Consider the following 144,179-nt stretch of genomic DNA (forward strand, 5'->3'; position numbering starts at 1 on the left):
GCCTTATCTTGTCCTGTGGCGTTCCTGTGTCTGCCTGCTTATTGATGTCTGTGCTTGAGCAGGGGGAGGGGTGAGGACACAAAACAGAAAGTAAAGCAAAAGAAGGGTAGATTACTACCAAAGGAAGGAAATAGGTTGGGGAGGGGAATGAGAATGATCTAGCACCGGTTGTAGAAGTAATATGATTCAGCAGATCTGATTTGTCGTCAGCAGTGGACTGATTAATGTGCTTTCGCAGGCATGACACATCATAACCTCGATACAGTCTTGTTGTTCTGTGCTGCTACTTGTAGTCTTTTCTGGACCTGGTGAAAGAGTGAAAGAGGAAGAAGGCCAGCAAGGATTTCAGTATGACATCTGAATGCATTTTGTACACATTAAGTACAATATACACAATATACAAGAGCATAGAGCAGTGCTGTCTAAGCCCCAGAATTTCCCCCTACGTCCTTGGACAAGCATTAATGTGAAGAAACATTTTCTCTTAACTCTCCCTAGTGGATGGAGAAATGGAAATTGAAGGGGTTCGAGGGGAGGCACTGGAAAGAGGAAAGAGAGTTGGGAGAAAATAAGTGAAAATCTGTTCCTAAAAAGAACGTGTGAGTCAAACAGGCAGAGCTGTGAGGAATTTCTAACATGTGCAGGAGGAATCTCAAGAATTCCAGGCAACTCTCTGTTCGTGGAAGGAAAGGAGAGACTCATTGCGGGACATTGAGAGCGTTGTTTGCCTGTAGTTGGGGTTTTTTTCGGTGTATTAAATCCAGCTGTTCACTTCTTTGAAACCATCTTGGGTGCCTGTAAGCTGATGAGCGCAGTTAGAATGAAAGTGCTTAATGGAACCGAGAAGCCATATTGAGTGTCTGGAAACACTGGATGCTTACATTTCAGCTTTCTCCTTCAATGGTATTTAAGAAGGCCTGATAACATTTTCCCACCCTGGTTCCACATAAGGGTTATACTAGGGCTGCACACAAAATCACTTTCATAAAGCAATCTCGAGTTGTTTCTCAATGCAAGTCGATTCAACGACAGAGTCAATTCTGGAGCATTTGCCTTTGGGTAAACATCAAAACCAAAGTGATACTGCTTCTCGTGTTTGTTCTGACCAGTGACCATAAGCATGGCAAGTCTACCAGGGGAAAAAAGGGGGGAGAAGCAACATCTAAAATCTGTGGGTGAATAATTTTAAAAATGACCAAAATGCCCCCTGTGGTGATTTGTGAAGTGTTTAGTATCATGTACTGAATATTAAATTCCCAATTGCTAAAGAAATGACACCTAAATGTATGAAATGAGCAAATGGGGCAAGTGAGTCATGACTGCAAGTGCTATCTCGCTTCAAACTTGCCAGTGGCGGATTACGCATAGAGCATGTTCATCAAGTCCAAATTTCACCCACAAGTGGCTTTTGAGCTGCTATCAGGAAGAAAAACTGAAACAGCAACTAATTATTTAAGCAGATGTTAATATTACTGGTTTCCATTTAGCTTTATGAGGACACACTCCCACCCTAATATGATTGGCACCTTAATATTAATTTCCACTTGATATAGTGGTTATTTGTGCAAAGGATTTCAGCTGTTGCAGTACAAATGTGCCAATAAATCAGTGATTCAAAAACATTCGCTAGGAAAATGTAGCTATAGTAATGTAAGAATTTAGAAAATAGGCTTTAGAATTTTATAGAATTTTTTTCCCTTTTTTTTTTTCTTTCTAATTCCCACCCACCAGCCACTTTTCCTCTATCATACGACAGCAACCAAGCGGGGAGGATGAAGGCAAACATGTACTTCCTCCTGAGACACGTGAAGCCAGCCAACCACATCTTCCCTAACTGCTGCTCATGCTATGTCGCAATGCAGCATAAACCACTCAAAGGAAAGCTCTATCTGCCCTCTTCTGCATATGCAAGCTCACAGACAACTGTGATTGGCTAGTGTCCCATTGACTGACAGGGGAGAGAGAGAGAGAGAGAGAGAGAGAATGCCCCTCCCACCCAGAGAGCACAGCCAGTTTTGCTCTTTTGGATGGCTGTGGCATCGCCAGGATTTGTACATGCTACTTCCTGACGACAGGACAAACACTTTTCTGTTTCCCTACCGAAGGATTCTTAATATTCTCATTAGAAAATCATTGTCTCACTGATCATGGTTTTATGTCTTGATATATCTGCCCTATACAGACAAATTGGCAGCGCATAGTTATCTCCGATAACTCAATCTGCCTACACTAATCCGGTTCTCAGGTTCATTTAGAGAACCACATTAGCCTTTTTGGAGTCATCTTGATTAAATCTGGTATGCATCATCTTATTTTGGATTTGTAATGTGGAGAACACAACAGGCCCCAGCGTAGAGATGTCGTGCCCTAGACAATCCCAGTACACGCTTTGTTGTAAGATGAAAAGCTGAGGAACACTGTGCATAATGTTGACAAAACTTGTGTTCTACCAAAGCATTTGCTTCTTGTTAAACATCAAAGTTTCGCTCGAATCAAACAATAGTGAACACACCTTTCCCACGCTTGGGTGTTGGAATGTCAAGAGAAAACACTTGACGAAATATTCTCTCACAAAATGTCACCAAGACACAAATAATATGCGATAATGTCATAGAATTACGTGTATGAACATTAATATTGATAGATACAAATCCGCTTTCTAGCATATATCGTATGAGTCAGTAATATATTTGTATTATGGATATAATTAAATCCATTGATCTAGAAACAGTGATACTTTCCTAATCCTAATAGTATATTAAATTAATGTAATCAGTGGTATCATAACTGGAATCTTGGATGCAATAAGGGTTCCTTGTAAGATGTTGGTATTCAACTCCTCACTCCTATACCAGTAAGGCTACTCCCAGCAAGCCCAGGGAATTCCAAAGATGGTCATGTTTCCTCTGAGTCTCATTAACAGTCGTTCATATTGTGCATGGAATGCCTGTGCCCATATGTGGATGATAATAGGCATAGACATTCCTTGGACAATAGCTGGTTTGTTTAACTTTATGCTCGAGCAGCTGTATGGAGCTGATAAGAGGGTGGAAGATACCACACACTGATCAATAGCCTTGTGTAAACGCCAAAGTATTGTTTCTTATATTTAACCCAGGACTCTCTTCTCTCTGTCCTCTTGCAGGCAGGCGAGCATTCAGGACTGAGGAAGATGGATCAAGTGTGTAACTCTTGGCTAACCTACATCAGTTCTTCTCTGGCAAACTTTATGTTCCTATTCACATGCTAAAGCTGCCAGCTGAAGAGCTGTTGTGGTCAGCTCTGTCCTGCTCCTGCTTTCCAGACTTTTCAGGCTAGAGAGGCTGGAGACATGCTTCCAAACCTTTTTTTGGATGTGTAGTGTCTGTTTTAAAAAATGTACTAATTCACAAAACATAGCAGCAGAAACTAATTCAAACACTCTCTAGGAAAATATAAAAAACTATTAAATATTTTTAAAAAAAACATGTATATCTGGGCAGGTAATTATTGACACTGAACACGCAAGTTCTTTTCCTGATTTTCATGTTTGTGACGTATGCGAATATACAAAGGTGCTGTAGAACTCATTTGAATACAGTGCCTTGCATAATTATTCACCCCCACCCTCTTGAACCTTGCCACATTTTGCCGTGTGAAAACCTGCGATTTGATTTAAACAAAAAGCCTAACATTTGAAAGTAAATAATTTTTCATTTTGACACAAAGTTTCATTAAACAAACAAACAAATACTTGGTCGCACCACCTCTGCCTGTAACTGCAGATGCAAGTCATCTGGGATATGTTTCACTTTTGCACATCTGGATCCTGATATTTTTGTCTAGTCTCTGTGGCAGAAAGCTTTGCCACGTTGGCTGGAGACCATTTTTCAAGTCTTGCCACATATTCTCAATTGGATCGCAGGCTGAGCTTTAACTGAGTCATACTAACATTTTGTTAGAAGTTGTTTGTTTTAAACCATTCCACTCTCCACAACGTGATGCCGCCACCACCATGCTTCACTGTGGGGATGGTGTTCTAGGGTGACGAGCAGTGTCAAGTTTCCATCAAATGTAGCGCTTTGTGCGTTCAGTTTTGGACTCATCAGACTAGAGAAACATATTACACTACAATCCCTAAAAGATTATGCACTCACTCTTGCATAGCTCAGCTTTATGGCGTGTCTGGGGTATGTTTGTCCTGTAAACAGCTTCTCCCATCTGATATGTGGATCTCTCCAGTACCTTCAGAGTTACCCTTGACCTCTTGGTTGCTTCTCTGAATAATGCTCTCCTTATCTGATCACTGACTTTGGGTGGACGGCCACCTATGGTTGATCCATATTCTCTAATAAGAGTAAGCTATCATTGCTATTGCTAAGCTTCGTAGTGACACCATGTGATTAAATGACATGACATTAATGTAACTTTACAGAAGACCCAGGGCAAACCACAGAGCGCAAAGTAAGTTAAATTCCGTAAAGTTTTGCTAACTTTGTCAGGGCTGTAATATTTGAAAAATAAAATATTCTTCTTGGTCATATGTGTATCATGAAATTGTATGTATGGCATAAAGTTGTATTAAATAAGTGAATTTTTTTTAAAAAGACAGTTATTTTCATCAGCCCAATTATGAACTATCTTTCAGGTCTTCTGAGATAGTGTATATGCCATTTATATGGAGAAAATAAGCATTTTATGGCCCTTGTGTTTTTCTAGAAGTAAAGAAATTGTTCTTGTACATAATTCATTTGACCTTATTGACTCCTGTTGTATTATGTTTAATTTTTTTTATGTAAATAAATACATTTTACCAAAGCAACATTGAATTCATGATTCTGATTATAAAGAGTATATCCACCCTTGTTCCTGCTAATTCCCTGCTAATTAGGGGCTGAGTCATAGAGTAATGCTCAAGAGAGAGACAGGACGGATCGTTCGTAATGTCGATATGACAAACATAACATATTTCATTCATATATAACCTGATTATATTATTAATATTTTACTGAGTGGTAATCATGACTGGGGGGATTTGTTGTCTGTACAAATCAAACGAATTGTTTTACTGTCAAATTGTTTATGACGTCAAAACACGACTGGCATGCAAACTAAATGCTAATGCGGCTCTTTAAATGGCTGGATATCCAGACTAAAGCTAAAACCAAAGGCTGAATCTCAAATCCAGTATTGTTTCTGTTGTTGGTGTTGATCACGCCATCTAGAAGATAGAAGTGATAGAAGAAGGATGGAAGTGCAGTCTGGCTGGCAATGTTTTTTGTTAACAGAAAAATAACGTAGCTGTCAGTATAATGGCCAATTTAATCATTTAATCAGCCTGCAGGATCTAATACATCCATGATGCTGTGATTGTGAGAATTGTGAATTGAAACACTAGTTTAATTGAAGTGCTTCAATACATGAACTGCTTAGTGCTAATACAGACGACTCAAAATACTTCGGAAATGCTTTCGGCTTCGGAAACGTGATCATTCCTGTCCCCAAGCAAGGTTATTCATTATTTCTATTCAACTCTCCTTTGTTTTTGGCTCGGAGACTGCCCTTCCCTTCACTCTCCATTTCCTGTAAATTCTGGGTTTATGTATGCTACACTGCCACCTAGTGTATATGCACCTACAAGTATTGCTCTTTCACAAACCCTGACACACTTGCAGTCTTGTAGTTTTCGTTTGTACGTCCCACAAGGTCCACAAGGCCATAGGGTGTCCACATCTCATTTAGGGCTTCAAAAGGATGCTCACAAGTGCACTCAGAGTGCCCTTAGTACACCATTTTGAGAAACCCACACTGAAGCAGACTCAGCAGTAGTCTCTTATCCAAAACCCACAGCAAATGGTTTTTCATGAGAGCAAATCAAAGTGCATGCAGCAATGTTAAAATCAATGGTGATTAAAAAGATATTCAAATAAAGAGAGTCCTGAATTCCAGTTTAATGTAACTTGTTATCAAGAAGCATTAAAGTCTTATGTGAAATAAATCCTGTAAAAGATTGATCAAACCAAGTCAGTTAGTTGATTTATGTTTATAGCCTACACATTGTTTTACAGGTCTGATTTTGCAATAGTACATCATTTAAATGTTATGCAGTTTGTTCTTTGGTGTGATTGGTGAAATGATTATGAACTCCATTGGTTTCCGACTGGAAAACAGAGCTTAATATTTTACTGGTTATTAAATCACAACCATTATCTCTATTTCTCATATATAATCAGCACAGATCTGAGTGAGTAATGATTGCAATTACTGGAATCTCTGCCATTATCACTGAATGGCAAGCACTACACTGAAACACAGCCAGAATATAATGAAGTCTTGAGGGCTGTCTGAAATGCTCACTTTTACACCCTGAAGCACACTTGCACATCGCAGATGTGTGGACTGCGTGGCTTAGGGCACCATTTGGGACGAGGCCTATGCGTCAGAGCCAAGCATTACAGCTTTATATTTACATGATCCAAGTGAGACAACCCAACAGTCCTAACAAGACCCAACAGCGGTGACTTGGTAGAGCTTCACAATTTTGCTGTCCAATCATTAGCCCAATGCCTTAACTACTGAGGCACAACTGCCCCGGCTTCATCCACATTTGGGGCTGTCAACAGGTAAAAGGTGGTCACCTAGTGATACGTAACAGAGGGGCAAAAACCCACCGATTTCATCAAGATTTGGAGCAGAGCATCAGATTCATCCATACTTTCAACCTGCAGAAGGAGCATGTGGCATGATTTTACCATTAAATACACGTTTATTGACACATTTTCATTGAAGAAACCACTTGTAATAGCAATAATCCTTTATAAGGATGTGTGTACAGTTTAAAATATGTCATTTTAGATTATATATTTGTTAATTTTCTATAACAGCACAGCACTGATGGCAAATCACAGGTTTATATTAATGTGCTCTGCAATATTTTACCATTTCTATACTAACAACTAACTCAGAGGACTTGCATGGTGGATAATTAAGTCTTAAGTTATATCATTTAACTCTAACAGAATTTAACTGAGGAAAAAATGTCATTACAAAGTAAACCATAGAACTTGCTGTTTATTTAACATTCCTAGAAGGTTTCTGGACATTCCACAGCAATGACATGTAACTACAAATGGATTAAAAAGTATGATCTTTAGCAAATTGATATGGTATTGGAGGAACAAAGCATGACTGTGCATGATGTTATAGGAAAGAAAAGTAAGATCAAGCTAAATAGCAATGCGTGAACACTACTGAGCGTGAATAAATAGAAATGTATCTGCCAGAAGAAGAAGGCTCCAATCGTATGTCCTGGCTCGGTTCATAACATTTCTTGTTATTTATTGGGTTTATTGTTTGTCATACAGAGGGGAAAAACCTATGAATACACAAAATGTGTACTCAAAATTCACCTATGTTTGTATTCCATTGCTAACAGTAAAGCAAGAGGTGTTTGTTAGCTTCTTGCCCTGTTCAATTAATGAGATATTTCCCAACCCTGGAAAAGCTTTTACCAGTCCTCTACCCGACTTCACTCCAACTCTCTCTTCCTTAAAACGCATGATCCAGAGCCCATGTGATCCAGAGCCCACGTGTACAAGACCAGCTGTATGTCCAGAACCACCATCCTGTTCACTGGAGCAGTGTATCACCATTTTATTGTCTTGTATAGAACTGTAATAGGTTAATAACCAGATGATGTACAGTAGCAGATAAAGAATAGGGTGAATTCATATATATTGGGACAGTGTTTGAATTTCCATCTTGTCTAAGCTTTTTTTGCCACTCTGAAAAGAAAATCCCCAAGGAAAAGAAGAAAGAAAAAGTGTATATTGTATATGCTGGTTTGCCCTTTTGTCAAGGCTGACTGAAAACCATTTTTGATGACATTTGTTAATTTGGGATATTTTACATTTTCATTGGCTTTTGTCGTAAATATCATATTTAAAACGCTATTTACAGCCAGGTATTTGAAATGTTACACTGAACATAATCGATGTTTCAAAATGTTTACAAAAATTGTTCTAAATTGTTTCCAAAATGAAAACATTATTTTACAAATGCTTTCAAAGTGATTTCAAGAAACTATAGCCTAAATCTCATTTCATTTTCCAAGTAAACCTAAATTTCTGTCCAGAATTTGTCACTTCCTGCCCGGCTACAGAAAGATCTGACATTAGATTGGTGCTATTGCTGGGTTTTCAAAGATGGCAGGAAAATCTGGAAAACAGCGACACTGATCAGGATAAAGCAGCTAGTCAAGTCAAGTGTCAAGTCAAGTGGAGTTTATTGTCATTTCAGCCATATACAAGTACACAGTGAAACGAAACAACGTTTCTCCTACTACTGAAAATGAGGGAGTTTCTAGTTAAATGAAATGTTTGGTTTTATTTATACCTTAGGCTTCCTATAAGCAGAGCATTATTAACATTATTAACCATTCTTTTATTTGTTCCAACAAAGGAAGGGGTGTGGAATGCTGAAAACATAAAAATTTGTAGCATACTTATCAATTTATAATAAGAGGACCTGAAAAATCCACTATATTCACTAGATTCTAATGTAGTGATGATGAATTTAGAAACTTTTTCAGCATTACTATATTCTAATATTGTATGAACAAAGCAGACTGAGTATCATTGACTATATATTAAGATGTTCACCTGAGTAACATTCTACCAACCCCGCATATTTTAATGTTTTCCCTGCTCTAACACACTCACTTGCACTCAGGAAGGGCTGTAATTAGCTGATTAGTGGAATTAGGTGTGCTGGGAGCAGAGCAAACACTAAAATATGCAGGACATGAGATTTTCCAGGACCAGAACCCGTGTCTTACAGCAATAACAACAGGATCAGGGTTTAGACAATCTTCAGTATTTTCCAAATTATATTATATTATAACCAGTCTCTAAGTAAAACTCACAGTAAATAATAATCAAAAGGTAACATTTTAAAATTTATTTCTTGCAATACACTCCAAAATAAATGCTAGGTTATTTTTACAACCCAGCTTGTAAGGACAGGAAGTTGGGACAGGTTGTCTTCACACAAATTGGGATGGTAAGAAGACGCAGACATTTAGGTTTAGTTGAACCTTTCACAGTGATATTTCTATATTAACTGGACGTTATGTAGGCAGCAATGATTTTAACGATTTAATGATTTTAACAATGACTTATCTTAATTTTTATTTTTCATAAGAAAATATTAAAAGTAGATTTTTACATAATATTACTTACAGTTAACAGTAAGTTGCCAAATTTTGGCCTGCTGCAACCCTTTATGGCCAAAAGTATGTACACACCTGACCATCACACCCATATGTGGTTCTTCTTCAAACTGTTGCCACAAACATGGAAGCACAAAATTGTATAGAATGTCTTTGTTATGTTGTAGCATTACAATTTTCCTTCACTAGAACTAAGAAGCTCAAACCTGTTCCAGCATGACAATGCCCCTGTGCACAAAGCGAGCTCCATGAAGACATGGTGTGTGAAGGTTGGAGTGGAAGAACTCGAGTGTCCTGCACAGAGCCCTGACCTCAACCCCACTGAACACCTTTGGGATGAACTGGAACACCGAATGCATCCCAGACCTCCTCGACATCCCAACATCAGCGCCTGACCTCACTAATGCTCTTGTAGCTGAATGAACACAAATCCCCACAGCCACGCTCCAAACTCTAGTGGAAAGCCTTCGCAGAAGAGTGGAGTTTGCTGAGTGAGATGGTCAGGTGTGCACAAACTGTAGCAGCATAACACATGGTTTGATAAATATAAACATCGACATAAATCTATGAAATTCTATGAACACATGACATGTTACATGTAATGTAATGTACATATTCACTCCACGTCAACTGGATGCTGGAGGTTGTAGTGAGAAGGGAGTGAAGTAATCATCTCCATTCCACCAATCAGAATGCGAGCTTGGTCCTGAGCTCTATAAAGCTGTCAGAGCTTTCCCACAGAGTTGTCTTGCTCTTAAAACTTCTGTCTTAATGCAGACAGTCTACTTTTCTGAGCTTCTCTTAATGCAAGCTGAGCTTTGTTTAAATTTTAATGAGGGATGTGCAGTCAGTCTTTCCTGTAAGAAAAGGCTGCGCTTCAGGGGATTATAATTAAAACCAAGCATCATATGGTTCATTTAGAGGAGCTGCGTGTTTTTATTCCGAGCTCTGAATTTTCCCACTGATGGCCATCAATACAGATGCCGAGTTTGAGAGGAGTGCCCTGGGCGAGAGCGGCGGCGGGGGAGGCGGCGGCGGCGGCGGCGCGGCGGAATTCCGAGACACGCAGAAACTTCTTGGCGTCGTCGTGAGCGACGGGAAAGACGGACTCGGGAGCTGTTCCGACTCACGCCGACCGAGCGTCAAGTCGCTCAAGTCGCTGAAATCCCTGAGCGCAGAGCAGAACAGCCACAAGTCCACGGGGACCGGAAGCGTGCAGTCGTTGCCGCGCTCTCCCGCACCGGAGCGCACCGAGCCCGAGCCACGCAACTACATGTGGCTCGCGCTCTTCTCCTGTTTCTGTCCCGCACTGCCGCTCAACGTAATCGCGCTGTACTTCTCACATGCGGTGAGTCTGCCTTCACACCTAAGCTTAATGACACTAAAGGCCAAGCACCACACCCTAGGTGTGTGTCCTTTACTCTACATACATAAATATATATATAAATATAAATATTTATATCCTCCTTAAAGATAAGATAAGATAATCCTTTATTTGTCCCCCAGCCAGGGATATGAGACATAATACTTATAATAGTAATTATACACAATCTGATTATAAAAAGATAGAGAAGCTGTCAAGATATATATATATATATGTGCACAGAAACACACATAACAGTATTGAAGTGACCACAGTAATAAAGTGACCAAAATTAAATTTAAAATGAGTGAGTCAATATTTAAATATATTAAATATTCAGTCATTTGCATAACACATATACTCTATATTGATTTTTCTCACAATATTCTTTTTGTCATCAATTAGCCTATTTTTTTTTTTTTTAGCATACACACAGTTCAACAAATTCTATGCATATAAACATATACACACAAGCATATAAACACACACAGGGTGTCCCACAAGTCTAGTCTCACAGGAGAAAAGTACCAGACAATAGCTTTAACGTACAGAACTCTCTCAATATGTCCTCTATTCTTCTCAATACCCAGATTCAGACATCAATAAACACATAGTTAATGATGTCAGAAGTAAAGGTGTTACATGCCTGTATTCGTTCTTCTTTGCACAGATCTATCATAGTCTGTAAAAATATAAAAATATGCATTAATCCTACGATACTGGACTTAGATACGCATACGCACAAACTTAGTCTGTATACACAAATGTGTACACATGTTTGGACCTACAAGCGCATATGCATACACGCATGTACATGTGTAGATGGAGACATATAAAGACAATAGTGATACTAAAATTGTACAAACCCACGAGTTGAAACTACTGCCTGAGTCTTCTCATGTCATTGAATAATAAAAAAATAAATAAAAGCGACAAGGATCAAGGATATATTTTGGATTTGCTTTTCCTACAGTATGTCAGGTCTTAAATTCAGATTTATAATCGAGTGAAATTGTATGGAGGTAGCATGGAATTATAACTTTGTGCACAGGAAGCAGGGCATTTTGAGAAAGCAGGTGATGAACTGAATTCCAGAAAACACTGGCTCTTTCAGGATCAATCCTTAAGTTTCAAGAAATAAGGTTTCCAGTGATGTATTATTCGATATGGATTAAAATTTCTGTTGAATGTCTAGCTGAAAAAATGTGAAAAATCTGACTAAATGTATGCGGCATTGTTAATGGAGTTGGGATAAAAGTATAAATGAATAAACTAGGCCTATTTACATGAATAACTGTCATTTTCTTTCATATTATGGAAGAATGAATGTTGCAGATATAAAACAAATATTGAAAATGGATAGGCTAAATGAAAAGCTGTTTATGTGGCATGCGTAAAGATTGTTTTGGGTTTCTCTTAAAACTTTAATCTGACGCTCTCGGGATGTCGAAACCCAAGTAGATGCCCATTAGGAAGTCAAGAACCCTTATGTCATGCTGAAGGAACTACAGGGTGTAGTTAAATTTTTTTTTTAATGAAGTAGTGTTACTTTTTACACGGCGTCGTATCTTCTGGAGAATCTGAGCATCTCACGCCAGTGCTTATGAAGTTGTGTGTGTGTGTGTTTGTGGGACAGTCCCGCTCCATGACCCAGGCTAATGACTATGATGGAGCTAGGAGACTGGGCCGGCGTTCGCTGCTCTTCAGTATCATGGCCATTGCTGTGGGTCTGAGTATAATCCTTTATCTAGCAATCACAGGTAAATACACAAACACCCGATCACACAAATCCACACAAATAACATATACCACGTCCATCTAGCACGTATCTCTGTTGCTCTTTTTCTTTCTGTGTTCCCTAGAGAGCTGATGTGGTGTAATATAGAACGTCTTTATATCACGGATGATCAGTCGGGTGTGGCATGTCCTTCTGAGGATGTGAACAGCATCACTGAGATCTTAAAGGACTAGAATATCTTGCACTACAATTACAAAGTACATGTCACGCCTTATCATATCTCAGGCAATATGCGAAATGGTTTGGATTTCTCGTGCATGCTCTGTCTCCATCCTCTGAGATCGTGGACAACATCTGCGTGGGGCGTGTCTTATATGAAGGGTGCAGCCAAATAAACTGTCATGAGCTGAAATCTGCCAATAAAGCTTGAAAAGCAGAGCAAAAAAAAAGATACACAATAATTCTATGGACTAGAATTATTTCTATGAATTCTATGGATTTTCTTAACTGTTTAAATTTAAATGCAGGCATGTTATTTGTATTTTAATCATCAAAAATGTTACATTTGGGGAAAAAAAGGTCATGTTCTAAAACTGTTGTCTAAAAATGTTATACACAGCTGAACAGGTTGGGAAATACAGGTCAAAAAAAAAAGGGTGAAACCTAATGTAATATTGAAAAGTATGCATAATTACAATCATTTATTTAATAATCTATAGCCATATATAAATCACAGTCTGCTGCTATGGTTTAAATTGGTATTTGCTTCCTCTGTTTAACACAATTGCTGGATTAAGACATCATTTCCTTTTTTTTTTTTTTTTTACTCTGACAAGCACAGTGTTTATGACTAATCACCAACTGAGCCACAGCTGAGGATTTTTTTAATGTATTTAATATGATTTTATGGGAAAATAATTGATAGGAAAGTGGCTGGTCCGCATCCTGTGCCATTTACGCAATGCTTCTGTATAAAAAAAACTGGTCTTGAGTCCTTTGTAGATTTGTTTCATTATAATATATGCAAATGAGGTGTCAATATTGTATGAAGCATCACATTATATGAAACACCGGAAAGACATTTTTGATTTTCATGCATTTTCAAGCACATTTCTTGCACGTCATAAAATAAACATGCCTGGTTAATCAATGTGTGTTTATTTGAATTGTGCTTTAAATATATATTTTTGTTCATAAATTTGACCTAAATCCCATAACCCCGAGTACTAATCTAAGATAGGCTCCTACTGACATACATATTCATTAAAATACAAACGTTGTGAAAAATGTTAAAATGTTCCTAAATCGTCACCCTTATTGTAAGCTTGACAGATTATCCTATCAGATGTGTATGTAAGCTTGGGTGAGAGAAAATCAGGCTAAAAGACTTGGTATCAATTAGCCATCCAGGGCTGAGAAACCCAGAGATCAGAGGAGACAGAGGCGAGTCCGGTAATCGATACGCTGTCTCTGTAAGTGCACTACTTCCATATGTCTGTGCATTTAGTCATTACAAGCTTCAATGTGCATTTAGTCATTACCAGCTACAAAGCGAGCAAGGCATGGATGGCTTAGGCAGGCTCTCCCATCAGAAACTAGAGCTGTCTTGTCCTGGTGCTGCATGATTATCAAATAAAATATCTTTCGACTGAGTGGTTAAACCAATGAGAGAGCATGCAGAGGAAACAGGAGCTCACAATACAACCAGTAAAGAATATATGATTAATTATTACACATAATATATTGTTAGAATGCGATTATAATTGTGGAAGGCTTGCGGCTAGGTTTTCAGGATCAGTATCAATCACCAATAATCAACAAGAAAGGGTTTTTGGATGATAGGAGGTCTGGGTGTATTCATTTAGAAATTATCTCCAGAACTTTTATCTTGTTCGTTTGTGAACTTTTTTCATGATTGAGCAAAATTTTCAGCAGGTTCCTGTAGCCCCCCCAAACCACAGAACCACTAAAGATTTTACTAAAATCCATAAAGTATCTCAATTTTCTTTAATGCTTATATGGCTGATCATAAGTGGAGATAATGATAAGAGCACATGCCTTGGTGTAAAAGGCTTTGCTGATGGAGTGCCATAGACTGGTATTAATGTGTGGATGTACAATATGTTTCTAATCCAGTGTCAGATCTATGTACTTCAGTTATTCAAAATAAATACATTAAAAATTACGTACTAATAATTGTTCATGTAGGGAGACCCTTTGTGGCCTTTAACACATTCTCAGGAGTATTGTTAAATCTGCTGTTGATGACTAAAAGTTTTTTTCATTTATTGGGTACTGTGGTCTGACATGGTGTTTCCCAGCTATACTCTTCTATGCACTTCTGAACAATGTACAAAACTGATTCTGACACACCTAATATATGATCTTTTAAAGAGCACTTGAAGAGCTCAGAGACACTGTACAGAGAAACTGTACCCAATTATGGATGTACTGTTATATCTATTATCTATTATATGAGGTGTTTACACAACTGCGGCTTGTGAGTGTAGATTTTGTTGTGGCACGACAGCGTTAATAATGACATAGCCTCAAACAAAATTAAGTTGAGAGGCTATCATGCTTATCTTGACTACTATGTAGTGAATTTTTAGGGTTACCCCGTAATCATACAATCATCCAGCGTACAGTCTAGCAGATTGCTGTGAGTGGTTTTAGACGTACCTTTGTTCAACTGTGGCATTGGAAAGGGAAGATAACGTTTTTCATCCTTTATGCAGCCTTTGTGTGAGAAACGAGATAACTGTGGTGCACACGCATTTTTGATATACACACATTATCCACCCGAGAAACCGTCTTTCGCTCTCCCAATCTTTGTAATATATCTTGCAATAGAAATGGTTCTGTTCATCATAGACGTACTGTCTGCACTATGTCTGCACACATTTCTTAGATTTAATTCCGATTATTTGCTATAAAACAAGATCTTAGAGGTCATGGAGTATTTTTACGAGCCCAAACTGGAGTAAAAACCATGACCCTGGCAACCGTGTCATTAACCGTCCTGTTTTCTTCTCCTCCTCCACTGAAAATCAAGAGGTTCTTGCCACTTTGGGTCTTTATAAGCGCTTGTTACAGTTCCAACTTTGACCACTAGGCGCAATAACAATTCTATGGGGTTAAAAGGGTTTGCAAGCATATTTTATTTAAAAAAAAAAACCTCAAGTAAAAGTACTATGACTTAATTATACTCAAAAAAGTACCATTACCATGAACCATGTAGTCTAGTACTGTAACGAGAGTACATGTAGTTTGTTACTTTCCACCCCTGCCTACCTGTATGATGAGTTAAGTGCTGTATATCTTCACTATGTTTAAACCACACGTCACTATATCTTACTATAATGAAACAGCTGTTCCCAACACCAGTGTGTGTGGATCTTTGCTGGGAAATATGAAGTAGCACACCATTTAAAAGCAGGCGAGATCCTGCTCTGCATAAATGAAGTTTTGGAAATCAATAGTACTCTTCTTGTCTGACTCATTCAGACTCTTCCCTAGAACAAAGCGTCATCCGGCCCATGGGAGGCGAAGTGTGTGGCTGAAACTCACTTCACTGAGAATTCGAAAGTGTCGGCTATTTAATTACAGCATGGTCAGTTTCATGATTTTATCACAGAACCTTTATTTCACTAATCAGGAAATACAAGCGTGATATCATTGCAACGTAACACCAGTGTGGATCAGTAGTGTTGTTTAAGCGCATTGATGCCATGCTGGTAATAAGAGGAAGCTGTTAGCTTTTATACACACCCTGATTTCTGCAACGCTTCTTCAAGGCCGTTGTAAATGCAATGCAAGAGCAGCATAAACTGCGTAAAGAATCAGATAAGTGGTGTTATTGGGGTGTAACGAATGGTATTGAGATTCCAGTAAACTTCTAATGCACTCTCTCACTCATGTCCACCCACAGTCTTTCTCTCTCTCTCTCTGTCTCTCTCTCTCCGTCTCTGGATGGCAGCATGGCTTCAAGCCAACATGGACAACACATAATATAGCTGTGAGAAGATTTAGGACTGTGTGGTTGATTTTAAATTTTATATGTACACCCATTACAGTATATGTGCACACTGCAAAATCCTGGAAGCACAGCATTAACCGACTGATAAAGCAATATTAATTAACCCTGTGCATGCATTCTTGTAACACACACATCTCTGCACCCTCCCAACTCTTTCCTCCACCTTCGCACTTACTGGAAATGAGCACTGCTGGGACTTCCTGCACTACTGAGCTTTCTCTCCCACCAGCCCAGCCCCACTTTTTCCTGCACATCCACATCCACAAGAACACAAGGATGCATTGCTCTGCATTCAAAATTGCTCTGCATTTATTTTTGTTTCTTTTTTTTTAGCATGCAATGAATTGTATGGTGTCGTTTCAAATTCAACATGCTGGAGTAAAACGGCAAAACTGATCCCTGTATATTTACCCAAATGAAAATGTGCAAATCTCAAAATAAATACCAATAAATCCCTGGTGTATATCCATGGGGTCCCTATTGCTTTTATTAAATCATATGATGGTGGTGGTGATTACAATCAACAAGTATCAAGATTGTTACGCTTAAATACGTAGTTACTAAAGTTGAAATGAAATCTAAAACTCAATAACTAAAAAACAATTAATGTTAACTTTAATCTAACACAGAGCAGTGTAACACACAAAAGAAAGTGCTATCTACCCTATTCCACATACAAGAGCTCACAGACGCACATGATTGGCTAGTGTCTCCCTGATTGATGGGAGCAAGAGTATGCCATAAGGCAACATAACGCACTCGGAAGAAATCGCTATCTGCCCTCTTCCGCATATATGAACTTACAGACGACCACGAGTGGTTAGTGTCACTGTGATTGACAGGTGAGAGTAATGCTGTTCCTCACATCCAGAAAGCATGGCCAATATTGCTGTCATGGCTCCCAGCAGTGGATGGCTGTGGCATTGTCAGGATTTGAACTTGTGGTCTCCAGATGATAGAGCAAATGATTTTCTGCTTTGCCTCTCAGAAGCACTGAACTGAAATTTCAAAAATAAAAAATACACAGTGGCTCAAATCTCATCTGGATGAGTGAAAAATTCAGGAAGAAAAAGCTCTAAAGGCTCAAATAAGTTAACATGATAGCACATATTTTCCTTATTGTTCATAAAATTAAATATTTGCTGTGATCGTAAGTGGGTCCTTTTGTGGTCTGCAATTTCTAAAATGTGTGCTTTCAACCACAATTTATAGCCCTAGTTACTGCCTTTGCCATAGCTAAGAGCAAATGTCACTTTAGTCACTGTTCCTATTGAAACATGAGCCAGTTGAGCAGTGTTTGTGAAGCTGCTTTGGAAAAAAGCATCAGCCAAATGAGTTAAATGAAACTTTCCCAATAACAAACCCAATTTCAAATTCATTTAGATCGTTTCCATTTCCGTTTTACAAAACGGACAAAAGAGCAGGCTAGGATGTTAATTGCTTAATTGCACAATGCAGTAAACATGTCTGCAAGCATCTGCTGTCGCTACATTTCTTCATTTAGTTATTCAGGTTTTTGAGCTTTAATTTGTCACCTGTGGATCAAAAATACAGATAGGTGACCAAAACGGAAAGAAAACTCTGGCTGCTGAAGCTGCTCTGGTGGATTGGGGTGGCCTAACACCTCATAAAGACACTTATTACCCATTTTATACATATATATATATATATATATATATATATATATATATATATATATATATATATATATAACCAGTGACACATGGCATCATGCAAATTGTGTGTGAGAAAAAGAAAAAGCAACTATGCTGAGGTTGCTAAGACTTTTATTCAGTGCTGCTCGAGGTAAAAAGCATCATCCTCACTCTCACTGTCCTCCAAAAACATGCTCTGCAGAGGCAGCTTCTCAGACGCTATGGCCTCTGTTTGAAGATCTTCTTGCAGACGACAGAGCCATCTAACCGATTCTCTGATTCGGCTGAACTTGGCTGAGCGGAAGTGCCACATCAGGAGCAAGCAGAGCAGGATAACGGTTATGGAGACTGCCAAAATGAGAAAAAAAGATGAAGTTAATAATGAATATAAAAGAGACATTTATTCATAAATGTTCACAAAAAAATACCTTCCTAAAATTCCCAAAAGTTGTGCAATTGTAGCATGTAAATATACTAAAAGTTTGCTTACTTGCAGCAGCCAGCACTAATCCCTGGCCTCTGTGTCTACTGTTTTCACTCATCTTGATCATAATAGGAACTGCCTTTTGATGTGATGACACATTTACCTGACAAGAAGGGGGGAAAAAAAGCACAACAGCAGCATCAGAACAGTAGAATACAAGTAAAAGTAGAGCGTATAGCTCACACTACCATCTACTGGACACTAGAGGTAGTTCTTTTGTAACCTTTGTACCAACTAGAACCCATTCCAGATTCACCCCCATGGGCTCTTTCCACCAACCTGCATGAGCTGCTCCTGAAAACCTGAAGCTTGAACCTGCAGTTGCTGAGTTCCTGGAGCCAGTAGCGTGTGGAAGAAGCCTTGCACATCTGTATGCACCAACACAGAGCCATTCACCTTGATCACCGCATCAGACACCGGCCGGCCCTCTTTGTCTTTCACCACGCCACTCAGCCCCTTATGAATCTAGCAATTAAAAACAGACACTTAAAAAAACATCATACAGCATTCCTGTATTTTGTGCACTACAGACCATATCTAATAAATAAATAAATAAATAAATAAAATGGATCAGATATCAAAAAGCCTACACTGACATGCTGTATAACAGCTAGATTCAATATTAAAATAAAACAATGAGTTTATTCATTCAATTCATTGTTATACAATTATATTTCACACTGGATGACTTTCTAATAATGCTACTTAAATGGATGGTGTATACGAAACATCAGTGTGTCTATGAAATTAATTCATATTCATTTATATATTCACATTTCTGTAGCTTCTTTTTTGCATTCGTTTCTAATTTAATACGATATCTTTTGTTACAAATTACAGTACCAGCAGTAACTTGAGTAAAAAAAAAAAGTAGAATTTTAGAAATATTTACACGAATCGCATAAATGAATTTGGTAAGTAGTCATAGCAAGGCACTACATACACTCCACAAGCTTGTGTAAAACCTGGCGATCAGTGTTTCAATGAAAGAGGAAAGACCCAAGGAAAATTGGAGATTTGTACAAAGGAGTTAAAATGGTCAGTATCACAAACTGTTGACCTAGAAATAGTACAGAATCTTGAATATTTATTAAATATATTGAACATTTCCTTTTCTGTTCAAAATTAGAAAACGTACTGGTTATTTCCAGTTGAAATGAAAAAAAAAAAACCCTGATTTTCAGTGTGGTCGCAGAGATCACACGCTACATGCCAGTTTGGCCAATTTGGGGATTTTTGCTGTGTTCTTGTTAATAAGCATGACATTACAGAAGCGCTAGCTGTGACTTCATGTACTTCATGTATAAGCTATATTTAAGGTCTGCATTTATGTTTTATGAAGGTTTTAGCATTAGTCTAATGACTACGCTGAACAAATCACAGCACCTGTCTGAGTGTAAATATTACTGGAATACATGGTAATGATATTGGCACTGTGGTTTTTGACGTGTTAAGTGTGTAAAGTTATCTTGGACAGCTCTCTAAGAGCAGTGAAAGCAGCGCTGACCTCCAGCAGCATGGCAAACAGAGCCGTCTTGTGCTCTGCCCAGAGCGGAAGCAGCTGCTGAGCAGGTGGGTACAGACAGCAACCGGTGTACACAGTGATCTCAGGACACAAACCCACATCCATACTAAAATCCTGCAACACACACAGACTTAATGGCTGTAATTTGTATCTTATTTGTGTGTGTATACGGGGGGAATGTAACTAACAGATGATTAAAAAAATACAAACTTTACAAAAACTGGTTCAGATTTCTAAAAATCATCTTCAATCATGCACACGTTTTTCTCCTCACATACTCTCAGCTCAAAATGACCCTTAAGACTCTTAACATTTAACTCTTAACATTTAACTCTTAACATTTAACTCTTAACATTTAACTCTTAACATTTAACTCTTAACATTTCGTAACCGCTTTATCCTGAGAACACTGGGCGCAAGGTGGGAATACACCCTGGATGGGATGCCAGTCAATCAAAGGGCATCATTCACACTCATTCGCACACTCATTCGCACACTCATTCGCACACTCATTCGCACACTCATTCGCACACTCATTCGCACACTCATTCACACACTCATTCACACACTCATTCACACACTCATTCACACACTCATTCACACACTCATTCACACACTCATTCACACACTCATTCACACACTCATTCACACACTCATTCACACACTCATTCACACCTAGGGGCAATTTATCTTGGGGCATTTTTAAACTTCAACCCTCAATTACATACTCAGGGCTGATTTTGGGCTCGGTGCTCATAATTACAGGTTTACATTCACACTGAAAAATTTCTTCCAAACTCGATTGTGGATTGCAATTCTATACATCACTTTTTTGGCACACAGTTTCACAAACACATACACCTGTGTTAGACACTAGGTGGATCTGTTTCCTGTAATTTTTAATTATCTTACTGTGAAGGAAAATGCTTTTCGGATGCACAGCGCATCATTGTGCAGGAATACCTGCATACGATCAGCCGATCTCGTATGAGAAGATTTTTAGCCATGCAGGTCAGCACAAGATGTGCATTTTTCAAATGGAAACAGGAAGTAACAAGACAAATTGAACCATCACATGACTCGGCATGCGGCCCTGAGTTCAGAAGGCGTCCACACCACTCATGAGTCCGGGAAAAAAAAACGCAAGCGTGAAAGCGATCTTAGCCAATCAACCTAATGACATGTTTTTGGGAGGTGGGATGAAACCAGAGAAACCTGAAGAAACCCGTACAGACATGTGGAGAACACGTGAAACTCAACACGGACAGTAACCAGAGCTCAGCATCAAATCAGTGACCCTGGAGCTGTGAGGTGACAACACTACCCACTGTAAATAAGAAGCAACATGTTTGTTTAACTGAAACAAGCAAATAAGCATTTAAAAAGTCCAACATAATGTAAAATGGTGGTGGTGTTTTTTTTTTTATTTATATCCATGGCACCACAAAGCATAAGGTGTTAACACAACCTTCATACTGCCCATGTGACCTCTGAACTCTGCACCTTTCAGAACTCCTCCTTCGACTGACTCTGTGGGATTACAGCATTCACGTCATCACACACACGAGACACAAAGCACAGTTAAGAGATTGTCATATATAAATAAAATACCTTGCATAAGTATTTACCCCTGTTAATTTTTTCCACAATTTGTAGTGTTTCAACCTGGAAGTGAAATGGACTTAACTGGGATTATATATCACATGAATCTACACAAATCTAGGTATTTTGCTAAATTATTTACAAATTTAAAACTGTTAAGTTGTCAATGCGTAAGTATTCACCCCCGTTGCACTGAAATCCCTAAATTAGTTGATGTCAGACGTCACATTATTAGTTGAATGGAGTTGACCTGTGTGTAATTAATGGGTAAAGTGATCTCAAGGTTAATGAATAAACCTGTTCCTGAAAGAACCCAGAGTTTTTTCAGAAAACACACTTAAACTAACAGCATCATGACGACCAAGGGGCTATCAAAACAAGCGACACAAAGTTCTGGAAAAGTACCATTCAAATATCCTGTGAAACACCATTAAGTCTATTATTTAAAAAAATTACTCTTTGTTTATTTTTGCAAACTATAAATCACTTTAATATTACAGGTTATTTTGTGTAGATTCATCACATATAATCCCAGGATTCAGTTCCAGGCTGTAATACTCAGAATGTCGAAACATCTAAGGGGTGAATATTAATGCAAGGCACTATAGGCGGTTGTCGTTCTTTTCCATCTGGAAAGATCTTTTGTTCCTTTTGTTCCTACCCAGTCCATTGATGCATCCGGGGTAACCCAAGTGCATGACAGGGTGACTGCTTGCATAGATCGAGGCCAAATATCTCAAGGTTTCTTCATTGTGTGCTAGAGAGATGCAAGAAAGACAGACGTTCATCCATGTTGAACAAATATGTTCTGTCTATCAATTCAGAGTAAAACAACACTAAATAAATCACCTGGTTCAGTGGGTCTGTCATAGGGGTACGTTGTCAGCAGAGAACCTCCTTCTAGTGTAACAGAGAGAGAGAAGCCTCCTCCCTCGATCAGATTCATCATCGCACGTGTTTCGGGCTGCGCAGACATGTTGCCTAAACACATACACAGGCTTCAGGCCCTGAAATCGTTCAGCAACTGAACAAATAGCAAGAACCAAGGGCAGTGTACTAACTGACCATAGATGAAGTCTGTGTCAAGGTCTACACCGTGAGCATTGGTGAGTCCTGCCGTGGAGAAACACGAGCCTTCCTGAGCCAGCTCTCTACCATCCGGATTCACACATGGCACGATCACAATCCTGCTCCTGTCAATCAGCTTAAAGAACAGAGGAGCTCGCATGAATCTGTTCCTATACAGCCAATGCTTGTACGAGCTAAAGTAAAATTAAAATAATAAAGAGCAGAATTGACCGTGATAAAGTTTAGTGCATTTTTTTAACTTCCTAATTTGGTCTTGGCCAATTCCCACCCCCCAGGCAGCTCTGCCCTATCGCATGTCAGCTACCATTCGGGAAGTGTGAAGGCTAGCACGTACTTCCTCAGAGACACTCAAAGCCAGCCACCAGATCTTTTCAAACTGCTGCTTATGTTGTTTCACAGGGCAGCCAAACACACTTGGAGGAAAGTGCTATCTGCCCTCTTCCACATACATGACCTCACACATGCCTGCATTTGGCTAAGAGAGAGAGTATGCTGTGCCTCCCACCCAGAGAACATGGCCCACTTTGCTCTCTTGGACCCCCGGTCACAAATGGCTGTGGCGTCATCAGGATCCGAATTCGTGATCTCTAGACGATAGGGTGAACGCTTTCCTGTTGCACCACAAAAAGTTTTAAAAGGTTGTTGACTTGTGACACCCACCTTTGTGATGGTAGGGTCCCCACCATAGTTTATACACAGAACAGATGCAAACTCCAGCAGCAGCTCTGGCCCTGCTGCAGCGTTTCCATGGACACCTGCGACGTACCGGATTTTTGGCACCGTGGGCCGTGTTGACTCAGGACTCGCAGAGATCTCCAGAGCCCAAATAGGCCGGAACTCCCAGCTGTTACCCAGACTGACCCAAACAAAAATAGTTTGTTCACACAAAATGCTCAATTTTCCAAATTACTTCAGCTATTTCTGCTAAATTGTAGACAACAGATATGTCCGTTAATTATCCTTACTGATGTTTATTTTTAAACGACAGTTTTTTAAATAGTGCATATTTACTTTTGTTTGAAATAGATCAAATAGTTCAGAGGAAGACTTTCAGGTAAAAGTGCTCGCTTATACAAGAATAATTCTTCATTTAATTTGTAGTTGTAGTCTTTTGCCTTTAAATACCTTCTTTGCACCACATATCTAGAAAGCATTCCACCTTCTCTGTAAAGTCCCTACATCCTTTTTTCCACTTTTGTAAAACTAGCCAGAGATCATGTTCCTGGATCATACCCAGGTTTGGCTTTGAAACTTGACAAGTTGTACTGAACTTCCAGATTTAAACTGATAGTGGCGCTACGGCGCACCGTTTTACATTTTTGTCCTGAAACAAGCCATACCGTTAAGTACTCAGTAGCATCTGCACCTCAGTAAATATGAAAAACATTTTGAGAATTGCAAACAATATGGCTACCACATGCCAGTCAATCCTTTTGAGGCGGAGCTTAATTTACTCAAAAAGCTGTAACCATGATTTCAATGATTCCTGCAGGAAACAACAATAGGTTTGGGACGTGGTCATCAATAGGGGCGGAGTCAGATTTCTTCAAATGTTTCTCTGGCACCGTGAGTCTGATCAAGTTAAAGTTTGGTATACTGCAACCTTTGTGCTAATACACAATATTAAAAATGTTTACTTCAAAAGCATGGCCACTGACAGCCAATCAGCTTTCAGCAGACATTTCATACAATAAGCAATTAGCTACCATCACAAAAATATGATAAGTTTGTTCATCTGAAGTCTCTTTATTGTTCTAAGTAACGACAAGAACTGGACACTGGAGACATATCTGCAAAGGCTGCTTGTACTCCACAGATTATTATTATGATTATGATTATTATTATTATTACTATTATGAGCAGGTTACCTGTACAGACGGGTGATATGAGGAAAGTTGAGGTGAAGTCCATGCAGGAATTCTGAGCGTTCCGTGTGCTTCCTGTAGTGCAGAGTTCTGGCTGGAAGATAGTTCTGGACGAGCTGTTCGAGGCCATGATCAGAGGACAGGTTCTCCACCAACCTCCGAAACTCTTCTTCCTCCATCTGACTTTCAGATTGCGGCTGCTGAACTCGAGTCAGTGCAAAATCCACCTCCTCCACCCAAGTTACAGTCACCGTGACCGACGCTGAGAGTGGAAAATATCTGAAGAGAAAGCAGCATTAAATAACACATTAAAGCTGCTTATATTATGGTTGCATTTTAACTTCAGTAAGCACTGTGAGAAAAGTCTATAGCGATGGGAATTTTTTTTTAGATTACAATCAGTCAACTGAGATGCAAAACCCGGGACTGCTTCTACTCCTATGGATTAACAGGCTAAAAGGTTACTGATAAAGTTTGAGAAGCTTGCACTACTAGATCTACATTATAATTATAGATTCTAAAACTTTTCAAAATAGATTTGTATTAATGCTTTATTAGTCAGTGAATATTTAATGTGTGTCACTATGTTGCTGTATTTCTGGACATCAAATCATATGCACAGTATATACACAGTAACAGTGTTTTTATTTTAAGTTTAATCCAACTGCCTTTCATTTCTCACCCTGGAGCAAAGGCATGGAGCTGGTATACCCCAGGAGTCAGAGGTCTCCAGTACTCTCCTGTGCTGCTGGTGTGAACCCGGTGCCTGGAGCCGTCCACCTCTATGGTAGCATTAGCAACAGCCTGACCAGACTGGCTATCAGTCACTCTACCCCTGACTGAAAAATGAACCTGACAAGAAAAGCAAATGAACACTGGAGAAACCAGAGGAACCCCACAAAGGCACGGGAAGAACATAGACAATAACTTCACAGAGACGGCCAACTGAGCTTGGGAACGAACCCGGGACCCTGGAGCTGCGAGTTGGCAAAGCTACCTGCTGCATCTATTTTATTTATATGGCACTTTTATCAATAGACATTGTCACAAAGCAGCTTTACAGAAATTCTACCGATAGATTTTAATCCCTAATAAGCAAGCCAGAGGCCACAGTGGCCAGGAGAAACGTCTTGAGACAACATGAGGAGCTTAGGCATTAACTGTTTTGGTAAGTGCAATCTTTAGAGTATCCATGTGGGAACCATCTAGAGCAATCTTTTTTCCCCCCAGTTTTATCCACAATTTGGTCACCTGCCAATTCCCACCCACCAGCCAGCTCTCCCTATCATAAGAACTAAAAACTGGGGTGGGTGACAGCTTCATGTGCTTCCTCTGAGACATATTAAGCCAGAAACCTGCATCTTTTCAAACTGCTGGTCAAGCTGCATCACAGGGCAGCGTAGCACTTTCTGAGGAAAGCGCTATCAACCCTCTTCCGCATACATGAGCTCACAGATGGCCACGATTGGCTAGCGTCACTCTGATTGACGGCGATATCTATATGGGACCATCCCCAGCAGCTGAGAGTCCAGAAAGCTCCAAGCAGAAGCATCAGGATGGATGAGGCAGGTCCACAGGGCAAAGGGAGTCATATATTAGACACTCAAATCATTTACACATTTTAAGTGAATACTCTCAGAAATCTTATTTTAAAATGTAAAATATCAATGGTTATTGTGCCTATATTTCAGAGAAGAAGCAACAAGATAAAATAATGTCTTAAAACAGTGATCATCCAAATATTACCATCATGGATATACATATTAAAAATGTACAACATATCCATGAGAGGTGTGCGACTGAACATACAATATTTACTACGACAGTAGGTGGTTTGTATGTAGCCATAGAGACCGAAGGACACAATGACAATATCATGAATTATTTAAAAAAAGAAGCTTCTCAATCAATACAGTCGTATACACAGAAAATACATGGGTGAAAAGAAGCAAAGAAAGGATTAAGGTATGTCAGTAAAGGAGAGCAACCTGTTGGATTAAGTGTAGCAGAGGTCTTTGATTCTGTGTCCAGTATGTTGTAATGTTTTCAACTGGAGGATGCAGATCACAGCTTATTCCAATTCTGACTCCCAGAGTGTCTGTGTTATGGTACGTCCAGGTCTCCAGATCAATTCCTACGTTCAGAAAGATCATTAAAATATGAACTTTCAAATAGTTCTGTGCATGATGATATGGGACAGATCTAAAAATAAGCCCTTGTAGTTTACAAGTAAATGAGAGCAGGGTTATTAATGTGTCAGTGCTGTCGTTGTTTCATTTCTATTTCATTCCAATCGTGAGTAGACAACTGTAAATGTTACATCCTAGACTCCAGATGATGGCTAAAAATCAAGACTAGGTCTCACCTACAGGGGCACCATGATTAATTTTATTTCTGTCCAAATGCCTCAGGTCCTCACAGGTCTGTGACATCTGGAGAGATGAAAATTCCTGAACCAAAAAAAGGAATAAATACATTAGAAGTAGGTTTGGGTGAATACAGGATTTCCATTTTGTGCTACTGTCTGTGAAAATTACCCTCCTCCCAAATTATAATAATAAAATAGAATCCCAAAGAATACCACAACAATAGTTTCAGGTATAATTCTGGCATTCTTATGAATAAAACATAGGTTTTTAACCTGGGAGTTCATTTTGCTTTTCAGTGGGTTGAAGCATTTCTACATTTTCATTTGCACCTCACCACACGTTGAGTAACGACAGCTGTGCATGGTCTGAATCTCTCACTATTCCTGTTGTCTCTGGTTGATTAGGCAAAGGCACAAATTATTGTAAACTGTTTTAAGCCTGACATGGATGGCTGCTACTGTGAGCCTGCCACTCATGAAACTCAATATGGGCCTAATCAAGCATTTCTGGGAGGTGGTGTGAAGTCAAATTTTTGCTCTCACTGCACTCAAGTTAGATTAAATATTTCATATTATTATATTTTAGAACCTTTTCTCCCCTTGTCATCTTGGCAGTGTTGATATGTTACTGTCTTTGCACTTGTGCATGTTCTAGGAAATGATGATGTTACGGTTATCATTTGCATGTTCACACACAAGAGTATTTTCATTATATCATCCAAGTCATTTAACTCAGGCTAGACATCAATAATACTTAATACTTCAATACTTACCAAATAGGCCTGTGTGATTGATTTAAATACAGCCTCATCAACGGCATCAACTGAACCCGGATACGTCACTCCAATCACTCCTAAAAACACAAAGGCTTAACACAGCGAGTCTCAATGTCCTGCTAAAATTTAAACACAAATTCTTTAACGTACCACCAAGAATACTAGCAGACAAAACAAATGAGTAAGCCTTAATCCAGTTCATCACTGCCTTGGTTTCTGGTCGAACAAAATCAGCCGCGTGGAACTGGTCAGGAAAGTTCCTGGTCAAGTCAGCATTTTGATTCTCACCGTCGTTCACACCACCACTGAATTCTCTATTTACATTAAAATATTCTGGAGCTAAAAAGAGATAAACAATGTGTGTGATTTACATTATTATCCAGAGTAGAACACTAGTGTGTCCTTTTACCTTTTCCAGACTCGTACCTTCTTCTGCCATTTCATAACCATCTGGGTTCATGGAAGGTAGAATGTGCACTCTCGTACTGTTCACCAGTTGTGTGATTAAAGGTTCGCTGCCATAATTACTGCACAGGTACTCGATCAAATTCAAGAGAATCTCTTGACCTACAGCATCATTGCCATGCAAGTTGCCGACAAATATGACTTCAGGTTTACCTGCTCAACAGAAGCCAGAAAATGGGGAGAAACATAGTTAAATGTGGGAAAGTAAATCAGCAGCTCAGCTAGGAGTGGGCAATATGGATGGCCTTCAAATAATATTACAATATTTAGGATATTTTTGCAATGACTATATTCTTATTATATACCAACATAGAAAAAACTAACCTTGTACAGCTGAACCACTTCCATACTGCTGATGTAGCTTATATTTTAGGAGCTACATCAGACCTCAGTGTTAGCATTGAGCTGATTCATGTTATAAGCAAGCGCCTCATGTTTACTTCAGAATAATATATTTTTAAATCACATTATCATAAATTATATATTGCCCAACCCTAATCTTAGGCATTAAAAACTGATTTGGCATGCAAATCATTCTAAAATGAATATCTACATAAACAGATTTCTTCTAAGGGACTACCTGGTTCATCAGTGCCAAGGTTAGAAGATATCTTCATGACGTAGAGTTCTCTGCCCTGCACCGATTGGCCAATAGAGTACAGTTGGGCAAGAGACGAATAAACAGAGCTAATCCGCTGCAAGAACACTTCCATGTCTGAGTAACTGTGATGACTAAAGCCCTGTCTCTGGACTAGGGGCTCAGGTGTGGAAGCTTGTTGGTGGTCAAGAACCTGTTCAGTCGACTGGTATGCCACTGTCAGTACAGGAGCAGTGAGCTGGGGCATTACCACCTCTTCACTCAAATCCTTTAGGGTGAAGTTTAGTAGAGTGGCTTTGCCTTCAATCACTGTTACATTGTTCACAGTGCTTGGAAGGTACCTGAGACACATAAAGGTAAGGTAAATGTAAGATCTCAACTAACACCAACTGATAGCAAATGAAGTCTGATTATTGGTGATCACCCAAGAGAGCTGGCTGTGATGTTATACGTTCCTGGCAGCAGCAAGCGGTAATAATCGCCAAATATCCATGTTGTGATGATGTGATCTATTCCGGCAACTGAGATGTTTGAGTCTGGGATACCCATTCCTGAGGTGGTCATGACGTAACCTCTGACTCCCATATGAACCTTGAAAAGAAAAATAATACAAGACGTATGCAGCTTATTTACAGATGTGACAAGAGCAAATCATTAATGTTTAATTTACAATAAATCATTTGACCCAATAGACTATTTTCCCCATTATCTTCTCAATTTCCCCCCTCCAGCCAGCTCTGCCCATCATACAACAGCTACCAACCAGAGAAGGTGAGAGCTATCATGTGCTTCCACCAAGAAACATCAAGACAGCCAGCCGAATGTTTTTGAACAGAGTGGCGTAACAAACTCAGAGGAAAGTGCTATCTACCCTCATAGACACCCAATGATTGGCTAGTGTTGCTGTGATTGACAGGGAAGAAAGACTACGTCATCCATCCCACCCAGAGTGCACGGGCAATAGTGCTCTCTTGGACTCCTGGCCCAGATGACAGTGGGATCTTCGGGATTCGAACTCTCAGTGACCTGGCAAATGCTTTTTTTTGTTGCGCCACTCAGGAAGCCCCAATAGAGCTAATTAATTGAACTAATTTCAATTACTTCACTAACTAATTTAATACTGTTGAGATAGTTAAACATTATGCAAAATATATTTTTTTTAAGATAAAAAAAATGCATTGCAACAGAAGTTTGACCAATTTTCCAAAATATCTAATACTCAAGGCTGAAAACTTATTCAAAAAAAACAAAAAAAAAAAAAAAAAAAAGAACTTGAATGAAAGTCCCAGAACAGTGGGAACATCACTTTGGTCATATTTTCTTACCTTTTCCATGTATGCTAGCAGAGCTTCCCTATTGTTGTTCCATTCAGTATAGAGATCTGAAGCCAACGGGTATTTGCAGCAGCTCAGCTGAAAGGTGACTTCAAAGCAGTTTCCTCTGAAGTAACTAAACTCTTGCATGCTTCCTGCAATTTACAAGCACATTTAAAACATCAAGATGCAGTTTGACATCAGGAATAAATTAATTCCATACACGCAATCATTTTCACCTTGCACATCAGTCCACTCTGCAGTTGTCCCATTTCTGAACTCCTCGTTCAGCTCGTCAGGACAATGGGACTCGCCCTCTCTCATGATTGAGTGGTTTTCAGTAAAAGTCTGTACCAAATAGCGGAAGAGGGCATCATCATCATCATCATCATCTGTATGTCTGTATGGACCTGGAGTAATGTGGGAACTGGAGTAATCAAAGGGGTAGCTGGGCTTTACTGAGCCTCCTTGCAAGTTTCCAGCAAGAACAAACCTTGGGGCAAAGACAGATAGCATTGTTGGTGTTTGGTTACAAATTATAATCCAAGCAAGGGCCAAAAATGGTATGAACCTACAAAATGTTATACACTACATGACTAAAAGTATGTGGACCCGTCACCATCACACCCATATTTGGTTCTCCTCCAAATTGTTGCCACAAAGATGGAAGCACACAATTGTCTAGAGTGTCTTTGTATGCTGTAGCATTACAATTTCCCTTCACTGGAACTAAGAGGCCCAAACCTGTTCCAGCACGACAATGCCTCCGTGCACAAAGCAAAGTCCATGAAGACATGGTGTGTTAAGATTGGTGTGGAAGAACTCGAGTGTCCTGCACAAAGCCCTGACCTCAACCCCACTGAACACCATTGGGATGAACTGGAACGCTGATTGTGCAGCAGACCTTCTCACTTGACATGAGCCTGACTTACTAATTATGCTCTTGTAGCTGAATGAACCCAAATTCCCACAGAAATGCACCAGAATTAAGTGGAGAAGAGTGGAGGTTATTACAACAGCAGGTTATGCCTACGGTTTTGGAACGAGGACATAACAGGAAATAGGAAAATAATTGCATTTAGTAAATAGTAAAGACCTACTTTTTGTGTAACACCCATTTAGTGATTGCTAACACCTCAGGTGCACTTGGATCAAAGCGGTCAGGGAAATTGGGGTTTAGATCACACTCTCCTTCTACAGGCTTCTCAAAGCCATCAGGATTCACACTGGGTAAGATATAAATATCTGTGCTGTCTACAAGTTGAGTCACTCTGGGATCAGTTCCGTACTGACTCAAGAGATAATCAGTGAGGTAGATCAGGAGCTGTCTGGACAGCACCTCGTCCCTGTGGATGTTCCCCACGTATCTGAATCGCGGTTTCCCAGGAACATCCATCATCAGGAGATCTGTGGGAGCTGTGATCCTCATCACCCAAAGTTCTCTGCCTTCAGCAGACCTGCAGACGCTCGCGAGGCTGCAAATGTGCGGGTATTTTTCAGCGAAATGCCAAAGACGACGACTAAACTCCACATAACTGTAATATTCCCTGTACGTTTCCTCATCATATACCTGCAATTCGACACTGGCACAATAAACAATGTGTGAAATAACGAAAAGTTGGGTTACAATTGACCGGAAATACGCCATGTTTTGCTAAGCGACATAGTGACCTTGACCTGGGTCATGAAGGCTCGCGCTGCGTTTTATGTGCTAGCGGAAATGTGGCTAAGCACGAAAAAAGCAACTTTTTTTTTTTTTGTTACAGAAACTGTTTAATATTGTTAATATTTCTATAATTAAATGTTACCTCGGATCAAATAACTGACTAATAACCAGATCACACAGTAGTTCACTGACTAAAATAAAAAATAAAAACCTGAAAAGAAGTAAAAATCGAGTTACCTAGCATTAGCAAGTGCAGGGGTGTAAAATACCTGGCTAAATGTACTTACAATATTAAGTATTATTTTTTGGCGAATTAATACATTACTTGAGTATTATACAAATTGAATACTCTTACTTCATTTCATTTCCCAAGAAAAATCTGACTTTTTACTCCTTACATTATTTATTATTAGATTAGATTCAACTTTATTATTATTATTATTATTATTAAAAAGTAAATAATAGTAACCTACAAATCTCAGATGTGTCTGACTGTGCACAATATGTCAATCTAATTCAATTTTATTGGATCAGTTTAACATCAAATCAAGGTCATTTTCTAGGAAAAAAAAATACTGTATAGTATATATACTATAGCAGATAGCTAAAGTCATCAAGTTCGTCGATGACATGGTGGGTTTCATCAGCAAGAACGACGAGTCAGCATTCAGAAAGGAGGTGCAGCGGCTAACGGACTGGTGCCGAGCCTACAACCTGTCCCTGAATGTGTACGAAATAAAAGAGATGGTTGTTGACTTCAGGAGAGCATGGAGTGAGCACTCTCCACTGAACATCGATGACTCCTCCGTGGAGATCATCAAGAGCATCAAATTAAGGCGGAGAACCTCACCTGGTCCCTCGACACCAGCTCCATAACCAAAAAAAAGCAGTGTCTCTATTTTCTGCGAAGGTTGAGAAAATCCCATCTCCCACCCCCCCCATCCTCACCGTGTTCTACAGAGGGACTATCGAGGGCATCCTGAGCAGCTGCATCATTGCCTGGTTTGCACGGTTTCAGATCACAAGACCCTGTAGCGGACAGTGAGGACAGCTGAGAAGATCATCGGGGTCTCTCTTCCCTTCATCACAGACATTTACACCACATGCTGCATCCGCAAAGCCACCAGAATTGTGAATGACCCCACGCACCCCTCACACAAACTCTTCACCCTTCTGCCGTCTGGCAAACGGTACCGAAGCATTCGGGCCCTCATGGCCAGACTGTGTAACAGTTTCTTCCTCCAAGCTATCAAACTTTTCAATACCCAGAGACTGGAGTGACACCAACCCAGACACACATACACACACACAAACACACACTCATACTCAACTGTACACCATTCCACTCCCTTTGCATTTTTGCACATTTCTTTCTTAAATTGCTGGTGAATTCAAAATACTGTATTGACCACCTGCATTTTTGCTGCTGACTAGTTTGTTATGTTTACATTTACAACATTTATTATTATATTGTAATATCTTTTTGCACTTTATTCCACACTAGAACTGTGAACATTGTTTAATTTCACTGTGTACTGTACCAGCTGTATCGGGTGTTACGACAATAAAGCCACGTGACTGACTGGGAGACTGGCTAGCTAGCAAACTAACATTAGCTACATCTGTTCATAAAATGAGGCGCCTCATTCGCCTCCCTAAAAAGCATGAACTTCATCTAATTTGAAAAAGCATGTTGAGGTAAGCTTCGCTGATTAGCTAATATTAACTGGTTATATTTAACTAAGTTCACCTGTTTTCTTTGCTAATGCAAATGTAGGTTAGACTAGCATCGATTCCAGTAGCTACCATAAATTAGTTAGGCAGCAATTCAAATTCTATCTGATGGTAAATATTGGTTATGTACTTGATATTTTACTTCTGATAAATTCATTAGCAAACTAGGTAGTTAGTCATGCATGTGACCAGCAAACTTACAGAGATTGCTGGTTTGATTTGATTGAATGATATTTTCAAGCAAACGGCATAGTTGCTTTAAAGATTTAAATCATCTCCTAACACTTTTATATGTCATAAGTCAAACATTTACTATTTACTTGAGTACATTTAAAAGGAGCAACTTTTTTACTTTCACTCGAGTACACTTGTTTAAGCCATAACTTTGTCTGAGTTACATAATACACCATCCCCTCTTCACTACGATGCTGAAAAGAGCCACACATTCCTTTTCTTTAGCTTTTTTTTTCATGTTGTCTTTATTCACCAAGTCTCACACAGAAGTTGACAGGAGTTGCAAGTTTATAGTGATAAAAGTAGAGCAATTTCCCAGGTGTCTCACCGTGCTACAGCCTAGCTGCAGCTTCAAGATCTTTATTTCTTACATTTTCACTCTGTGCTTATCTTTCCTTAAGTGATGGGTCTGAAAAATCATTGGACACGTTACATGAATGTAGCACCAGTTAGTCGGCTGGCAATCCTGGCAATGAGGTCTGTACTGTGAAGCTGAGTACGGAGGAAAGATTGAAGGGGTAGGAGAAGAACAGAAGGAGGATGGACACATTATTTTTAGTTCTGGATTCTACGGATGGACTGGATCTGGGGGGTGTGAGCGTGGGTCCCGAACTCCCTGTAGTATCTGTACTCGCCTCCGTGGCAGTCACACTCCATGATGTACTGATAACCACGATAACCAGGGTACTGGTAGCACACCCAGCTGGAAGAATGAAATAAAAATGAGCCAATCAGCCAAAAGATATTACAAAACAGGTAACATATAAACTTCTAATGAGCAATGTTGGTATTCACTATATGGCCAAAAGTATGTTGACACATGACCATCACACCCACATGTGGTTCTTCACCAAACTGTTGCCACAAAGTTTGAAGCACACAATTGTATAGAGTACCTTTATATGCTTTAGCATTACAGTTTCCCTTCACTGCAACTAAGAGGCCCAAACCTGTTCCAGCACGACAATGCCCCTGTGCACAAAGCGAGCTCCATGAAGACATGGTGTGTGAAGGTTGGAGTGGAAGAACTTGAGTGTCCTGCACAGAGCCCTGACCTCAACCCCACTGAACACCTTTGGGATGAACTGGAACATCGACTGAACCCCAGACCTCCTCGACATCCCAACATCAGCGCCTGACCTCACTAATGCTCTTGTAGCTGAATGAACACAAATCCCCACAGCCACGCTCCGAAATCTAGTGGAAAGCCTTCCCAGAAGAGTGGAGCTTATTATAACAGCAAATATGGGACTAAATCCGGAATGGGATGTTCAAAAAAACACGAGTGTTATGGTCAGGGGTCCACAAACTTTTGGCCATATAGTGTGAATGAATTTTATATAAATGAAATTGTCTAATAAAAAAATAACTCCATTTGCAGGCATGAAATAATGCTGATATTTTCTAGTACCCTATAATCAGAATTGCTATTTTTAATCAGATTTGGTAACATTAAGCCCCAATTAACGACAAGCACAAGAAAGCAAGCTCTGTTTATTCTTTGCTTTATATATATTACAGATTATGTCTTCACTGGAGGAGAGATGAGGTTATATATGCCATGACTTTGATTGTGTTATGTGCTTATACTAGAGGTGCTGGTGGAGGTACTCACGCGCCACTTTGAACCTTCATGGAGCCGATCATATTGTTGTGCCAGCCCATAGCCTGCAGGGAAGGGTAGTCATCACACAGCTCCCACTGTCTGCCCATCATGTTCTCACACTCCCACACACACATGCGGGACTCCTTGTGGCACTGTTTCAACATGAAAAAGAGTAAGACTGGAAGCATTTGCTCAAAATACCTGCCTAATAGACAATTCCAGAGGATTTTTTTTTTCTCTTTGTTATCTCACAAGATTAAAAATTCTTTAGGGGAATTGGATTGGACAAAGAGGAGACAAGATTTTTCTGATGTTAAAGGAGTCCAAACCGAGGAAAAGGCTACAGCTGCCACCAGGTGGATTCAAACCCCCAATCTCTTAATCACAAGGCAAATGCTTTCAAAAAGTTAAGAATATTTCGTTTTGGTATTCAGAAAATATTTAATGCAATCATCATACAGCCTGGATTAGTTATGTAAGGAATACAACAAGATAGGGCATGCTGTTATAGGAAAATAATCAACGATGGTGTGGTGTGATGCAGTCCGATGTGATACAAGGTTACTATTCACACCGAGAATTTTTTTTTCCAATAACCGCATGTCCTGAAATGCATTATTGCAAAGCAATTGCCACTGATTACATTTTATTATTGAATAGTTGGATAGTTGTAGTTAGTTATGGAACATCCATGAGACAATGTATTTCCAAAGTTATCACTTACGGTCTCTCTAGCCTTTATAATTTTCTCTTTCTTGAATGTAATAAAACAAAAAAAGTTTGTCATGTTACCCAGAATCTGGAAAGTACAAAGTCCTCGGTCCTGAAGACTTTTCCGTGGCGGAAAACTTACTTAGTGCTGACAGTGACACTGGAGACTCATTCCGTAAATGATATAAACATCTCCTTATAGAAAGTTTCACCATATCAACGATTATATGTTATTTTGTTTTTTTATCCATTTATTATTAGGCCTAGATTATGTTCCTGTGAATGAGCTGTTTCTACAGAAACAGTACCATATCATTTGAATTATTCCCAGAGTTGCTGTTATAGAATATTAGTCAACATTTTCTGACCAGTCAGATTTGAGAATTCGACTGTGCTGTGGTATAAGAGTATATACTGAATTTTTAAAGTATTTTGGATGAACTCACAGCCGAATAGATTGGGCGGAAAGACATCATCCTCTCGACACGGTAGCCATGGCTTCCCATGTAGGCCTCGAAGCAAGGGTAGTCTCCCTTCTCCAGGACAAACTGCTGGCCATTGTAACTGCTGTGCTCAAACCCCACCCAGCTGGGTACAAAAACAGGGCAAAAACAGACAATGCTATGAAGCAGGATATGAACATGAAAGAGAGACTGATTTTAATTACACATTTAACGTGATTGTTGACTTTGTAAAGGAGCTAAGTAAACATTTCATAGACGCTGTATACACATAAGAATTTTGAAGCGCTCAGTTGAATAAGTATGTATCTGCTTTTTATTATTAAATCAAGCGCTTATGCCTGATTACTCACGCGCCACATTCCACCTTCAGGGAGCGGATATTTTCCATGCCATACTCCATAATGTTCTTGCAGCAGGAAGTGAACTCCCACCATCTGCCCTGGTAGTACTCCTGGTCATAAACAGTGATCTGGTGGAAAGCACAGAATGCGTTTAATTACATTTGTATGTCAGGAGAAATTGACTCTCCAAAGCATCTCTTTATTGCATAATTAATAAAACATGACAAGATGTGCAGTTATAGGAAAATAAATCAACAACAGGGTGGAGGTTTGATAACAAGTAAAATAAAGCTGATTATTTTCCTATAACAGCACAACCTGATTTTTTATTTATTAAAGAACGATACAACATGCTTTTTATCCAATTATAGTTACATTTAATATTGTGGAACATCATTGAAACAAACTAGTTCCTGTCATCGCTTATGTTATAACAGTCTCTATATTTTTCAGTGTTTAATAAGCAGTTTGCCAAGCCCTGATACTGGAGACTCCTTCCATAAATATTAAGTAGAGTGTCCTTACAAAATGCACAACCATATCAATTTATATTCATTTCTTTGTTAAATAACAACACATTTTCTTTCAATCTGCTCATTATTAGGTTAAGTGCCTGTGAATGAGCTGCTACTATAGAAATGCTAAGGTATCAGAACGATAATTAAGATGAACCTGTGCTTTGCAGTGCCATGCTGTTGTAGAAAATGAATCAATACCTTCTAACCAATCACAGTCACGAACTCAATAGTGCTGTGGTCTTATGGTATTAGCCTGGTGAAAAAGTGAAATTAAATTTGGATGTGATGTAATGGCTAGGAAATCCCAGAGCCCAAAGTGCAGACTTTACCTTCCATGGTCCCATGGGCATGTTCATCTGATTGGTCTGAGCCATTATGTCGAATATCTTAGTACTGCTTGACCTGTGGGGAAGAATGAGAACCATTTCAGGACAAACATTACACCCATACACAACTTTTCACACAGGTACATATCCATATCCTCCATATCCACATTCAATATCTATAATATCTATAATATCAATATCTATAATCTATATATCTAACTTTACTTAGATATATTTCCATTATCACTCTTTTAGATTAATAATTTGTAACATAAGTCATCTGTGTTGTCTCTGTTGTTTTGGTTTTTTAGTCTTTACTATGATCTGGAGTGATTATCATACCCCGGATGAACCACAATTAAAACATTCTTTCATGAATGAAGCTTGTCATCAATTGTGTTAATCAGTGCTTGATAGACTTACCCTGAGGTATGAGCCGTGTGCGTTGGGGGGGTTTCCACAAAGTGGTCTCTTGGTCAGGCACGTGGAGGGGTATTTATACATGGATGAGGTGAATGGCCTTTCTGACTCATAGACCTCGGCTGCTGTCAGCACTTTGCTTTGGCAGTCTTTTTGTCTCTAGACTGAGCTTTGGGCCTTTCATTCTCCCACCTCGCGCCTCACAAAGAAGCTAACTCTGCCAGTGAAAAACAGAGCACGTAGCCGCAGTATGGTTAAGTGAACATCTGTGTTGGTCTATTTTTACATTTTGACATCCAGTAACATGTCAGATGTCATCCATGTTTAATCTCATTTCATTTTATCTGTGATGTTGAAATAGATTAATATTTAATCTTTATTTGGTTAAGATCAAATATGGAAAACAACAGGATGAACAAAATCTTTGGCATTTCATTGTAACTGGAGACAAAAAATTGTGTATTGTGTTATTTTCTCTTTCAGAGATTTTACTCTACACACTAATGTATTTTAAAATGTCCAGGATCAAACTTTTGCATTTGGCTTGTACATTTTTTATAGACTATCCGAAAATTGGACAATTTTTTAACATTAAAATTTAAGCTTCCTTCAGGACCTATTAAGCTTTATTTTGGGAATATATAGTCCACATGCTCTAAGAATCAGGGCCCTAGGGACCTAGAAGCAAATGTGGACAGGCAATACTTTCTGATTTCATTTGTTTATAATGATCCTTTAATGAAACCAATAAGCTGTTTGTCTGACATTCATGGAGGTTAAACTGATAAACACTTCAGTCTTTATCAAATCAATAGCTGTACATTCACAGTCCACTGCTGTCAGCACATTGTTTAGCCGACAGAATGTCCAGAGAGAAAGTTATATGTAAAGTGTCTATGTGTGAACTTAGTGTGTATCTGTATGTGTTTTCAAATGTAGTTCTGAGTGTGTGTAAAAACGTCTGCGCTTCCCTGTGTGTTCATTTCTGCTGATGAGAGCAACCACACTGATCACAAAGAAGGTAGCCATGTCAGCAAGCTCGTTAGATGAAATGACTGTGTGTGTGTGTGTGTGTGTGTGTGTGTGTGTGTGTGTGTAAGTCCCTCTTTTCATTCTCTCTCACCTCATACCCATCTCAACAAAACTCACTTATCGTACCAAAGCCCTGATAAAGCTACACATGAGTGTAATGAAGGCTATTGAGCATGATGAGATCATAGTCACGCACTGTGCTGTATATCCACTATGTTGACATTTATTACCAGTATTAAAGAATTTAAACAGATTTTTTTAAAAGGCAGTCATTATGAAAGAATTAGAAAAGAGGATAATTAGAAATTAGCCAAACTTTAACTGCCACATTGGCTTTCTAGCTAAGGAAAACCAAGAATATAGGTTTTTTTTTGTTTTGTTTTGTTTTTTTTTATCACATAAGGCATACAGTATATGTTTTTAATAAAAATTGAGTGTTCTGTATAGATCTCTGAAATGGACTATGATTTGACAGGTAACAACATTATTAAATAATTAATTCATCTACAGTGACTGCTTCATCCTGGCCAGCAGGGTCGCTGTGGATCCAGAGCTAATCCCGAGAACACCGGGTGCGAGGTGGTAATACACACGGGATGGGAAGCCGGTTCATCACACACATTCATAAACCTATGGGTAATATAGCATTCCACATTCTACATGCATGTTAGTGGAGGGTTGGAAGAAACCAGAGAACCCAGAGGAACGAACTGAGGACCCTTGAGCTGTGAGACAGCAATGCTACCACCACCACAACCACATCCACCAACCACAACGACAACGCAAGGGTTTACATTGTTTGTAATGCCTTGTTGTTGATGATGCAGGAGTTTACCTTCAGTTGTGTTCAACTGACATAAACACTTATCCTCAGTACCATAGTGGAGTTAGTCTACAAAATGATTACGGATAATATATATATATATTTTTTTTTTGATAGTTAACAGAAGGCGTGGCTAAGAGACATTAGACTTGCTCCACATTTTAGTTCTCATTCTCATTCTACCGAAACAAAATACACAGACGAAAGCAAACTGCCTCCTCCTAAAACCACGGCAAAAATATTAATGCATTTCTGCAAATTTAATTCTTGCGATTTTAATGCACAGTTTGTGTTTTGATACTTTAACAAATTTGATTTTGGATTTTCCAATGTCAATCAATCAATCAATCAATCACTCAATCAATCAATCAATTTATTAATTAATTATCCGGTTGAAAAAAAAAAATAGAAACCCTCATAGAATTTGTAATGGTTTTAATGGTTATAATGGGAATTGTATTGGTTTTAATGGAAACTCTAATGGTCCCTGTGAGTCTCTACTGGTAATTTGTTGCTTTCTATTGGTGGCATGTTATGTCTAGTGGATACCAGTAAGGACCAGTAATGATAATGGTAATGGTTTTAATGGTTAGCTGATGGTTTGTAATGGCATTTGTAGTGGAAACCATTAGAATTTCTGTGATGTTTTGTGTTGGGGTTTCTGACGAGATGTGTAGTTGACGAGCCCACACTTTACCCCCGTGTTGTGTTCCTTGTGAAGAAGTTTTTTAAGAAGTGTAATATTTGGTAGATTATACAGTTTATACAGATTATAGCGAGATGGAAACCGCAGATGGTGATGGTTGCCTGGAGACCACACCCCTCACCAGCCGGTTCACGCGCGCTTTATTCACGCGCCAGGCGAATGTGCCGTAAAGCGAGGCCGACTGCCGGACAAAACGGCGGATTTAAATAAGCGGGTTGGGGTTAAAGAAACAAATAAAGAAAGAACGAGAGAAAGAGAGAGAGAAAGAAGGAAAAAATCCTTCGGCGGAGAGACGGTGTCCGCTTCCCTGTCTCGCCTGGACCGAGGGGCTAGAGGAGGAGACGGGGGGATAAGGGGAGGAGGAGGAGGGACAGGATAATGAGCTATTCTTGTACCAGCGCAGGCAGCAGCCAGGACGCACCGAGCTGTAATAAGAAGTGCGGCGGCGGCGTTAATCCCGCCAGTCGCAGCGCCACCGGACACGTCGATCCCAGCCCCGGTCCCAGCCCCAGCCCCAGCGACGGCGACTCGAGCTCGAACCCTGAACCAGAGGAGGCCATGAAAGTCAAGAAGGGCTGCAACACCACGGACGTGGGAGTCCCCGTCACCACCGAGGAGGAACTGCTTTCCAACACCATCATCACCCCGGAGGACGTGCTGGGATTGCAGAAGATCACGGAAAGTAAGTGACGCTAATCTGCGCCTTTTTCCGGAGAGCGCGAGCGTCTGGAAGATTTCTGTCTGTCTTTCTTTCTTATTTCTTTCTTTCTTTCTTGTGTTCAGGCATCATAATGCTCACATGATCAAAACAAGAAGCATGCGTCATATACAAGATGCATTAAATCCCACTGACCATTAAGGAGAGAGAGAGAGAGAGAGAGAGAGAGTGAGAGTGTGTGTGTGTGTGTGTGTGTGTGGACACTTGGAAAGCGACATCTCCTGAAGAATTATTTACCTCTGCCATCATTTCAGTGGAGTGTGTTGTCTACTCCTTGTTGCAAAAAAAAAAAAAAAAAAAGAAAAAGCTTGTTAAAGAAGCATCTCATTATATTTCTCTTTTCCTGTTTAAACCATTAGATTCAGCACAGACCACATGTTGCAGGTGAGATGAGAAGTGCCATGTGGAAAGTGTGCTAATGACTTATATATGATCACTGAAAATGCTGTTTGTCTATAATAGTAATAATAATAATACACACTGCAAAATAAGATTACAATAAACTAAGTATCAGATTATTTCTAGATTACAATAAACTAAATATAAGATTATTTCTCGACATCTTCAAGCTTGAAATAGTCTTCTAATGGCAGAAAGTTTTGCTTATTATAAGCATTTATTTCTCAAAGGAGGAAAATCTACCGAAAGAATAAAGACATATAAAGTGTGAAAGCTTGAATGTCTAGAAATAGGTTTAATAATCCTATATCTGGTTATTGAAATCATATAACAGGAAATACTAGATTAATTTGCTTAATCTTCAAGATGTTTTCATGAGCTGTTATTATTATTATTATTATTATTATTATTATTATTATTTTTTGCAATGCCCAGGCTAGAAACACCTTAACCTTCGAAACTCTCCAATACCACGTTCAAGATCCATTTACCCCCGATCCGTGTGTAGTCATATCTTAGGCATGTGTTTAGTCACGTATATTTATAGTCCTGATGACACGCAGAAGGATGAGCTATATTTAATCTTCAGATTGTCTAACGGTGCATTCCTAAGTATTGTTAGATAACAGGCGGTAAATATGCGCTCCATCATCATCATCCGAAACCAGTGTATAAACATCTCTACACAACATGCCTCTTAAGATTTTATTACTGTGACACAGCTTTTCAGATTGGTACGGAAGACTCGTAAGAACAAATGTCTGATATTCGTACTTATTTCCATTTCTATTACTCCTAAAACCAGCCGCATAGTTATCCATATCATTTGTGCGCAAGTAGCAATGTAATATACAGCGAGGTCTGAAACTCTGAGACCACAGAATAATGAACACGTTTAAAAACAAAGAAAGGAAATGTTCAATATCTTTAATATTCAATATTCCACTCCATTTCTATTTCTAGGTCACTGTTTAGATTTAAGCAAATCTGTCATATTGACCATGTTAACTCCTTTGTACAGAAGGTCAGATTTTCTCCAAGTCTTATCCCTTCCTTTAAATCAGGTGTTCAGGTGACACAGTGATGGATTTGATCTAACGCAGATCACCAGGTTGTACACGAACTCATGGAGTCTGTCTCAGCTCAAGTGCACGCTGTCATTAAAGCAAAATACTGAATACTAAGAAATTCCTTCATGCAGTTCAGGTAATTATTTCTAAGATTCTACTTTTCACTCAAGTTATTGCTCGTAATATGATCCTTATCATTTACTTCTTATAATATCAAGTCTCTGGTCTCATACTTTTGGATCCTACTGTATATTACGTTGTACTTGTTGCACAAGTTACATGGATAATTCTTAATTAATTTAGAAAACCAGAATCATCCTTAAATCATATCACGGTGTTATTTTGTTTAAAATTGCGTTAGGATTCACTCAACAAACTACTTCACATATTATGTCTGTTTACTTTGCTGTTAGTCAGTTATGATATACTGAATTTATCATAATATATCTTTTTTAATAAATCACTGTATAGAATAAAAAATATTAGTTTTCGAAGCTGTAACTATTTTTCTGAATTTGCTGGTTTATACAGGTTAATTTAAATTACTTTTAGAAATTATACTTTTTTTTTTTCATGTATAATGACATCTAGTAATTTTGTACATGACTGAAAGAAAATATTTTAGAGGAAAACACAGGTTGTCAGATGTTATGAAGTGGACACTTAATAGCCACTGTTCACCAGTTTGACATGACAGGGCTCCAAACCACAAGTTTCCAAAATGCATTCCTCAATGTCTCTAGTCTTTAGAGACGTTGTCTGCTTTGTTTCTATTTTTTTAAGAGAAAAAAGTCCATGGGGTATTGCACTTTCCTCTGCAATCTGTGCATTCAACCTGTAGAAGTTGCACTTGGTTTCACATTGTGCTGCTTTCACGTATCCTCTGGAGATGCTGCTGGAGGATTTCTCTGGAAAAAGCCATTGTAAATCTAACTATGATTCTAAATATAACATTACAGACTGATTGTTAATTCAGAATGTTAAGGTATTCAGTATGTTAAAATGCTAGCATGCTATACGAAAACTTCAGTCTGTAGCCATCGAGCAGGAACGCGTTTCTTTGCTTGTTCATTTTTTATTTGCAGATTCACATTTACTGTGTCTAAATGCCGCATCACTAAAAGATAATGAACTGATTTCACATATTGTTGCCTTCAGTCACATTTCCTTACCAGTTCTTTAAATTAAAATGGACAATGTATTAAAGAATGAGGATTGTTTTTAGTCTATATATTACAATAGCAGTTTGTAATTCGCATGTTTACTGCGATAAACAAAAAAAAGATGATATGACTCCTTTTGAATGCCTCTGATTCCACTGAGCTCCCTTTTTGCATTTTTGATGCAATATCACATGTTTACAGCGTAAATTTCATCTATGGATTGTGCCGATGCAAGCATCATTTGCTAATTAATGCCATTCTGTTGCTGTTTTGATTGGGCATGTTAGAAATTTGCAGACGCAGTGGGATTTTCAAACCTGTTTTGGTCCAAAAATAGCATGCCTACATATATAAAGCTGTAAAAGAAATTGCTTTTTGATGTTAACGATGGTGTTAACTAGATAACGCTCTTGGGCACAGGCAATTTGTTAAAAACAGGCATTGCATTTTTGCAAAGAAACTCCTTTTCAATCCATTAAACAACAAGTATTGCTTGTAATAGGATTAGACATAATTCATAGGCCATGTAGTGACCCATGGACTTCAGTTCCATTGATAAATTTTGGCATTTATCATATTTTAGAATCAAAGTTCATAAACTGTTTTCATCACAATCATAGACTGCATAGTATAGCGTGAATCCTGTATTCTATGTAGTGTTTCTAGCCACGGCAAGTATCTTGTATCCAAATTTCCATATTTATTACACTACCACTAAAATATCAGCATAAAATTGAGCCACAGAAAAAAAAAACAACCCAGAAAATATATTTGCTGTAAGTCCTGTCATGTAGCTGTTTATTGCCACCACTAAAAATTTACATAAGATTCGTTTGTACTGTATATCATTTCGAAAAAACATCACTGTGCTGCACTGCAAACACTCAGTTCTTAAAGGTGTTGAGAGGAGCTGATTTGATTGGATATCGCAGCAGCACACTTAACCACACGTCTTCATGATGTATTTACTCAAACCTGTACCATGGTCATGAATTTCTCCCCGATTTTGTCGTTTTCCAATTCCCACGCACTAGCCAGCTCTCCCCTGTCCAACCAGGGACGGGGAAAGGCAAACACGTGCTTCCTCCTAGACATGTGAAGCAAGCCAACTGCATCTTTTCCAACTGCTGATGATGCAGAGTAACACACTCAGAGGAAAGTGCTATCAGCCTTCTTCCTCATACATGTGCTCACAAGTGCCCATGATTGGCTAGCATTACTGTGATTGACATGGGAATGAGAGTATGCTCCTCCCATCCAGAGAGTACAGCTAATTTTGCTTTCTAGAGTCCCGGCTATGAATATATGTATTCGTATTTTATTATTTTATTTACATTATCAGGATTTGAGCTTGCGATCTCTCACGATGTGCCAATCTCATGCCTTGTTTCTGCATGTGTACGCTACGATCATGAAAATAGAGCCCTTAGTCATGTTGTAGGCTGTTGCACAACCTCTTATTTAATGTGGCCTAAGATGAGAAACCAGGTGCATGTGAAATTAATCATCCCTATACTAACTGACTGGCATTTTCAGTTTTTAAAGGTTGGACTAATCACTTAAAATTAAATATGCGGTTAAATATTGTTTGTAAGATGAAGCAATATCTTGTCTATCCTTGAAATAAACGCGTTACTTCTTCCTACAGCATTTTTCCTAAGAAACCTCATAGAGGATAATGCATTAAACAATCGTGTTTAGTGAATTTAATGAACAAGATTTTAAATATTCTAAATGCATACCTAAACATTTCTACTCAGTTATTTATTCAGATACGTTCCTCTTTTGGAACAATATTTTTAGTAACGTTAAAGAACAGTTAACTAAGGATGAAGGAGTACAACCTGCACCTTCATATATTTTTAGACACACTAGTTTATAAGCCCCTTAGCAAGACGTTTAAATCCCTGAGGCATCTTTGCGGAGTTTACTATGGTAACAGTGTGTGCTGGCTGAAGTGTGGCAAGTCCCACTCTCTCTCACACACACTTTAATGAGCTTCTCTGGGTGACCTGGGGCCCTGGACAGCCATCGTTTCTTCTATTAGTTATAAAGCAACACAACTGCATTTAAACTTTAACAAAGCAGCAATTAGGATTGGCTGAAGTTAATTTAACCGTTATTATCCGTGTCTTTCTTCGATTTTAAAAAGGTTACAGGAGTCTGTTCTCATCTTTAATAGGAGACACTGCTGGAAATTTGATAGTGTTTCCTTACAAGTTCTATAATACTCATTCAATCCTTTAAGAGATGTATCAGGAATTAGATGAAACATCCATGGAAGTCCTGAAGTGTAGTTATTAAAGTTATCCAATTTAAACATGGAAATAAAAAAAAAAAATCTCAGAATGTTGGCGAAAAATCCAGATATATTCTAGAAATCTTTAAAGAGTAAAGATTAAATACAGCCGGATCTTCTGATGCCCAGAAATCATATTTAATCATGATGTTAAATCCTGATGTCCTTGATGAAAAATAAGCAGCGAAGTGTGCATGAGAAGATGGCTGAATCATTTCCACTCATATTTGCATTTTTGTTCTCAGCTGTGTTTGATTTGATTTATTTCTGTGTTAGGACATTCATTAACTTCAGTGCATCATTTGTTATTTTCCTATAACAGCACATCCTGTCATGTTTTATTCCAGTTACTGTATAGTACAGCAATTTGTTAACACTAACACTTTTTTGTTTACTGAAGAATGACACGTAATACTTTTTAACTGTTTATAGCTGGAATTATATAGTTATATGTTTATATAGTGTAATGCAAGTTTCTTTTATCGCTAGTGTTATGTTACAGTTGTTCTCATTTCACACTCTCTCTTGAAGTTAGAATAGAAGTCTTAGGCACATGCAAAGAAATGCTGTACAGGAAAGATGGCTTCTACTTTAAAAAATACTATAAAAAGCAGTAAACAGTAATAAATGAAACAAAGTCAGTATTTAATGTGACGATCCTTCGCTTTAAAAAAAATCAGTATTCTCAGGTGCAGTGTGTGCAGTTTTATAAGGAAATGAGCTGGAAGTGTTACTGAGCATCTTGCAGAAGCAGCCACAGTTCTTCTGGAGACTTTGACTGTCGACTCGCTTCTTATTTCTGCAGCGAAACCCAGCAGCCTTCATTATGTTTTTATCTGAAAAGTGTCTCTTATGGAATCTGCTGCTTTCTCTACTGACATACAAATATTTTTCTGTATCATTTAATTTTGTGCTGGAAGACTAATGTTTGGAAATCTAAAAACTTTTTGTACTGAATCAATAATGTAGAAGTCAGAAAATAAAAATCTATAACAAAGTTTGTACTAAAAAAAATAGGGTGCTTTTGCACAGTACTGTGTAAATAATTATATATATGAAACACAGCTTGATGTTACTGAGAAATCTTTTATCTGAGTGTTACAAAATGCTGACACTGGAGACTTCTAAAATTCTTTAAATGTCTGATATCAGTGAGTCTGTGCCTGCTGTAGCTTCAGATTCTTGTTCTTGGCTTACAGGAGTGGAACCCGATGTGCTCTTCTACTGTTGTAGTTCATTCGTCTCAAGGGTTGATGTGTTGTTGTGCGTTCTGAGATGCTTTTCTGCTCACCATATTTGTAAAGAGTGATTATTTGAGTTACTTTAGCCTTCCTGTCAGCTCAAACTAGTCTGGCCATTCTCCTCTCACCTCTCTCTTTAGGTTTCAGCCTGCAGAACTTGATGTTTTTTGGTTTTCGCCCCGTATAAACTCTAGAGATGTGAAAATCCCAGGAGATCTACAGTTTCTGAACTACTCAAACCAACCCATCTGGCACCAACAACCACACCAATAGTCACTGTGATCATATTTTTTCTCTGTTCTGGTACAAGAGAAGTCTAAAGGTAGTCTCAAGAAATGTAGTGCATGCTGACATCAGGACAAAACTGCAATAATCGAATATTTCATAATTGTATAATTGAAGATGTGTCTGTAGTCTTGAGCCTGACGTAGTGGTTCAGTGTTCTGGTAGTAATTTGATATTTAAAATGCATTTTAACTTCATGTTGAGAATTATTTGTGACTCGGTCTTTGCTTTGCTATTGCACACTAACAGATTTTTCTCAAATCGTATTGCAAATGCCAGTTCAGGGATGACGTTGCGTTTCGATTTTGGCTCCTCCTACAGAAATGTCACTGCTGCTTTATTAGTAAACCAGCTTAATGCGTTAGAGCTTCAGATTTAACCAACTGCTGTTCCACAGTTTACAGTGTGTATAATATTTCTTTTAAGTCATGATCAGGAATAATTGGTTTCTTTCCCAATGTACAGTGTCTAAATGTAGGGAACAGGATTAATGTCTCATGTTCCTTTTCCTCTGTAAAGCTGTACGCCATGAATGTGGCGTACTGAGTGACATTTCCCGTCTCCGAGCTATTAATTCCTGCAGTCAGCACTGGAGAGGATGCACAAGAAGGTCAGAGGATATTCAATGAGATCACCACATTTTAGCGCTGCAGTTGTTGTTTCTGGGAATTACATCATCCAGAAGGGTTTGAAAGCTAGCTCTCTTAAACACATATGTCATAATGGTCACGAAAAATAATTATGGTTTGTTTTTTTAATAAATATGATTTATTTTAGGCAGAAGGATTCTGCTATCTGTAGTAAAGCTGGATTTTTCTTGATAATGTTTTTTCAGGAAATTATGATGTGATAAGGTTTTTTTTAGAAGACAAAAAAAGCAAACATATGTACCTCATTTGAAAAAGAACAAATGCTTTTAGTAAATATGAACTAATCCAACTAATAAATTATTATAATAGTTACAACATGTGGTTGAATTCTCGAATTTGATTGGTCAGAAGGTTTATAATAATACATATTATTGTTTTAATACGTTATTGTTTCTATAGTAACAGCTAATAAACACGGATTTGTACAGTGGACACGCCACATAATCTAAGACTAGTAATAAGCAGATTTAAAAAGTGTTGGTGTTTATTTTTTTATTAAACATTTATGGTCTTTGGTGTCAGCGCTTTGTAACAGTCATGGTGCTTTGCAAAGATTCCCAAAAGAGAGGAGTTTACACTTAGTGGTTTCTCGGTAAAATGACAAGCTGCGTTATTTTGCGAGAGAGAGAGAGACAGAGGAAGAGAAGTGAAGATGCTGGTGAGGGAACAGCTGTTTATAGCTGCTATAACGTAAGTGATAACAGGAGCTAACTTGTCTCGCAGATGTTCCCCAACATTAAATCTAACTCCGAACTCTTAAACTGTGTTTTGTTCATGAATAAATTGCAAATCACTGTGGTGTAAGTGGAAAAACACACTCCAGACCATGCTGTTATTCGACAGTAATCCACTTCAGTGTGGTAATGGCACTCCGCATCGTGTTGGGCCATATCACACCACCCCGGCAGGGGCTGGAGTGTGTTATTCCTTACATAACCACTTTGTGATTGTTGCCTCAGTTTATTTCTGTTGTGTCCTTTTCAATCAATTCTCACTCACGATTCTTTGACTAATTTTCCAAGGAACAACATGTACTGAATATTTACTAAATTCTTACATTACTGTAGCGGAGCATGGTAGCTACATTGTTCCTAGTGTGAATGATGGCTCATCTGCATTTTGAATCACTGATTTATACTCTAACACCCTAAAATCCTGAGCAAACATAACTGCTATTAAAAAAAAGTGTAGTCTGGTTAAAAAAAAACAAAAAACCCTATCCATTTATCCAATATATTTATATATATTTAATATATTTAGCCCTGTTTTGAATAAGGCTGGCTGTAATAAAATGTCTCCTATATGCTAAAACTCATGTAGTGGGATGACTGCTAATTAACACATTCGAGTTCTTTGCCCACTTTGCGACACACATTACAATTTATTGCATTAAACTTCAGTCAAAATATCGGTGAATATGCGATTAGACAAAGTGTGAGGCATTATACCAGCTGTAGCAGTCAATAATGTGGCTGATTAAATCATACGCCTTTTCTTTTCTTTCAACGACCTCCCAGAGGTGATGTAAACCATAACAGCTACATTTTAAAAGACTTCCAAAGCATCCATCATTACGCCATTACTAATTTATAAAGCTGCTGGTTAAAATAGAAGTGTTATCTTTTCTGTGGGATGCTTCCGAAACCGTTTCAGTGAATAGATCATGCAATTTTTTTTTTTTACTCGTGTTCTAAGTTACACCCATTGAAAGCAGCAGTATTACCGGCTGATTAGCATGGCAGTGTTTCTTCTCTACTGCCATAGCAACTCATGAGCCACTTCAATTTAATTCAATTCAATTGCATTTGTATGGCGCTTTTAACAATAGACATTGTTAAAGCAGCTTCAAAGAAATCCGAATGCAGATCTGGATCCCTAATGAGCAAGCAAGAGGTGACGGTGTGAAAGAAAATCTCCCCGAGATGAAACGAGAAAGAAACCCTGAGAAGAACCAGACAGCAGAGCCGAAAGCCACTTGAGGGTAAAACCCGTGAGTGGGTGCGTGCAGCCATGACTCACTTCCTGTTCATTCATTCATACATTTAGTTGTCGATTGTTTAGTTATTGAGAATTTAATATTCCTTACATAATATTGAACATTTATACAGATTAATAGGACAGATTTGTTCCTTCTCACTACAAGCGAGCAAAATTCACTCACGTCTTACCGACGTTGTTTCTCCCCTTTTTCTTCTGTAGACTCGCTACGCTTCAAGGGGGGTCTATGTTCCCTGGTCGCAGCAAATAAGAGAAAATATTGGCTCTATTCTTGAAATCAAACTGCATTGAGAAATGAATTGAGATCTCAGTTTTAAAACGATGTTCTGTAAATAATGAAATTAAATAATATACAGTATGCGGGTATGTTTTTGCTGGATCTAGGACGAGTTGAAATAAAACACATTGCCTGTATAATGTTTATCCTTTTATTGTAGAATGTGCATTCACAAGTGTAGAAAGCTTTCATTCCCCATATAATGCAGTGTCTATGACACAACATAGTCAAGGCCGTGTCGATGTCGCACAGAGCCGAGGTTATGATTTTGCTACAAAGCTTTCATATCAAGCCTGTTCTTCATTGCAAAATTTATAATGATTCTTCTCTGTTACTTGTCACACTGAGGTATTTCCCACTGCTCTGCACTGCTGTTGTTCAAATATCAGTACTGAAGACTATTTTCCGTTAGTGTCGTAGCTTTTGAACTCACAAAGCTGGACATTATTGACACTGGCCTGAATTTCGCAGCCTTGCCTCGCCTCGTCTGGCCTTCCTTGCTGTATTTATTACTCTTGTTCATCTCTGTCTGGAAGCTGACCACATGGATCCTCCATTTCTGTCGCTGCCGTTTACGCCCTGGCTGGAGTCTCTGATTAGATGGATTTGCTCCCATCACTAAACCAGATTAGAGCCGTTGAGCTCCACAGGACCGAATACATTCCTGGTGTCGCTTCATTTTCTAAAAAAAAAAAAAAAGGCTGACAAAGCAGTCTCTGTTCTGTATTACTTTTATTGTCAACTTTTATTGTCTATATGAGGTGTTCATGACAAGAAATTTAGGAAGCATTTTATGTTGAACTTTTACTTTCATTATTGATATGGAAAACATTTTATACTAAGCATTTGAATACATTTACTCTGCTTTTTAAATTCTGTACTTGAGTTAAACCTCAAAGACACATGAACTGTCAAAAAAACTATAAAAAGAGTTCAAGAGTTCCATAATGCAGGCATAAGACATCTTCATCTACTGGAGCTGTACTTCTGATTAGGAACAAACAAAGAGATAGTTATTACTTGAGTAGTGTTAATTATGTATATTCTTTTTGTCAGGTAATTTATTTCTATACATAAATGCATCAATGTTTTCTATTCATTTACTTCTAAGAAACCTTGCAAATAACAGCACTATTCTCAAGTGTCTCAATAGTTTAAACAGATTTTTATGTATTATAGATTTTCTTTTGACCCAATTTAGTTTAGTTAGAAAGGATAAATCTATATTCTTCTACTGAGGCGAGCAATATCATGAGTTAAATACAAACCACTTTTTATTGACTCCATGGATTTTTCACTATTCAATATGACAAAAGGAGAGGGAGTCTGTACGTCTATTAAAACCATTTCTGCTGCCAGTTGCATTTCTTTTGGACTTACGGTATGTCAGAGCTCAGATTTGATCCTAGTTGTCCTGCTTACATCCAGTGTTTTTCACCAGGGTAATGCTAACAAGCCCATGTAGTCTGGGATTTCCTGCCAGTATAACAGTACAGAATTTAACTCAAGCATTTTTCCCTAAATTGGGAGACAGTATAGGTTATGGAAGTGATTTGAAGATGGGTGTATGTTCACACTTGGTGTAACGTACATCAATTCTGGTAGGTACAAGAGGAAACAAGGAAATTTGTGTTCCTTGTTGATGGGAGAGGGCAGAGGAGAATGGCCAGACTGGTTCATGCTGACAGGACGGTTATGGTAATTCAAATAGCCACTCTTTATATCTGTGGTGAGCAGAAAAGCATCTCAGAATACTTTGAGGCAGGTGGGCTACAGCAGCAGAAGACCACATCAGGTTCCACTCCCGTCAGCCAAGAACAGGAATCTGAGGCTACAGTCAGCACAGACTCACTGAAACTCGACATTAGATGACTCATTTTCTAGCTTTGCTTTCTGAGAAGATAAACCCAAGTGTGGGTAGAGGTGGGCTAATGTATTTTGTACTGGGATATGTCTGTGATTTTATCTCAGCAAGTTTTTTGCACATTCGTAGTCTATATGTTTAAAAACACATAAAAATAATACAATATACTATGTCCCGTGCAATTCTTACATATCCTGTAAGAAGGTAAGAAAGTGTTTACTTGAACATTCAAGGACGCTTTGTCTAAGGTTTAAAGACCAATATTTAAAGAAAAATGAAGAAAATGGCATTTTGTAGTCTTGTCACTAGTTTTTTGGTGTTCTTGGCATAGCTATATATTACATACAGTACATGTTATGGACATCAAACTCATTTCGGGAAGTCACATGCCATACAAAAAGTTGTAATAATATTATTATTGGACCTTCTATGTGTGACAAAACTACATATTTTGAATAGACGCTGTATAAATCCTGTGGAGTCATAAGCATTACCAAAGTTCAGTTCAGTGTTATCTGTATAGCACTTGAAACAAAGCACATTGTCACAAAGCAGCTTTACAGAAATCCGGATGTAGAATAAGATCCCTAATGAGCAAGCCAGAGGCGATGGTGACAAAGAAAAGCTCCCTAACAGGACTTGAAGAAGAAGAAAAAACCATCCTCTTCTGAGTGACAATGGATAGTGGGATTATAAATGAAGTCCTCAAGAAACATTACTCAACACACATATGTCAGGAAGATTGACTGTTCCAATAGTACTTCAGTTAATTTTGTTAAAGTGAGGTTTAACCCAGTGAGGCTAACCTGCCATATGTTTCCTTAAGCATCTCTTATCCCTTCAGTCATTCAATACCTACCTTATAATAAAGGAAATCCTAAATCCTAAAGGAGGGTTACACTGGATGAAGGTGTTTTTGGGCGTGACGTCACCACATTTTAGAAGAGAAAGATGATAATAAGCAAATGAATAGAAACCATTTAAATTGGCAGTGATGTGACAGAAATGCTAAACCATCATTAATCCATTCTTAAATAATGTGAGTCACTTTGATAAGCAAATATTGTTTTCCACGGATGTTTGGAGGAACCACCAAACCGTGACATTTTGTCACGATACCAACCAAAGCTACTGTGTGGAGTTAAACTCTGCTAAATGCCATAAACTGTCAAGTTATTCTTTTTTCAATTGTAAAATGGGAAAATTATTTAAAATAATGTGCCTAATAGTGGAATAGCTTGTTTGTAAAATAAATCTGTGCTGAAGGGGTCTGTGTAGTACAGTTAAGAGAACTATGGTTACAAGCCATATACATGTGCCAGTTGCATGCCCGGGCATGTGGTATATTTAAACACATAGAATATGATCAATATTACCGATCTGAGCTTTTGCTAAATTAATTGGTATTCTACTAAGTGTTGAAGTGATTGAGCTGGAGTTCATACAAAAGAAATGGTAAGAAAGGCTACAAGCATTACCTGGGATGCCTGGCATTATTGTAACCATATCTGTCTACTTGTATTTGTCTATTTATCTTAAATAGATGGATAGATAGCTAGGTAGATGGGTAGTTAGCTTGGTCTACTTTGTCCAGCATGCGCAAACGTTACCTTTGCAGTCATCTTGCAAGCTTAATCTGGCCATTCTCCCATGGTTTGCTTTACAAGTGTCTCACTTTCTGTTCTGTTTGAGTGATAAGAGAATGACGAGTACATTTCGGCGTAGGAGTGCAGACGAGAGAGACGAGTGGAGGCGAGTCAGTGGCAGAAGTGAAAGCAGGGTGAAATGGAACAGATGAGAAAGAAGAGCAAAGAGGCATGATGGCATGATGGCAGGAAGGGCAGTGATGAAGAGATGATGAGAGGGAATGAGGGTGGAGAAGAACGAGGAAGCAGCAGAAACAGCTTACAAGTGGAGCACCTTGTCGCTTCTGTGTGTCTGTCAGGCAGAGTTCTGGTGACTATTCGCAGTAAGTGAATAGTCCAGCAGAAGAACCCTTGAGGATGTCTTTCAGAAAATAGGAAAGGCTGAAAGGAAAATATACTGACACTGTGGTTTCTGCTGTATATGGAATGGGTTTATTTTCTATTTTTGTTACACAGGTAGTTTGACAACTAAGCAGTGATTTGATTAAATGAATCGAAACTGCAAATTGCCCCGATTTTACAAAGCACGTTTCTGATGATGACACATCTGTTACATTTTCTCAATTTCCTCCCATATTTAAAAAGCCTGATATTGATTTTCTTTCTTAGTATACAGTAAATCATATAAGCATTCTTTACAACCATGGTGAGCAGAAAAGCATCACAGCACCATCACCTTGAGGCTAGAACAGCAGAAGATCACATCAGGTTCCACTCCTGTCAGCCAAGAACAGGAATCTGAGGCTACAGGCTCTTCCAACCTGGACAGCTGAAGACCAGGTGACGTCCATGCTATGGTCGAAGTCACTGAAGTCACCATTCTGCATTCTGATGTTTGATGGACATTAAGAGAAGCTCTTAACCTGATTTGCATTGCACTGCTTCCAAATGATTGGCTGTTTGGATAATTGCATGAATGAGCAGCTGTTCATATGTGTACGATGCAGTATGCAAGTATGCATTGTATGCAAGGTTGGATCTGATACAATGACAATATTTCTTCCTAACAAGAAGTAGTTTTAAAGGAACTTTTTCGAATGTTGAAGTAAAAGCTGTTTGTGTCTATTTTTTTCCAGGACCGAGCAGTTCCGAAATACATTATAAAGAGAATAAAATATAGGTTAGGCACAAAAGCTGTATCACACCATGAATCATTGCTTCATACAAAGCGAATGAGTCATAAACAACTGTGAGTCCACATACTGCTGTAGTCCGTAATAGCAATATTTTTGTCCGTCTCAGTGCTGTTAAAAATGAGCAGGAGAGGGGAAATTGCTCGTATGTGAATAATCACATGCTGTTACCGAGTCCACAGGCTGACAGATTTAATGCTTGTCACCCTTTAACAAATGTAGACGTGCTAAACACTTGTTCCTGCTGACTGATTGTGGGGTTCTGTGCTGTCCATGTCTTTTTAAATCAGCAAGTAGATTTCTGGTTTTGTGCTTGTTTTGTTCTTCAGGCCAGTCGCAGGTTGTGGTGTATGTTGTCTGAAAATGTGCTGCAAAAAACTAAATGCTTTGTCATTTCTACTGCAGGCACATTGTGTGTGTCTGAGAGAGAGGGAAGCAATTGAAAATCTTTTATATAGCTTTTCAATTTCATTTCCTTCTGCAATCCATCTGAGCACTTGTCACTAGTCATTTTCATTCGAGGTCCTTCCTGTGACGTCATTGTTGGTTTGAGTATTTCAGAAGCTGCTGAGCTCCTGGGATTTTCACACACAGAGAGTTTACGCAGAACGGCGCAAAAAAACATTCAGTGAGTGCCAGTTGTGCGGGAGAAAATGATTAGAGAGATGAGAGGAGAATGGCCAGACTGGTTTATGGTAGACTACGGTAACTCAAATAATCACTCTTTACAGCTGTGCTGAGCAGAAAAGCATCTCAGAACGTGCAACATTTCAACCCTTGAAGCGGACGGGCTACAGAAGTCCACATCAGGGTCCACTCCTGTCAGCCAAGAACAGGAACCCGAGGTTCTACAGTGGACATACTGTAGACTCACCCAAACTGGACATTTGAAGCCTGGAAAAACATTGTCTAGTCCGATGTTTTCTGTCAGCAGCATGAATCTATGGACCCAACCTGCCTTGTGTCAACACTTCAGGCTGCTGGTGGTGGTGTAGTGGTGTGGGGAATGTTTTCTTGGCACACATTGGGCCACCTCAATACCAATCGGGCCTATCTGAGAATTGTTGCTGACAACATGATCAGAATTTACCCATCTTATAATGCCTACTTCCAGCATGATAATGCTCCATGTCACAAAGCACAAGTTTTCTCCAACTGATTCAACAAGACCAAGTGTACTTCAATGGCTGCCAGAATCCATTAGAGGATTGGGATGTGGTAGAATTGGACAATTCGCAGCATGAATGCACATCTGACAAATCTGCAGCAATTGTGTGATGCAATCATATTAACATGGACCAGAATCTCAAAGCAATATGTCCAACTCCTTGTGGAATCCATGCCGTAAAGAATCGAGGCTGTTCTGAAAGCAAACTGGTATTAGTAATTATTATTAGCATGGTGTTCCTAATAATGTGGCCAGAGGGGGTATAATTTATTTTACAGTTTTACTCCGTGTTGTGCATTCCTTTGTGCAGTGTGTCAATTTTCCTGCTGCTCTGAGCATTACCTCACTGCACTGAGAAGATTACTCACTGCCTCTTATCAAATACGCTTCTCCATTCACTCACTCGTCCGCACTTTCACTCGCTCCATCTCCATTATATTTTATAGAGAGCACTAGACTGTCTGTTACAGATATGAAATTTCTAATCTTCTGTTTCCACAATGTAGCGTTTCATTGGTAATAAAACAGTGTTATGCAAACTGTAAATTATAATAAAGGTTCATGATAAGATGGTGAGTCAGTTTCACAAGAGGCCCAGAAAGTGCTCAGGTATGAATACGGATGTGGATTCATGGTTATTTCAGAGAGGTTTTGATTTGTCATTGCAAACCTCTGAATGAACACAGAGAGTTAATTCAGAGTTTCAAAAATATACAGTTAACCTTTACTTACCTTTATCACTGTTTTCATATTTCTTAAATGTTTTAGGATCAGTCATCAGTGTCATAAAGATAAGAATATTTATAATGAATAATCTCCATTCATTTTCAGGAACCGCTTTATCCTGCTCAGGGTCACAGTGATAATGGAGCCTATTACAAGAACACCACCCACTCTCAGACACACACTCACACACTCGTTCACACCTAGTGGCCATTTAAAGTAGCCAATCCAAGCATTTTGAGATGCTTTTCTGCTCACCACGGTTGTAAAGAGTGGTTATTTGAGTTACCACAGATTTCCTGTCAGCTTGATACCATTAATAAGGCATTCGCACCTGGATGTTTTTTATTTCTCGCACCATAAACTCCCAGGAGAGAAAATCCCAGGAGTGAAAATCCCAGGAGAGTGCGTTCTGAGATGCTTTTCTGCTCACCATGATCGTAAAGAGTAGTTATTTGGGTTACCGTAGGAGAGTTAACAGGAGTTTTTGAAATACTCAAACCAGCCCATCTGGCACCAACAACCATGCCATGGTCAAAGTCACTGAGTTCACATTTGTTCCCTATTTTTTATGCATTGCACTGCTACCACATGGTATATTTACACTGGCAGCAGTTAGAGAGGTAAATGGAACTAAAGCCACTGCATCCCGGGATGACCCTCGGTGCTCAGATGTTATAAGCAGCTTAAACCTTAATCTGGGCCTGATGCATTCACCGACAAGGCTTATGTGACTATGGGAAATGCATCCACAGGACCATATATGTGGCCTTCTCCTAGAAGTGTACTACACCACAGGCCAATTATTGTTTGGTAAAAATGCATTTTTGCTTGCACAGCCAACAAAGTTTATCTTGTTTATTAGAAGAATTTGTGCTCTATTCCTGAACTGTTCCAGTCACGTTCATTACAGAGGTACACCGTAGTTACATTGCATTGTGCACATAACAGGAATGATTAAAAAAAAAAAAAAAAAAAGAACTTGTGCTGTATATCTGAGTGTGAGTATATTAGAGTGAATATAGGGAGAGGTCCAGGCTCAGGAATCCCTCAGGGGTCCAACTGGTAGCCCAATCTCTGGGATACAGCTTGTGTTCATTTGTCCCTTAGAATATAAAAGGATTTGTAATCCATCAGAGGGAGGGAAACAGGGATGTGTGTGTGTGTGTGTGTGTGTGTGAGGGGTGAATGGAATGGCAGACAAAGCAGATTTTGTTGCTGTGACGAAAGACTTCATGCAACTGTTGAGAGGAGTGCTGTTACACCTTTCGTCTTCTAATTTTATCACATTTTTGTCTAAATCTCTTTGTAATGATTTGACTTTGCATTCCTCACATGTTTTGTGTGGAATTGGATTATTTTTTTAAAGCCCAGTTTGTGCTGTATTATAGTATAAAAGTAGAATTCCAGGACAAATCATGTAACAAGACAACAAACTATAAAGCAAAATCAACAGGAAGGTATTTATTACAAATGTTTTACCACGACCCTGTCACTCTCCAGACGTAATCCAAAGAAGTCAGAATATGACGTCTTGCAGGTAAAAGAGATCTGTCAAGAAGAGTGGGTCAAAATTTTCTAAGCTGTCTAGCAGCGTTTGGACTGGTTTGTGAGGAAGAATGTACCTGATATTTCTTTTAGAAATTAAATAATTAAATAACTATACTGGCTCAGAGGGTAAGTATTTTAGTGGACTACACTTTGAAAAAGTGGTTGAGACAAAAACGGGCATGGTGGGGACATGTCCCAAGCATCCCCAGAGCACAGTTACACTTTTGCTGGTTTCCTTTTAACTTTGCGAGGACACACAACGCCCTTGGCACCCAAATATGATTATAGTCTGTTTTCTGTTCATTTTTCTTACAATTTTGGCTTTTGCAGTATAAATGAATGAACAGTAATGTAAGAATTATGTTGTGATATTGTATCACATGAGTTGTGGATTGATATAATACAGCACACACTGTTGTATTAATGAACAGTTCAGATACATGAATATGGCAGACATATTGGTAATAAATCTTCACCGACTCCTTTTCCAGACTACTTGTGCAGTCCAGAGGACAACGTATACAACATCGACTTCACACGGTTTAAGATAAGGGACATGGAGACAGGGACAGTGCTGTTTGAGATTACAAAGCCTCCAGTAACGGGTGAGTCTGAGTGAGTCTGAGTGATCCGATTACGTAACTGTTCTCTCTCAGTGCGGATTTATTCTTGTAGCAACGGAAACACAACAAGTGCTTCCCTACCCTGTGATTTACCATGAAATGCGATTACATTTACATTCTCTTAACAGTCTTTTTTTTTTTAGGAATTTATGTAGTATGTTTTAGAGATTGCACTGATCCGATATCAGGCCAATACCAGACCCAGATCGGATCTCTGAGAAAAAAATGACTGGATTTGATCCGATTCTGTAACAAATATAAAAGATTGGAATGAGATTTGGAAAATATATATTTTTTGGAACTATAGATGTATTTTACTATACATTATATATAAAGAGACTTGATTATATTTTTGTTAGGATTGATTTTTATTAAATATATTTAAAATATATATTTAAAATATGTTTAAATAAATTTGTGATATAATGATTTTTGTGTGAAAGCTATGGGCTTCTATAAGTAGTGTTTTTAGCTATGTTTTTTCCCTGCGTTCCACCCCTAGTATGTTTTTCTATTGGTATGGTGAAATAAAAATCCCTTTAAATCATGTAAATCCATGCTTATGTGTAATCTTTATATCTGTTGCATCAGACAAAGGTGGAGAGAAACGAGACATTGACCCCAGTGCTGGCCGATTCGTGCGATACCAGTTCACTCCAGCATTTCTACGCCTGCGTCAGGTTGGAGCCACGTAAGTAAGACGCTATTTTATTATTCAGAAGAGCTCAAAATTGGTAAGGCAACACATTTTGACATTTAAATATGATTCCCAGAAATGAGATGTTTTAAATGGTCCATAACTGTGACGCTATCAGCTAGACGAAGAGTCCTACTGCCCTCATTATGAAATGGACACAGAAGTAATTGGATTGAACAGGAAATGCTGTGAAGAGTCTTAGAAAAGAGTTATTCCAAAGCCGAGCTCTATATTCAGTCTTTCAGAAGACGGCTGTAATATTCAGGTCAGAATAAATAAGCTGGAGGAAAAAAGCTCTTGATAAATCATACTTTAGCCCTGTTCGGATTGGGAAAGTTTTAAGTGGGGAGGTGGGATGATGTAATTATGCTGCATTGGACTTACCTTGGAAATGGGGATTCGGAACCCGGAATTACATCATTTTCAACCTCTGTGTATTCTAGCTACAAAGCTACAAACAAAAAACATGTTTTATCGTCTTGTATTACTGTTCATGTTGGTTTGACTGTCACTTGCTGAACTCAGGTTTGAGGAAACCGCCCTGAGATCCTGAGTAGGAATTCTGAGCATTTTCTTTGTTTATCTACGTCAGAGTTACGAGTTACGACCTTTAGTAGGTTTTTTAGTAGGTTTTTACCTTCTATGAAGTGAAGTGACCTGTAGAAATAACCCCAGGTCATATATATCCCATCCAAATTGGTAAGAATTCCATTATATCCTGTGTAGTCTTCTGTATAAAGACATTCCAGGAAGTGTTGTTTTCTATGAGCTCACACCAAAACCAAAATGAAACCGAGTTTCAAATGCAGAACAATAAAATACAGATGATGTTTAAAAGGACTTGTCAGAAAAGCGACACTTCCTAGCACAGGTACAGCCTACGTACTGTACATGTTATGATCATGTGACCTAGTAATGATCAAACTTGCTTAGCCACACCCCCTACAACAAGCACTTATAATAAAGGTCAAAACTGTCAATTTGTAGTAATATGAAGTGTCTGTAGTATGCATGGGATTTTTAGTATGACAACCATGCGTACATCATGAAGACGAGCCCTTCTCTGTGATTTATACAGAAATCTCTTATCCGGTGTGAATCGATCATAATTACTACAGCCGTCCTCTGGGAACATTAGTTCCATCACGAGACAGGTAAAGGAAGACAAAGGTGTGTCAGATTGTGTTATAAAAAAATGAGTGAATTTCCTATATGCTGTGCTTAGAGAAGGTGGATGTCAGGCATATGGAGGAAATAAACCCATCTGAATACTAATGTTACATCAGAAAGTGTTAATTTCCCTATAATCTTATACATTTGAACATAGGGAATAGAGTAAAGTACTTCTGACATGAATTAAATGTCGTGTACCCGGTCTTTCTCGTGAGAGAAAAAAACAAAACAAGAATTTCATTTTACCAAAGAACATATGAAAATAAAGATCTTGAATCTTAAATCTTGAATGTGTACTGTAGACTCTTAAATGCTAAGTTCATTCTTTCCCTTGTTTCCTCTCTGCTGTTATTTAAGTGTCGAGTTCACTGTGGGTGACATTCCTATCAATAACTTCCGCATGATTGAGAGGCATTACTTCCGCGATCAGCTGCTGAAGAGCTTTGACTTCGAGTTTGGCTTCTGCATCCCTAGCAGCAAGAACACCTGCGAGCACATCTACGAATTCCCGCCACTCTCAGAGGAGATCAGTGAGTACATAAAGCAATGTGCACTCTCAAATTATCCACACTGTTCCGGTTTTGCTCATGCACAGGCTGCGGATAATCGCTTTAAATCCGAGCAGCTCAAGTGGTTATGGATAATGGCTTTTCTTAAAACAGTTTTGAACAGGAATGTTCTGTGGAGTCTAACACACACTCACAGGCCACTTTAGTTTGCTCATTCATGCAATTATCCAGTCAGCCAATCATGCGGCAACGGCATAACGCATAAAATCATGCAGATACAGGTCAAGAGCTTCAGTTAACGTTCACATGAAAGATCAGAATGGGGGGAAAAAATGTGATATCAGTGACTTGGTATTGTGTTTGTTGCCAGACAGACTGGTTTGAGTATTTTAGAGTTTACATGGTATGGTGTGAAAAAACAAAAAAAACATCCTGTTATATCAGAAGAGAATGGCCAGACTGCTTCGAGTTGACAGGAAGCCTACGGTAACTCAGATAACCACACTTTACAACCGTGATCAGCAGAAAAGCACCTCACGCCAAAACCTTAAGTAAGATGGAACCTGATGTGGTCTTCTGCTGTTGTAGCTCATCCATCTCAAGGTTCAATGTATTGTATGATTTGAGCTGCTTTTTCTGCTCACCACGGCTGCAAAGAGTGCTTATTTGAGTTGACATAGGAGAGTTATTAGAAGATCTTGCAGTTTCTGAAATACTCAAACCATGCAAGTCCCCTCCCCTCCCCACGTAATTCTGATGTTTGATTAAAACATTAGCTGAATCTGTATCTGCATGATTTTATGCACTGCTCTGCTGCCGAATGATTGGCTGATTCAAGTGGCCGGTGAATGTAGACATAGAATGCATCTATGGTCATAAGAGATAAATAGGACAATAGGATAAAATTTGTACTAGAGTTTGAGAAGCAGTGTCCTTTTAAAATGGCGTATGTTCTGTTTTGACAATGTGCAGCAGTGTGTGGATGAAGTCGTGTCTCAGGATGAGTTCTAATTTTAATCCATCCCGATATAGCAGATGCCAAATTCTGACCTCTCTCCTCTGTGTGTCAGTGCGCGAGATGATCCTGCACCCCTACGAGACGCAGTCCGACAGCTTCTACTTTGTGGACAACAAGCTAGTCATGCATAACAAAGCAGACTACTCTTACAGCGGAGGTCCTTAAGACGGCAGCTTTGAGGGAGCTGACCTGGATGGTTTGATGGTTTGGCTGAACGAATGCCCAGCCCACATGCGTCTGTGTGCACCAATCACGCTCTCCCTGAATTTGTGTCATTGACATGTGGTAATGCCTGTCTGTGTGAGACAAGTGATTAGATGACCATGACCTTTCACACGTATATACATATCATAAATGTGTTTAAGATTTTTTTTTCACAATACACCAGCAAAAATAATGTTTATTTGGTAACTTAATCCTAATATTAGTGAAGATTCTTTTTTTGGGAGAGGTGGACTTAAATTCTGTGGTTATTTATATGGCCAAATATGGCAATGGCACTAGGTGGTAAAGGTTATGATTAGGGCTATATGTTTGACTGCTCCACTGTGTGTGTGTGTGTGTGTGTGTATGCGCGTGTGTGTGTGAGAGAGAGAGAGAGAATGTTTTATGCTGTGAGACTGAATGCTGATTGTTTACCAGAGTGTGCATTTGAGCATGCATGGCACTGTTACATATCGATTAAAAAACATAGATTCACAGATTCACTTCTATCGTAATTTTCTGAGAGTTAGATTTAATATCTGTAAACTTGTCAAGAATACAATAGTAGAGCATTGCTCCTTCTTCTTCGTCTTCTTCTTCTTCTTCTTGACATGTTGTAATTTATATGGTGAGATCATATTTGCGTGTCCACTGCACATCTTTTCATACGTGATCACGTTATGAACACAGAACATATTCCCCAAGACAACATTATTGCGTTATTGCAGTATAACAACTTATCACCACGATGGAAACCTCTTCTCATATGATCTCATAGAATGTCTGCGCAATGTTCTTGTTCATGTCTGCTTTGTGTCATGATTTGTCAATAAGGAAATGTTCATAAAGGTAAAATAGTCATATAAAAAGTCTCACAGGACAGACAAGGAGGCATAATGTGCGTTACAGGCATTGACGTCATTTCCAGTCTGGTTTGTGTGATCTTTTTTTTTCTCAAACAAATGGCTTTTTGTTTTGTTTTCTTTAAAGATTTCTCTCTACTAGGTCTACTGTCATAGATATGAGAAAAATAGAGAGGGAGAGAGAGAGAGAGAGAGCATTACTTCAAATCTCTTTCTCCATCAAGCATTCCTTCAATCACACATTCCAGTGAGTTCAGTTCCTTTTGGATGTTCATGTATAGAGCAGAAAGTAGAATTAGCGTTTTATCACCAGGACGTGTCGTATCTCTTCTATGATTCGTTTGAAATGTAAACGAAAGTGAATTTAGGAGAATTTAAGGAATCGTGTCTGTTTTTATTTTATGCCCTCAAAGGCTCAAAATGAGTTCTTCAATAATGTTTCTAGTTAAAACTTGTAACAGCTTTATTTATGATTGTGATTTACTGTACATTTTGAGAAAAAAAAAAAAGTGTAAAGTTTTGGACAGCTCAGATGAAAGTCTGGAATTAAAGAAATAAATGTATATGTGACTTTTTGAAATGTTCGTAGATGGTCTCTTTTTTTCATTTTGTATCATTTATACATTGAAAAAAATTATCTTTTTTTCAAGTCAAAATATATAGAATATATATATATAGACAAATTCAATAAATATTTCTCCTTGTTAGATTGTTTTAAAACATTTAAGATTATTAAACTTATTGATATCTTGATATCTTTTACTCATTTCAAGTTTGAAATTGTCTTATTCTATTTCAAGTGTTTATTTCTAGAAGGAAGCAAAAATCTGTCAATAGAATGAGACAATTTTAAGTTTGAAATTAATAAATGAAATTAATAAAAGTAAGCTTAGTCTTATATTTGTTCAGTAATGAGAAAGATTAGAGAACGTTTACTTTATTCAAGATGTCTCCTGAGACTTAGCAAGATATTGGGGTTTTTTTCTGCTACATAAAATAAACATTTGACAGCTTTCACATTTTTTGCTGCTTGTCCACCAAAATATACATAGTTTTGATTTAGATATATTTTATTGTTTCACATTTTTTGTGACAGTTTCCACTACATTCCCCTCTGTCTCACACTGCAGTATTATTAGTCTGGTGAGGGACAGAAGCATCACATGCCTCCCCTGATAGTCATGAAACTTTCCATTGCACCCTTTGAGCTAGGAGCTTTCTGCCTTACAGTAATGAGAAGTACCACTAATATCATTCTTTCCAGTTTGATCCACATAGATGTTTTGTTTCTTGGTTAGACATGAATTTACAGGTCCTGGACCACCCATTAAAATTTCCAAAGGTAAAAAACATACATACCAGTGTTATATTCACTGGAAAAATCACCTCTGGTGCATAAAAAGAATGAGAAAATAAACATATAGATCGAAGGTTATGCCTGTGAATATTTGTTCAGTATTGCACAGGCCAGTGGAGTAGCTGCCAAGAGTTCTGCTACATAATACATTTACCCTCTTTTTTGGGAAACATGCATTTTCCTCCCTTTTACCTCTCCTCTCACTGACTTCTCATCATTCTGTTGGTCTTCTGGAAAGCTCTTTTCACGGTGTTCCACTTGTAGCGTTGGCCCACGAGGGGAAGGTGTCTAGCTGGAACATGAGTGTCCCCCATGTGTTAATTCCCAAGTTGATGCACAGGACGCCAATTATATTTAGCATGAAGCCAGCCTTTGCCTTTGGAAAGAGCAAAAACACAATTATTCTGATACCAGCAGCATGCGTATGACTGAATGCAAGAAAAAAAAAGCCACTACTGATAAGAGTTGGTTATGTACAGACTTTGATGATTTATATATATATTGCAGTTGAGTTTTGGTAGATAAATAACAAAGATTTAAAATGCTTGTTTTCATGTTTAGCTTAATATGTAGTGTACACAGTGAACATTATAACGAGTTCTTTTTCTAACAGTAATGTTCACAGGTCATAGAGAATAGAGGTGTGCCGCAATGCACTAGGGACTCAACAAAAATTTTACACGAGCAGAACTTTTTTTCTTTCGTGCATGCAAGAAAATACGAAGCTTGCAGGACAAAGAAAGACCACACTCATTAACATGAATGTGAATTGCTGCGTGATGCATTTACAGCGTTCATTCACGCATCCTTAGTAACTGCCTGGTCAGGGTCACGGTAGTTTAAATTGGGCTACAAGTTTGTTTATATTCTGAGAAACAGAACCAACCAAATTTGTTAAATTTAATAATAATTTGTAGAAAATATCATGGGTAGGTACAAACAAAAATAATAATAATAGTCCTGTGCATTTCTCATGTTGAGGCCAGTTATGAACTGGAGTGATGTAGCTGGGGTTCAAGAACTGTCAGAGCCAGAATTCACACACCATGCTGACATTTCTACCTTTTTTTTTAAGTGTAGTGTTACCAGGGGCAGAGAAGTAGGGTTCATATTTAATTAAAAAAAAAACTTCCGGTATAGGCCAGTATTCCATTATTGAGTTTAATAGGGCTGTAGTCAAGAGTGGCATTGTCAAGTCCAAAACCAGGACTAGCCGAGGTCAAGTCAAGACCGAGTCTCAAGGGCGTCGAGGTCAAACAAAGAACGAGGCCAAACAAAAGCAAGACTGAATCAAGATCATGACTGAATACCACTGAATCCTTTTTGAGGCCAAGACTTTACTTCAACTAGTTGGCCTCATTCATGCATTGCACCAATAATTAGGTTGTTTTCTAGAGGATAGATTTACTTTTTGTCAAACTTTGTGCATGCAAAAAGAAAAGAGAAGATGAACATTATGTTGCAAACTCTTGGTCGAGACCAAGACCATATTTAGCGAGTCCAATGCCCAAGACTGACACAAGTCCTATTGCAAATGCCAATAATCCAAGACAAAAAAACCATCAGTCTAAAGTAAGAGAGGAGTGATGTAAGTGTGCCTTTACCATGTCGAGTACTTTGAGGGTGCCGTATGAGAAAGCGATGGCGTTGGGTGGAGTGGCCACTGGCAGCATGAAGGCCAAGGAGGCACTGATGGTGCAGGGCAGCATGACATACAGGGGATGGAGCTTTATAGTTGCGGCCTGGGGAACACAAACATTGTCAGTTTTGTACATTTGGCAATCTGGAATATATCTTTGATATATTTGATATAGCAGGGGTTCTTAATTATTTTTGGATGTTTTTGGATTAAACTCATTCAATTCAAGTGGGCAGTCAAACAAGCTAATAACTAGAAGAACTCAAAAACAAATATAATAACTTTGATAATGATGGGTTGTTATTTTCAGCACCTGCAACTTGGCTATGCTTTACTGATCCCACTTTGAGAACCAGTGCTTTAGAGCTTTCTCTTTTTCATATCTTGTTTGTACATAGGACTGAATGTTTAGTACTGTAGTGCCAGTTCGTTATGCTCTTACCATAGAAGCGAGAATGGGGAGGAAGAGTGTTGTTGTGGCCGTGTTGCTGGAGCACTCTGTGAACATTGCCACCAGAAGACAGAGCAGCAGCGAGATGGCATATGGCGGGATGCTCTGAAGCGGGGCAAGACTCTGACCCAGCCAATCCGACAGCCCAGACACCTTTACAACAACAAGTACAACAACAATATTTTGCACCATCTGCAAATGTCTAGTAATTGGAAGTAACAACAGCTGATGAAGAACCTCAAAGGAGTGGTGAAATGTCATCAAATGTCTTAAAAGTCACCTTGACTTAGCACTATAAGATCATGCAGGACAACTTTTTGCAAATGTTAAGGTTAATAATGCAACAGATGGGCTCTCCAATGGCAAACAGTAAAACGTTCACAAGTTCGACTGCTGATGATGCCACATCCATTCATGGCTTGGAGCCAAGGGAGCAAAACTGGCCATGCTGTCTGGATGGGAGAAGCATGTTCTCTCTCCCCTGTCAATCACAGCTACACTAGCCAATCATGTATGTAGAAAAGTGCAGATAATGCTTCCCTCTGAGTGTGTTACACTGCCCTGTGATGCAGCAGGAGCAGCAGTTTAAGCAGCAGCAACATGTGGTTTTCTGGCTTCATGTGATCTGGTTGGTAGCTGTTGCATAGGGGAGAGCTGGATAGTGGGTGGGAATTGGTAGGTGACTAAATTGGGGAGAAATTGAGGGAAAAAATGTAACCGAAAGTTAATGTAACTGTTAATAGGCGAAAAATAGTGTGGTAGAAGTCAGACATGAACAGTATGACAAATGCAGGGTTATTGCAACCCAGCCCAATATCATTTATCAGTATATCAGTAACTTACATACTGAAAACATATCCACTGTAGTAATGTGAACATTAAATCATTTCGTAAGGGAATATTTGTTTAATATTCTTGATCATTAAAATAAGATTATTTTACTTCAATATGTTATCAAATAAGTAATGTTTTTTTTTCCTGGCTTTTTGTAGTTGTTACATTTCCACTTTTTTTTTTTTTTTACCTCACTGCCACTAGCCAAGGCATATCCACCTCCCAGGAGCAGGACAATGTTCCAGGGCATCCGCTCATGCACCACCTTCCATTCAAGCAGAGCTGAGGGAGCCTTGCGCTTCTTCTGTCTCGGCTGTACTGTGTTTTCTCCTGACAAAAAACACCCTCGGCTTCAAATCACTTATTTCAGGAGTTTACCTGACCATAGCCCTAAATATGATTGATGATGAAAGTACAAAAAAAAAAAAAAAAACTGCAAAAGGATCTTCCTACCTTCTGTTACTTCATGCTGATCTTCCCTACTACCAGAGTGTCTCCATGGTATTTTAGATGGGATGAGGAAGAACAGAGTGGCTACAAGAATGGCTACAGTGCCATCAGTAACAAATCTGTGAAAAAGACATGTAGCATTTTAAGGGTGATGGACATTAGATTAGATTTCCATTTTCTATAGTACTTAAAATACTTAAAGGTGCAAAATGTGTTTTGTTTCTTAGTAATACAAATAATCTGGAAAACACTGTATGTATAACATGCTAAAAAATATATTGTTTGAGCAACGGCATCATTTTGTGGCTGAGAAAACTCAGTTGTAAATCTGCAGTCCGGGTCAGAGTGCTTGGGCCCCCTGTCAGTCTTTTTATAGACACACCCCTTCACCCCGCCCCATCTTTGTTGAGAAAAGAAGACATGACAGAATCCGGTAAGCGCCTAGCGCAACACTCACTCCATTAAGTTTTTTTTTTTCTAAAAACTTAATGACAGGAAATGTAGTAAAACTAGAATAAACATTTGTAACACTTTGCCAAGCTAGAGAAATATATTACTGGGGAATGGGATGAGGTTTGACGTGAAATTACTGACATTCCTCCTGGACATGTATGTAAACAGAACCTGAATAAAGAGCTGAACTGACTGAATGGCTGGCTTTAAATAATGAATCAAGGTAGATGCATTTTTATCGCTTAGAAAGCTTAAAGGTGCAATAGTGTACTTAAAGGTGCAATAGTCTATTTTTTTTTTTTTTTCGTACTTGTTCAAATAACCTGAAAGGTATGTAAAACATGATAAAAAATAATGGTTTAAGCCATACCTTAATACTTAAGTGTATTAAGTGGCTGAGAAAACTCATTCAGAGTTCAGAATGCTTGATTATGTTTGGTTGGGCCTCATGTCAGTCATTTTATAAACACTCAGTATGATGGGCCACCATACATCCTGAGAGAGGATCTTCGTGAACAAGGTCAGAAATGGTGGGTGGATTCAAGAAAAACCATTTTATATATCAAACCCACCCCCCTAAACATGACTAATCTTACCTAATTAACCTTTAATCACTAGAGCTTGAATCTTGACTATTTGTGACTAATGTACCTTTAATAACACTGACCCCGGACTTTACGAAGAGTGTGTACTGGCACATCACTACCACTTGGTGGAGCGCTCTATCCTTTGACCTAGGTTTTATTTTAAACTACAGAAAATAGGAGTATATTGATGTTTGGGATGTTTATGTAGATCTAGTGCTCTAGGAACTTCTTCTCTATACTTCTTTAAAAAAACCACAGATGTGAAATGTGACAATTTTGCACTTACTGTCCAACTTCGTTAAGGGAAGAAGCCCAGCCTGGCATGAATCCTGGCTCTCTGCTGAACCACAGCACCACCAGCGACACAAACAGGAAAAGCACAGCACCTTCAGCGAATTTCATTCTGCCCAGTTTCTTATATTCCTGCTTCATCACTCTGTAGGCCTCCCGGTCATCAACGTTATTCAACCCACAGCCAAATGACTTCTTAAAACTGAAAAGAAACAAAAGTTCAGTACTTGGGAATCTTAGATTATCTATTAGGCATTCCTAGCACATTTTACGGGTTGTTTTTCTGATTTATGACTTACTTCAAACCCAAATACATTAACTGCAGCCACAGCCAGGCCAAGAGCAACATCAACAACATGTTGGGAAACGCAAAGCCAAACCAGCTGGCGAAGTTGATCACATTAGGGTTACGTGGGAAGAGGCTAAGAAAATGAAAACATGGTTAGAAGGAAACCAACATTAAACTGATATGATTTCATTATATCCAAACCAATGAGGAATTTATGATTACTATTTCTGACCTATTTTGCAAATTCTGTGTCCTGGTTTTAACCGGAAACCCTCAATAAGACATTTCTCTGGTGACAAAGCTTAATCTTTCAGTTGGATTGTAACTGCATAAAATAGGGTTGTTGTTGTTGTTGTTTTTTTAACCCTTTCTTGCACAAATAATTTTAAAAACATCCAGATTTTGTTAGATGGTTTGTATCACTTAAAATTGCATGGTTTTAATAAATATGAAATATTAAAACGTAAATTGATTGTCGAAGTGTGGAAATTCCATGAGTGAAAAAGGATTAAACATCATGGCTGAAATAAAAAGAAAATAATCAGTGTGTCAATCAATTTCAGTGTGTTTATACACAAAAATTTCACAGAAAAAATATTTTGGGATTTTTTTTTTTTTTTTTTTGTAAATAGAAAGATTGTAAAGATGTAACCGAAACATGCTGCACTGAGAATAGTCTCCAGAGTGACAGAAATCAGGATATTGATGTATGCTAACAGTCTCAAGTGATTTGGCGGATATTTACATACATTATTTTCCTACAAACTGCCTTAAATTGATTCTCCATAAGTGTGGACATAAGGCATGAAAGGGTTGAACCTCAATTATACATGTCCTTATACAAATTCTCCAAATATACTGTACATTAGCTGCCTGTCTACTGCTGAGATGATCAAAACCATACAAGCGAGTGAAGTGCACTGAGCCATAATTAGCTAAAGAGCCTTACCTATCCATCTGGCCTTGGAGGATAAGGTTTGGCGTGGTGCCCGTAAGGGTGGCTGTGCCTCCGATGCTGGCAGAGTAGCACACACTCAAGCTCATCCCTTTATTCAACCAGAGATACCTCTGTTCCCGAGCCTTCCTTTTATTCTCTGCTACTGAATCCATGGTGCACTCTGAGATCTCATCTGGTAGAATACAGACAGTAACAGTGCAACTGATATCAACATTTGTATTTCACTTATTTAGTATTTGCATGTTCTGGTCCTGTGTCCTTGTTAAATGAAGGGCTCTTTCAATGGTCATAGAGTGTGGATGATAAAGCCAACTGCTAACTTAAACATTAAAGGCATAAACAGCAATTTCTGCTGGTAGCTAAAGCTAGCTGTTTTGAATTTGAAAAATCCACAGCCTCTGCTTTCAGCATTGCCTCCAAAGCGATGCCTCAATAAGACAATCAGATGTTGCTAAAATGTATGTATAGGGTTCATGGTGTTGTCCTTGTTGTCCTGATTTGTTAAATGTTGGTAGTCCACATTATTTGTCTTTTGTCCCATTTTTTTACAGAGCCTGGCATGTTTTCTGCGTAGACTTGGAGTATGAGTACACTTGACACATTTAAATGTAGGAATATCCTATTATACGGTTCTAGCTCTCATTTCTAGCTCCATCCACTGGGGGATACGTTATTTTCCTGTGGTGTTATTTTTTATTTTTCAAAGGATTTTCCACAAGATTGGTCCTGGTCTACTGTACTCTCTGATCTTATGATATGTAAACATTCTGGCACATTAGAAGATCTTCAGCACAGCTAAAAGCTAATATTATAGAGATTTTATATATTATATAATTATGTAATATTATATAATTTCCCACTAGTACAAATAACCTACCTACAAAATGTGCAGAACATGAAAAAATGAATTGTTTAAGTCATGACCTAAGCACAAGTGTACTGTATGTATGTGGCTGAGAAAACCCGTTTGGAAAACTGTGTTATGTGCAGTAGTGCTTGTTTGAGTTTACATAAGCCACTTTTTTATAGACAGTCTCCAATGCCCCTTCACTCTGCTCCCATTGTTGAGAAGGAAAAAACATGGCCGAAATTGGTAAGTGCCCAGCGCTGCCAGATCGTTCTCCTGTGTCTCGAAAAACACATGCTGTGCTTTGAAAAACCTTAATGCCAAAAACCTCAGTAAAAGGCAATGCTTTGGATGAACCACCTTCATAGAAGTGTATGTAATGCTAGTTAACTCTGATGCAGCTAACAATGCTAATGATGCTAAAAAGCACCAGAGCTTAAAAGCTCATGAGAGTTCATTACACTGAAAAAACAGGACAGTGAAGACACTCTTGATCTTTCTCCCAATCAATATGAGCCAAATTTCCACATATTTATAGTGTTAAAACTGCTTTCCAGCAGATGACTGGCCAAGTGCGCTTAAACACGATGTCATGACAGTCCTTGCTAACACTAACTATAGTTGAACCCTAATTCTAATGCTAATGCTAATTCTAGTTGAAAAGGTCTTCCCCCAGACTAAGGTCACAATATAGTAAATTTGGCTTATTGAGCACGAACATAATGCTGATTGATTTACTTTGGTTTTCGGTGTCCAAGGGAATTTTGGTGTTGGTGACTTCCGCCATCTCGAAAGCATGGTTGTCTCTGCCTTCCCTCAGCTCTCGTTCTTCTCTCTCAGCCTCTGTTTTACTGAGCTGCTCCAGCACAGCCTGGGCTATGGGTAGCATCATGGCAGTAGTAGCAGTGTTACTGATCCACATTGAGAGGAAAGCTGTTACACCCATGAAGCCTAACATCAGCCTAGAGGAACACAGAGGAAGGAAAAGGAAAACACATGAAGATACACAGCAATACAGTCATGCGAAAAAAGAAAGTACACTCTCCTTCACTTTTATGTTTTTATTTATTAGGAAAAAATCCAGGTGTTGGAATGGCAAGTCAGAGTCCAGACCTCAACCTCATTGAAATGCTGTGGCCAGATCTTAAGAGAGCTGTGCATGAACGAACGTCCTCAAGCATCAATGAACTGAAGCAATGTTGTAGAGAAGAGTGGGCCAAAATGTCTTTCTTTTTCCCATGACTGTATATATTCGGCTGTGTATATTTTATAGGATGTTTAATGTAGTCTTACAGAGCAGGTCGAACACCCACTAACAGCAGGACCCCCAGGGCGATACGCTTGTGTAAGTTCCAGTGTTCAACCGCTATAGCCACCACCAAACCACCCACGAACAGCATGTTGGTGTCTTTCATGTACAACACACACACCTGTAACAAACAAATAAAAATTGAGGGTCATGAAGCTTTTTGAAGTGAAGTGAAGTGTGGCCAAGTATGGTGACCCATACTCGGAATTTGTGCTCTGCAAGTCCTATCCAAGTACACACACACAGTAGTGAACACACACGCGCGCACACGCACACACACACACACACACCCAGAGCAGCAGGCAGCCTTATTTGCTGCGGCACCCGGGGAGCAGTTGGGGGTTCAGTGCCTTGCTCAAGGGTCTCACCTCAGTCGTGGTATTGAGGGTGGGAGAGAGCGCTGGTCATTCACTCCCCCCACCTACAATCCCTGCCGGACCTGAGACTCAAACCAACGACCTTCAGGTTCATCTTCGGGTTGCAAGGCTGAGACTCTAACCATTAGGCCACGAATGCCCCCTATGTATGTCTCTCTTAAATCTCCATCTAAAGCATAAATGTTTAAGCTAGGATTCATAAATGTAAAGGGGGTTTTAAATCTCTATATCAAAGTTTTCCCTTTCTTTTCTTTTTTTTCCCTTTAATGTGGCATGTGTTAAAGAAAACCACCCCGAAACACATTAAATATGTTTATATTGAAATATTTGAGATGGGCTTGTTGTTTGTGGTGCTAATTTCTTTATTGTTGCTGTATTTTCTTGTGTTATTCCCATGACAAGTTAGCGGTTGTGTGCTGCTCTGAAGTCACAGGTGGACATTGTTGCTGCTAGTGCAGTTACAATGGCATTTAATAGGAGAAACTATATAAACAATATCAGAAATAATGGTCAGTTTCTCTCTTAGCTCCTAAAAACAACGGAGTAAGAGATTCTTTTCTCAGTCACTATTTTCAAGCAATGTTCATTGTCAAATTCATGAGAAATCGAACGTAGAAGTAGTGGAGACGTCTGAGCAAATGTCAGATTCAAAGTCCCAGAATGCAGTGCAGGCTATATAACACAGAGATTCCGCGCAGCTAGTTAGCCATCTATGAGATCATGAGCGTGACGGGGTTGACGGTGGTATTAGCATTAGATTCGAAGCTTTAGAAGCTAATCTGTTTGAGCAGAGTGTACAGATAAGAAAGTGAGAGAGCTAGACAGGCTCTCCCCGAAACCACTATCAGCAAGTAGTCAAACATCATTGTGGGAAACGTACAAAAATGTTAACCAAAGTGAAAATAGACCAATGTCAAAGGAAGAAATAAGTTTACATTTTAAAAAGTCAACTCAGAATTTCATTATAAATTACATTTTGAATGCCACTGAGGATCATGTGCTAATTATAAAGATTAATATGCAAGTCATTCAGGGCGGTCTTTTGCCTTTGACTTTGACTAGCTAGTGGGTATGAGCCCCAGGAACTGTAACTTACATTTATATGCTAGCATTCCTGAGGCTTATGCTAGTCATTATAGTCAAAGCCTTAACATTTATATTATATGCTAGCGTATAGCTACTAGCATGTAAATGAATGTTACAACTCCTGGGGCTCATGCTAGTCACTAGCTAGTCAAAGCTTTAACATTTATAGCCTATAGCTACTCAGAAATACCGAATATTTAGCTAACTTGTTAACAAGCTTTTTCTATGCTAACACTTGTAAGCTAAATTTACTGATTTCACATCTTGTTGGCTTCAGACAGTTCAGCTTTGCTATTTAACAACATTGTTTATTTCATTTTATTTAAGCTAGATGTATTTTCAGTTTACTCACGCTCATGCTAGTTCACTGTTAGCCTGCTCATTGCTAGCAAGTAAAGTAAGGGTTTAACTTGTTCTGCTTTGGTTCTGTTATGTTTTTAGAGAAAATAAACCTGCATTTTTTATGTTTTAACTGACTTACCAGATACAAATTTATTGAAAATAACATACAACCAATTATTATAGAATAATTTTCTGTAGGTCTGCAGACTTATGGTGCAGTCCAAATCTGATTTTCTTAGCTAATAAAAATAGAAGAAAGAAGAAGAAAAACTAATCAAAAAGCACATTAAAACTGAATCAGTAATTTTTAAAAAATGTTCAGAAAAAGCCAAAAAAATCGGAAATGACAAGACAGGTAAACACTCAAGCTGTTCTAGCTTGCTTTTGAACTTTTATTACACGATTTATGGACTTTTTGAGGCTCACAAAATGAAAAATGTTGAGCTAGCAGGACTGAATTCCACGTCTGATATCCATGTAAAGCCATAATTCTATCAATAAGGAAGGTCATATCAGTTATTAAACTTTACTAGCACCTTTGAACCTGATAAAAGCTTTACATGAACCTGATAAAAGCTTTACAGAACAAAAACACTGCCTGCGGCTTCAATTGCCTGCATAGGCAATTAGTAACTGATTATTCTAAATATAATTCTTTTATGAGCTATAAAGTTTAATCTTTTATCACATGTATGGATGTATGGAAATGTGGGAAAGTTCTAAGTGACTTTATTGTTTTCTGTAATTACCAATCACAGGTGTAATTTAGCACACTTTGTTTTGCTGCCACTAAGAGTCTGCTATGAATTAGAAGATAATAGTTTATCACTAGTTACCTTTCCAGACTCCATGATGCCCAGAAATGGGAAAAGTATGACTGGCAACAATGCAGTGATTGCCAGCGGTATACACTCTGTACACCAGTACAGTGCCATCAAGATGATAACATAGCCACAATTTGCTTCCTGCAGTAAAAGAAAAAAACATTGCCAGCTTTAACATCCTGCTAAAGATACAAACAGTAAAAAAAAAAAAAAAAAAAAAAAAACCTGGAACACATAAAAGGCCATGCTGCTGGTTTCTGTATCTGCTTAAAGATATAAACAACTTTTTTTTTTTTTTTTTGCTAACATGCTGACTAGCCCTTAAAACAGTTGTGTAATCTTTTAATCATTTATCTTGTGTTTAATAGTTTTTAAAGATGTCTTATTCAATATTGAAGCATTTTAGGGACAGTTTTACATGACAAATAATATACTGTATTGTTCTGTTTATAATCAAGGTATCCTTTTGTTCATGATATTGCAATACACACACACACACACACACACACACACACACATTTATCTTACTGTCTTTGTGAGGAACTTGACATGATTGAGGAAATTGACATGATTATTAATGCAGCTAATTAATGTTAGGCTACACCTAAATCTAACCCTAACCTTAACTTCAGGAACCAAAAGAATAACATTTGGCTGTTCTAGGTTTTTAAAATAAAATCTGCAGTTTTGTTTGAAAAAAAAAATCCTTGCCAAGATATAAAAACATGCCCCCTTACACACATCAAACCGCAAAAACATCTCACATAACTAATATCTATTATTACACAACATTCTTACATTTTGTACATGTATTATTATGTATATTCATTTTACTTATTATTTTTAAAAAACAATATGAGATCTGCGTTTCTTGCAGTCTACCATATATAATCTTATATACCATATAAGGTATAACATAATCGCTTGTAAACCCTTTGTAGTTCACTATTTACAGTGCACACCATCTGATATTCAGCCATAGAAAAAAAATGTAACGCATCAAAAGTACAGCTCGGTTTTCAGAGTAAGAGTAAGATTAAAAAGTACTCTCCATTAATTCCACATTTAGGTAGCCTATAGTGTATTTATAATGATACACATACAGTTTTTCAGTCTTTCTGGGAAGTTTTTTAAACCTTGTTTTAATTAGTTGAGAGATACAGATACGATTATCCTACTGCAATAATTTAATATCCAGGAATAGTGATTTTATATCATTTGAAACATTGATTCTTTTGTTCCTGGTTAAGTGATAATACTTTAATTATCTGTAAATCATTTATCATGCAACCCTATAAATTATATATTATAAAAAATTATTTGAACTGTTATTAATTGTGCAGTTTCTCTTATTGTCTGCTTTCTAAACTGTAAAAATCAGTCTGCAAAAATGTGTTTTGATTAACTAAGAAATGACTAGAGAGACAGGAACAAGAGAAAATATGCATGATATACTACACATTAACACATACTTACACCAAATCACACTTACATATACTACATACTACACGTATTTCCATATGCATATTCTTACCGATGAAGGATAAGAAAGTGGCAGAGGAAGTATCAGGAAAGGAGTGATGTAGATGATCAAGTAGTTGCGGTATTTCCATAGCCATTGACCAGTTCCTTTCAGGCATCTCCCAAACGGTGCACAGGTTGTCCTGGAAAAATGCATTTTGTGGTTGTAGTTGGAAAACACACGCTGTGTGTGATCAGAGGGAATGAGAGATACAGGACATTACGAATCAAGAGTATATATCAGACAGGTAAAAATTAAACATTAACTTTAAAAGGAAAGGGGCAGGTATGAACTCTGAGAGATGGGGGGATGGGTGGATAAGGAGGATGGAGTGAAAGTGGTTCAGAGATACAGGAAATTAAAAAAAATGCTTTGTTTGTGATCATATGACACTTTCATTTCACACATGTGGAATCAACAATTATGTGACTTGGGATGGAAAATGATTGCACCAGAACTAATTTACAGGTTTAACTCCCTTTATTTGTTCATTTCACTTCCGCTCTTCTGGTGGGAATGGTGGCAGCAGGCTGAGTAGGTCAGTCCAGACTTCTCTATCTTTGGTCACAGATTCCAGCTCATTCTGATGGCTCTCCAGACGTTCCCAGGTGAACAGTGAGATGAATTATCTCCAGGGGGTCCAGGATCTGCCATCCAATGCCTGATACTGGCAGGAGCTGACTAGCGAGCATCCTTGTAAGCTGCCTGAACCACCTCACCTGGCACCTCTCTATTTAGAGGAGCAGCAGCTATATTCCAAGGCTCTCCCAGATTGCCAAGCTACTCACCCTAACACGGACAGAGTAAGGCCAGCAAACCTGTGGAGGAACCTTTTTCTTTTGATCACTACCCACAGCTCATGACCAAAGGTGCAGACAGGGGCATAAACAGAGAGCTTTGTTGACAAACTGAGCTCTAGTTTCACCACCACAGACCGGTGCAGCATCTGCAACACTGCTGCCGCTGAGCTGATCTAATTCTTTATTTTTTCATCACTCACGAAGAAGATCTCTCCCCTCTCCTGAAGACCTCCCCAGAAGACCTCCCCAGAACACCAACAGGGGTGAATACTTACTAAATTAAATTTTTTTTATTCAATATCTTTTTACTTTTTATCTAATTTTTCCCCCATACTCCATTATTGTAGGCTATTTTGTGTAAATTCATGACTTACAGTATAATCACAACTAATTGTGTGAATACTTATGCAAAGCACCGTATATAAAAGTTTTGAATTGCACATGATATTAAAATATTAGCTTGTAAATATACGTTATCTCGACAGCATGATCTTCGTATTATTCAATGAGGAACGTTATGAGCTCACACTTTATCGTGAACCTGTTTCGCTATATTCAGTGCTACAAGTAACTCTGGTAACCCCATTTTTATATTTCAGCCAGTATCCAATCACAATAATCTGCGTTCTTTGATCAAACCAGGAACTTGGAGGTGAAGGTTGCTGTCCTTGCGTCACGGGCGAATGCTTGTGGTTATAAAGTATAGCACATCCTTTAAAGGTCAACAGTTGCTCAAGGGTTTATCTGTGCTGTGAAGGTCAAAGAAATAGACTACTCCAATTTGCAACAGGCATTTTGGAGATTTATACCACTGTGTGGCATAAATGATTAATTCAGTCATTTTGCCGTAATTATGATAGTAAGTTGCACAGATGTTAATGTATCTTAACATGATCTGTAGGGCAACAGTACAGACTGAGTTAGCAGACATAAGTGATAATATCGTATGTGATAGATTACGTAAAAATGCATGACGTTAATGACTGTTGGATGGTCGGTTTGGTGCGTAAAGGTAATTTATCAATTGCTGAAGCTGAGTTAGAATCAGTAAAATATTTCAGATAGTTTAAATATGCTGTTCTCAGCTCTTGCGATGGAATGTTTTCAGCAGACAGTCCAGTCTTAGTAATCTCTTCTTATCTGTTCTTTTCAGCATTGCTTATCACGATAGTTCTTCTTTGAAGTGTGCTGTTCCATTGCTATAGTGTTTCCCAGTCATGACCTTTTTATCATTTGCAACACTTTTTTTTAATCATTTTTTTAATGTTCGCTGACATGAAACATTACCATACCTTACCCAAATAACCAGCTTATTAAGAACTCTTCATGAATTATGTTGGACTTGGGAACACTAAACTGTGCAGTACTTGAGGACAAGGACAACACTGCTCTATTAGCAGATCAGCAAGTAACTGAAACTAATAATCTGTCTGTGGTGTTATCTATCCAGAATACAATACAGAATGAGTAATGAATAAAGTGAAAAAGAGATAGCATAAAAAGAAAAAAAACACAATAGAAAAAATGGACCCAGTAAAGCACAATACTAAAAAACAAGGAAGTGATGTTGACAGAAGGTAATATTTAATTAAAAAAAAAAAAACACCCTGGTGGGCAGTTTATTAGCCAAATAATTATAGTCTAGATATTGAATTCCTGCACACAACTGTGCCAATGTCAAGGTTTAAGTGTGATATTCTGTATCACACTCAAATATCTACACAGTAAAGCCCCAGGCATGCTTCAAAACAAGAATAAAAATATCTAAAATACCTCTAGGTGTAGATGAGTAATGACTAAAAGTTATCCACCAGTGCCATAGACTCCCTATTTTTTTTTTGGAGATCAGCAGTTCAAATCCAGACCATGCCACAGCCATCCATGGCCAGAACCCAAGGGAGCAAAGTTGGCCATGCTTTCTAGGTTGAAGGAGCATACTCTCTGTCCATCACAGTGACACTAGCCAATCATAGGTGTCTGCGAGTTCATGAATGCGGAAGAGGGTTTCTACCCTGTGACACAGCATGAGCAGCAGTTCAAAAAAGATGCAGTTGGTTGGCTTCATGTGTCTAGGCAGAAACACATGTTAATAACTTAGGCTGAATTTTGAATAATATCTGATTGTGGCTTCAAAAGGAGTGAGAGAGTATCGCTGATGCTCCAGGTTGGTCCTGGTGCTCTTAACAGATGTTCCAGATCAAAGATAGCAGTGTTTCTCTGGACCAAAGCTCTCACAGTGCACCAGACACTGAAATCCATGTCCTGCAACCAGTTGACCATGTAAATTGGCACTTAAACTAACAAAAATACACAGACAGATCAGCCAGACTCAAAGGTGAGAGTGAAAAGGTATGTTTTTAACCTAGATTTAAGAGTGTCCATTGGGCCATAGCCTAGATCCAGGAACTGAGAAGGCCCAATCACCTTTTCCAAAGCCAGGAACAAGTTAGTGAGAAGAGATTCTTTAGCAGACCTTAGTTTCCTTTGAGTAGAATGGCAATGGAGAAGGTCAGAGATATAAAAACAAGTTGCCATTCCACTGGGGACTTTAAAAACAAAAAGCAGTGTTTTAAATTTTCTCCTCTATTTTCCAGGAAGCCAGTGAAGTTATGCCAGAATAGGAGAGATAAGATCTCTCTTCCTGTTTCCAGTCAGGAACCTGGTAGCAGCATTCTAGAGTAAATAAGTTGTGAACAGGATAAAACTCATTGTGAGATTCACAGTTAGAGGGAGTTACAATTCTCCAAATGAGATGTAACAAATGCATGTATAAAAGTTCCCATGTTTCTAACAGAAAGAAGAGTTTTAAGTTTGGAAATGGATTTGAGTTGGAAGCAACCACCTTTCACTACTGAATTAATTTGCTTGTTAAAACTTAGCCATCTAACATTTAATGTCCATGTAACCTAACTCCAGGTAGACCTGCCAGCATTTAATATCTAGGTAATCTAAACCCAGGTAGACCTGCTTCACAATACACAATGGATCTATTATATTTAGGGATCCTGCCAAGCCATGGAGAATTTGCCCTGGCAAGAGGGAGTGTTTTAACACTTCCAAGGAACTGACTCTCTGCACCAAGGTTCTATAGTTTAACACCAATGGCAAATCAGTCCTTACTAAGTCCTTAGAAATGCAGTGGACCATGGTGTCAACTACCAAAAAAGAACTTCATCAATACTTCGTCTAAGGAGAATCATACAGATCCAATGGAAACAACACGTTTAGGAGTGAAAATCTCTGCTAGCGGACAAAACAGCAGCCGACAGACATGGATGGGCCATACGCTCCGCAAGAATCCCCAAATCAAGCAGAAAAGTGGATGACCACGCAATATCTGGTGCCAAGACCTGGTGCCAAGACACTGGACTATGTCTGGAGCAAGCTGGAAAGAAATGCCAGGGCAGGGATGACTGGAGTACCCTTGTCAGTGGTCTATGGCCCAGTTGGCTTAAACAAATGAAAACTGACAACTAACTAATGTTTCCACAAATACAGAAGCAAAAGCAGGTTATAAGCTAAATGCCAAAACACCTTACCAAATCTTCACAGTGCCAGTACGTGGTATGAAAGCAACATCTACTTTGCAAATGTTGAGACTGAATAGAGTGATTAGGGGCTTTCTTTAAAAAGTGCAAGATCCAGGACAACTTTCTTGGCACCAGAATAAATAGAATAAATATAACCATTTAACTAAGAGCCATTTCTCACACTAGAGGCCCCCAGTGAGTAAATTTTGTGTTTTAACTGTCAGCTGGCGTATTTACCTTCAAAATAGTCTTCTGCTCCACAGCAGAGACAACAGTTCTGACACATGCCTTCACCTTGCTACTCTGGTAAGAGTTATCCTAATTGCACGGGCTCATTAGAAGGAAGAGTCAGCAACTTAATGTGGCCCTGTTGTAGGGTTAACAGTCTGTCTGCTGCCCCTTTACTGCCTACAGGGTGATGAAACCTGATGAAAAATGGGTAATTGAGTGGAAGTGCAGTTACTTCACAAATAGTTCATTGGTTGAAGCCATTGAACTTGATTACTCATTTTCAAATGCTGTCTACTGGGCATAGGGACCCAATTTTTTTTTTTAAATTGTCTATTTCTATTCTAAATGCAGAGTTTAACCACTTGTTTTCTAAACCTAACATGGCTTTAGGTGGAAAGTAGAAGCTCATTTTTAATTAGAGTTTAATGCTTAATGTCAGTATCTAGGATATATAGTTGGAAGTACATAGTCAGGATATACAGATAAACACAAATGAATTAGACTATTGATATATCATTATTAATTATTAGCTGGTACTCCTAACCATATCATCATGTGCTCTCATTAATCAACATTCTTTTGGGTCTGTGATAGCCATGCAGTGATACATTATCCCGTGTTTCGACACTATTGAGGTCGCTGTCTCTGACCTGTGCAGTGTGTTCCTTTCTGCTGTGTTCCTGTTCCTTGGTTATTATATAATCCAACTTGAAATGCTGAATTTGAATCCTGAATCTCTGAAGATTGAACCTTAGTCAAGAACACCTTAGTCAAGTACACAACCCATGCTTTTCAAAGTCTCTGACATTTCTTTTTGTAATTGTTATATAAATGAAATATATTTTTGCAGCTCTTGTGGAAGCATTCCTCAATTATGGAAACATCCTGACAAACTATTTTGATAAAGAAAAAAACAGCATTGCCTTTTTTCACAGAAGTCCAGGTTCACCAAAACTAGACAGATGAATATTGTAAAAACACCACCTGGTCTTTTTCCAATCTGTCCAGTTTGGATGAGCCTGTGTCCCCTGTAGCCTCAGATTCCTGTTCTTGGCTGACAGGATTGGAACCTGATTTGGTCTTTTGCTGTTGTAGCTCATTCACCTCAAGCTTCGACATGTGCATTCTGAGATGCTTTTCTGATCACCACGGGTGTAAAGAGTGTTTACTTGAGTTACTTTCTGTCAGCTTGAATGTGTCTGGCCATTTTTCTCTGACCTCTCTCATCAACAAGGCGTTGCCATTCAGAGAACTCTTCATGTTTTTGGGTTGTTGGTTTTTTTGCACCATTGTGTGTAAATTCTAGAGACTGTTGTGTGTTAAAATCCCAGGAGATCAGCAGGTTCTACAATACTCAAACCAGCCCTTCTGGCACCAACATGCCGTGGTCACTGAGATCATATTTTTTTCCCAATTCTGATGTTTGAGGTGAACATTAACTGAAGCTCTTGACCAGCACCTGTATGACCTGACTTTACTCAATATGTGTGTGGGCATGTGTGTGTGTGTGTGTGTGTGTGTGTGTGTGTGTATGTCTGTGTATGTCTGTGTGAGAGAGATAGAGAGATAGAGAAAGAGAACTTTGTTTTTGTCTGTTCTGTGTTGTTTGGTCATTACTCATGGTTCAGGGCCAAAGGAAAAAAAAAAAAAAAAAAAAAAAAAACGCTGTTGAAGGAAATTACAAATTACCAGTACTGTGTCACAGATTAAAAAAACTACATCATTTATATAAATACTGTATTATAATGTTCTAAATGTCCAAAGTGATAGAAGGAATGATAGTTTATTTAGAACATAATATGATTTTATTTTCCATATAGTCACAGTACCCTAATGCACATGGCAGCTTTTCTGAGAAAACATTCCTCTCCATATTTTTCTCAGGCCAATGTCCTGGTTTAAAAAAAAAAAAAAAAAAAAAAAAAGAAAAAAACATCTTAAAAAACTATTAATCAGCACAGCGATTGTAAAGGACCTTATCTATGAAAGTTTTTAAGAGGTTAAAGGCCTTTTTTTTAAAAGTGTGTACAAGGGCAATGAGGAAGAAATAGTCAACACACAGGTAATAAATTGGCAAGTGGTTGTTTACTGTAACTCAGAGCTCAAGTTATTCAGGCCATTGCCATAATGATTAAACTAAAGCTCTCTTTATTTTTTATTTCAGTTTTCAGTGTCTGTTTTGATTAAAGCCAGTGACTAGTAATAAAATATTTTTTTCATTATCATAATTCAAGGTTACTTATTAATATATTGTGCAAAAGTCCAAAAGTCTGCATGCAGTTTGTCTTGTATGGTTATTTTATGTCAGAAGAAAAAGCAACTTTTAGTCATTTTCAAGTATGCTTTTTCCAGAAATGTAATTGTTACAGAATTTTGTGTATTATCAAAGAATTCTCCGGTCTCCTTGGAAAAAACATTCTCCAGAAAACATTCTCCAGTCTCCTCAGAACAACCTACGAAATGATTTCCAAATACAACTGCGCAAAAAAGTCCCTAAGAGAATTGCAAGTGTAAAGACAAAGGTTGGTCAAATGTTCTGTTTCTGTTCTGTTTCACTGTTATGTTTAGAAAATTTAGAAAATTTACTTTACATTTCAATATTTCTGAAACCATCCTTACAGGATTTCTTAGCACAGAACGCTAGCTAATTAATAATTACTCCAGTAAATCACACAAAACAAACAGTCTGGTGACTTTTGAAGCGATCAATCCGCTGAACACATTGCTGCAAAACTGCAAAAAAAAAGCTGAACCACTGATTACACAGTAGGCAAGAGCTGAAGAGACACAGCACATGACTTTCTCAATATGAAATTAGTGGTTTTATTTTTGCTTTCAGCGGCAACATCCTTCGCTGCAGAAGGTAAGTGGCTCCGGCAGGAATATCTTATGGCTCTATGTGTTTGTGGAGTTATTTTTTAGGATTTTGGATGGAACTATGGAAGACGAGCAAAGCCAAGACAATACAGCAAGGTAGCAGCAAAGTGGCACTAAATAAAACAATTGAAAATTAGGAATAACTTAGCTCTACACTAACTGTTAAAACAATATTTTAGGAATATTTTTTAGAAGATGCTAACAAACTATACTGCTGACTTTTAACCGTTAGCCTTTAACTTCACTAGGTCCTGTTTCTGGACATTTTGGAGCTCTAAGTGGTGATTTACTCAGGCCCTCCAGACACACTAATCATATTATTTTATATGCAAGAATGAACAGTACTTCATTATCTTGGATGAGGTTTAATAAACAGTTTAATAAACCATTTTAATAATAAGCAGATTGCAACACTTTCAGTTGGCTCGAACACAGACGACGCCCAAAGATATTTCCTTATAGCACCTGAAAAATGACTATTAGCAAGGTGGGAGATTTGAGCTCAGAAAAATCCTTTCTACACCAGTTGTGATTGTAGAACTGTAGATGATTAGCGTTTGAACCACTCGAATGGTGATTATCTTTAAAGTCAACAGGCTACTGTTAGTAACAAGCTAGCAGCTTAACATGTGTTAACACTTTAGCTAGCTTGCTAGTTAGCCATTAACATTTTCCATTTCAATTACAATAACAAGCAGAAGCAAGAATGCAGACAAATGGACTAAATGCAGTTAATTCATATTAATTAACACGTAGCAGTGTTTTGGGAATTTCTCTTCTGCTTTTTTTTTTTTTGCTTTTTTTTCACCCCAGATAGCTGTGATTGCTGCTTCTTTGTGATCTTCTAATGTTATTGACCTAATTTAGTTATGTAAATTACAGCTTCTACACTTTTCACACCACAAGTCGACCTTCTGTGACTGTCTGCTACATAAACCTTTTCACCAAATTATATTATTATATTATATAATTTTATCATTTAAATGATTTAATTATAAAATCCTTTTCCAGGATTGTGAAAGTAGGTTTACTTTGAGCTTACTGTTATGTCTTAAATGCTGCCATTACGTCCCAAATGCACTCACTACCCTGTTACATAGAGTCGTGTGCTGGACGTTGTCAGAATGGCTTTGACCCCACACAAAAATGCCAATGTGACAATTTGTGCAAGTACTACGGAAGCTGCTGTATAGATTATGATACTACGTGCCGAACTAAAAGTAAGTACTCAGGATAACACATAACTACACATAGTATATCTCAGAGCTATTAAGTTTAAATCTAAGGTTAATCTGCTTTTCATGTCCAGTTTCCCGTGGAGATGTGTTTGACCTTCCAGAGGAAAATCTGACCTTGACTGTGGCTTCGAATTCATTGACAGCAGCGAATGACACAGAAATCCCTACCACCATCGTCAATATCTCCACCCCAATTCTCGACCCTGAGGCAGAAACCTGCAGTGGAAAATCATTTGATGCCTTCCTGCAGATAAAGAATGGATCGATTTATGCCTTCAGGGGTGAGATTACTGACTATGATGACCAGTTTTCAGAGTCATAAAATTCACCCACAGTTGTACGACTGTGAACTGAATCCATGTCCGTAATTTGTGTGCTACACTCTAGGTGAATACTTCTTTGAACTCGATGAGAAGTCAGTGATGCCGGGTTATCCCAAACTCATAAAGGATGTGTGGGGCATTTCTGGTCCTATCGATGCTGCCTTTACTCGAATTAACTGCCAAGGGAAGAGTTATATATTCAAGGTATATAATATTCTACCACAATTCTGTCATATTTCCAGTACAGTACATCAAATATAGTTCAGATATAGCAAGGATTTTCTGGCATGGCCCTGAAATATTGGTTAAATTGTTGTTCTTTGGTAAACTAGAGCCAACATTTTTAACAGAGAAGATAATTGGTTTCAAAAAAGAGTTAAGGAGTGTGTCTCTGAGTATTTTTTAGTCATATCAAATAATCTGGTTACACTTAAAAATACAGTTCCTTAATTAATGCTGAAGTACTTACTAAGTAGTCAAGTGTTACTAAAGTAGTTCTTCAGTAATAATTAATCACTATAAAAAAACCTACTATGGTGACTATATTGTAATGGTTTAGTAACTAACATAAAATTATCACACTGACAAAACCATAATGACTTCGTGATCCAAATTTGTCGTACACTGTCCTTATTTTTTTCATTACAGAAACATGGCAACTGCCAAAATCAAATAATGGTCATATCATTAATATACATTTAAACACATTCTGTGTTAAACTGGAACAGTCATTTCTAACTGAGAGAAAACTGATTACTGAGAAGATTTTTAGTTTACAGGTCATGTTGAATTTCTTGTAAAGTAAATCTAGATATCTGAATGTGCATCTTAATCTTGTCACTCAATCTAGTCACCCAGACTTTCCACTATGAGACATTTAAAATGAATTTAATGAATGAAAACCTCCACCTGACATAGTGTATAACATCACTCAGGGTAACAAGTACTGGCGCTTCGATGGCGACGTCCTGGATGAAGATTACCCGAGAGATATCTCAGTGGGGTTTGAGAAGATTCCAGATGATGTTGATGCTGCATTTGCCATTCCTGCTGCAGCATACCACAAAAAGGAGAAAGTGTATTTCTTTAAAGGTGTGTAGACAAACTTGCCATTTGATTTTGGATTTTGTCCTTTTTACTGCAACTATTTATGCAGTCAGTATACAACAACCCAAGAGCCTCTGAAGCAAGATCCAGTTATAACAGTTGTTACAACTGTAGCACAGGTCAAAAAACAAACGTAGCATGCACAAACTCTGAAAACTATGCTAACCGTTAGTGAAGAGGTAAGTGTATACAACTGCACAGGGTTATTTTCGGGGTTTTTTCACCTATTTTGGTCAAATTCCCACCCAGTCAGCTCTCTCAGCCAGATCACATGACAGTTACCAAGACACGTGAAGCCAGCCATCACGTCTGTGTTTTGCAGCACACCACACTCAGAGGAATGCGCTATCTACCCCCTTTTGCATACACGATCTTAAAGATGCCCACAATTGGCTAGTTTTGCTGTGATTGACAGGGGAGAGAGAGTATGCCATTCCTCCCACCCAGAGAACACAGCCAATTTTGCTCTCTTGGCTCCCAGTCTCGGATGGCTGTGGCATCATTGGGATTCCAACTCACTATCTCCAGACGATAGTATTAGAAAATTATTACCGGTTCCATTTTTTTATTCACCTTACCCCAAAATGTAATTCTTTTTACAAATATATCCTGCAAGAGTGTACGAATCCTCGGACACTGAGAAGTGGTGTGCTTGTATTTGAATATAATGAAGCCACATTTTAATGAAAACGGGAGTGTTACAATTGTACGATTGTGTGGACTACAGTGGTGCCATGTCTCTGTTACTGGGTTCACAGGTGATCGGTATTACCAGTACGAGTTCAAGCACCAGCCATCGCACGACGATTGTGTCCGTATGACCAAAGCCTCCCCGTCCGTTCTCTTTACTCGCTACACTGAGCTGTACTGTGACTACAACTGGGATGACCTTTTTGCCTCGCTCTTCCCAGACTGTAAGTGTGAGCCTACCATAACATGTGGCCTTTCTATATTCATAAAGCCAAATGTTATTAACTTGTCTCCTGTCACTCCTGTCCTGTCCAGTATCAGGACATCACAAAGGGCCACGCTTCATTGCAAGAGACTGGGTGGGCATCAAACCTCCAATAGATGCTGCAATGGTGGGCCGGCTGTACCTGAGCTCCATACCTTCTTCACCTGCATCTTCACTTTCACCTACTGTAGCTACAAGCAGACGTGGCAGGAACCGAGGTGGCCGCAGGAGAAAGGGCAAAGGCCGAGGACACAGGATCAGCCGGTCATTCTTCTGGGAAGATCTTGGTTTGGATTATGAAGAGAGGTATGTACTTTTTTTTATGAAAGACCCTTCTGTTTTAGGTGGAGAAATCTGAGTAGTTTTAGCCATTTTAGCATCAAGGTTGTGATGAAATGAAATGACAGTCTTAGTGAATATAATGCAGAGAATATATTGCAACCTAGGTTGCCAAAGGTTGTTAATAAAATATTGTAAAACTTACAGTAAACAACTGTAAAAAAATATTTACAGTAAAGTACTGTAATATCATACATAGTATAAAATAACACATAACCCAGTGTGTTGATGCAGGATACAGCTGAGCTGAAGGGTCTTGCTCAAGGATCCAATCAAGGCAGGTTGCTGGTTCTGGGATTTGAACACATGACCTTCTTATCTGCAACTCGAAACCGTAACCACTGAGCTACCACAGCTAGCATAACTAGCTTGCACTGATTCTTTGCAATCTTTTAGTGGTGTTAATTCAGTGATAGAAGTAGTTGAATCATTAAAGCTAGTTGCAGTGGTGTTGTGGAGTAGTTGTGGTGGCTCAGTGATCAAGGCTTTGAGTCACAGCTCAGAAGGTTGTGTGTTCAAGTCCCAGTACTTCCAAGCTCTCATGGCTGGGAAAGACCCCTAACCTTCAATTCAGTTGTATCCTGCATCAGGCCAATGAGCAAGTGTGCTGGGTTATGTGTCATTTTATACAAAATTAATATATTACAGTACTTTATGGTAAACATACTTTACAGTTGTTTACTGTAAATTTTACAGTACTTTACCGGCAACCCAAATTTTCAGTAAATTACTGTAAAATTTACAGTAATTTATTACAGTGTAACCTTTTTATTTAAAAAAAAAAGGATTTTTTAAAGATCTTTTTAATAATGATTGACTTATACTGTAGTTCTGGTGTATGCTGTCATAAAAAGGACGTTTTTACAGTGTAATTGGTTTTATTACACAATATACTGTAGATATCCTGTGGTACAGTAGATATGAAAAAACAAAGAGATACTGTAAGTTAATGTTTGTTTCGAGAAGGTATTTTGGAGCAGAAAGGCGAAGTAAAGGTCAAAAGAAGGGCCGTGGACGGCGCCCGTCTCTATACGACTACAGCTACGACAGCAAGGACTACGCTGATTGGGAGCTAGAGCAGGAGAAAGCAACGCCTGTGCAAAATGTCTACTTCTTCCAGAAAGGTATTCTCTACCTAACTAGTATAGGGACAGTATAGAGAAAGTGCAAACTGTTAATAGAAACACTGCAAAAATGTACAAAGTTGAAAATGAAGTTGAAAAGCATATTTACAGTAAAATGCTGTAATACATTTACAGGTGATTACTGTACTGTTTACAGTGGGTTAGGGTTACAGTGTATCGTTGCATGATTCCAGTAACATACTGTAAATTAAAAAAAATATATAAGACACTACATTTGTTCATGACGTTTTTATCCAAAGCGATTTAGCAACTGAGCAGTTGAGGGTTAAGGCTCTTGCTCAAGGACACAACCACGGCAGCTTTGTAGTGCTGGGATTTGAACTCACAAACTTCTGGTCTTTGAGTTCGCAAACTTCGACACAAAGAGAATCTTATCAAGTCGAAATATCTTAAATATAGTCAAATTTATCTACCATTTCCTGTTATAAGATCACAGTAAACCAATTATAAGATTATTGAACCTATTTCTAGACATTTTTACTCATTATTTCACTCGCTTGAAATAGTCTTGTTCTATTGGCAGACAATTTTGCTAATTCTAAGCATTTATTATTAGAAACAAGCAAAATTATCTGCCATAAAGCTTCAAATTAGTACAAATCTCTAGAAATGGGTTTAATAATTATATATCTGGTTTATTGTAATCTTATAGTAGGAAATACTAGATAAATGTGACTATATTCAAGATATTTTCACTTTGCTAAGATGTAATTTTCTGCAGTGTATCATTCTCACTCCTGTCTAAAACGTTAGATACCCCACAATGCATTGCGTTTTCTGGTATTTTACACTAAATCACTATTTAATTAAAATTAAAATAACAAAACAGAATTTGGCTGTAAATTCAAACCTGTAACTTTACATCATTTTTTTTTACAGTGAATGTTTACCCAAAAACAATCCATCAAATTTACATTAAGGCCAAAATGGACATATCTTGCGTAATTAGTAATATTCTCTTTATAAGAAATGTAGTAGGCTATTATAAGCTTTTTGAGTTATTGATTAGAACTGCTTGTTCTAATAAACCTTTAACATTTTTTAAATTCAGATAAATACTACAGAGTGGATCTCCAGACCAAACGCATCGACTATGCAAACCCTCCATACCCGAGATCCATTCGCAAGTACTGGCTGGGATGTAAAGAGAAGGAGCTGGCAGAGAAATGATAAAAAAATGTCTCTTTGACCTCAAAGCTGAAAATGATTGCTGAGATGCTAGTACATGAGACTGTAATCCAATCATGGCTGCTACGGGACTGAAGTAAAAAGTCCACGATGAATGTTAATTGTAAAAGTTGTTCTTTGTACTAATCACGAGATCCTGGAAAAATGACTTTCTCCATCTCTCCTCGTGTCTAAAAACACCATGTCGGATCCAGTTTTTCAAATCAAACATGTATCATGCACATGCTAACACATGTATTGATGCTGTATATCCCTCTCCCTGTCTCTCAACACTCTGTCACTTGTTCTGATGAATTTCGTTGTTATCTTTCATTTGGATTCACTGTTTAAGAGTGAGAACCACCAACTATGTAAAATAACAAGCTTTTAAATATGTAATTACCACATAATAAACTAAGTGATTTACTACTGTGGCCGTGATCATTTCTCTATTTATTAATGATTTTTTCTTGTGCCTAATGAGCTCCTGATCATTAAACACAAGATATGAAAATATAAAAAGTGCTGTACTTCCTCTCTGTTCACCCCATTTGGATGAACATACCCTCAAATTAAAGCTGAAAGTCTGCATTTTGAGCTCATATTCATTAGTTAATTGCAAATTCAATATACAACTCCTATACATATGACTGGCTCTTGGGTATTTTGATGAAGTCTAATCTGGCCTGATGAGGTCTAATTCTGGGTGGTAACAGTAATGACACTGTGTCAGACCGCGTCAGACCGCCACTGCGGTGTGGAATATCATGGATTAATTTTCCATAACAGCACGGCCCATCATGTTTTATTCCTTACTTATTGACTAATGAATGACGTCATTTTTTGTCCTCTGTGCATTCAAAGAGCAGCATGATGAGACAGACAGCTGCTCCATCTGCTGGCTGAATGAGTCTTAACTGTCCATAACAGTCCATCTTGTCTTTAATATTGGGAAGCAGATTCAGCACTTGTTGGAACCGTTCATATCAAATCTAAAAAAAAAAAAAGAAAGAAAAAAAACCCACAAGAGATCAGAAATGATACAGATACATCTCAGAAATATTGCTAAAATAAGAAATATATTGTCACTACACAGTGCAGAAAAATTAGTTCATGCTTTTGTTACCTCTAGGTTGGATTATTGTAATGCCTTACTGTCTGGATGCTCCAGTAGATGCATAAACAAGCTCCAGTTAGTCCAGAATGCAGCAGCAAGAGTTCTTACTAGAACCAAAAGATATGACCACATCACCCCTATCTTATCTACACTGCATTGGCTCTCAATCAGATTTCGTATTGATTATAAAATACTACTATTGACCTATAAAGCACTAAATGGTCTCGTGCCACAGTACCAGAGCGAACTTTTGGTCTTTTATGACCCGCCACGCCTATTTAGATCAAAAGGTGCAGGCTATTTGTTGGTACCTTGAATAGTGCGTGCTACAGCTGGGGGTAGAGCTTTCTCTTACAAAGCCCCACAGTTATGGAACAGCCTTCCACTTAGTGTTCGGGGCTCAGACACAGTCTCAGTGTTTAAGTCTAGGCTGAAAACATATTTGTTTAGTCAAGCCTTTTGTGAATAGTTTTTTCTTAGGTACAGGGGCAGGTCTGGAGGGTTCGCAGGCATAGAGTGTTGTGGTGAACTGGGATGTTTGGATGCTGTCGCCACCCCCACTCTCACGCGTTCACTCAGGTTTGTCGACGGTGGAGTGGCTGGCTGCCTTATGTCCCAGGGTGCCCTCATGTCTGTGTTAGCTTCTGGCTCTCCCTTTTAGTTATGCTGTCATAGCTAGTCTTGAAAGAGTCCCTGCTTGCGCTCTGCACGCAAAATAGATTGTCCTTAACCATTAGAGGACAAAAGCTTACCTAACAATCTTTCCCTCTCTGAAACTGAAACTTAAAAGTTAGCCGCAGGCCATTTCTCTCATATTTTAATTACAAAGAGCAATGGGACCTCCTGCGGTTCTGTGTCTTATCTTATGCTTTATCTTATGATCTTGTGTGTCTATTATCTTCGTGTTTGTTATCTTAAATTATGTGCCATTAAATATTGAACAACTAATGCTGACACAACGTTGCCTTTGACCGTCATTTAACCCCTTTCACAGCTATAAAGTCAAACCTTTTGCACAGATTAGTTGTGATAAATACTTATTAAATTGCTGTGACGTGGGGACATAACAGGAACAAATAATGATTTAAGCCCAGGTTTCTGGCTCTGTTATAATATTTAGCTGCTATTCAGTTACTCACACACTTCTTCATTTGGTCGTGACTCATAGGAACAAAATCTAAAAAAGAAGTATTCTTCTTATCTCTATAGTTTCTCCTAGTCAGCAATGAGCTCAAATGGAAATAAAAAGAGACGACTTCTTAGGTCTCCTGTCTCTCAGATTTTTCTGCTGAGACAAAAGACCCCAGTAACCTAACCTATGTCTCTTGGTTTACAGAGTTTCAGTACAAATCACACACTGCTCTCAGATCTGGCAAGTTAGTGATGTTTAATACAAGCATACTAATGTATATTTGCAAAGATGTACAGTTTACTTTTGCTATACTATCATTTGTGAGTATATTTGTAGAGAAGTACACTAGTGTCTTTTTGATATTCTTCATGGTGTCCAAAAAGTCAGGAAGCAATGAGAGTAAAACTACATATACTTTTTTTTGTATTTATTATGTACAACATATGCTCTAAGTGTTCACCCTTACACTCTACCCATTTTCTCAGCCACTGTATCATGTGTTTGCAGATTTTGCTCAACATATTCCCATCGGTTCCTGACTTTCCGGACACACTGCAGTTTAAATTTATGGAGAAAAGTACACTAATGTACGGTTTGTATGCTAGTATTTGTAAGTATACCTGAAGACAAGTAGGGAGAGTGGGGCATGTTGTCACACTTCACGCTTTCTTATATTTCTTGGGTGTGATGTGTGATACCTCACAATGGAATACATGTCATATCAAATGTAGGAACAAAGCCTCAGGCACATATTTTGTATCTATCACATCATCATAACTTACTTCAGTACAGAGTTAGTAAAGTACAGCAAAGTAAAAGGCCCCATTTGCCCCATCAGTGTGTTAGTAGTCACACAACCAAGTTGTTTTTTTTTTTTGCTTTGTTTTTTTTTCCAAATTCAAAACCGAATACAACTTAATCAAAGAATAAGTGGGCCAGATCTGCAAGGTGTGCCCCCCACCAGGGCCATGTTTTTTTCTTTTTTTTTCTGTAAGAGGTATAAGTGTTCATTTAGCTCCAAGATTTTTAAAACAGGGATGCAAAAAAAACACACTTTACTATTATTTGGTGAAAAGGTTTACATGTCAGACAGCCTCGTTCTATTTCTCCTAAGGAATTTTAGGATAAACATTTGCGAAATTCTTGACACCTAAATGAAACACAAGTAAGTAACTCAGTATATCTAGTGAGATATCACTAAGAGAAAGCTTTAAGCAAGGACATTTTCCTCTAGGGTATTCTCCTGTAGTAGACTTCCAATATTTTATGCACTAAATATAATTATGTCTGGAAGTATTAATTATAATTTGCTTGTACATTACACAAGGAAGTAGCAGAAAGATCAATTAGTTATTTTTAATGGTGAGATTTTACTTCATATTATTTGGACCTAGTAATAGTGTATACATATACTGTATGTGTGTGAGTATGTGTGTGTATTAGGAAATACTGACCTCAGTGCAAAGAACTCCTTGTATTTTTTTTCTCCACGTCTGAGGGCACAGCACTGACACACAGGTGCTCATGACGTGCCACGTCCACGGAGCTTCCCCTTCCTTCATAATATGCAAACACGTGAATCCTGTGCTCTGTTTGATGTGGCAACACATCACAATATCTCCTGTAAGCCTGCAGCGAAATCTCAAGCCGACCTGCCAGTTTGCCCGCTTTAGGGAGAAAGTGCTAGCAGAGAGAATTTTTGATTCAGGTGCAAAATTATGCCATGGGAAGACTTTTAACTGAAAGAGGGCTTAGTGCTCTGAGAGATGACACACAAATATGTGTCAAATATGTGTTTGAATAGCTGTGTTTGGGATTCAGATGAATTGCTTTTCAGTGCTGTTCACGTAGAACGGAACAGTTAAAGATTATAGCTGGGTTTTAGTAATAATATTACATGTATTTACATATATACATATATTCTTCCATTCTTTTATGCCCCATGCTAACCTTATTTAGATTAGATAGAGTGAATTCAGGTATGCTGGGACATCAGGCAGATTTGAACAGTTTAACTTAGCACCATTTTTTTCCTGGCCTGAGAAGTGAAAGTCAAAAAATGATGTCATTAAGCTCTTGCAGCAGAACAGCATGATAGAAATAACGTGACTTAATTCATGTAACATCATATAACGTGATGTGGTCAGCATCAAACTGAAAGCTGACCCCAAAAAGGTAGAAAAAAATTACATAAGCGTTGAGTATTTTTTTCATAACTTTGTAAAACTGACAAGATTAATATTACACATTTGGATGATGCATATAAAATGTACTAGTGTAAGAAAAAAAGCATCATGTAAGTTCAAATCATCTACATATGTTTATTATTTAATCATTTTCAAGATGTCCTTAAAATGGTTTTCAGACAGTCTTGATAAACATTTAAGCTTTTTTCATATATATATAAGATTTTGCATTCACCTCAAACACCTTTAGGATTTCAAAAATGTATCACGTATACATGATACATTTGTTTTGGCTTGTTTTTTTTATATATCATGAAAGCTATATACAGTAAAAAACTATATACAGTACTGTGCAAAAGTCTTTTTAGTACAAATTTTTAGTACAATTTTTGTTACAGATGTTATGACCTCTGAGTCAGTAAAACTTTCCAGCCAATTTCCTTATGTCTTGTCACACCAAATATTGACTTTGTTTATTTTATTACTGTTTACTGCTCTTTATAGTATTTTTTTTTTATTTAGAAACATTTAATTTCATTATTTTTGAAGGCATCTTTGCTTTACAGCATCACTTTGCATGTGTCTAAGACTTATATTAAGACTTAAATTATAACTGAATTCTCCCTATTTTTTATTTTAGCTGTTTATTATATTATATATAGTTATATATATCATATTATAAAGAAGTGTGTGTGTGTGTATGTATATATATATATATATATTTCAAACAGAAAATTTTGTATTTATTATTTATTTACTTATTTGTTTGCATTTATTTTTATATTTAGACATAAAATGATTAAAGAAATGTAATATTTAATACATAATATTTTAAAGAAATGAAATATTTCAGTGAAACAAATGTAAGTAGCTAATTTACCAAACTTAACTAGCTAACTGATGAAACAAACTAATTAACCATCTTTAACTTGCTAGCAAATGTGACTAGCTAATTTCCAAAACTTAACTTTCTAGAAAATGTACACTTTTTACTATTTTACAAACTTACACGTCAGCTAATTTACAAAACCAAACTTGCTAGCAAAAGTAACTAGCTAATTAGTTTGTTTATTTTTTCCTATATACAGATGAATAATGGCATTAAGATTGGATTTAAAAAAAAAAAAAAAAGGCTAGAAATAGTGCTTCTTGGTACTTTCATTAGTTCCTGACTTTTCCTGACACCCTGTATGTATTAAAATTAAATAAATGAATGAATGAATGAATGAATAAAAACGAACCATGGTGTCTAAGACTCTAAGACTTCTACACAATACTGTTTATTCATCCTACATCCTACTTATACTCTATGTTACAGACTGTAGTCTATATATGGCCTTAGTCCCCGCCTCTTGCTCATAGCCCCGCCCACCGCGCTCGTGCTGCCGTTAACGGGCTGATCGCGTGCTCCATGGTTGGCCGCTGCAGCACCGAGAAGCTTGAGTGAGTCAGCGCTGGGGAGAGGACAGGAAGAGGACAGGAAGAGGACAGGAACAGAAGTGCGGTAACATTTTAATCAGCAGCGCTACACTGTGTTTGTATCGGATCCACTGGGTTCCTTGTTGTTTCCGTGTGACAGACACATGACGTGTTTTCTGAGCTGAGAAAGGGAAGAGCTTGTGTTTAGGTATTAATCATTCCCAGACCCCAGAGGTCAGCTGAAATGTGTGTGTGTGTGTGTGTGTGTGGAGTTACACTAACATTCAGCGTGCTGTGATGCTCTGTAAAGGCCTGTGTGCTTGATGATCACCGCTTTAAGGTGCAGATGGATATCCGCTACACAGCTAGTAATCTGTCGCCCAAACAAACGTCACGTGATGCAGCAGAGAAACTGCTGAAGTGAAAAAGACAGAGGATGCAGGATGAAGAAAAACTGCTGCTGCTGCTGCTGCTGCACTGTAGTGTGTCTGGACTGTCCAGATGTTTCAGCTCCTGGCTGTTAGACATGTTATTGCGACATGCCTGGCTAGACTGTTACACATCAGAGTTAAGAGGTATTGCAGAATGCAGCAGGAATCCCTCTGAGGAGGCGTTTCCCGGATGGGTACTGTGTTAAATATTACTCACTTATAAGCTACAGAGGCAAAACTCTACTTGTGTGAAAGTCTCTATGTTTCAGCATACTCAAGTATTCAAGAGTGAGTAACTTTAACTGATAAAGTACTTCATGCCTGATCCTGCATGACTAACTAGTTCTCTAAGCAATCATAAGGAACTGATTCTGCTAACTCAGACAAACCTGGAATTTGACTTGATACTAATTCTTAATAGCCCTTTTGGAAATAGCTAGTTAATTTACAAAACATATCTAGCTAGCTCATCTAGCAAACTAACTTATGAAATTTAACTAGCTATGTAATCCAAGAAACTAATTTACAAACTTAACTAGCTATGTAATCCAACAACCTCATTTTCAAAACCTAACCTGATAGAAAATTTAACTGGCCAATTTACAAAACTTAACTAGCTAACTAATCTAACAAACTATGAAATTTATCTAGCTATGTAATTTAACAAACTAATTCACAAAACTGAACCTGCTAGAAAATTCAACTAGCTAATTTACAAAACTTAACTAGCTAACTAATCTAACAAACTATGAAATTTAACTAGCTACATAATCCAAGAAATTAATTTACAAACTTAACTAGCTAACTAATCTAACAACCTAATTTACAAATCTTAACTTGGTAGCAAATTTTATTAGCTAAATTACAAAACTTAATTTACCAAACTTAACTCAGCATACTTCTTTACACTTATTGATGGCATTATATAGCTTTTACATATTGATATAGTGTCTGTGTTACTACATAAACTAAGTTCATAATTTCTACATATTTCTATTTCAACATAGTTTGAACATAAACTTGTCATTATTTATCTATTTAATTTTTGTTGAACTTGAATATTTTACTTAAGTGGAAATTGTGCCCTTAATTTAAAATACATTGATGTATGATTTTTTTTTTTCAATGTAGAGTTCATGGCAAATTTTAAAGGCAGATATTTCATCTTTATTATTTAAAAAAATTTAAAAAAAAGACAAATCTCATGCCGTTTGAGATTTGTAACGAGTACTTTGCAAGTCGAAATGAAAATGTAAGGAGTAAAAAGAATGCTTTTCTCTTGTACAGGTATTCAGTGTTAATAATAATAAGTACTTAAATACAGTAACACAGTACAATTACTCAAGTATTCACCACCTCTACAGACTTCATACTTTGCTGTAATATCATGCACATGTTTACTTCTTTTAGCAACTGCATGTTTACCTGTATCATCAGCGACTACTGTAGAATTTCACTGAAACTAAAATCTCAGCTTGTGATATAATTTAGCACAATATCGATATTATATTGTCATATCAGCCAGTCTATCGTCAGGCATATTATTCAGTAATTACTATGAATTACTATGTAGTTCCAAGAGAGGATATGAGTCTGGGCCTGCTGACAGCTTTTATGAGTTTAAACGGATTTTGGCTATGATTTGTGTGAGATATTGACCTAAGGGATGGGAAATCCTCCTCAGCTGGCCTTCTCTCATTCTGGACCATTCACAAGAATGAAGTAAGCTCAGGATGTGCCAGAAAGTAGAGAAATAGTGAAATAAAAAAAAAGGCCTCCTCTTTTCACAGGATGTCTCACCAGCAGAAGGTCGTGGAGCGTACCAGGAAGGCCTTTCATACCGGCCGCACCAAACCGCTAGAGTACCGCATCACACAGCTAAAGAACCTCCAGCGTCTTTTTGTGGAGAAGCGGAAGGAGATCGCAGATGCTCTCAAGAAGGACCTCAACAAGGTGCCTCGTCCCTGCTGTTTACGAGATCATTCGGGTGATTCCACGATTGCGCTGCCATTTAGCCCTTGTAACTCTTAAAAATTAAACTTAAAAAAAATAATATTTAGCATTTCGCAACACTGAGTCTAAGAAAACATGCATTTAACTATTCAAAACACGAGTTACACCATCTCAGGCTCTTTTTTCTTTTTTTCTTTTTGAAGGTTTCTTCAGCATAGAATTAGCAAATACACAGAATTTTACAAACATGGTTAGTTACCATTAATGTTAATGACATGGGAATATTAATGACATTCTAATGATTTATTTATAATGTATTTTTCTAAATTAATTATTTATTGTATTTCATTCTGTAATATTAAATTTGAGTAACAAGGTTGCACTTCCAAAGCGACCTTGTCAGTCAGTATGACTGAAAATAAAGAAAAAAGAATAAGAGAACTTCCTTTTCGTCTTCTCCTGATTTTCAGGAAATTCAGATGATGCAACTTCCTGTTGAACGTGTGACTTATTATATTATACAAATACATGGATATTTCATAGGAGTGAATGTGTTTATGTAACAGGGTTGTGTGAATGTTGTTGGACTAAAATGTACATTTTTCATAACCTATAATGGATGACTCACGGAAAATAAGGTGGTAAGCATGAGATTGACACATTAATGCAAAAAAAATGAGTTTAAGAGTTAATAAAATAATAATAAAAGTGTATTATTGATTAGATTTTAAGGTATAGTGTTGTTATAGTGGACAGAAACAGGCAAAAATTCTGTAGATGTTTCAGGTTATTTATCTGAAACATGCACACCAGTTGTTGTGAAGGAACTTTAAATGGTTTAAAATATATTTTACATTTATATACATATTTGGAAATATACCTCAGTTGTGGAATCATCCACCCAGTGTGGGGAAAATGTCTACACTGATTTAATACATTATTAATAATATTATATTGTATGTTTTAACTTAATAAATACTGTTTGTATATTTGTTTATGTACATTTATGGGAAAATGGTCTAATGTTCAGCATGGCTGTTTCTGCTGACAGAGCGAGTTTGGCATCCCGCTGTTTGAGACGCTGGGTCTGGAGGGAGAGATCAACTTAGCTGTAAGCAAGCTAGCCGAGTGGGCTGCTCCACGACCCGTGACTAAAAACCTGATGACCATTTCAGATCAGGTGTACATTCAGCCCGAGCCACTGGGAGTGGTGCTCGTTATCGGGGCCTGGAACTACCCCTGGGCCGTCACCATCCAACCACTGATCGGAGCCATCACTGCAGGTGCTCTTTACGATTATTCTGACTTGAACACAGGACACAAAATTCACACAGCTCTCTTTGAAATAAATACGATGCATCTTGCCTAGTATACCTGGCAACGTATCCGTCTTATTCCATTCAGTATACAGTGCAGCTTTGTCTTCTCCACTGAGTAACAATCCTAGTGATGTTTAAAAGGACCAATCAGAATGCATCTCTTACAAAATGGCCTTTTGTGTCCGTGTCAAAAGAACGTGAAGCCTTCAGGGCTATAAAGAAGACAATATAACAGATGGTGTGTCTCTGTGGCTTTTCACGTAGGGTCATGGAAAGGTTGTGCAACAATAATGTAAATGAAAATCCTCTAAAATCTCTAAAATAAAAGTACATTTTTATAATACAGTGTTAGTATCCAGCGTGTGTCCGTAGACATTTTAAGCTAATATTATCATATCGCATACATTTACTTTGAGCTCTGTAACATGGAAAACACACGTAATGTGGAAATTCACTTGAAACACTGTGTTTTTTTTTAATATGCTATCTCTATTATGCTGCTGTTGTTTTTTTTTTTAGTAGCCTCCCTTCGCAAACACAAACCACCTCGCTGTGCCAGCATTTCTGCAGCATGTAATACACAGAGAGAAATGCGCTCAGTGCAGGATTAGCGATTATGTGTTGTTCATATGAAGTTTATTTTTACTGCTTAGAAAAGCGAGTTATTGGTAAAGACGTGTAAATGAGTTATTTAAAAATGCCTTTGTGGTTAATTAACTTAATCTCATACTAAAATATTAAGTTTTGTTTTGAACCAATTCAAGCCAATGCTTGTGTTATTTTTTTCTGTAGTCAGAACGTACACAGGGACTCTTTTATACGGCGGATGCTCTACAGAAATGGATTTAAAATCGTGTGTAAATGTTAATATGGTGATGTTTTATGAGAGGAGGTGCGCATTTAGCAGTTGGAAGGAGTCTCCAGTGTCAGGGCTTCGTACAGCACGTGAAAAGGTCTTCAGGAAGGAGTGTTTTTCAGTTTCTCTCTGTATATACATATACATATACATATACTGTATTTACGGGCTAAATCATGGTGGACCAGGAACGACCGAAAATGGACCAGCAACAATTTTTTAAATTCAATTCAAGTCGATTTTTGATGCAGAAAGACAAAATAAATTTCTCCATGATAAAATCACTTACTAGAACAGTTCTATATGTTCATTTCCCATACAACAGTGATGCAGTTTTTATTGAGACAATTTTTTAAATACAAAATGAGGTGTGTAATTATTATTATTGTTATTATTAAGTCATATAATAAGTCATATAATAATAATAAACTTTTTTTCTGTGTCTGCAACAGTGCCCCCTATTGGCTCATTTGTGCATTTTTCATTTATGTTCCCTTATCAAATGCTTTTTGTGCTAAAAGTGATTTTTGTTTAAAAAAAAAAAAAGTGATTATTTTGATTTAAAAAAAATCACAGTGGAACATTTTTATTGTAGCTCTAATCCAGTGATATTCTGTGCTGGATTTGTCTGTTCTCTGCCTCACTTTGCCCCAGTCCTGTGTTTGCTAACAGATCAGAGTCCACTTCAGGTTCCCTCCCTCCTGTTATCATTAAAGTAAAAGGTAGACGTGGACATCTAGTGCATGCACGGTTCACCGCGTTACACAACAGGCTTTCAGACTGAACTCAGTCTGTGTCTGAACTTTGAGACGTGCTTGAATTGACCAGCCAGCTTATGCATTATTCATGATACTAAAAGCACTTTATGAAAGAGCTCACTCCAGGAGTTTTTGTGTTACAAATTAGCATGTGCTTGGTGGATTTCACGGTTTGAAATGCTAATGCCTAAGTCTCACAATCAGTGTATTCAATCAGTAATTCAGCTAAGTATCTTCACCGCTGTAGTGATCCTCTTAAGTAGCTTTTTTTTTTTTTTTGCTATACCTATTTATGTGTTTTGCATTTTTATTGCGCTAAAGATTAACAGATTTTACACCGGTTTATAAGTTTATTATAACTGAAAAAAATAAATGTCTTTGTTTTTTAGGTAATGCTGTTGTTATTAAGCCATCAGAAGTATGTGTTCACACTTCCAAAGTGATGGAGGATCTTCTGCCATTGTACCTCGACAAGGTTCGATATCACCGAGCACTGATCGTGGAGAAATGCTACACCTTTTTATGAAAATACAGCTTTTTAGTCATTTTAGAGGAAACCATTATGGTTGTCAGATCCAGGGTTAAGGTTTTAATTTTAAGGTTTTTTTAAGGTTTTAATTTTGCTTTGTTTTTACTGATACCATTGAGCTAATCTTTTGGAGAATTTAAAATTTCTAATAGAGGAGATAACATTTCTTATAAGTGAACATTTTTTTGCATATCATTTAAAATAGTTAACTTGTGACTTTATCGGTTTAGAAGGTTTATATTAATGTGCTTGTTGTAGTGTGTTATTTTTTCTATAGTAAGAGCTTAAACAGGGACTTTTTTTGGCGGATGCTCTACAGAAATGGATTTAAAATCAGGTGTAAATGTTAATATGATGATGTTTTCTGAGAGGAGGTGCGCATTTAGCAGTTGGAAGGAGTCTCCAGTGTCGGTGCTTTGTATGGCACGTGAAAAAGTCTTCAGGACGAAGTGTTTTTCAGTTTCTCAGTAATTTGACAAGCTGCATTTTTTTGTCTTATTATCTTCAAGAGAGAGAAAAAAAAGACTTATAGCAGTTTATAGCCGCTATAATGTAAGTGATAACAGGAACTATCTTGCCTTGATGACAGTCCACAAGATAATCCAAAACGTAATTATAAATGGTTAAAAAGCATGAGGTGTTGTAGTTGTTGGCAAATTGCTGTGGTATAAGAGGATTAAACCACTTCTTGACATCCTCTTATTAGAAAATAATCAATTTGAGGATGGTATCAACTCCAGTTCACAATACACCACATCATCGTTGATTATTTTCCTATAACAGCATGTCCCAAAGTGTTTTATTCCTGCCATGTTAAATGCTCTTCACACAAGGTTATTCAGATATGTCTGTTTTCACATAGTTGCCTGTTTCTGTAAGTGAAATAAACTCATCTGGTTATTTCAGGAGATGTACCCAGTGGTTACTGGTGGAGTCCCAGAGACTCAGGAGCTGCTGAAGCAGAGATTTGATCACATCTTCTACACCGGTAACTGCATGGTTGGGAAAGTGATCATGGAGGCAGCTGCTAAACACTTAACCCCTGTTACACTGGAGTTGGGTGGAAAGAGTCCCTGCTACATCGATAAGAGCTGCGATCTTACCATTGCCTGTCGGTGAGTCTCTTCAAACCAGGATTTTTCAACCAAATCGAAGATTTTTAGGAACGCAATTTATTGATTTAATATCAGTAACAATAACAGTAAGGCAATCACTGCAATATTTTTATAGTTTACATTTCTTAAGGGCACTATATCATTATTATGGTGTTCTAAATCTATAATAGACCTGCTTTGAAAAACAAAGTCATATACCTTTTACAATTTTGCAGACGTATTGCTTGGGGAAAGTACACAAACTGTGGTCAAACATGCATTGCACCAGATTACATCCTCTGTGACCCGAGCATCCAGGACAGAGTAATAGAAGAGATAAAGAAGAATGTGAAGGTATGCGTACAACTAATTCAGGTCTACACGTTCTAGTAACCATGGCTGTGTCCTCGGTAGTTTAGGTAAGTTTTGTTTTTTTTTAACCTCTCATGTAGCATCTCCAGGTTTTGCGTATCTCAGGCGTATCGAAGCACAGCTGAGCATCGAGAATGAATTCAAATTCATACATGTTCACCTTAACTTCACAGAAATTCACGTCACTGGATTGAAGCTGATTGTCATTTTCATGTTTTTGAAGGACTTCTACACAGAAGATCCCAAAACCTGCCCGGATTACGGACGCATCATCAACACGCGCCATTTCAAGAGAGTGATGGCGTTGATGGAGGACAGCACAGTGGCTGTGGGAGGAGAAACGGACGAGTCTGAGTGCTACATTGGTAAATACCTTTATCTCTGATCCTAGCACATTTGGACCCTATCTCTATTGCAACATATCTGAAAGTGGCATATTGTTCAGTCTAAAGTGTATTAGTTTTGGAAAGGTACAAAGGTAGAATGGTAACTCTTTTATAGCTACACCCGATAGAAATGTACATTAAAGTTTTATTTAAGCCTGGTGTTTGTACAATGCGCTTCGCCCACAGCTCCAACTGTCTTAAGAGATGTGAAGCCTGAGGCAAAGGTCATGCAGGAAGAGATCTTTGGACCCCTTCTGCCCATCCTGAGTGTTGGCAGTGTGGATGAGGCCATCGAGTTTATCAACCAGAGAGAGAAACCTCTGGCCCTCTACATCTTCAGCTCAGACAACAAGGTAGCTGTTAACGGCAAAATTTATCTACACATAGTTCCTCCTGCATGTTCACAAACTGTAGAGTCTCAAATGGCACAGTTCACATGCTTGGTGCAAGTAATGTGTTCACGCTGGGAAATTCAGTGACACGAGGTGTGCTAAAAGCACCAGAACTTGAAGTGTGGAATGTTGGACACTTTTTGCATTCAGCCGTCGGAGCCACCAGGTGGCGCTGTGATATAAATATTGTTGAAAGGTCTCCATAAACTACATTGTGGATAAACATGGGAAATTTTAGCTGTTTAAATCAGCAGTTGTTCATGTGGAGGATGCCCTGGTGTGGCTAAAGGTGTATTAGTCACAATTAGTGAAGATGGAGTTCAAGCGTTTAAGTACACTTAAGCACAACAACACTGAGACTCCTTGAGCCCGCCTCACTTTATCATCCATGTACACAAAGCCACGCCTCCAAAATCTACAGTAAACCAAAATCTTTGGTTTTGCCCACTCAGCCATTGGAATGTTCGATAGTCATATAATATTATAAACACAAAGTATGAAAGTAGCTTCATACTGATTTGCTTGCTGTGAGAATGGTCAAGAGCACCTACGCAGTCCTGTTTCTCTTTGTAATGAGTTCTCATGAGTTTTTCAGCTGACCGTCACTACCAGTGTTAGCTTGTGAGCATTGTTAGCTGCATGGGAGTTTGTCAGCATTACACACAGTCCAATGAAGGTGGTCCATCCAAAGCATAACCTTGCCTGGCTCTCTGTTTCAACGATTCACACACATGATGTGTTTTCATACACGTCCACGAGGAATGTCGCTAATTCTATCATCCAATATCATTCCTTTCACCGATAATACAATTCTAAATCTTGGAAAAGTGCTATCAGTGTTTATTCTAGTCTTGCTATGTTTTTAGAAGGCACTACAGCTATAACTACAGCTTGCGAAATTCCACCATCCAATTTTCAAATATTTATTATGTAAAATAACCACACCAGATATAGTTCCAGGGAATTTCAAAATGATTTATTGTTTGTGCTCTTTTCTTGGTTTAGCTTATCAAGCGTATGATCTCAGAGACTTCCAGTGGAGGCGTTTTGGCCAATGACTGCTTGGTCCACTTCTCAGTCACCTCTCTGCCGTTTGGTGGTGTTGGTAAGCACATGAGCTACACGCTCAAATTTCACCCAGTCACAACATTTCTCACTGTGACATTTGACATTTCTCTTACATATAGGAAGCATTCAAGTATCTGATAGAATTTCTTGGTAGCATCATTTCAATGGAGCTTGGAAGCTAATAATAGTATATTTCAATTATATATATGTCATATTAAATAGTTTTTTTCTGTTGTGTATTTAATACATTTAGATTTCTGCCAATGTTTTTTTTTTCTCCGACTTGAACTTGCTAGGAATAAGATTTAAACAGCATATAGTACATAATTATAGAAGGGAATTATTTATAATCGCACTAGCCGGTGTCACCCAGATGAGGATGGGTTCCCTTGTATTTGAATTTTCGGGATTTATAGTTAGGGTTTTGAATTATATGCTTTAAATACAGAAAAAAAATTAATATGACCTGTATACATACAGTACTGTGTAAACGTCTTAGGCACATGCAAAGAAATGCTGTAGAGCAAAGACGCCTTCAAAAATAAGGAAATTAAATGTTTCTACATTTAAAAAATACTATAAAGAGCAGTAAACAGTAATAAATGAAACAAAGTCAATATTTGGTGTGACAATCCTTCGCTTTTTAAAAAAAATATTAGTCTCAGGTGCAGTGTGTGCAGTTTTATAAGGAAATGAGCTGGAAGTGTTACTGAGCATCTGAGCTTCATATTTCTGCAGCGAAACCCAGCAGCCTTCATTATGTTTTTATCTGAAAAGTGTCTCTTATGGAATCTGCTGCTTTCTTTACTGACATACAAACATTTTTCTGTAACATTTCATTTTGTCCTGGAAGACTAATGTTTGGAATCTAAAATGTTTTTGTACTGAATCAATAATGTAGAAGTCAGAAAATAAACATCTGCAACAAAGTTTGTACTAAAAAAAAATAGGGTGTCATACTTTTGCACAGTACTGTATATTTCAGTTGTTACGGCAGTTATTACAGTCTTAGCTGACACTTCAGGTTTAAAACTAAGTATATGGCGCCCCCTGCAGGCAACAGCGGGATGGGCTGCTACCACGGCAAGTTTACCTTCGACCAGCTGAGTCACCAGCGAGGCTGCCTCATCAAGCAGCTGAAGATGGAAGGAGTGAACAAAATGCGCTACCCACCGCACACGGCGAAGAAACTGGACTGGGCTCGCTTCTTCATCCTCAGTCAGGTGGAGATGGGCAAGCTGGCTTTCATGGCTCTAATGGCTCTGCTGGTTGTCGGCGCTGCCGTGATGATTCAGGTAAAAACTGTCGAGATGATTATGGCACTGTAATGACATGGATAAACTGGGATAGAGAACTTTTCACTTCAGATATCTTTTTTTTAATATAATGCAAATGTGAACAGTGTAGCTTGTTTAATTGCACATATATGCTATACTTCAAATGACTAAAAAATGATTTCTTCTTTACAGAGATACCTTGCTGACTGAGAGAGTAAAGCTGAGATGCTGAGAATTTATCTCCAGGTCTGAGGAAAGCAACCAATCAGGATAGTCACTTCTCCCATGGCTGCTCCACTTCCCTGCCTTAATCTGAACATTTTAACAGCCTTGAAAGTACTTGCTTTTAAATCACCTCTTGTAATAGTGCTGCGTCTAATGAAGGATCCAAATTCAATGCACACTGATTAATAATGATTTCCGAATGTGACGTTAATATTAATGCCACTTTAATCTGTGATTAACTTGCTTACATGGGTTTGCCCTGACTGAAGTATAGTCTTTATTCTGTTTTTAATCAGGACGATTTTAATGAAGGAAAAGAAATCATTTCACGGTTGCTATGTAGCATCATAAGTGTGGTAACACTATATTTGAAGGCCTTTATAACATTCATAACCATTGCATTGTGTCCTTTGCTTTACATGAAAAAGATTAGAGGAAACATCTGTATTTACAGATTTATCATTATTGGTCAGCTGCTTGAAATTGATACGGCAATTTCTTTTCCCTTATCTTGTAAGTTATTAGTTTGTTTTTACCAACAGCACACTCAGGATACTTTGATAAAGCTGCAGAAAGTATACACTGTACTTTGTAACAATGTGACAAACGCAGATTGATTACCACTTTAAAACAGTTCATGCATATGAGCTTTGTAAATATGTGAAGTTGTACTGAAACGGTGCTTTATAACAGTTTTGAATGCAAGTTGACAGGCAGCATACAATTACATATACATAACATAATATCCAAAAGGTCAGATGACAAGGGGACGCTTCACAGAAGACTTTATAGGAGACATCTTGATTCTTCATGCACATGCATTTAGTAAAGACAGGGTAATAACTTCCAAGATAATGGGAGATCGTGAGTGGCTGGGAGACAAGGAAGCATAAATTACACATTTTCCGTTTCTCACGCTTCTGTCAATCACAGCTTCACTAGCCAATCGTGGGAGTCTGTGAACTCATGTATGCAGAAGAGGGCAGACAGCTGTTGTATGATAGTGGAGTGCTGGCTGGTGGGTGGGACTTGGCAGATGACCAAAATGGGGGGGGGGGGGGGGGGGAATTACAGTCTCAAACAGTTAATCTATAACAGTAAACAAGGGTTCTTCTCTCTTTTCTTTTTCATGTAAAGCCTTACATAATTAGCAAGTAGTGTTTTATAAAATATTTATGCATTGCTTCTGAATGTGTAATTAAGGTCCAATGTCGATAACTTTCAAATAAAGTGTTTAAATTTACAACACTGTATAAAATCTACATTTTATAACGAGGGTAAAATTGTGCTTTACCTTCAAAAAAGTAGTCAAATGGCAGCAATATTATTCTGCTTGGAATTAAGCAAGATAATTGTGAGTCCATTATCACACATAACTAAAATGTTTTGCTAAAAGATGTATCTCAAGAAACGTACCTCTGTGTGTCTGTGTATGTAGTTCCAGCACTGCACATGTGAATGTACTCTATTCTAACCAAGTTAGAGTTAATCAACTAATTATCAGCTAATTATCAGGCTCTTGATGAAGTAAGTAAATTAGGTGTGTTGAAGCAGTGTATTTGTGAACTGACTCACAACAAAGATGCAATGTCTTGCTTTGGAATAACTACTTTATTGTAGCAATCATTCCGGTTACAGCTGATTTCTGTCCAGTGAGAGGTTCCTGGGTGGAAATGCATTATTATTTTTGAAGTATTTGAACACTTTACATCACTTTGGTCAGTCATTTCAGGGTTGTTGTTTTTTTTTTTTTCAAATTTAATAACTCTGTTGGATATTAATGGCATTAATAAGTGGATTTTATGAAGTCATTTTCTTACCTGTAAAATAAATTAATTTTTACAGAGATGAAGTGGAGCATTTTGTGGGGTTTTTTTGGTCAGTAAAACAGTATATTATACGTATATTTTCAGTAGTAGCTCATCCATATGAACACCATATGACAAACGTTACACCTCAGTAAATGTCCTCATTCACACACAACTCCATACATTTTAAATTACACTGAAGTACTCATTACCTCTTTTGAGTGACCAACGATTTAAAAATTTTTGCTATTTTTACAGATACAAGCCAATGTTCCATTGATTTGCTCACCTTTCAAGATGTCTTGCAGTCGTGGTGCAGCGTGTTCACTACCCTATTTAGCTCTATAGAGTTATTATTGCTCCTTGTGGTCAAAAGGGGAACTGCAACAATTACTAGTAGAGGCCCATTGAGGCAGGAATCACGCTTTGAACACTTTGAACATTTTCAGTGTTGGAGGGGCAGGACAGTTAATAACAGGGTTGCCAAATTGGGCAACTTTAAAAAACACTCCGTGGCCACCAAGGTCTTATTTTATAGCATATAATTGGAATTAAACCTAAACAATTTCCACAAACAATTCAAAGTGTAAGTGCAGACAGTAAGTCTGTGAATTTCTATTGTAAGATATATTGCAAAGATTGGGAGAGGGAAAAAATGATTCTGGAGTGGATAAATCCAGAGATCAGAAATGCGTGTGCACTACAGTGAGCTTGTTTACCATGTTGAGAAAAAGAATAAAATTGTCTACCTTCTCCCTTTTTTTTGTCTGTTGTGAGGTTTTTGAGATGTAGTTGGGCTGGATTTTTTTGCTGAAATCTGGCAAACACATCTGCTGTATCAAACTCAGCTGAACAAAGGTAAATCTACCTGGATGATGGTATATTGTAGATTCTTAACTGCCTATTACAGGGTTACTCAAAATATTCACTAGATAGTAGGCTAGGGCATAAGTCAAACGTGAAAGCCTCTCAACTTTGTAATATAAAAGATCGAGGGGACTATTTTATCCATTTCTATTCCATTAAATCTTCTTCCATTCATTACCTTAGCTAAAGAACAGTTATTTGTTTTCTTTTTAATTAATACTCATTTTAATGAAGGAAGCTCTTTTCAATGATGAGATGATGAGTCATCTGAATAATCTTTCCTTTGTGTGTAGTGTAGTATTGCACCGTGCAAACCTGTCCCTCCACTACGCAGTAAGATGATCCGTCATCAAACGACATTAGTAAACTATTTAAACATAACGTTAGTGAATCTTCATTACTTAACAAACATTTCTGACTGTGTGTGCTATTTATACCACCATGCTTTTACTTCCTGGATCAGAAGTACAACAGGCAGAACTGAGGCTACAATTAAACCATGTGCTCGAAGGGAGGAATTAGGAAGTAAAACTGGCTCTGCAAGCTGGAACATGTTTCGATGAAACCAACAAATCAAAGACAACAGGCTGAAGCTTCTGGGATGTCAGGAGTCTGCACGTATGCTTGAATAGCTGTGTAAACTGTTGAGTCAGTAGACTTCATGTAAGCTGATCAGAAGAGTTTCAGAATGTTTCACAGATATTTCATTTTAAAGAAATATTTAGTGTCTAGTCTTGGATGATCAAGAAGGCGGGTTTAGTAAGCAAGGGAGTGCATTCAGAATGAAAGTAAGTTGTTATCAGTGGATTACGTTCTCAGAAAAAAAGTGTACTAAACTGTGGTTTCCATATCACTGTGGTGGAACATTCACCAATTCATTTTTAAAAGTTTACTATATTCATATTTCATAAGTCTACAAAACATGTACACCTGAGAGTACCACCACAGAAACAAGGAAAGGTACAGTTAAAAAAAATGATCATGATTAATACTATATATTCCACATATACATGATAACACAATAAGCATATGTTTACTTCAAATCATGTTCAGACATTTACAATGTAATCGTTTGTAAGACGGTTCTGCACAGTTCAGGTAAATTAAAAATATAATACATGGAAAGAAGAAAAGTGAAAGGATATATAATGGATGCATGAAACACCCCACAGTTATGGTTAAATGATGCATAGAGTGAATTTTTTTACCAAATGGTTTTTGTGGTTTGTCTTGACAAAATGGTAACCCATGTTTCTTTCGAATGTGGTATAAATGTTTTTCCTTCATATGCATGGAGTTTGGAACCTGACAAAAGGATGTTAATATGAATTTCGTACGTTTGATAAAACATTAAATAAATTTTATTGTGTGGTGTATTTAATAATTTTATATTTGTGGCAACGTTGTTCCTTTGTTTTGAACTTGTTGGGGTAAGATCTGTCTTTGAAAGTATACATTTCAAAATTAAGAGTTACAGATTTTATGTAACATAAGTGGTCACACAAATAAAAACAATATATATTATGTATATATAAAAAGTGATGTAGGCATAAGGTGAATAAATATGCACATAATTTAGTATGTCTGCATGTGTGTGTGTAGTCCAGGGAGTGAGTGCACGGGCCCCTAAGGGACATTGATCAAGAGCCTTATGGCAGTGCTAGCAGCCAAAGCTAGCTGCTTAATAGTAATTTAGCTGTTTCAGTATAAAATTAAAAACATGAAATTCACTTAACTTATTATGGTTCGTATTGTCTGTTTAGACCCTAATCCACATCTCTTCACTTCACTTCATGGATGCAATCATTGCATGTGACTCTGATCGACTAAACGTTGAGTTCGACCCCTCTCAAAACTGTAAAAACCATCTTTTTTAATATATATTTAAAGACAAATCTTACCCTGTAGCAAATTCAAAACAAACAAAGAAAAAAAAAACACACACACACTGGCAGAAATGTACAATTATGAAATACATCACAGGAAAAAAGAACTTAATGTACTGTGATGTGAAGGCTGTATAATTCAAATCCACATATCCATCAATTCCTGTTCAAATACTTGTCAGCTTCCACGCTCCATACACACCCAACTACATATGTAAATATTTGAGACGTTGGGGATTTCAGAAATGTCTCATGCCTTAGGTATTTTTGTTCTATTATGCCAAGAAAGCTTAGACAATATGGAAATTCGAAAACAAAGACAAAAATATATCCCAATATACCTGAATTCACCTTATTTTTTTTTTTTTCTGAGAGTGTACCCACAGCACCCCCTTATTAACTGTTATAGTGTTTATTTATACTCAAGTGTACTTGAACAAACACTTCAGGTGTAAACTGAACACTGTATGAGTGAATTCCTGGCAGGTGTCAAGGCGGTCAAGACTTCTTTCAATGGATTTTTAGTCATGCTGTCATAGCTGGTCTTGCCGGAGTTCCTGCTTGCACTCTGCACACAATGTATATATTGTTTAACCATTACGTGACAGTGAGCATACCTAACAATCTCTCTCTCTCTCTCCCTCGAGCTACACATGCTACTCCTGAGATACCACTGATTCACTGATTCTGACCACTTCCGCTCTCCAGATCTGCCTGAACCATCCTGATGCCCTACTTCTGAGATTACTGAGGATGGTACCACTTAGAAACCATGAAGATGGCTTTGGACTGCAACTGATATGAACAGTTTTGCTATGATGGCTTAAGACTACAGTCGCTTTGACAGCTTTAGGACTGCATTTCCCACAAACAGTTTTGCACTCAAGTCTCCATCAGTGAACAGTTAAAAACGTCAACAAAACAGACTTCATGTGAAAACTATAATGAATTTACACACTTGAGTTTACACAATTGCACCTTTTGACCTTCAAGTATACAGTTATAGAAGGGAATGATTTATATTCACACTATCCGGTGTCACCCAGATGAGGATGGGATCCCTTCTGAATCCGGTTCCTCTCAAGGTTTCTTCCTCATGTCCTCTCAGGGAGTTTTTCCTTGCTCATTAGGGATAAATTCATAAATTTAAAATTTATATCCTGAATTTATATATTTCTGTAAAGCTGCTTTGTGTCCATTGTGTCCAATGTCCATTGTTAAAAGTGTAACACATAAAATTGAATTGAATTGAATTGAATTGAACTGAATTAAGGAAGAAAAATGTTTCTAACTGAAGTGTTGTATTTTAGGATTAAAAAAAAATGCAGCCCCATTTAAAATTTATATCCTGAATTTATATATTTCTCTAATGCTGCTTTGTGTCCATTGTGTCCAATGTCCATTGCTAAAAGCATTATACATAAAATTAAGGAAGAAAAAAAAACACCCCAGCATGTTGTTTCCAAGTGAAGTGCTGTATTTTTAGGATCAAAAAAAAAAAAAAAGAAAAAAAGTAGCCCCTCCCCCTTCAGTGAGTGGGCGGTACCCAAACAAAACAGGTGCCTCAAATTACAAGTTGCCCTGTTGAGGAGCACCTTAAAACCGGAAATGTCACACAGCACCGACTCCGCGTTCAAGCATCCAGCCTGTTGTTAGACGTTAACAAGCGAGTGTGGCACGACTTAAGCCGTTCAGCTGCAGTGTTTCAGAGGTAAAGAGAGTTTGAGCGTGTGTTATTGCTCAGGAAACACCCTACTATGCCTGGGTTAGACTATAAATTCCTCGAGCGACCGAGACGCCGCTTCCTGTGTCCTCTGTGCAACAAGCCGATGAGGGAGCCGGTGCAGGTGTCCACCTGCGGACACAGGTTCTGTGATACCTGCCTCCAGGAGTTTCTCAGGTAACTCACTGTTAGCTTAGCATGCAGAACTTCAAAACGGTTTACTCACTTACAGATGAGCTCCTTTTGTTTTGCCTTGGCTACACCTGAAACTCCATACTACTACCCTCAATAGCACGCAAATAGAAGAACACTACTGTAGGTACTATACTATTTAACCATACTACAGTATTTAGTGCGCTAGTAGCCTGTGAGCTAGGGCATGTTTTGGTCTTGGTTGTCACGTGACCATGTTATAGTGTTTGTTGCATATTTATTACTGTTTTTTTTTTGGGGGGGGGGGGGGGGGGGGTGTTACTCATCTTTGCACATATGAATTTTTTTTCTGAATATAATCTTTTTTTCATATTACACTTAAAAAATACTGTTTATGTTTATAATGTAGGCTACATATTCATCCATGTATTTACACTATATGGCCAAAAGTTTGGACAAATGACCATCATAGCCATATGTGTGTCTTCAGCAATCTGTTGCAGCGCATAATTGTATATAATGACGTATTTGTACACTGAGGCATTACAATTTCCCATCACTGGATCTAAGGGACCCTAACCTGTTCCAGCATGACAATGCGCCTGTGCACAAAGCGAACTCCATGAAGACATGGTGTGTGAAGGTTGGAGTGGAAGAACTCGAGTGTCCTGCACAGAGCCCTGACCTCAACCCCACTGAACACCTTTGAGATGAACTGGAACACCGACTGAACCCCAGACATCAGTGCCTGACCTCACTAAAGCTCTTGTAGCTGAATGAACACAAATCCCCACAGCCACGCTCCAACATCTCTCCAGAAAAGTGGAGGTTATTATTATAAAAACAAAAGGGATTAAATCTGGTAGGGGAGGTTCAACAAGCACATGTCTGTGATGGTCAGGTGTCCACAAACTTCTGGCCATATAGTGTATGTACCTTGCCATTTTTCAACTGTAACTTTTCATATTGTCCATATTTACACTGTACATATTCACACTGGATCTGTGTATACCCATTTCACTATACATGTACTGTAATCGTCCAATTCTGTTCATCTGCTCACTCTGCGCTTCAATACTATCTGGTTAGATGCCAAATGCTTTTTTTTTGCATGAACTATACTAGTACTCTACAATGACAAAGTTAAGTGTAATCTAATTATATTAAACACACTTAAAGAGGGCTTTTATGGAAGCAGCAGAGATTATAAACATACTTTGGATTAAGATATAATACTCACAATCCATCAGCCAATAATTTGGCAGCAGGACAATGCATAAAATCATGCAGATACAGGTCAAGAGCTTCAGTTGATGTTGATATCTAACATCAGAATGCAGAAAAATGTGATCTCCGTGACTTTGACCGTGGCATGGTTGTTGGTGCCAGACGGGCTGGTTTGAGTGTTTCAGAAACCGCTGATCTCCTGGGATTTAAACACACGACAGTTTACTCAGAATGATGCGAAAACCAAAAATATCCAGTTCTGCAGGAAGAAATGCCTTACTGATTTCTTGAGAGAGGTAAGAGGAGAATGGTCAGAATGGTTCGAGCTGACGAGAAGGCTACAGCAACTCAAATAACCACTCCTTACAACTGAGCTCACAACACCCTGAACTTTGAGGCGGATTTTCCCCACTCGGATGTTTGATGTGAACATTAAACGAAGCTCCTGACCTGTATCTGCATAAAAAATTGCATGCATGAGCAAGTGTACAGGTGTTCCTAATAAAGTGGATGGTGAGTGTACTTGTTTTAATATGTATGTAAAAGACAATAAGCCAGTAAGTCTGTATTAGTTATCTTACTTCACCTTGAACAAATGTAAACAAATTATTTACATCTTCACAAGCATTAAAGGCAAATGTGACCTACACGTATCAGTTTACAGCCAGAAGCTTATGTAGGGAATTAGAGCCAAACCGGTGGAGCAAGAAGACAGATGTTGTTTTAAAAAAAACAGCATTTAGCTCAACCCAAGGAATATATTTGCACACTGCGGTGGTTTTTGTGGTCTCATTTGCAAATTTCCAACAATTCACACAACTCAGTTTGTTTGAAATGATACAACGGTTAAGATTAGGAGAGGGCATAACTCTTGTACCTTGTCTTACAACTTTATTTGTATGAAATCAAACAAGCGTGTCATTCTTGTTTGTAGAAATTTTCTCACGAGAACAAGTCGGCAAATAATGGAACAAAAGCTCAACGTTTATTTCCTGCTCAGCTCGCCAGATATGATCGGGTTAATTTGGGAAGCGTATTTATTCGTTTCTAAAGGATGGTCCAAAAAATTTCTGCCGCAAACATTAACTCTGGTTATCAGCTTTATTTGTGTACATGACGGGTTAAACGCCGGCCCCACAACACTGACTTACTGACTTAACAGGACCGGCAGAATTCCAGCATTCTTCATGATAAGAATGGAAGATTGCATTTATTTCTTTCTCAGCTATCCAGATATTTTTATTTTAGTTTAGTTGATGAAATGTAGGTTTAGTTGATGAAATGTAGGTTTAGTTGATGAAATGTATTCATTCATTTCTAACGGCAAGTCAGAGCATCAAATCACTCCAGGTGCATCCTGAGAAATCAGTTAATCATGTACTTCTGCATAATATCACACCATCACATCCTGTCAGCTCTCATAACCCCGATTCATGTCAAAGTCAGTGAGTCTTCTTAAACATGCAGTCAGGCAAGTTGCTTTCTCGAGTGAAATTTTAAATGTCTCTAAAAGACTGTATTGTAACAGTGGTGCTCATTGTTCACTCCGGTGTTATCGCAGTTACGGCTGACTAGTTTCGCTCGCGTTATCAGTCTAACACATGCCGGACAGAGAGGAACTGGTTTCTGCTTTACCTTGGGTTCTTTGTGCAGCAGTGTTGTATTGATGGCGATGCCTATTCGGTAGTAGTCTTATTGTTTTGTTTGTTTTTTTTTGTACAAAGTCTGCAAACAGAAATAATGCTGGCTTATGAGTCAGAATACGCTGCACCTCGTTTATCTCCAGCCTCTTTACATGCAAAGAAAAATGGTTTGTTTTATAAAGACTTCATGTGAGCTGGACCAGTGTAAGCTAAGATGTGTATATATGTATATAAATGTAAAAGACTAAAGACATGAAGCGATCTTGTCTCTAAATGGTTCTTATCTTCTGCCATAAACATTAAAGTTGGTTATCAGAGTTTATCTGTGTACACAACAGGTTAAATGCGGGTCCTAGAGCATGGTGACTGAGTAGCAGGGCCAACGAGCTCCCAGCATTCTTCATGTGAAGAACAGATCATGACATGTCATTTCAAGAAATAATGACACTTACACGAGTGTTTTGCTGGAAAGAATTTTAAAGAGGAGTTTTGCAATATAAGGAGACAATGATTCATGTGTTTGATGACGGACCACAGTTATCAGCGCAGTATCAGTATCCTATTAAGTGTACAGCGAAAAAAAAAAACCTTATCACCAACTAACTCTTAGAAGAAAAAAAGGTCAGGTTTACTGAATCATTGAGAGATCTTCAGCTGTCTTTCTGGGGGAATCCTTACAGTTTCTGTGTAGAACCTTAAACCAGGGAGTATGCTTCTGAATAAAACTTTGTAGGAAGCTAGAAATCTATAAACTTTTCAAATAAACCAAGAACTATTTTTTGTAAGAATGCAGAGTTGTTTGATAAGCTTTCTTTGCACTGATAAGAGGTAACATTAAATATAGTTTTTTAGTTTCACAGTTCAAAAGTAATTACTCTGTGGCTGAACTAAGATTTAAAAAAATCATATTTATAGTAAAGATAAGAAATGGAGGTCACAAAACAAGGTGAAATGTAGATGGTGTAATTCTTGGTTTTTGTAAATACAAAGCAACAATTCTACCACAATCAAAGAAACAATCCAACAAATTAAAAGTGAACAAACGAACAAACTTTATCCGCACGTCTGGCCACACACCTGACATCACCATGAGATGTGACCGTGACAGTTGAGATATATTTCATATTTTATGTAAGGAATAAAACTTAACACGACATGCTGTTATGTGACGAGATCTGAGGTGTGATTTATTAAAGAAAGATAATTTGTACTTTTTATCCGTTATAGTTGCGGTTAATGTTGTGGAAAGTCCGCAAAACGACTTATTTCCTGTTATCTCTTATGGTGTAGCAGCAATAAACACTCATTCTCTCACCATTCTCTCTCTTGCAGCTTGTCATGTTACCAAGAAAGCTCAAAGCCATCTGTCCTGAAGACTTCCCCATGGCAGACAACTTAATTACACCTTTGATTCTGACCGTTAAGCACTGACACTGGAGACTCCTTCCAAAAATGCTAAATAAATTTCTCTTCAAAGAAAATTCACCATATCAACAGTTTTACACGTTTAATCTGTTTATTTTGAGCGCCCCCATATATGTCCCTGTGTTACTATGGAAACGATAACGATGAAGCTTTGTGTCGTTTAGGAGATATTTATTTAACTTTTTTGGAGTTTCACTTTCCAGTTTCTAGTTATGCATTTTCCGGGTTCTTGGTAACGTGACAAGCTGCATTTCTTTTGTCTTTTTAACTTTAAAAGAGAGAGACTGGTGATGGAACGAGTGTTTAGAATGTACGTCATTAGAGAAACTTTTTTTTTTTTTTTTTTTTTTTTTTTTTTTTTTTTAAAAAGCTATAAATGGTTGAAAAGCGTGATGTCATTCATTAATACATTAAATTGTAATGTTTGGGCACATTTAGTGAATATCGAAGTCTGCTATTTTTAGGATATAGGATTTTTAGGATTAGGATTTTCCGGTAATCAGTATTTGATAGCTGATTAGGGACAGATCACAGATACATCGTGAACTTCTTTGTTTATGATTCAACACGATCCTACGCTTGCAAATTCATTACAATTCACATGATGCAACAATGTAATTGTATCGAAAGTTACGAAGGTTAACGCTAGCGTTGGAGCAACGTCGTATACAGTAATTTCTTACAATTTCTTACGACGTGTGAAATCAATTATTCACATTTGTACACTTTTTTGTACACTTGACATCAGGTACAAGTGAATACAACACTTAGCAAAAACACAAAGCAAACAAAGAGGCATATACACCCTGTAATGGGTACCAGCGAGACTAATTATGAGAAACAGAAGTGAACAGTGTGAGGTGATCCGGGTGGAGCTGGAGCATGAATGGAGCAGAACTGAAAGGAAATATGAGCGCTCAGAAACATGCATTAACATGTGTGCCTTTTCTTTTAAAAGGATAAACAGAGTCTGAGGTAGGTGTGTGTGAGAGAAAGAGAGAGCATTACACTACATACACATGGCCGTTGCCAATTAATGACACTAAACCATCCAAAGCAGAGGTACTATAGTTCATTTTTATTTATTTTTTTATTTTTACTTTTTTCATTTTTTTATATGGAATTTCCTAATTTTTTAGTTTCAGTTTAGCCTTTGATGTAACTTTGTTACTATTAATTATTTTTTTAATTGTAGAAATAATTAGATTGTATATTTTTACACATTTTAGTTTTATTTTTGATTTTAATCATTTTTTTCCTATTTATTTTTTTTTTCCCATTGATCAGGCAAGTATGCCTACATTTTTGTGTAAGAGAATTAATTTACCACTAACACGACATCCAGTAACGTTTTCCTTATTATATTATATTATATTATTATCAGACCTACCAACCTTTATACATTTTGCTCCTAGCCCCTCAGTTTAACATCAGAGTACACTAGTATGTGTTATCACTCAAAAAAATTTAAAAGAGTAGCCTTTTTTTTCACTGATAAGATGGGACATGAGTCAGGTGCACAGGTGTTTTGAACTCCCCGATATTAATTGGCACTACCCGGAAGCCCCGCCTCCTTCGGCCATCTCTCATGCCCTCGGCTGGGGAGAGAATGTTTTGAGTTCATTAATATGAAATAAAACCTATCGGTGTATGTTCAACCTAGCTAACAATAGACAAATACATATTTAATATCAGTTAATAAAAAAAAAAACAGCACTACGAGTTTCTGGGAGAAAAAAGGACCCAGGAAGATTAAATAGGCCTACAACAATGTGTCACTCTTAAACAATTTTAATGGTGATTATGATTAGAAAGATGATTAAATGCTATGCTTATGGAGGTTTTTTGTCTCTCCTGTGACGCTCTGCACTCAAACACGTTCAGACGCGTCCGTACACTTTGAGCAGCAGATTAACAGTGAAATGTCAGCCATGTGGACATTAGACAACCAATTTGTCAAAGGACAAATATTTAAAATACATTAAAAATGTACTTTTTTTTTTTTTTTTTTTCTTTTAACTTTTTACTGCGTATTACTGCCAAATCACCTAAAAATCCACCTTGCTGCTGAGCCTTTGCAATTGCCGCTGCCAGCCAGCAGCTCCCGACCGCACAGACGGTAATTATTACACCCTCCTGGTTCTGAGCACTTAAATCGTTGTTGTGATTTTTTTTAAAAAAGGATAAATCAATCAATATTGCATGTTTTGCAGAAATGTCTGATAGTCAGTGCTGATTGTATAACGGCAATCCGAGTACAAAAGATGCTATGCTTTAGTGCTTTAGTCATGTATATGCAAAGAAAAACAATGTTACACTTTGATTACTGAATCAATGTGTGTCTTGCTGTATGATAGAGCTGAATGAATTTCACTGTTCATAATATGTCAAAATATTTGCGAATTCAACAGTATACCTCCACATTCAAATTTTTTTATTATTGTTCATTTCAATCAGGCATTACTTTTTCTGTGGCTGAATCCCAAATAGTTTGCGGTTTTCAGGTTAAAAACAAATGCATTATTTTTAGCTTTAATTTGTAATGAGAGTAGATGTTTTTAGGGAAAATAATTCGGGTTTTCAATTTAAAAAAAAATAAAGTTTTTTTTTTTTTTTTTTAAACTTCACTGAAAATGTAGAGGTGGCACTTTTAAATTTGAAGTGCTTAAACTCGCAGTTAATTGTTGAACTATTTATTAACTACCATTGATTATTCAGTAACCTGCGTGGCATTAAAAGGAAATGGATGCAGGTTTGAGAGTGAGGAATGTAAGTCTGGATCTGCTGAGAGATCCTGAGAGTTTAAGGCATTAAGGGAAAACAAAGCCTGTTAAGCAGATTGTTCTGATTTATATTTATTGTATATTTGTAATTATAGAGCTGCTTTTCTTTTGCCTGTAAGATGCAAATTAATTTAACATACATCACTAATGCTAGTGCTAGTTTTTTATGCAGCAGAAATACACTCTGAGTTGGAGGAATATTAGGAAATGGTATTTAAAATGAACATTTCTCTTAGTGTGTGGGTAACCTTATGAATGCTATAAACATGCATTTTTAAACTCCAGTGAAGTACTAGTTACCTCTTTTGGTCCCTGGAGGGCTAGTGGTTATGCCTCAGCAGTCTCACTCACCGCTGCAGCCTGGGTTAGATTCCCGGCCAGGGAACCAACCCCATGCAACAGTGCGCACTCAGTGCCGGTCTCAAGCCCAGATAAAATTGGGGAGGGTTGCATCAGGAAGGGCATCTGGTGTAAAAATCAAATACATGGATCAATGATCCGCTGTGGCGACGCCTAACGGGAGCAGCCAAAAGAGGAACAACTAATTATCTCTTTTGAGTCACCGGCGATTTAAAAAATTTTTTTTGCTGTTTCACAGGTATACGATAGATATACGAAAGATAATAGATATATGATAATAGATATCCGCTAATATTCTGTTGACTTTATTAGCAAGTGCTAATAGAGGCCCACTGGGGCAGGAATCATGCTGCCCCATACTCCAGTTACCTTCCAAACTGGACTAGTTTACAAATGCTCAGCAGATGTCAAGATCTTGTTTTATAGCAAATAATTGTAATTAAATCTAATAAATTTCTGCAAACAAAAGCAAATTGTAAGTACATCACAGACCCACTTTCTGTACATAATCATTTCTATCATAAGATACATTGCAAAGATTGGGAGACGGAAAGGGGGATTAGTCCGTACATCAGAAATGTGTGCGCATCACAGTGACCTTGTTTCTCACACAAAGGCTGAGAGAAAGAAGAAAAATGTTTCTTCTTTTTCCAATGCCCCAGTTTTTTTGGGCTAGTTTAATTTTTTTGTGCAGTAGCTGGGCTACAGATTCTGCTGAAACCTGGAAACTTTGGTTAATGATATAAGATCTTCAGGAAACTCATCTGCAAACAAACAGTGTTGACTCTCAGCTACCTAATACAGGCTTACTCTAAAAAAAAAATTCACTAGATAGAAGCCTATAGCATAGGTCAAGTGTACTAGCCTTTCGGCTTCATTTTGTTTGAGGCTGTGTTGTTAATAATGTCAGGCTGCCACACCTAAATCTGTGGTCACGATCCGCTGGCGATCTACAGCAAACTCAACATGTCTTCAAATGAATTCTGCAACTGGACAATATTTTAGCATTCATTACTGTTAATGCTTGAATCAGTGTTGTTTACTTGCTCTGTATGTTTTTCTACAGTGCGGGTGTGTTCAAGTGCCCAGAAGATCAGCTGCCTCTCGACTATGCTAAAGTACGTGTTTCATTTTCAGCATCACATCACAGGAAGAGATTTCAGCTCACAAAGCTAACATGTCTTTGAGTACAGTTTGTTGCACTCCTGAGTATTAGCACATGGTTTAATTGTGGTGCTCTTTGGACAAACTGCAGATACATTGCACTCGCTGTGGTCATATGGAGACCTGGGAGTGACATGGTGGTTATTTTATATTTCACCACAGCACTACTGAATGCTCGATTCTGATTGGTAGAAGGTGTTTATTAACAGTAGTTGTCAGACAGTAGTTTCGGCTGCAAGGTTTATATTAATGCACTCATTCTAATACGTTATCATTTCTATAGGAAAAATTTACACAGGGACTTGAACTTAAAGAAAGCAAAAAAAGATTAAAACAAAGTGTCATATTATTAATAATCGCCATGGTTAAGTTCCTGGGGCTTAACTAAATTCTCTGTGTCTTACACATTTTAAAATACAATAGGTGCAATGATTTAAGCACTTTGTGCCGACACAATAGTAACAAAAATGTTTAGAAGCTCAACTCATGGCCTCAATATATATAAACTCAAGGTCATGCCCTTTTTTTGGATTTCTCCCCATTTTTCTCCAAAATTTGTTCACCTGCCCATTCCCACTCTCCTGTTTACTCTTCCCTATCGCACGACAGCTTCACCAACCAGGGAGGGTGAAGGCCAACACGTGAAGTGCTATTTGCCCTCTTCTGCATACAAGAGCTCACAGACACCCATGAATGGTTAGTGTTGCTGTGATTGACAGGAGAGAGAGATTACACCCCTCCCACCCAGAGAGCAGGGTCAGTTTTGCTCTCTTGGCTCCTGGCCATGGATGGCTGTGGCATTGTCAGGATTCGAACTCCCGATCTCTGGACGATAGTGTGAACGTTTTCTGTTGTGCCACTCAGGAGCCATAGCCACACCTTAAAAAATGTAAAAAAAAAAATTGCCAAAATAAAAATGTGTAAAAAATTGCCACCATGTCACCTCAGCAACCCTGTGTAAATATTAATGAATAAATGTACTCGAATAGTATACGTTTTTCTTTTTAGTTACAATTGCAGATCTTTCTGTCATACACAAAATTAATCCTGCAAAATGAAAATAATGGATTGTAATGTGCTGTGTAGATTTTTCCGGATGTAGAGTTGGAGCAGCAGATTCTGGCTCTGCCCATCCGCTGCATTCACAGCGAGGAGGGTTGCCGCTGGTCAGCACAAAATAAGCAACTTCAGGTAAAACGCACACGCGCACACACACACACACACACACACACACAGACTGACTGCTTTTCTGAAGGATTTTGACATTTTAGTAAAATGTGCTCTCTGATTTTTAGCTATATAATGTGCTGAGAGGGAAAAGTGGTGAAAATTAAAAGCACTATTGAATTCTGGGACCTGGTTGGTCAGAAGGTGTTGATTAATTTTCTCTAACAGCAGCTCTGACAGTAGTGCCAGCCATAATTCAAATAACACATTTATATTAACGTGCTCATTCTAATAGGTTATCATTTCTATAGTAACCAAAAAATTTACAGGAACTCATGGCAGATGATCCACATAAATGTAAACCTAATAATAAATGGATTTTAGAAACACGTTTTTATTTAACAAAGAACAATGTATAATAGTTGAGATGATGAAGTTTTCAATAAGGAGATGTTTGTTTAACATTTATGGAAGGAGTCTCCAGCGTCAGCACTTTTAGAGTTTGTCTTTTTGTCTTATTAAATTCAAGAGAGAGAAAAAAGTGAGAATGCTGAGGGAACGACAGCTGCTGTAACATAAGTGATAACAGGTTCTTATGTGGACATTCCATAACACTTAATGTAACTATAAACTGATAAAAAGTACAAAGTGTTTTTCATAAATAAATAACTAATTGTTGACAGATTGCTGGGGAACAAAACACTTCAGGATGTGCTGCTGTTGGAAAATAATCAACTTCAGGGTGGTAAGAGTTGCTCCGTTTTGCGTCAGGCCACATCACACTACCCCGTTTTTGATTATTTTCCTATAACAGCATGCCCCCTGCTGTTTTATTCCTTACATATTGCATTGCCATTGTCCTTGAACCATAGGTTTACATCATTACGTGTGTCTTTTTAAATTAAATGATGGAAAAAAAATACAAAGATGGTAAGTACGATAAAGAAAAAAGGTTGGCCCTCAGCGTGCGCTTCAGCACTCTCATGTTTATAAAGTTATAATTTGACCTGTTTCAGAGGAGGGTATTAAGTTTCATCACGGTTATGAGCCTCTACATTTAGCTACCAGTAATTAGGCTACTGTTATTATCAGAGGAAGACGATGCAGGCTGATAACAATGAGGTCACTAACAACTGTGAAAGCAGAGATCACGTTTTATTCGGACTCATTATGAAGAAAACAGCTGCTGATTGTAGATTTTGGTTCATTTATACAAAATGATGGCCTAAATATGCCTCAGATGAGTGCACTAACTACATTTAGTTTGTACAAACTTAAAAATGAGCACAAGTCATCTCATTTTTCTTCTGAGATATTTGGATTGACAGGGGGAGAGAGTATGCCCCTCCCACCCAGAGAGCATGGCTAATTTTGCTCCCTTGGCTCCCCATCGCGGATGGATTTAGCATTGTTGGGGTTGGTCTCTTGATCTGCCAACAATAAAGCAAAGGCTTTTCTCTTGCATCATTCAAGAGCCATTTTGTTTAGTTTTTTTGTTTTGTTTTGTTTTCCCTTCTGAAAAATCCAGCTTGGTCAAATCACCAGCTGGTAAGTGCTGATAAAAAGGATATGGCTTCTGAATACTAGCTACTAATGGTATTAGAAAAAAATATTTTTTGAAGAAAAAAACACAACAATTTGGCAATTAAAAAATCTCAATCATTTATTCAGTGTATTCATGTCATAAAGAAGCTGAAAAATAACTTTTAACAAAGATGGTGTACCAGTTCGAGCAGCTCGGCCTGTGTTTTGGTAGCTTTTTCAGACTAAGCTGGATTTTTCAGCTGCTCTACAAAGTCACCCAAGCAATAACAGTTGGATCATACATTCTGTCTAACCATTAAACTGTGACACTGTACTGTACCTGGGAGAGAAAATACAAATGATGTGGGGCACCAACATCCAACCCATAGCTACTGAGCTGTCAATCATATGCATGCCAATTCACACAGCTCATCTTTTTGCATGTGTTTTATTGAAGTTGCTATAGGATGGAGCCAAGAAGTTTCAGAATGACTAGCTACACTCAGTACAACCTTCAGTACAATGACTCATCATCAATCTCTCTGCGTCTGTGTCTGTGTTTTAGGCCCATCTTTCAGTATGTACCTATAACGTGGTGCCGTGTCCTAACCGCTGCATGCTGAAATTGTTGAGGCGTGATCTTCCTCAGCACCTGCAGCATGACTGCACTAAGAGAAAGCTGCGCTGTGACCACTGTGCCGAGGAGTTCACCGGGGAAGCACATGAGGTCAGACCTTATAGAGACCCTAAAACTCCCATTCCATATGATCAGAAAATGAATAAAAGGGCTTCTCTGACCTTCCTGCAAATGGTCCATTCACAGTAAAAATGCAGCACAAATTAATAGAATGCTTTTGTTTTCTCATCATACGGGGCATTGACTTCGTGAAGGTTTTGTGTGAAGTATTGATGTGCTTTCAATTGTAGTTTCATTTCGTTATGTTTTAGTCACTTATTTAGTCATTCATTATATTTATATTTATTTATTTGTTTATTTGCTAATAAGTTCTGAATTTTTTTTGGTATTTTAAACAAGCATTTGCCAGTAAATTTGTTGACAAGTTTAAAACTTTTCAATATCATGAACTTTCTATGATAGAAAGACTATTTGTGTGTGTGTGTGTGTGTGTGTGTGTGTGTGTGTGTGTGTGTGTGTGTGCGCGTGTGTGTGTGTGGGGGGGGCTGATGATGGGCTCTTGTCCTACCCAGGGTGCATTCCTGCACTGTGCCTAGTGTTCCCCGGATAAAGCCTAGATCCACTATATATACACAATAAAGCTGTTACTGAAGATGAATGAATGAAAAAGACAAAAGTATTAATTATAGATAGACTATAATATGTCTGATAAATGTCTCCATCCTGTAACAGAGGCACCAGGACATGTGTCCAGAGGAGAGTGTGTACTGTGAGAATAAGTGCGGGGCTCGTATGGTGCGCAGATTGCTGACCCAGCACAGTCTGTCTGAATGCCCCAAACGCAAACTCTCCTGCAAATACTGTAGCAAAGAGTTCCTCTACGACACCATTCAGGTCTGTGAGTTAAGGTTTATCTAATTATCCAGTGAACAATATTAAGAATGTTAGCATACAGTATTTTGCCTTTGTCGGAAAATCAATGCCTTTTCCCTTTTTTCTCTTCTTTTTTTCCCCCAAACAGCATCATCAGAGCCAGTGTCCACGCTTCCGAGTGCAGTGCCCCAACAGCTGTGGCACACACGGCATCGCCCGAGAGGATTTAATGACTCATATTAAGGAGAGCTGTGGGAGCGCCATGGTGCTCTGTCCGTTCAAAGATGCCGGCTGCAAGTACAGAGTATGGACTAAAGTTTCCCTTTCCAGCCATAACTGTCACTGAGTTCAATAGATCCGAGGTTCTCCGACTTTTTGTAGCCAGGGATGCCTTTAACTGTAAAATAAATTCAGTGCCTCACCTAAGCAGATTTATTTCACAAGCATAATTTAAATTTAAAATTGTAATTTGTCTAACCTATAGAGTTTTCTATTACTGAACTTTCCACTCACAGAACACTTTATGGTCCAAGCTGGCATTATATAATGTCCTACTAGTTTTTCAGTTATTGAGGTTTGAATTAAAGAGTGTAATATTACATAAACATACATTGTAAGTACAGACAGTGGGTCTATGATATGTACATATACATACATATACATTTTCCACTTCTGTAACGAAATTCCACTCTGAGAACCACTGTGCTAGATTAGTAACTCATTATAACTCAGAATTCTGTTCTTCCTGCTAGTGTTCCAAGCCTGCAGTAGCCCATCACCTGGACGAGGCCGCCCACTCTCACCTGTCTTTACTCTGCGGCCTTGTGAATCGGCAGAGACTCGAGCTGCGGGAGCTGCGGCGTCGCGTAGAGGAACTTTCCGGAAACCAAGACGGCACTTTGCTTTGGAAAATCCCCAACTACAGCCGTCACCTCCAGGAGACCAGAAACGGCTCCAATGACACTTCAGAGCTCTTCAGCCCTGCTTTCTACTCGCATCGCTATGGATACCGTCTCCAAGTCTCCGTCTTCCCTAACGGGAACGGCAGTGGTGAAGGAACGCACCTGTCTGTCTACATCAGAGTGCTCCCGGGCGAGTATGATGGCCTGCTGGAGTGGCCGTTCCCTCACCGCGTCACCTTCTCACTACTGGACCAGAGCGACCCAGCGCTCTCCAAACCGCAGCACGTCACCGAGAGCTTCAGCCCAGATCCCAACTGGAAGAACTTCCAGAGACCTCGGCCTGGAGCAGTGGGGAGCGTACGCGCGAGCTGTCTGGACGAGAGCATGCTGGGATTCGGGTACCCCAAGTTCATCTCGCATGAGCAGATGAAGGAAAGGAACTACATCAGAGACAACGCGATCTTCATCAAAGCTTCCATAGACGTGGTGCAGAGAATAATCAACTGAGCCGAACTTGAGTAAAAGGAGTCAAAGGAAACAAGTAAAACTGTCCTTTATTATTAAGGCATTATTGCATATGATCATTATGTCTTGATATTTTACTGAAATTTAAAGGAAAAAGAGGAGGAAAGTTAATAAGGGCTACATAAGTGGACAAGGTAAAGGATAGAGTAGAGTTAGCAGGACGGGGAAAGCAGTTCCATCTCAGTACGGAACTTCTTATCCAATTTACATAGGAACGTTTAGGGATAATAGGATGGGTCTAGCAAAAATGTAGGCTAATTCAGTTTTTAAAGTTTAATCATACTGTTACAATTGAAATCATCTTTACCCTATATACAGTGGAGGAAAGAGTACAAAACACAGTGTTGAGTAAAAGTACTGCTACTGTAGTAATAATTCACGTAAAAGTAAAAGATGTGATCGAGAAAAGTACTCAAGTAAGAGTAAATAAGTCGTCTGGTGAAAAGCTACTTCCCCAGATGACGTTTTTACGTGTCTACTACTGACACAACTAATGTGAAAATGTTCTGTAAAATGATGAAAAATGATATTAACTAACCAAGTGAACACCTCCGTTATCAGCAGTATATAAAGAAAGCTAATATTAGCAACATTTAACTAAGCTAGCTTATGTTAATCCGTGCATGTTTCAAGCTATATTGTTAGCTATCTAGCAAAATGCTCCTTACGCATTATTCTATAGGCTGTAACAGCACTTAGACATATACAGACGCTTGCTACTGAACACCAAAGCAACATTTTATGTTTAGTACAGAGCTCTAATTCTGTAAAGCATCAAAAGATCTGGGTCGTTAGCGGGATTCACTCAGCTAGCTAATGGCTTACCTGTACATGTTTCCACAGGTTGGATGTTGAGCTGTGAAATGCTGATCTCCAGGGGTTGAAAATTTTATTTAAAAAAAAAAAAAAAAACCCATGTAAATGTACTGTGATTTAATTACTTTAATACGCAGAAAATATCATTGACGTAGCTTTGTAACAGTCCTTCATGTTTAGCAAGCTGAAGATTCTCCACAAGTGAGTGCTATTAACACTGACTTTAACCAGGTTATATATCAGTGTAAGGAAGGAAACAAATATAGAATTAACCATATAGAATATAAAAACAAATATAGAATTCAGCCACCCTAAAACCACCCTAGATTTAACCCAAATCTATACACTTCAACTAAGTTTATAAGGATATAGGACTACGTATCCTATAATGATCCGTTCAGCGTGTTTTTACAGCCCTAAAGAACAAATTAGCAATTGTATCTCTCAGATTGCAGTGTGTCTCAGTTTTTAATCTTAATCTCAAGATTATTTTGGCCACTTTGGAATTCTCAAAAAAATTCTCACTTGTGCAAAAGCAGCAGCGTTGCCACTGGCGAAGTCTTCAAAATACTTTTCTATTCAAATGCATTTTGTGTCATGATTTACAAGAGATGTGTATTCCACATGTGCTTTGAAAACACACCATTCTGCCTTGCAAATAAAAAAAAACTCAGTGATTTCGCTTGAGCATGACCGTGTGTGTCATGATTTTTTTGAAAATGTTTTTTTAAAAAAAAAAAAAAAAAAACAAGTGCCATCTGTATGGTGGTGCAGTGAGAAGCATTACCACCTCATGGCTCCAGGCTCCCGGGTTTGATCCAAAGCTCGGGTTTCCGTCTTCGTGGAGTTTCACATGTTCTCCCTGTGTCCATGTGGGTTTCTTCTGGATTTTCCAGTTTCCTCCCATTTCTCAAAAACATGCCAGTTGATGGATTAGCTATTCTAAATTTCCCCTAGGTGTGAATTTGTGTGGGGTCGTGACCTCAGAATGGGTTTCTACCACCTCTCTATTATCTCCTCTCATACCACTACAAGCTTTTTTTAGTCTTCGGTCCAAAAGTTATTGTCTTTCCATGGCATGTGCTCAAACTCCCAAACCAGACTTTCATTCCTCACTCTCATAACTACATACTTTTTTATTTATTTGATTTACGTTAGGAGAGAGTGGGGTCAGTTGTAATATTTGTCACATTTATTTGTTTGTAAATCAGATGAGTAAAATATTCTAAAACTGTAGTTTTTTTTTTTTTTTTTTCCGACACGATAGGTACATTTGTCTGCTAACTATCTATCTGTTAACTACTACTCATAAACAACTAATTTTCAAGGATATATTCAATTAAATCAAAGGACTACAGTGTTGGTGGATGCTGTCAGTTGTAACATCTCAATTTATTAACATGCAGTAAAGAACTCTTATGTAGTTGTACAGTGTTTGCACCAGAAGAATTTTCTCTGCGAAAATGTGTTCTTAAGTGGGTGTATAAATACCAGGCACAGCATATGATTAAGAGCTGATGTGCTTTATTACATGCTGTAGCAGTGTTGTGTTGTAACAGTTTGCATTCTGTTAAATGGAGGTGTCTTCTCCATCATTGCCTTCACGTTTATCTTCTGCCTGAATTGTACAACAAAACAAAGAAATTGTCAGTATAACAATGTTCAGCTGAAGTAGAGAGAATGCTCATCTTCTGAGTCTGTCGTTCGCTCGGCTTTAAGTTAGAAACCCTGAATCAACATTGATTTTGTCTAACCCTAGGCTCAGTTCTGAATTTTGAGTGCTGTTCATGTTGGTCATTGTGGGTTTCCTATTATTTATGGATGGTATAAACGCTTGTTTAATGCAGGTGTTGATTATTTGTCTTATTTGGTAAATTTGCAACATGGTGCTATAGAAAAAGCCTTTGCCCTATCATTGGGAGATTCCGAATTTGATTCCCAATGATGCCACTTCCATCCAGGAGCCAAGGGATCAAATATAACTGTGCTCTCTGGGTATGAGGGATAACATTCTCTCTCTCTCTCTCTCTCTCTCTCTCTCTCTCCCCCCCCCCCTCTCTCCCCCTCTCTCTCTCCCCTGTCAATCACAGCAACACTAATGGGTGTCTGCAAGCTCATGTGCACTATATGGCCAAAAGTTTGCGAATACCTGACCATCACATTCATATGTGCTTTTTGAACATCCCATTCCAGATTTAGTCCCCCTTTGCTGTTATAATAAGCTCCGCTCTTCTGGGAAGGCTTTCCAGTAGATGTTGGAGCGTGGCTGTGGGGATTTGTGTTCATTCAGCTACAAGAGCATTAGTGAGGTCAGGCACTGATGTTGGGATGTCGAGAAGGTCTGGGGTGCAGTCGGTGTTCCAGTTCATCCCAAAGGTGTTCAGTGGGGTTGAGGTCAGGGCTCTGTGCAGGACACTCGAGTTCCTCCACACCAACCTTCACACACCATGTCTTCGTGGAGCTCGCTTTGTGCACAGGGGCATTGTCATGCTGGAACAGGATTGAGCCTCTTAGTTCCAGTGAAGGAAAATTGTGATGCTACAGCATACAGAGACATCCTATATAATTGTGTGCTTCCAAGTCTGTGGCAACAGCTTGGGGAAGAACTACATATGGGTGTGATGGTCAGGTGTCCACAAACTTTTGGCCATACAGTGTATGTGGAAGAAGGCAGATAGTGCTTTCCTCTGAGTGTGTTACACTGCCCTGTGACGCAGTATGAGCAACAGTTTGAAAAGATGTGGTACGTTGGCTTCGCATGTCTCGCAGGTAGCCTACACATCCCCAGTTTTTAGCTGTCGTTTGATAGGGGAGAGCTGGCTGGTGGGTGGCAGGTGACCAAATTGGGGAGAAAATCTCATAAAGACCCTCCAACAAAGCTTTGTGTTTGATATAAACTGTATCACTGATTAATACCCAGAATGCAACAGGAGGCATTTGACTTGAGCAAAAATCAATTAGCAGCTTAATTTTGTTTAAGGAGAGCAGCCATTACAGATGGAAACTTACTTGCAGCAGCCTTGGCATAGGGAATTCCTGATCTCCATAAATGATCACAGCATTTAACTCCATTGGGTCGTCTACACACTGAACAGGAAGCTACAAAACATGGAGAGAAAGACCTACATTCAAATTTCTATGTGGGAATGAAACACTGTTTGTGTGCATTAATGTTATTTTAATTATTTGTTATTATCAGAAAATAAAAATGATTAGCTTAATAGGTTAACAAGATTGATGCATTATGAACCAATAGAACAATGTAGCACTAACCACCTCCATTGATGGTACTCTTAGTCCCTGACCTAGTGAACTATCATGAGGATGTGTTTTTGATAGAGACCACAAAACACTTCTGTAAGTCACTCTGACTAAGGGCATCTGCTAAATGCTGTAAATGAAAATGTAATTAGTGAAAAAAGCAGCAAAATTACCTGTTCCTTTTCAGCTGAAGTAGAGCACAAAGGTTGGTGGTGTGAAAGTAGACAACCCTGAATCAACATCATCATTGTTATTATTGTTGTTATTATTAGTTGTAGTAGTAGTATTTCTAAGATCGCACATTGGTTGAAAAATTAGGCTATGGTTCCCTTAGCTGACATTATTTACTTTATTAATTAACATAATTTAGTAATTAATCAGTAATGTCAATTAATACATGTCTCAACTAATTTTGTTGACATTTGTTGTGGACATGTGACACAAGTCCACATAAGTTCACATAAATTAGCTAATACTTTAATTACAGCATGTTCCTGAATGCTGATCATTTTCTAAACTCCAGATATAAATACTGGAACTTGCTTTGCAGTCTCAGTTCTTAGTTTTGCCAGTTAAAAACACAAATGTGTTCATTAAGGTCTTGTTCATGGTGGTTAATTTGTCTTATTCATTGATTTCACTGATTGATTGTCAAGTGTTTGTGACTTTGTTAATGTTGCTGATGGTACATTAATGTCAAAGTTCTTGGTTTGTTCATGTTAACTAATGCACTAAATAATGTCAGTTAAAGGAACCTCAGTGGAAAACGTTACCAACGTGTTTAAATAAAAAAAAAAAAAAAAAAAAAAAAAAAAAACACATGAATTGATCAAAATATTTCCATTTAACACACTAATTCAATTCAAAACATTTGGTGAACTCCAACATTGATTTATTTTTCCCCAGGAGTTTACTTCAAATTACATTCGGTTTCCAGTGTACTAACTCACCATTATATAACAGTCAAGATCAAATCATTGTCTATAAAATAAATTTCATGTTATTTCTTTATTCCTCTTTGTGAACCAATCCAATTGTTAAAAATCGTAAGAATAGGAATGAAAATGATTTGTATTTCTAGTTTCATAGTATCTGCTTTATAGCTTTTAGCTTTATAGCTCTACTAACACCTATATAAATTTTCGATGTAAAATCTGTTCACATCTTAAAAGAAAAGACCAAAAGTCACGGTAAACAAAAAAATCCTCTCGTCTATCCCTAAACAAATAAACAATGTCCTGACGAGTAGCCTACAAGATTGACTATGAATTAGACAACGTTCTGTAGTATAAAAATGGAAGTAAGATATTGCAATGATTAACTCCTACCGTCTTGGTTAGCATATTAGCATAACATGATAGTTAGTCAAATATATATTTCTCAGTAACTGACAATAACAAGTTAATAACAATAACAAATAAGCCGTAAAATGGCAAGTTAAATACAATTTGCCCCTTTGTGTATTTTGAACCTGAATAATATTGTCATTTCTTACTTAATATTGACGGAAATTCAAGTTGAGGCCTATCGGCAGTCACACAAAAATGAGCCTGCGTGACGAAGTCAAAGCTTAAACTAATCCACGTATTTAACTCGCATGCTGAATCGCAAATGTTAAATATTTCACTTATATTTCCCAATGATTGATAATTAAGACCTATATAAATTTTCTAGGTAAAATCTGTTCACATCTTAAAAGAAAAGACCAAAAGTCACGGTAAACAAAAAAAATCCTCTCGACTATCGCTAAACAAATAAACGATGTCCTGACAAATAGTTGACAACAAGGTTGACTACGAAAGTTAGGAATTAAAATAGACATTTATGTTAAATTGTTAGTTGAAGTCTATTTAAAGCTACGAAAAATATAATGTAAGAATTATATTTAAAGCTATGGTAGCTTACCATCACAGAAAAACAATGTTTTCAGAAGAAGGAGCAACGTTAGCGTCACCTAGTGTTTGACGAAGTGAAAATACGCATGAAGACTGGACTCTAAAATCAGGCTTAATTACTACATTAGAAAAATCTGTAGTAATTAAGAAACAATTACTAAGTTAGAAAAAATTATTCCCTGACTATATGGATGACTCTCTTATGAAATTGTACACATTTATGTTGTTTAACTATAAACAAAAATCTATAGATTTATATTTAAGATATATATTTAAGGAATTCATTACCTACCAGCTCACGGAAATCATCCTGGCTTCCAGTTTCTTGCCACAGCAGATTCTCATGAATTTAAGTTAATTCCTGAGCTCCTGAGTTAATTCCTGAGTTAATTCCTGATCAACTGCTGAAGCTTGTTAAAATCTTAACCTTTTTCGGAAAAACCTGAAGATTTCTGTTTTTTCCCCGTGTGGAGCTAGGAATACTAATTTGAAAGTCTTAAAAATTAATTTAAACATCATTGTAGGGTAATTCCTTGAAGAAGTATAAAAATAAAAAGGTCGTCCTGTGAATTTGCTGTCCTATTTGAAGTATGATGAATTTGCTGTCTTGCTGAGAAGTGGTTGAGAAGTGTCACGTACCCGCCCCTGCTGAAAAGCCTCAGAACAACAGGAAGAATGTGGGTTTTTTTTTTTCCCCTTAAGCATTTCTTTTAATGTGGAATGTTCTACTAATCTGCAACTTTGCAAATTTTCAACGTCTTTGTGTCATTTTATTCATTTTTCTCTTTTTTTTTTTTCCTGGAGAAGAAAAGCAAAAGACACATTAACATGCTCAGAGGTAATGTCAAACATCAGTACTTCCCTCACAATTACGTATAATTATTTACCATTATAAACTGTAACAGTCCATCAAAAACTAGCAGTAGAAGATTTCTTTTATATTTATGTCATTTCTTTCCACTTAGGCGATGTAAAATTTCAAAGGGTGCTTCTGCTTATACCAAGCCTTTTTACACTAAGACTGTAAAGTAACAAAAGTAAGAAACTCGAGCAGTGTGAATACTGTATGTAATACTTTCTGTATGTACTTTATGTGCTATTCTACAAAGCCTAACCGCTTTAAGGCTTCAGTGTCAGTACTTCACCATGAAATCCCACATATACCTTACCTTCTCACAGTAAAAGTGAAACCTTTCCTTCCTACTGTGTATATCATGAGGGGGGAAAAAGCGTTGTGCAAATTGTTAACGGTTGTGGGTTGTAACTTCATCTGCAACTTCACTTTGACCACAGAAATCTGGCATGACGGCACAACCGTTTACATAGAAAAGTCAAAGTATATGTAAAGATGGAAGTGATGCCAGACGTGGTTTTCTAATCAGCAAAAAAGGGGGGGAAAAAAATCCAATCTGGCAAGTAATGAAGTATATAAAGATGTGTGAGGAAACAAATTGTCCTGCATTATCTGAATTTCCTGAATACGGTCAGGTACAGGATGTCCAGCTTGTTTTATTAGTGTGGCAGTTATTAGTACAGCAATACTGCACTAATGAATGAATGAATGAATGAATATATATGCACATGCTTTATACATAAAGTGCATGTATAAAGCATGTGCATACTTTTTTCACAAAGAAATCAAAAATCTTGAACCGATTTAAAGAAGGCATTAGTATGATGTGTATTAGGGGTGTAATGATCAGAGGGAGTAATGATGGATTGCTCAGTTGATTTAAAAGGCAACGACTGAAACAACAATTATCATCAGTTATATCTAATTATACAATTACACTCACCGGTCACTTTAATAGGAACACCTGTACACCTTATAAGATAATATGTAATAATTAATGCCTATAATATACATTCATGCACCGAATATGTCTTAAATGTCTCATATATGAGTTAAATTATATAATCAATTCAAATGCATATACAGTGGGGTCCGAAAGTCTGAGACCACACTGAAAATCTAGGATTTTTTTTTTTTTAATTTAAAATTGGAAATTTCGAATTAGAATTTTGTGTTCAGATGAAACTCCCATGGATTTGATCTAAAATGGATCATAAAGTTTTGCACAAAGTTGTGGGGTCCATGCCAGCTCGAGTGCACACTGTCATTAAAGCAAAAAACAGGACATACCAAATACTACAAAACTCATGTAAATAATTTTGAAGACTCTACTTTTCACTCAAGTTGTTGTCAATAATATAATTTGTAATGGAAATTGTTGTATTAAATTAGAAAAGAATGCGAAATAGAAGCATTTTCACTAGTGCGCTCATCCTTTTGGACCCCACCGTATGTCTCCACAAAAAAAACGCATTTTGAATGTGTGCGCTTTGCTCCACTTCACATAGATTTCACATAGTCATCTTTAAAATGACTAAAATGAATGGATTGTTTGTCTATCGACTCGTGAATTTTCTCCAGACTGAGGCTGGGTTTAGTCACCTAACCACTTCTTACAACTTGTACATTAAATTTCTGTTCTCAAAGGTTTTCTGGAGACATTATCACATTATCTGGGAAACCCACCCCACATCAACAGAAAATTAACAGAACATCATTCTCCAACAAATCAAATGCTCCCAAACCAGACAGTCAAGTGCAAGAGTTTGCATGCCTCTTCTGCATTTACTGAAAAAAAAAAAAAAAAAAAACAAGTCCCTGGTGGTCCAGCGGGATTATGTTAGACCTCAGAGATGTTCATTATTAAAAAGGAGCAAAATGGTCAAATAGTATGTGTTAAGGGTAATAGTTAAAAAAAGGTTTACCTTTCTATAAGCTATTTGACATGAATATTATGACGAAAATTACTTTTTGGAATATTTTCTGTTGTTTGCATTCTTATTATTGCATTTTAATGTCTATACAAGAGTTAGGCTCCTTGTACACTTGGGCAATAAATCAACATTTTAATTCTGATTCGATTTTGCCCTGTTTGGAACTGTTGTCTTGGTTCAGATATGCCCACATTTCATTTATCTTTTGTAGATAAACTGGTTCATAGAACTACAGACACGTGATTGTCAGATGGTTTGGGTTCAGTGTTTGAGCTCTGTGCAAAAGGGAACCCACATCCTCCCAGCAGCTTTGCATCACGTTATATAACCGCAATGAGAGCAAACATACAGAAACAAAATGAAGAGCTGCTTGTTAAAAATTACATCTACATTTTGTACTGTGAGGTATTCAGGACTGTCAAACAAAGAGTGAAATCACCATTTAATCAATAATCTGTTGCATAATAGGGATTTAAATGATTCAAGACCTTCCCGCAGATACAAAAAACTTAACACTAAAGACGGTTATTGTTTTTCCTTTAAACATACAGGGACGCCCTCATTTGTGTGCTAAAAGGTGGTGGTCATATTTATGGTTTATTCAGAGTTATTTTTTTCCATCTGTTCTTTTTATGATTCATGAAACGTCTTGGTTACACTTGGACAAACATGTTTGTATTACATACAGTATGTAGTACAAAAAAGGCAATATACAGCACTGTGGATAGATCTGTCTCTTACAGATGTTTATATGAGGACGTCTGTATTACTGAGTCTGTACAAAAGTATTTTAGATTTCTACATGTTACTTTTCCAACAAAAGAATTTAAATGCTACAGGAAAATATATGTAAGGGTTAGATGTGTAAGGGTTAGCTGCACTGTTGCTAAATTACTAATCTGACAGGATATTTAGTGAAAACAGAAACTCTCTCAGAAACAGAAACAGAGACAGTATTTGTTTGGGGGTTTCTCCCTTCAGTCTCCTCTTCAGGAGGTGAAATCCTGCTCGGTTGGGTTAAGGTCTGCTGATTGACTAGGACAGTCTAAAACTTTCCACTTTTTACCCCTGATGAAGTCCTTTATTGTATTAGCAGTGTTTTGAGTCATTGTCTTGCTGCATGATGAAGCTCCCCCCAATTAGACTGGATGCATTTTAGATCGAATGCAATTGGCAGACAGAATGTTTCCGTAGACCTCCGAGTTCATTCTGTTGCTACCATCATCAATATGGTACATGGTGAGGAGTTACATCATCAATAAATATTAGTGAGCCTGTTCCAGAAACAGCATTAAGCCCAAGACCAAGCCCAAGCCATGACACTACCTCCACTGTGCTTGCCCGATTTGGATCCTGAGCAGATTCTTTCTCCACACTTTTAGTCTCTGTCATCAACGGGTTCTTTCTTTTTCAGGACATTCCAAGTTGTTGCACCGGGGTATGCCCAATGCTTATGCAATGGCTCTGATCTATTTTCCCTCTTTTCTTAGCTTCAAAATGGCTTGAAATGACAGATATGCACTGATGTTCCATTGATTTGCGCAAAAATGGAAACTACAACAAGCGCTAATAGAGGGTCATTGGAGCAGGAATAATGCTGCCCCATAGTCGAGGGAGGAACAGCAGACAGGGTTGCCAGGGTCACTGTTTTTATGCCAAATTGGGCTAGTTTAAAAAATACCCAGCGGACACCAAGTACTTATTTTTATAGCAAATGATTGGAATTAAATCTAATAAATTTCTGCAAACAAAGGCAAAGTGTAAGTGCAGACAGTGTGTCTATGATGTACAGAACTATTTCTATTGTTAGATATGTTGCAAAGATTGGGAGACGGAAAGGGGAATTATGGAGTGGATAATGTCCGTACATCAGAAATGTGTGTGCACCACGGTGACCTTGTTTCCCTCACAAAGGCTGAGAAAAAAGTAGGAAAACATGTCTCGCTTTTCAATTTTTTTGGGCTAGTTTTAGGTTCTTTAGGTTTTGCGACTCTGTTTAATGACATCTAAGCCCATTCACAATGAGCTGCTAGACTGTACACTGGATGACTATGTTGTTGATTCTCGGCTGCCTAATACAGGGTTATGCTAAAAAAAAAAAAAAATTCACTAGATAGAAGCCTATAGAATAGGTCAAGTGTAATAGCCTCTCAACTTCATTTTGTTTGAGGCTGTGTTGTTAATAATGTTGGCCTGCCACACTTAAATCTATGGTTACGTTCTGCTGGTGATCTACAGCAAACTCAACATGTCTTCAAATGAATTCTGAAATAATTCTGGACAATATTTTAGCATTCATTACTGTTAATGCTTGAGTGTTGTTTTTCTACAGTGCGGGTGTGTTCAAGTGCCCAGAAGATCAGCTGCCTCTCGACTACGCTTAAGTGTGTGCTTCATTTTCAGCATCACATCATGGGGAGAGATTTCAGCTCACAAAGTTACCATGTTCCATGTAAGGCAAGGCAAGGCAAGTTTATTTATATAGCACATTTCATACACAATGGTAATTCAAAGTGCTTTACATAAAAAATTAAAATAATCATTAAAAAAAATAATAATCACAACAATAAAAACAAGGAATTTAAAACTTTTAAAATGATTTAAAAATTAATTTAAAATGAATTAAAACGGTTAAGAATAGAAAATGATTATACGTAACATACAGTGCGGTCAGTTCGGATGTAGCACAGTGCTCATTCAGTAAATGCACAGCTAAACAGATGAGTTTTGAGACTAGATTTAAATGTGGCTAATGTTTTAGCACATCTGATCTCTTCTGGAAGCTGGTTCCAACGACATAATCGCTAAAAGCTATTTTATTTTATTTTAAAGCTTGTTTTGTGTGAACCCTTGGTGTTTCTAACTGACTCGATCCTAATGATCTGAGTGGTCTGTTAGGTTTATATTCAGTGAGCATATCTGCAATGTATTTAGGTCCTAGGCCATTGAGTGATTTATAAATGAGTAAAAGTACTTTAAAATCAATCCTAAATGTAACTGGAAGCCAGTGTAAGGACCTGAGGACTGGTGTGATATGCTCAGGGTTTCTGGTTCTTGTCAGAATCCTGGCAGCAGCGTTCTGTATGAGCTGCAGTTGTCTAATGGTCTTCTTGGGAAGGCCGGTGGGGAGACCATTACAATAGTCCACCCTGCTGGTGATAAAGGCATGAACAAGTTTCTCCAAGTCTTGACTGGAAACAAAACATCTAATTCTTGCAATGTTTTTGAGATGCTGATTTAGTTACTGCTTTGACATGACTACTGAAGTTCTAACTCCAGAATCACACCAAGATTCTTGACTTGATTTTTATTTGTTTGACCCCTAGAGTCAAGGTATGCATTCATCTTGAGAACTTCATCTTTGTTTCCAAATGCAATGACTTCAGTTCTGTCACATCCAACTGTTAATTTCATCAATGCATTGGCAGAGGGAGTCAGTGGGGCTATAGTCATTTGGCGATAAGGCTAGGTAAACCTGGGTATCATCTGCATAGCTGTGATAGGCAATTTGTTTTTTTGCTCATTATTTGACTTAGTGGGAGCATATACAGGCTGAACAAGAGCGGTGCAAGAATTGAGCCTTGTCATGGACGTCCACTTAGACTTATGCTCTCCTATACTCACATAATAACCTCTCCCTTCGAAGTATGGCCTGAACCATTTGAGTACCATCCCAGAAAGCCCGACCCAGTTTTCCGGTCTCTCTAGAAGTATGTTCTATTATATTGACGGTGTCAAACGCAGCACTGAGATCTAGTAGTACCAGAACTGATATTTTGCCAGAATCAGAATTTAAGCGAATATCATTTATTATCTTTATGAGCGCTGTCTCTGTGCTGTGATGCGGTCAGAAACCAGATTGAAAATTGTCCAGGTATCCATTTGAGTTTAAGTAGTAGTTCAGCTGATTAAAAACATCCTTTTCAATAATCTTACCTGTAAAAGGAAGATTTGATATTGGTCTATAGTTGCTCAATATGGTGTTATCAAGATTGCTCTTTTTCAGGAGGGGTTTAACAACTGCAGTTTTCAGGGATTTTGGAAAAGTCCCAGAAAGAAGTGAGGCGTTCACCACTTCTAAGAGATCTGCTTCTAAATAGTTAAACACACTTTTGAAAAAAGATGTAGGAAGTGTGTCAAGGTAGCAGGTTGACGATTTAAGGTGCTGTACTATTTCTTCCAAAATTTTGCTATCAATTGCTTCAAAAACAAACATAGTAACTTCTTTTTGAAAATTGCGGTCGTGTAAAATTGATAAAACATTTTGGGACATGCTGTTATCAGAAAATACTCAACTCTGCTTTATGTCAGGGATGTATTTCACTACATTGTCATTGATTATTTCCTATATTATTTATTTTTTACATTTACATTACATACCATTACATTATATAGATTTTTTACATTAAATTTAGATTTACATTTACATTTATTTCTTACAAATTAATATATTGAGGCCAGGAGATGATATATCGAGATACTAATGTCATGACCAAGAATTGTGTAACTTGCTGCATGGCCTCCAGTAAATTATTTGGCACGATCTTGAAAAGGTCACCTCACTTTTAGAAGGTGACACGGTGTCACATCGGCACCAGTTTGACAGGGTTCATCACAACCTCACAACATGGCTGCCGTGGACTTCATTCCCCATCAGCCTCACAGACTCACAGACTACAGACCCGTCACAAGACTGTGTCACATTCTCGTGCCCTTCTGATTACACTCACCTGTTTTGGGTTTCCCCTTTAGTGCTTCATTGCTAAGCTTCTGTTGTGTTGTGTGCTTCATGCTGTGTTTTCAAAGTTCTTGTTTTGTTTGTTAGTTATAGAGTTTATCTTTAAAAAAAAAAAAAAAACCTCAAGTAAAAAGTACTGTGACTTAAATTATACTCAAAAAATATCATCTAGGGCCACAAGAGGGTGCTATTAACACTAAATTTAACCAGGTTGTGAATGATTGTAATGGAGGAAACAAATATTGAATTCAACCACTATAAATTTTTAACCAAAATTTACACACACAATCTTCAACTAAGATTATAATTATATTAAAATAACAAAATAATATAGTTCTTATGTTCATTTACTCCATTTACAGATGGACAGCAGGTTTTCCTTTTCCTCTTTATGGAAGGATATACATGTTTGATAAAAGAACATTCAGTGTGTTTTTACAGCCCAAATGAACAAATTAGCAGTGTATCCCACTTTTCTTGTTAAAAGTCAGGAAGGTTTGGCCCACTGTGGAATTCTTACTTGTGCAAAAGCAGCAGCATAAAATAATTTTCTATTCAAATGCATTTTGTGTCATGATTTACAAGAGGTGTGTATTCCACATGTACTTTGGAAACACAATTCTCTCTTGCAAATAAAATCTCAGTGAGTTCTCTCGAGCATTACTATATCATGATTTTTTTTAAAACCATTTAAAAAAAGTTCCAACCATCTGTATGTTGGTGGAGCACGTAGGTTCTCTGGTTTCCTCCCACTTCCATCAAGCGAAAATAAAATCTCTTTTGTGTTTTGTTAAATATCTTATGTTTTATTCCGAGAAGATTAGTTTTTCAGACATATATCTCTGTTGAGTAACGTTGCTCTGGTCATTATGATTGATTCACATCTCAGAAGAAATCGCAGAGATTAGACTAAAGATTTCACGCATACTACATACTCCTCATTTTATTACGAACTATAAAACAAATGGGGAAAAAAGAGCAAAGGGGACACACAAGAAGCAAGCACACTGACAGTAACACCTGAATATTTTAATGTAATTACTGAATAATAGTCTTAAAAACCAATAACTTAAATAATAAGATATGAACTTAAAAGGTAAAAGCTTAAAAACAGTTGTGTCTTTGCTGAGCTCTGGAATGTTTGACTGCTATACACCAAGCCCGGGACACACTGCTGACAAATAACACATTACACATCAATTTTATTTTAAAGTCATTTTATTTTATTTTTTTAAGTAATTTAATTTCTTAATTAATCCTGATTTTAAACTCCTCTCCACCACCTTCCGCCCGAATAAAAACCTGAAATTGTAAAACAAATCAAAAATAGTCAGTAACTAATATGATCACACAAAACACATAAACATGTGTACTCACTAGGAGTAACACAATGAGGACACTTACTGGTGGCTGATTTGGCACGGAGAAAGTCTGATCTTCAGTAACCACAGCAGCACTTACACCAGTCGGGTCATCAACACACTGAACTGGAAGCTAAAATCATGGAGAAAAAAGACCTCTGTTAAGATTTCTATGTGGGAATAAAACACTATTGGTGTGCCTTAATGCTATCTTCATTCTTGGAGTGTGTTATCAGTTAATAAAACATTAACCTAGTGGAATAAGTTAACAAGCACTTTATAAACTAAAACTTACTGGTGGCTTTAAAATTCTTTTAAGGAAAATTCTTACCTGCTCCTGTTCAGCTGAAGTACTGAGCAAGGGCTCGCTGTCTTCAGAGCGTGTCGTTCCCTCAGGCATAGAAACCTGTGATATTATTATTATTATTATAGTAGTAGTAGGAGGAGGAGGAGGAGTATTTCTAAAATTACAGGTTCTAGTAACTAACTTTATTTACTTTATAAATCAACATTAATTAGTAATTACTTAGTAATATCAATTAATACAGCTCAATTTACTTTGTTGACATTTGTTTAAAATGTTGCTAACTAAATACACCATTTCTAAATGAAAAGTCCACATAAATGACTTGATTATTTGGCTTATTTGGTTAATTATTTAAAAAGAGAGAGAGAGAGAGAGAGAGAAGCAGCCGCATTTTGTTTTAAGAGAGCAGACATGACAGAAGGAAACGTACTGGTGGCTGATTTGACATTGGGAATGCCTCCTCCCCATAATCCACCATAGCGTGTAAAGCCATGGGGTCGTGCACACACTGAACTGGAAACTACACAACATGGAGAAAAAAGACCTACGTTAAAATTCCCATGT

General features: G+C 37.8%; 8 protein-coding genes and 2 long non-coding RNA genes across 14 annotated transcripts in view; 6 read left to right on the plus strand and 4 right to left on the minus strand.

Annotated features, from left to right (window-relative positions):
- LOC128320516 (uncharacterized) overlaps positions 1-3,732 on the plus strand; it is a 9,127-nt gene extending 5,395 nt beyond the window's left edge. Inside the window, exon 2 of the long non-coding RNA XR_008304036.1 lies at positions 3,146-3,732. This is a non-coding gene — a long non-coding RNA (uncharacterized LOC128320516). The remainder of the gene's footprint in view (positions 1-3,145) is intronic.
- A 6,232-nt stretch (positions 3,733-9,964) lies between these two features.
- Positions 9,965-13,517, plus strand: trarg1b (trafficking regulator of GLUT4 (SLC2A4) 1b). The gene is made up of 3 exons (XM_026938921.3): positions 9,965-10,556; positions 12,208-12,331; positions 12,434-13,517. Exons 1-3 carry the CDS (start codon positions 10,173-10,175, stop codon positions 12,439-12,441), a joined length of 516 nt encoding a protein of 171 aa, XP_026794722.1. The 5' UTR covers positions 9,965-10,172; the 3' UTR covers positions 12,442-13,517.
- Positions 13,518-18,118: 4,601 nt separating this feature from the next.
- Positions 18,119-31,792, minus strand: cpdb (carboxypeptidase D, b). The gene is made up of 21 exons (XM_026938323.3): positions 31,189-31,792; positions 30,328-30,581; positions 30,101-30,243; positions 29,200-29,366; positions 28,758-29,116; positions 28,139-28,330; positions 27,863-28,051; positions 27,710-27,789; positions 26,934-27,018; positions 26,557-26,702; positions 25,251-25,420; positions 24,572-24,847; positions 23,364-23,559; positions 22,680-22,818; positions 22,464-22,595; positions 22,276-22,371; positions 21,481-21,542; positions 19,995-20,126; positions 18,767-18,952; positions 18,494-18,590; positions 18,119-18,351 (listed from the first exon to the last, which is right to left on the minus strand). Exons 1-21 carry the CDS (start codon positions 31,734-31,736, stop codon positions 18,140-18,142), a joined length of 3,861 nt encoding a protein of 1,286 aa, XP_026794124.3. The 5' UTR covers positions 31,737-31,792; the 3' UTR covers positions 18,119-18,139.
- A 2,135-nt stretch (positions 31,793-33,927) lies between these two features.
- Positions 33,928-38,168, minus strand: cryba1b (crystallin, beta A1b). Its single transcript, XM_026938790.3, has 6 exons — positions 38,112-38,168; positions 37,692-37,764; positions 36,854-36,972; positions 36,486-36,627; positions 35,338-35,480; positions 33,928-34,425 (listed from the first exon to the last, which is right to left on the minus strand). Exons 2-6 carry the CDS (start codon positions 37,734-37,736, stop codon positions 34,278-34,280), a joined length of 597 nt encoding a protein of 198 aa, XP_026794591.1. The 5' UTR covers positions 37,737-37,764; positions 38,112-38,168; the 3' UTR covers positions 33,928-34,277.
- A 2,619-nt stretch (positions 38,169-40,787) lies between these two features.
- Positions 40,788-64,521, plus strand: unc119b (unc-119 homolog b (C. elegans)). The gene is made up of 5 exons (XM_026938637.3): positions 40,788-41,351; positions 59,346-59,459; positions 60,069-60,168; positions 61,705-61,877; positions 62,927-64,521. The coding sequence occupies exons 1-5, from the start codon at positions 41,048-41,050 to the stop codon at positions 63,037-63,039; spliced, it is 804 nt and encodes a 267-aa protein (XP_026794438.1). The 5' UTR covers positions 40,788-41,047; the 3' UTR covers positions 63,040-64,521.
- A 341-nt stretch (positions 64,522-64,862) lies between these two features.
- On the minus strand, positions 64,863-77,778 carry slc13a2 (solute carrier family 13 member 2). Its single transcript, XM_026938636.3, has 12 exons — positions 77,570-77,778; positions 76,048-76,176; positions 73,391-73,527; positions 72,836-73,059; positions 71,242-71,422; positions 70,303-70,425; positions 69,999-70,205; positions 68,676-68,791; positions 68,413-68,552; positions 67,380-67,541; positions 66,903-67,040; positions 64,863-65,674 (listed from the first exon to the last, which is right to left on the minus strand). The coding sequence occupies exons 1-12, from the start codon at positions 77,711-77,713 to the stop codon at positions 65,543-65,545; spliced, it is 1,833 nt and encodes a 610-aa protein (XP_026794437.2). The 5' UTR covers positions 77,714-77,778; the 3' UTR covers positions 64,863-65,542.
- A 7,042-nt stretch (positions 77,779-84,820) lies between these two features.
- vtnb (vitronectin b) lies at positions 84,821-91,703 on the plus strand. Of its 2 annotated transcripts, none has more exons than XM_026938554.3 (9): positions 84,821-84,981; positions 86,096-86,215; positions 86,305-86,514; positions 86,621-86,760; positions 87,492-87,648; positions 88,422-88,577; positions 88,669-88,924; positions 89,924-90,081; positions 91,154-91,703. In XM_026938554.3, exons 1-9 carry the CDS (start codon positions 84,927-84,929, stop codon positions 91,270-91,272), a joined length of 1,371 nt encoding a protein of 456 aa, XP_026794355.3. In that variant the 5' UTR covers positions 84,821-84,926; the 3' UTR covers positions 91,273-91,703. The 2 variants fall into 2 exon arrangements, with proteins under 2 accessions (XP_026794355.3, XP_053096155.1); XM_053240180.1 differs by having other exon boundaries at positions 84,951-85,091.
- A 5,352-nt stretch (positions 91,704-97,055) lies between these two features.
- On the plus strand, positions 97,056-108,838 carry aldh3a2b (aldehyde dehydrogenase 3 family, member A2b). 4 transcript variants are annotated; one of them, XM_026938553.3, is made up of 11 exons: positions 97,056-97,203; positions 99,345-99,507; positions 100,559-100,790; positions 102,830-102,915; positions 103,876-104,084; positions 104,300-104,417; positions 104,659-104,800; positions 105,008-105,174; positions 106,219-106,318; positions 107,338-107,576; positions 107,751-108,838. In XM_026938553.3, the coding sequence occupies exons 2-11, from the start codon at positions 99,346-99,348 to the stop codon at positions 107,766-107,768; spliced, it is 1,473 nt and encodes a 490-aa protein (XP_026794354.2). In that variant the 5' UTR covers positions 97,056-97,203; position 99,345; the 3' UTR covers positions 107,769-108,838. The 4 variants fall into 4 exon arrangements, with proteins under 4 accessions (XP_026794354.2, XP_034167223.1, XP_053096315.1 ...); XM_034311332.2 differs by having other exon boundaries at positions 97,087-97,208; XM_053240340.1 differs by having other exon boundaries at positions 97,192-97,331.
- Positions 108,839-113,911: 5,073 nt separating this feature from the next.
- traf4b (tnf receptor-associated factor 4b) lies at positions 113,912-129,953 on the plus strand. The gene is made up of 7 exons (XM_026938428.3): positions 113,912-114,244; positions 122,725-122,776; positions 123,909-124,013; positions 126,079-126,240; positions 126,883-127,044; positions 127,172-127,327; positions 127,776-129,953. The coding sequence occupies exons 1-7, from the start codon at positions 114,102-114,104 to the stop codon at positions 128,430-128,432; spliced, it is 1,437 nt and encodes a 478-aa protein (XP_026794229.2). The 5' UTR covers positions 113,912-114,101; the 3' UTR covers positions 128,433-129,953.
- An 815-nt stretch (positions 129,954-130,768) lies between these two features.
- LOC113541697 (uncharacterized) lies at positions 130,769-135,824 on the minus strand. The gene is made up of 4 exons (XR_004579592.2): positions 134,715-135,824; positions 132,701-132,757; positions 132,276-132,365; positions 130,769-130,884 (listed from the first exon to the last, which is right to left on the minus strand). It is a non-coding gene; the product is annotated as an uncharacterized LOC113541697 (long non-coding RNA).
- Between the last annotated feature and the right edge of the window lie 8,355 nt (positions 135,825-144,179).

This window comes from Pangasianodon hypophthalmus, chromosome 15 (assembly GCF_027358585.1).
Source record: "Pangasianodon hypophthalmus isolate fPanHyp1 chromosome 15, fPanHyp1.pri, whole genome shotgun sequence".
Classification (NCBI taxonomy): Eukaryota; Metazoa; Chordata; class Actinopteri; order Siluriformes; family Pangasiidae; genus Pangasianodon; species Pangasianodon hypophthalmus.

Excerpts from the sequence above, each read along its gene's own strand:
- trarg1b (XM_026938921.3), top strand. The coding sequence starts at position 10,173 with ATGGCCATCAATACAGATGCCGAGTTTGAGAGGAGTGCCCTGGGCGAG. Across the intron at positions 10,557-12,207 it reads CGCTGTACTTCTCACATGCG|TCCCGCTCCATGACCCAGGC; the intron begins GTGAGTCTGCCT and ends TTTGTGGGACAG.
- cpdb (XM_026938323.3), bottom strand. The coding sequence starts at position 31,736 with ATGGCGTATTTCCGGTCAATTGTAACCCAACTTTTCGTTATTTCACAC. Across the intron at positions 30,244-30,327 it reads AGAGTGGACTGATGTGCAAG|GAAGCATGCAAGAGTTTAGT; the intron begins GTGAAAATGATT and ends TGTAAATTGCAG. Across the intron at positions 23,560-24,571 it reads CATATCACCCGTCTGTACAG|TCTGGGTAACAGCTGGGAGT; the intron begins GTAACCTGCTCA and ends TGTTTGGGTCAG.
- cryba1b (XM_026938790.3), bottom strand. The coding sequence starts at position 37,736 with ATGGCTCAGACCAATCAGATGAACATGCCCATGGGACCATGGAAG. Across the intron at positions 36,973-37,691 it reads TGCCCATGGGACCATGGAAG|ATCACTGTTTATGACCAGGA; the intron begins GTAAAGTCTGCA and ends GCTTTCCACCAG. Across the intron at positions 35,481-36,485 it reads TCCGCCCAATCTATTCGGCT|TGCCACAAGGAGTCCCGCAT; the intron begins GTGAGTTCATCC and ends ATGTTGAAACAG.
- unc119b (XM_026938637.3), top strand. The coding sequence starts at position 41,048 with ATGAGCTATTCTTGTACCAGCGCAGGCAGCAGCCAGGACGCACCGAGC. Across the intron at positions 41,352-59,345 it reads ATTGCAGAAGATCACGGAAA|ACTACTTGTGCAGTCCAGAG; the intron begins GTAAGTGACGCT and ends CTCCTTTTCCAG. Across the intron at positions 60,169-61,704 it reads CTGCGTCAGGTTGGAGCCAC|TGTCGAGTTCACTGTGGGTG; the intron begins GTAAGTAAGACG and ends CTGTTATTTAAG.
- slc13a2 (XM_026938636.3), bottom strand. The coding sequence starts at position 77,713 with ATGCATTTTTCCAGGACAACCTGTGCACCGTTTGGGAGATGCCTGAAA. Across the intron at positions 76,177-77,569 it reads CACTTTCTTATCCTTCATCG|GAAGCAAATTGTGGCTATGT; the intron begins GTAAGAATATGC and ends CTTTTACTGCAG. Across the intron at positions 73,060-73,390 it reads GTGGGTGTTCGACCTGCTCT|GCTGATGTTAGGCTTCATGG; the intron begins GTAAGACTACAT and ends GTGTTCCTCTAG.
- vtnb (XM_053240180.1), top strand. The coding sequence starts at position 85,016 with ATGTGTTTGTGGAGTTATTTTTTAGGATTTTGGATGGAACTATGGAAG. Across the intron at positions 86,515-86,620 it reads ATCGATTTATGCCTTCAGGG|GTGAATACTTCTTTGAACTC; the intron begins GTGAGATTACTG and ends GCTACACTCTAG. Across the intron at positions 90,082-91,153 it reads TGTCTACTTCTTCCAGAAAG|ATAAATACTACAGAGTGGAT; the intron begins GTATTCTCTACC and ends TTTTAAATTCAG.
- aldh3a2b (XM_026938553.3), top strand. The coding sequence starts at position 99,346 with ATGTCTCACCAGCAGAAGGTCGTGGAGCGTACCAGGAAGGCCTTTCAT. Across the intron at positions 99,508-100,558 it reads TCAAGAAGGACCTCAACAAG|AGCGAGTTTGGCATCCCGCT; the intron begins GTGCCTCGTCCC and ends TTCTGCTGACAG. Across the intron at positions 104,085-104,299 it reads GATCTTACCATTGCCTGTCG|ACGTATTGCTTGGGGAAAGT; the intron begins GTGAGTCTCTTC and ends ACAATTTTGCAG.
- traf4b (XM_026938428.3), top strand. The coding sequence starts at position 114,102 with ATGCCTGGGTTAGACTATAAATTCCTCGAGCGACCGAGACGCCGCTTC. Across the intron at positions 126,241-126,882 it reads TCACCGGGGAAGCACATGAG|AGGCACCAGGACATGTGTCC; the intron begins GTCAGACCTTAT and ends ATCCTGTAACAG. Across the intron at positions 127,045-127,171 it reads TCCTCTACGACACCATTCAG|CATCATCAGAGCCAGTGTCC; the intron begins GTCTGTGAGTTA and ends TCCCCCAAACAG.